This window comes from Eretmochelys imbricata, chromosome 19 (assembly GCF_965152235.1).
Source record: "Eretmochelys imbricata isolate rEreImb1 chromosome 19, rEreImb1.hap1, whole genome shotgun sequence".
NCBI classification, from domain to species: Eukaryota; Metazoa; Chordata; order Testudines; family Cheloniidae; genus Eretmochelys; species Eretmochelys imbricata.
In genome coordinates this window covers 1,136,556-1,280,734 of record NC_135590.1, presented here as the reverse complement: position 1 = coordinate 1,280,734, position 144,179 = coordinate 1,136,556, and the positions used below count along the sequence as shown (strand labels likewise).

General features: G+C 48.8%; 1 protein-coding gene across 1 annotated transcript; it reads right to left on the bottom strand.

Annotated features, from left to right (window-relative positions):
* Nucleotides 1-26,118: 26,118 nt before the first annotated feature.
* Nucleotides 26,119-134,617, bottom strand: EPHA10 (EPH receptor A10). The gene is made up of 17 exons (XM_077837880.1): nt 134,595-134,617; nt 117,046-117,110; nt 114,266-114,935; nt 78,043-78,198; nt 76,450-76,791; nt 57,934-58,058; nt 51,805-52,019; nt 48,982-49,074; nt 46,197-46,252; nt 43,185-43,310; nt 39,076-39,261; nt 32,670-32,731; nt 32,314-32,517; nt 29,337-29,486; nt 28,502-28,695; nt 27,003-27,167; nt 26,119-26,233 (listed from the first exon to the last, which is right to left on the bottom strand). The coding sequence occupies exons 3-17, from the start codon at nt 114,867-114,869 to the stop codon at nt 26,119-26,121; spliced, it is 2,793 nt and encodes a 930-aa protein (XP_077694006.1). The 5' UTR covers nt 114,870-114,935; nt 117,046-117,110; nt 134,595-134,617.
* Nucleotides 134,618-144,179: the final 9,562 nt, after the last annotated feature.

Sequence of the window (144,179 nt, the reverse complement as noted above, 5' to 3'; positions counted from 1 at the left end):
GAGCTGGGACTAGATGCCAGTTCTCTGGAGCCACCAGCCAGTGCCGCCTCCAGAAGGCCAAGCTGCCTTCCACGGCCTGCTCTCCCTTCCAGTCGCCCTCCCTGGCAGGGTTGCTGCGTCACTCCTTAGGAGGGTGACATCCAGCTGAATTCAGCTGCCCACTTGGCAGACTCAAGGCGTTCAGCAGTTGCAAAGATCCTCTCTCACAATGGGCCCTGAGCTCCAGCTCCAAACCCGCCACCCCCTCAAGCTCTTGCATGTCGGGCGAGGCCTGTGTCAACCCAGCATGGCTAGGTAATGTCTCTGAGCTGTGAGGGACTCGGTGAGTGGGGGAAGGGAGCTGCAGCTAGCCAAGGGCAACCGGCAGCAATGGCAGGGCTGGCTGAGGGCCAGACCCCAGCTGAGTGTTCCTAGATACTCCAGCAAGCGCCGCGGGAAGCGTTTCCCCCGACACTGAGCAGCATCACTCGCCCGGTGTAAATCAAGGTTAATGCCAAGAAAACCCAGCCTGGCTAGTCTGGGCCGTTCGGTTCAGGTTCGTATCCCTCCGTTACCCCGCAATATTGTTCGTGAAACATTGTGACTAATGTCTGTCACTGGTGGCTCCGTCCGTCTCCAGTGGGAAGAGCTTTGTGTGCTGCAGCGTGGTTTGTTTGGGTAGGGTTTTTAAAACCCGGTGCTCGGTGTTCAGTAAAGACAGATGGTTGGAGGAACATGCCTGGCACTTGCAGCAGGAGGTTTGGGATCATCCTTCATTCCCGCAGGCATTTGTTCCGGTCTCAGAGAGCCCCCAAGAAAGTTCTGCCCCTGAGCCTGCTCAAACTCCTGTCAGCGTCTACAAATATATTCCAGCCTCCCCATCCCCCAACTAGAAATTGTCCTTTCCCCACCTTGGCTCCATGAAAACTTCCTTCAAGGGAGGACGCCTGTGTTCAAAGCCCTTTGATGCTGCTGACCCAGCAGCCCCGCCGAAAATGAAGAAACTTTGCCCTCCTGTCCCTTTCTCCATAGCAATCTGGGAAATGTAAGTTCTGATCACGCTCTGTGCAAACATAGCCAGCAATTTGTTCCAGCTTGGAAATTATTAAGTAACTCTCTGGGTGCAGGGGGTCCTTTCTGGGCTAGGGTATGGCTACACTGCAATAAAAACCCCTTGGCTGGCCCAGGTTAGTTGACTCAGGCTAGCAGGGCCCCCACGAGGTGGGATGGTCCCAGAGCCCTGGCTCCAGCATAAGCCTGAACATCTCCACTGCCCCACAAGCCTGGGCCAGCCTCAGCTGCGCGGCGAGTCTGGTATCGCAGTGCAGCTGTACCCTTAGTGCAAAGATTATAAAACAGGCGATTTTTTTTTTAGGGTGACTTCATGCTTGCTGGTTCGGGTGGGGAGTGTTTAAAAATAAATTGCCATTCAAAAATGCCCTGTTTTTACGTGCTGACTGTTAAATTGTTCATCAACTCTCCCCTTGTTAATTATCCTGTTTTACAGGAGACGATAACAGCAGGATGCACTAAAGCCTAATTTAGTTCTTCGTTCATGGTTAAAATACCTTGAACAATTTACTCTCCCACTTAAACAACGTTTTGTAAAATGCAGGGACTTTATCCGGTAGCTGTACTGTGATACTCATGTGCAAGTGCAAAGAATTATCTTTCCACGTCTGCCTCTAATTCACCCCCTTCTCCTTGCATTGCCCCTTTTTGTGACTAAAATGAAATGTATAAAAACAAACTAAATCCCCTGGGACATGAAATGCCAGAGTTCTGTGTCCCTGCACAATGCTAATACTGAGGAATCCAGCAAGCTAAAGTGAGGAGGGGTCTTGAAGCCAGGAGGAAAGCATGCCTCATGATTGAATACACGAGACCAGACGTCCCCAGGTACTGAGCACCCTCCCCTCCTGCTGACTTACAAAAACCAGACCCGTAATTTCTCTTGCAACCTTTATGCAGCCATATTGCTTATATTGTAGGGCCAGATTCTCAGCTGCTGTAAATTGGCATATCTCCATTGAAGTGAATGGAGCTACATTGATTTTCACCAGCTAAGGACCTGGTAAATTTTCTAGTCCTTTTCCTCGTTATACTTTCATGTACAACACTGACTGTTATTTTAAGCGATGCCGTATTCATGTATGGCACAGCTCGTGTTCTGGCAGGCACCCCGGCAAAGGCAGCGCGGTGTGTATGGATTGGGTTGGAGGTTTTCCATTGTGTCTGTAACATGTACTTGGGTAGCCATGTCTTTCCCCCCCTTCTGCAGCCCCACCCATGTTATAAATAGTCATTAAAAACACCCACTTTGCAAGTTGCAGGCAAAAGTAATTTGCATTAAATGGCCATTGTGTGGCAGACAGTAACTGACAGTGATGGGTCTGTTCAGAGAAGAAAGTTTATTTTCGGAAGTTTGATTCATTATGGCCACATCACATTTTGACAGTGTGTGATGTGACATTTGACACATCATATTTCCATGCAAGACAAAGTAACGATTTAATGTATAACTCTGCTTTATACAGCAACACCATGTTTCAGCCTCTGAAAATAAATTAAAGAGCTGAGATCCACCCCGACCTTACCAAGCAACACAATTAATACATCCTAAAGATGAAAATGTAACAGGCCCTTGGAAAACCTTCTTTCTTCTTTGCAGACAAATGCAGCAGTTCACATAGCGCTTTAGAAAACAACATTCAGAAATCACCAATTTAGACATAAACCTGAGGACCTGGCCCGAGTGCAGACATTAAACATCCCATCACACATTTTAACAGAAAATGGAAAACGTTCAGGAAGCTGTAAAACTGCTATGTATCAAATGGTCTGCCCCACTGAGACTGCCATCCTCAGGGCACCCCGGCTAGGCTAACAAATACAAAGGGCCAAATTCCGCCCAGCTGGAAGGTGGTAGGGTGGACCAGTGGCCAGGCACTGGACTGGACTCAGGAGACCTGAAGTGCGAGCAACTGCATTTCTTGACCCTGACCAATGGACAGTGGAGATCCAAGGGATCTTCCCAAACGGCAGGTACTAGGCGAGTCCCTCCCACTTAGGCGCGACATTTTGCCATGTGTTTCTAATGCGACGAGTGACGTGTATGGACTACACTGCTGCAAAGGCTGTTCTGCATTCCGGTCAATTCCTGCACCAACATCCCTCCCCGGTAATATTGGGATTGAGACTGCCAAGGCCACCAATGAGAAGGGCTCAGGCTGTGCCTTGTGTGGCCGAGGAGAGCTGGGGAGTTGCATAACATGCTTCAGCCTCCCGAAAAGGCCATGTCTGATCTGGTCCATGCGATTTCCTCTCGCAGCAGGGCTCATGCTGAATCAGTCCTGCGATGTTTTCATTCATGGAGAGTGCTAGGGGATGCCAAAACCACAGCTGCTGTTCGAAATGACTACAGCTGACAGTGCTGCGTTGGAGGGGCTTCCCGGATTCAAGATGCTGTCGTTGCCTGGCCGTAGGATACGGTGGGAAATTGAACATGGAATTATTCTGGCAGGACTAGGACTTCAGCAGATCTGATGTCTTCGTTACCAGTCCCTTGAGCCACAGCTGGAAGACCATCAGAGTTCTTGTAACTTGTCAAGTTAACGACCTTCTTCACCTACACGTGTGTTTGCAACCTGACGACTTTAGACTGCAGCTCATGGGCTTTTACTACCCAAATTCATCGGCCCTGCATCTTGTTTTGCTGGTGTACTTGGAATGGTGCCATTGCACAGTTACTGGAGAGGGAGTGAGCAAACGTGTGTATGCCAGCAGGAACTGGGCGAGTGTGTGACCCTGCTGTGCCGCACAAACCCCAGTGGCCTTTGGACTGAAAGGGGAGAGTGTTCCCATCCTGGTTGCCAGCCTGAGCCTCACATCTGCAAGGCAAGGTTAGAGCAGCAATAAATTAATTAACACAACTAAACCAATAGCAGGCACAACGTGACAGCTGTCCAGAGTCAGTTTCACACTCACTGTATTACACACACACTCAGCTGGTACCATTGCTTTAAAATCTCGTGTGATTAGAAACGCCGATGAAAAGCCTCGGCCCAGCCCATCAGTGGAGCCCGGCTACTGCCATTCAGCTCCTGCCCTTTGGGGAGAGCCCTTCCGCCCTAGGGCTGGCGCTCCACCCCAACAGGAACTTTTAAGTGTGAGAACAAACTCCTGACCCACACTCCATGCAGTCAGGGTAGCTGGTAGGTCGGGGCCCCACATACCTGCTGGGTGACGGACTATAGCCTGGAAGAGCCGACATTCGAGTTCAGACTGTACTGTACAGGCATATCGACTTCTGAATGAGATAACAAAGGCAGCTGCATCATAGCCTGTGCAACACACACCCACACACAGAAGGACATTGCTTCGGAGCTCCTGGTTATGAGCTTGTGCAGAGGGAATAAATCTGTTGCTCTTGCTCACATGAGCCATTGTAATAAATTCTACTTCTCCCAGCAGAAACTGCATTATATCTTCACTTAATTTAACTTTGTCCAGAAAGAGGCGCAATGAATGCAATCTGGGTCCCAGAGTCTATTCTTCTCAGGAGATGTACAATATTGCCAATTTACATACCACTTACCCTGGGAAGTTTATATTTACAGCCTCCAATGGCTATTTATTCAGAGGTGCAATTGCCATGCTTCCAGAGCACCTAAATCTCACAAAAAGCATTTTCATTGCCCATCAATCTCGCCTCTTCCTGAGCTTTAATAGGATTCACTTAAAAATATTTAACAGAATAAAAACGCCATGACTGAATATCATTCCCTGCACTGCCTTGAAATATGAATCGTGAGCGTGTCTCAGCACTGGGCCCGCAGCTCCAGCGCTAACTATGCGAAGCAAACGGCAACCTCTGGCCCTGTTGGCCCTGGGTCTTTGGAAGTCGTTACCTCGAGATAGGTGTGAGTCTCTCATCTGAATTACTGCCCAGCTGTCCTGGCGATGCCAAGCACCTGCCCCGCTTCTCCTCCTCCAGCAGTGAGGGCAAGGGCTCTGCACCTGTCAGGGCTCATCCCTCCCCTCCCTTGCCCTGCACAATAAGCTCTACTCGTGGGTGGGTTTGAGCTGAACATCTGGCTGCAAAGGGGAGGGTTCTCTGGATAACCAGGGCATGTCTGGGAGAGGCTGGGCCCAGTGCCTGAGCGAGGGGTTGGCACTCAAGGGCAGATGCTGGCTGCTGCAGAATTGCTCTGGAGCTGAATAGCTGATAGATCATGTAACAGCAGCTGGGTTTTGTAGGTCCCAGTAAAAGCAGCTGCTGATGCAAATGGCTGCCTCTGTGCCACTCTTTACCTCCCTGCTTGGCTTAGCTCTGGCTCTGACCCTCTCAGAGACACTGCCAGATTGCAGCGCATGCTCCTTGCGCACTGGCCTGAGCGCGCTGCACTGGGGGCATGCATGCCCTGGGCTGGGGGATGATACTGTCAAAGTTTGACTCAGACTCACAATTTATCAGACCACTCCGTTTTATTAGCAAAGCTGCTCTGCTAATACATTTAGAAGTGAGCCCCCCGAGTGGAGCTTGTGTCTCTTAATTTATACAGTTTTTTGGAGAACAAGTTACAGAGAAGTTACAGACAAAAGAAGAAAAAGATTTTAGTCACCACCCTTCGAGATCCCTGAGACCAGTCACGTATCTTCAATTACCTGCCACCCTTAACAATCTCCTTTAACAGCTTCCAGTTAACTTAACTAATTGCCCTTCACACCTTCCATTCTGATGCCTGCTTCTTAGACGTGCTGGCTCTGTCTTAATTGCTTCTCCATTCAAAAGCTAACTGTCCCTACGTGTGCTCCCTCAGATACTTTGTAACATGTTTTGGCATGCCCTCTCAGATACAATGTATCCAGCATGTCCCCTTATACAATGTTATACTTCCACAATACCATGGGTGCATGCTGCAGGGCTGCCTCATACAGAGCCCGACGTTCAGGGGAATCCTCGGAGGCTCATCACCCCTCCTGAGCAACCGCTGCTGGGGAAGGGGGAGGACCTGAGCTCCCGGCCGGGCAGAACTTTGCTGTCTTGAGGTTCTGCCAAGCGGTGGCGAGTGACACGGTATCAAGGAGCCAGTTGCCTGGCAGTCCCTGAGCGTCACACAGTCCCACGAGTCTGTCCGGTCCCCACCCCAAGGGGGTGGCAGGGTGCTATCAGATGCCAGGTGCAGCAGCACGAGTGGGCATCATTAAAGCAAAGGATTCTTCCAAGCAAAACCTGAATCACCTGGTTGTAAATTCATGCTGGAAACGTGCAGGGTGGCGCAGCGGTGACTCCGTAACGTATGAGCTGCGATTCTAACTCAGATACGAGACGGCTGGTTTAGTTCAAGTCCATTACGGAATTTAAATACTTTGCAACTTAATGGAGACGTTTATGATTGTACATAAAGCAGTGAACTGCGCTCCATACAGGGACTGTAATCGCATTTGGCTGTGTGCTGTCTGGCCATAAAACCACTGGAAGATGAGGTTTATCTTCGGAGCATGCTGAGCAGGATGACTACCCAGCCAGCCCCGTGCTGCGTCAGGGCTGCACTCCACTACGCACGGGCTACTGCTCCCTTCTCGCCGCACTGAACCATCAGGCGAGCCCGAAAACACTGAGAACAGCAACACCTCCATCCCTTTAAAACTCTGGGCCCTCGCGTTCTGTGAGCTGGGCTGCAGAGGGAAGGAGCTCGCTGATGTAATGTCTCCGCTGCTCCTCCTCCAGCAGGCAGCTGCTTTGGCTTGTGATTCAATATCCATATGTCGCTGGGTTTTATTCTAGAGCGCACGGGATGGCTAGAAATTGGACTCCCTCTTCTCCCAGCGGTGCTGCCCTTGTGCCCAGACAGTGCATGGGAATGAGTTGCTGTGTCAAAGCCACAGTCTCCTGGGCAAGGGCCCCAGTCTTCAGGGTCGGGACCAAGTGTGCGACGGGGGCGAGAGGGTGGAGAGGAGGTGGAGAAGGCTGCTACATAGCCCACTGGCATGAACGCAGACTCCAAGCCTGCCGCAGCATTAGCAACCTCTGCCTCTCTGCTCGCCCAGCCAGCATGGAGCCAGGGGGCACAGGGCCTCTTTTTGCCTTCGTTAAAAACGTCTGAGCCTGAAAACAAACCAGCCAAGTGGGGGTGGGACATGGTGAGCTGGGGAAATGGCCCAGCTCAGCTGGCAGAGAGAAGGGGCTGAAATGCAGATCCAGACCCAGACCCAGAGAGAGCAGCAGACAGTAAAGCCTGCAAAGCCAGCATCTTTGCTACGCTAAGGAAAGCTGCTGCTTCCCCCAAAAGCTTTAATCCAAGGGAAAGGCTGGGTCAGTTTCCTGGGGGTCTAGGGCTCATATCTCCCCAGGTGACCATGCCCCTGTGATGCGCCCAGGTGGGCCAGGCCCCGGCTGTCGGCGCTGCTGTTTACGTCTCCGGTGCTGGTTCTGCAGCGTTGCACTGCGCTTCTGGCAGGACTGAGCCCTAAAATTCTGGGCCTGTTAATAAATCAGGGGCTCATAAAGGTCATTTTTAATTATGTCCTGTAAATTAGATGCTGCTTTTAAAAAATTTGGACCGACGAGCTGTCTTATCTCTGCTTTTATTAAAGCCTATAAATAACCCACTGTGCCTCTCCTCTGCTCCCCTTGTCACCGGAGATATATTGCTGGCTTCCACACGCGTCTTCATTACAGCTCAGTGCGCCAGCCATCTGGAGAGCTGGGTGCATTCTGCTTCACCCCCACCGCCCCGCACCCCCCAGGGATCCTGTGCGCCCGGTGGCAACATTGGCCTCATTATGCAGCAGATTGTTGTAATTCAACAAAAAATAAGGCCTGGAACAAACAGAAACAAGGTCCTCAAGCTCCGTCGGTGTAACAGAGCCCATGCCACCACGCCTGCCAGCTGCATGACCCCTCCCTTCCCCGGTGCCATCGAACGCACCCTCATTACCATTCTGCGGCTAGCTTTTGTTTACATCCATTCACATCCCCTCCGCTGCCCTGCCCTGGCGGCTGTGTGTGGCAGTGATAAAGGCCTCCCTTTGTTGGACGTGGAAGGTGCTTGTCAAGCTCATTGTGATAAAACCTCATTTCTAATTGTGCAGTTAAACAGCTCCTGTGCTTGAAGGGTATCTCCTGCTGCCGGGCAGCCAGATTTATTGTCAGCCATCAGTAGGAAATGGCAAGACACCCAAGGCTACCTCTGCCCTGGAAGGGTTGATAGCGCAGATGCCTTGTACACCAGCTCCGCTGCAAAGGTTATCGGCCCTGGGATGGACATTGCAGACACCACGAGCCCCAAAGAGTCTCTTCAGACTTGGCCTCCACCGGCGGCTTCATCCGCTGGCAGAGATCCAGGCTGTGTACACTGCCTGCAGGGCAGGGAGGAGCAGCCGCGTGGCCCTGGTGCTAACACCATGGAGCTTCCGGGGGAGTCACCACCTGCTAATTGACACGTCTGCAGTGGCTCCCAAATGACCCTTCTTCAGGGATGTTGCTTTGTTCGCTCAGAGACGACCCATCTGCAGTGAGCGCTGCAGGGGTAATTTATTTTTTTAAACCTACTCCCTGCTTCCCTTCATGCCAGGGGTTTGATCACTGGCCTGGGAGCCCGCCATGCTGTAGGCCTGGGCATGGACCAGGTGTGTGTTGTCAGTGCAGACAGCCTGGTCCCTCTTTGCAGTGTCACAATGGAAGCAGAGAGCACAAAGCTTCATTCATTAGCCAAATGTAGTTAGCAGCTTGAAAGCTGGCCGTAAAGAAAGCAGCGAAGTATTAGCTCCTGCCTCCACCCCCAGAGCCACAGAGCAGGGGTGACGGGTCAGGGGCTGGAAAGCAGCTGGCTAGGATCCAGCAGGTGAAGCGCTCGCTTCGTTAGCATGGAGATGCTGGGAGATTAATACGAATAGGAAAGACGCAGCCATTTCCGTGACACTCGCATTGACAAATCGCTGCTTAGGATGATGGATGGTGCAGGCTCTTTGTGATAATTAGCAATTGTTCATATTTAAATGTTACGCTCCCTCCAGACCTGGGCGCTCATTAATAGTCCCCAGAATCACGTCTCCTTCTATCCTGTCCCCTTATGGGGCTGCTTCCCAGGAGCCAACTCGAGTGACCTCTGTGTGGAACTCTTCCTTGTCCCCCCAAGGACCGAGCGAGCCACAAACCAACCAAGGGGTCGCGGCAACAGCTCTTCCAGAGACAGCAAGCCCACCCTGCTCCGGTGCCTTGTAAACCACAGCCTGCACTCACTGCGCTGGCCTGCCGTGGCCCCAGGGAGACAGGCGGGGTCATCGGACCGGCCCCCATCCCTGCCTTCTGGGAGCATGGGGCTAGTCTGTCCACACTCAGCACTGCACATTTCCAAGGGTCTCTGCTACTCAGCCAGGCCAAGGGCTCTGCATGCCCCAGGCGTGTGGTGTTGCAGCAAGGTTAGGAGCAAAAAGCCCATTTCCTGTACTTCCTGAGGGGGGTGCTCCACCAGGGAGACTAGTCGAGTTCCTTCTTCGGGAGCAGGTGTATTCCCTCCCCCCCACACACACTCTTTTCCTCAGCATGGTGGAAGAGCTTGGCCTGTGTTCTGAGGCCATTCCCGCCTCCGCCAGAAAAACCTCCCACGGCTCTGGGCAGCGGGCAGGCAAGCTCTGTGCCCTGCTCGTGTTTAAAATTGACTGTTCCCCAGCAGCGGTAACTTAGCCACGCCGCCCGGTACACAGCAACGAGCAGTGACAGCAGCCGAGCGCCCAGGACAGTCCAGCCGACAGACCACGTCCAGCCTGGGCAGAGCACGGTACCTGAGTGTGCCACCCGAGAGCAACGGAGCTGGGCCTCCAGAGGCTACGGCCTTGCACACGATACATCGGGACGGTGCAACAGAAACCCCGTGGTTTGCCCTTCCTCAGCCTTGCAGCTCTTCGTCCTGGCTGCTGTAGTCTCATGCGCGAAGCCTTTGCATTTGCCTGGGAATTTAATCTAGGCTGATCGGGGACCGCAGAGGCTGCAACACCAGCATTGATCTTCCCTGTTGTTGATCATTGTTCTGAGGACGTTCCCACTGTGTCTTTAACATTTTCAAGTAACTTGGTTTCTGTCCTGGTTTCCTGTGAATTCCAGGACTTGACAGGGAAACGCCGAGTTAGGAAAACTATGATGCATCTGGAATAAATAAAACTGTCGCAGAGGGAAGAGCCACGGAACACATTTTTACAATATTCTAGTCACATGCAAAGTGACCTGGGGCAAGGTCCTTCCCCTTCACCCTCTGCCTGTCTGTGGGACAGGGTCAGTCCAGGCTCCTGCCCCGCAGTATGGGGCCCTCTGGGCTCCATTGTACCACACATGACTCATTATTTAATAAGAGCAACAATAATAATTCCGTCGTTGGGAAGTGAAATTCCAAACTCTCTTCTGTTGCCAGGTGTCAAACAGACTGTCCCTGCGAACAAGAGTCCAGTTCCGCAGCGCGTGCTCTGCTGCTGCCATGAGGTCAACACAGCAACGCTGGCTTCCCTAGCTAAGGAGCTGTCCCTCACCTGGAAAATGAAGACACCTTTTTCTGGATACCAGAATGCGATTTGGTCAAGCTGCTGTGTGTGGCAATGAAACAATTGCAGGCTGGTTAACTCCTCCACACAAACTAAGGAGCAGGTGCATCAGATTCTGTACGGGGCGGAACTGAGGCACAGGGAGGTTAAGGAACTTGCCCAAGGTCACACAGGGAGTCTGTGGCAGAACTGGGACTTGAACCCACTTTACCAGAACCCTAATCCAGGGCACAAGACCAGCCTACATCTCTCTGTTTGGGCTGGAACTTGTCCTTCCACAGCCAAACCACATGCCCACAAGGACAGTTTTCCCAGCCTTTGCTGCAGGTGGAAGAGGTGACAAACATCTGTGACAAACCCCCATTTCGCTCCTGCGGCACAGCCCACTCTGACAGAGAGAGGCCGCCTCTTCCTGCCTTTCTCTGCATGCCGGAGAGCACACAGACCATTCAGTGAAGCCCCACACATGAGCGTGCACGGAACCGCCATCCCAGCAAATTACTCTGCTTGTTAGGGTGATCAGACTGTACGGTCCATTTGCAGAAGTGGCAGGGGAAGTACGACTTACCCATATAATTGCCCATGGTTCATTACAGGTTTTGTACTAAGGCAGCATGCCTTGGAACAGGTCAAATGCCGGTCATGGGATGGGCCAAGCAAGTTCAGAACCTTAGGCCAATGTCCCTGTTTGTTGCAATTGGCCAATTAACAAGCTGGAACTTCAAAGACACGGCAGTTCACTTCCAGCTAATGGGTTAATAGATTCTCATTGGGAAAATATCACAGCGCCTTTCTGGACAGTGATTATGAATGAGGCCATAAAGCCCGTTATAATGGCTCAAGTAATTGCTAGGAACTTAAGGTGAGTGCTGATTAGGAGCTGGCGCTGAGGGTGTCCCATAGTGAGGAAGTTATGACAAGGGAGAGGCTGGCCTGGCTCCTCTCTCTGCCTCCTTGGCCACAGTTTCAGCATTCACTGAGTGAGAGGCATTCACAGCGCTCCATGCAGAGCAAGGCAGAGGGTCAGTGCCCTTCAAGACACTGGAGAGCTCCTGGCAAGTTCACCTGGATACCCTGGTCAGCAGTCCTTGCTGAGCGTCTTGGGCCCTCATCCCCCTGTGAGAGCCAACTCCATGAAGGAGTGAGCAGAGGGCAAGTCACAAGGCCCTTCACCCTGCCCTAGGGGCACTTCCTGGAGTTTAAGGCAGAAGGGACCCTTAGACCAGCTACTCTGATCTCCTGCATAGCGACCCAGTCACCCCTGTGCTGAGCCCAGTGACTCATCTCTGACTAACGCGTCTTCCAGAAAGGCAGCCAGGCCCATCAGGAGCTGGTGGCAGAGGTCTAGTGTCCGCTGTGCCCCAGACCAGGCAGGCGGGCGCACCCCTCCAAGAGCCCCCACCGGGCTGACCAGCTCTGCTCCCCAGCCAGTCGGCTGCTTTGCTGCATCCGCTTTCCCAGTTCGCTTGGGTTAGTCGTTGCCGTTGCCCAGTCCAAAGGGCTCCCTCTGTTCTAGTGGCAGTTTAACTCTCCACAGTGACTCTCTCAATCCTCCTCCTCAAAGGAAACCTGCACAACACCTTCCACAGAGGAGCCTGGGAATTCACTCTCCTAACTGTGCTAGACACCAAAAAGCCTGGCCACAGCAGAGACACTAGTTTTATGGCTCATTAGGACAATTTGTAACCTACTAACCCTCCTTTGGCCTGTGAGGGCAGAGGTGTTAACTGCCCACTTCGTTTAACTGGTCTCCTGCAACCTTAACGCAAAACAGTGTGTTCCACCTTGTACAGGGCTGTGTCACTCTGATTACCTCTCCTAGACCTGAAGCAGAGCTCTGAACAGTGGCAAAGTTTGTCTCTGCCACCAACGGAAGTTGGTCCAGTAAAAGATTTAACATTTTTATTGAAGTTAATGTTTAAAGTCAAAGTTACCCAAGAGGGAAGGTGCTGTACCTCTGAGGTCAGGCTTGGGTTATGAGGGGACTACAAGTGTCGGTTACAAGGTTTGCGAGATACATACATAGCACATAACCAGCATAGACCCAGATTGGGGGTAGGAGTTTTTAAAATGTCAGTGGCTAAGTGGGCTTGAGTACGCCATCCAATGTATTTAGAGTCCGAGTCGGTATTGGTCTAGCGCGTAAGCACATGGGTGGGGTGCGTCCGTTGATTCATCAAGGAAGGAAGTGGGTTATTTCCCTGGCCGGCGGTCTCGATTACTTGACCTGGTCCTGGCGGTGTCCCATGATGTGCTCCATGTATATGTCTGTGATTACACCTCCCCCACCTTGTCTCGTTACTTCCCATGGCAGGTAAACACACTCTGGTGAAGGAATATGCCAAGGTCAACTCCCAACATGTCACACCCACCCAGTCTGGAGCATGGACCTACACACATGGATGCTGGCACAGCTCCACGAATGCGATGGGATTGGGGGGATACTCTGATCAACCTTTCAACCTGAGACCAGTTAGGAAGTGGAGATAAACCAGACAACAGATTACACTGAAGGGCAATTGATACACCTGCTTGGTGATTGATTGCACTGTATTCCCCTCCCATTTGTCCTGCCTCTATCACAGACCAGGGTACGGGTTCTTCACTCCTTCCATTGTTAGCCCCATGGGGGCAGGGATTCCCTGAATTGTTTTCCATCCATGCATCAGATGGCTTCCTTTCTAGATGCAGGCAGGGCTGTGGCAGAGTAGGCTTGGAGAGAGACGAGACTTTGGAATTTTGTAAACAGAGGAGACGTGGACAGCAGCAATTTCAGCAAAGTACTGGGTAGACCAGCAGTTCTCAAACTGTCGGTCAGGACCTCAAAGTGAGTCGTGACCTAATTTTAATGTGGTCGCCAGGGCTGGCTTAGACTTGCTGGGGCCAGCGGCTGAAGCCCAAGCCCTACCATCTGGGACCAAAGCCTGAAGGCTTCAGCCCTGGGCAGTGGGGTCAGGTTACAGGCCTCCTGCCTGGGGCTGAAGCCCTCAGGCTTTTGCTTTAGCCCTCACCCCCAGGGCAGCAGGGCTTGGGTGGGCTAAGGTTTTGGTCCGCCTTCCTGGGGTCGTGTAGCAATTTGTGTTGTCAGAAGGGGGTTGAGGTGCAATGAAGTTTGAGAACCCTGGGATAGATCTTTCTGGGAGGATCCAGCCAGGCTATTGAAGGCAAACATTAATGCAGCAGTTGTAGCTCTGGCAGCCAGGGGCTTTCATTGGGTGGGCAGGGCAGCTACAATTAGCCAGGATGCTTGCTGTGTTTGTGGCAGACATTTTTCAGAGGGTAATTTCCTCCTGGGAGAGGTTGGTACCATGCTAAGAATGTTGTTGAATATGCAAGGCATACACATGGTAATGGATGGGGCTGTAAAGTTTTCCTCTGCTGCACTGCAGGATCTGTTCTAGGAGAAGTGAGTCGAGACGGGGTGGGGGTGGGGGTTTGGTGTGTTGTACAGCAAATATCTGCAGACCAGTCACCTGCATCAGCCTGGGGGGTGGGAGGGAACAGCCCCAAAGTCAATGTCAGCTTTTGGAATCAGTCCCAGCAACGGGGCCAGTTCTAACACTGTGAACAGCGATAAGGAGAAAGCGTCCAACATGAGGAGAGCGGAGAGACATGGACGCTGTTCAATACAACAGCTTAATCCAATAAGCCAGAAACCCAGCCTCCGCTGTGGCCAATGCAGGGAATTGCTCAAGAGTGGCTCAGTGAGATGGAGATCCAACAGCAGTGGAGCTGTTTCCTGAACTGCAGAGGTGAAGGAGCCCATTTCATACCATTAATTAATGCCAGCTAATTAGACAGGTGGTGGGGCCGTAACAACTCAGTTCTTGGCAATTTTCCTTTCTCCACATGAAACGCTAAGGTAGAGACAAGGTTTGTCAGGCAAACGATGGGGGCTGGTCTTGTGGGTTTACAGCTCCAGACTCCGCCCCGGGAGATCTGAGTTCAAGTCCCAGCTCTGCCACAGACTCTCTGGGTGACCGTGGGCAAGACTCTTAATCTCTCTGTGCCTCGGCTCCCCCTGCGTGGAATGGGCGCAATGGTACTTCCCACTGCGTGGCCAGGGGTGTTGGGAGGTCCAAACTATGCGTTTGTGATGCTGAATGATCTTTTAGGAGGGCTATATCTTGGGCACCTCTGCCCCCCCCCCCCAAACTTGGATCAAGTACCCTACCCCAGATGCCCATGAGGCACTGAGATTTTCAAGACGATCTGCCTAAGCGTGAGGATTTTAGAGCACCTTGGGGTGGGAAATACTTGTTCAACAGTGAGTTTCAACCTAACTCGAGCAGAGGTCCTGCGTCACTGCCGGCAGGGCCACGCTGTGCCCTACGGACACTCACTAGACTAACACGACCATCCTCGCAGCACTCGAGCCAAGGCCCCAGGCTTGGGATGCCGAGTGGGGACAAGAGCAATGGTCAAGGGCTCCCGCCTTCCCGTAGTCACTGTACCAATGGAAGGGCCTGATGCAAAGTGGGACCATGGTGCTGTTTTTATATTTATTTCTAGAGTTAAAATCTGTTTTACAGTTTTAAGTACATCATTTTAGAAAAGCATTGTTGAATGGTCTGATCAGCAATGTTTATATAATCTCGTGCCCCTAGTTGCTCCAATCAAATAATTACATTTCCATCAGTTAAAAAAGTTAAACATTTGTATTAAAAACTATTCATCTGACCTTATCTACCCCAGATCCCCTAAAGCCCACCTCTAATTACTGTAATTTTAATGGATTTAAATTTTGTTCAACTTCTTTATGCTCAGGAGCATGAGCTTCACCGCGGTCCCCAAATTCAACTACTCGATGCTGGTGCGGAAACCACACCAGAGTCACTCAGCCGAGTGCAGTTAAACCCCAGGCCCAGTGCCCAGGGGAGGCAAACCGGCAGATGTTCAGTGTTTAGGCTGCTCCTCCTACTGAGCCTTCCCCGTCAGAGCCCCTGAGGATGGTGAAGGTCAGGGCTGGTTTGTATTTCGGGGCAGGGGGCGGTTGTCTTGTCACCCGAACAATTTTTTTAAACCTTGGTTTTGTCTGCAATTAGCCCCAGCTGCTAACCCTGCCTTTCAGGCTAACCTTTCCCTCACGTGCAGGCAGGCAGCCGCTAATGATTTCAGTTCTTTCTGCATGCCGCCGCATGCAGCCAGTGGAGGGTTTGTCTCAGTACGACAAGATTTCAGTTATAAATGGCTTGATTTACAAAGGCAGCGTCTTCACCCCACGGCTGGCAAGCTCCCTCGGAGAGGCTGGGGTGTAGCAAAAGCGCATCCTCAGCCAGTGATGGATGAGCCCCACACCCACCTGTGCAGGACAGGCATGAACTTAAGCTCCTTGGTCCACGTTTAAAGGAGTCAGGCCCCACCTGTCCAGCCTCCTGTCCGCTGCGGTGCGCCTTGAAGCCTAGGGCGCGGGCCCGGGTGGAGCCGCCGCAGGTGCAGGTCTTGGTGGTAGTAGCAAATATTGCCCCTTCCAGAAGAGGGCAGCCCCTAGGACAGTGGGTCTCAATCTATTTACCATTGTGGGCTGCATATGCAGCTCTGTAAGTGTTATGTGGGCAGCATCCACACAATGTATATTCTACCCTGAGGATGTCACACGGGCCACCGCTCAGCGCAAGTGGCCCGCAAGCTGAGAACCACTGGCTTAGGCAAAGATCCTGGATCCGTGATCTGCACTCACTCACCCCTCCCAGCTGCACCTGGTCTCGCGCTTTCTGCAGGATCCTAGAGAGTAGACCAGTGAGCCCCCGGCCCAGAGGAGAGGAGAACTGATGGAGCCAATGTTCTTTGCTAGTGAGACGAGAGGGAGGCCCCCACTCCTGCAAACGAGCATGCATGTGACTTTACGCCTGACCTCAGCAGGACTAAGGAGGTGCTTACGTGCTGGCAGAACCGGGGCCTTATTTCCCAGCCGGAGAGCTGAGTGCACTATCCCCTTGACTTGCTAAAGCCTCTGATGATTTCTTTAGTGCCCGTGTGATTTGCTGAGACAGCTTCTGGTGGAGGCTGGCTGAATTAATTGGTAGACTGCAGGGAGCACAGAGGAGTTCACCCATTTTAGTTTCCATTCAGCTTCCTTCTAGCAGCTGTTGCTACTGTCAGGATGCTGAAAAGGGGCTTTTGTTTATGTAGATTAGCATTAATATTCAAGCCCCTTGAGAGGAGAAATTGGGGCTGACGAAGAGTCGCACTGAACTGGTTATTTTTAAAGGCCTATTTCTGTGCTGCGTTTGCACTTAACCTGCTGGCTGTACGCTGCTTTCATTTACTCAATAAAACAATTACCGGCTTTACACACAGTATCTACAGTGGTTTTCCCTCTATCCCAAGCATCCTTCCCCCTCCCCTCCCTGCAGCAACATGCATAATAGACTGACAGTTTGCATCTGTATTGACAGCGAGACTGCACGGCTGATAGCTCCAAGGTCACCTGCTCTTTGGAATAATGTTGAGGGATCCTTTGCTCCTGGAAACAGGCAGATGGAGACAGCTCTTCACCTGAGAAAGTACCTGGGGTGGATTGTTGAGGTAGAACACCAGGCAAAAAAATATCACTGGACGGGCTTCCGCCTTACCCACCACCTGTGCCGCAGGAGGGGGGGTTTCCCTTTCAGCATGCACACTGCTTAATAAACCATTGACCTATTATGTCACACCTTGCCAGAGCTTAAACTACTAATTGGCTGATAATTGCCATCTGTGCTAATTGGTGCATTTCACTGGAAAACCTGAAATAAACCCACACAGACAAGTCCTGGCGCAGCTGGGATTGGGTTTCACTTATGCATATAGTATCTCTTTATTGCAACCTTCAAACATGAGTCAATACATACAAAATTAACAAAAATGTCAATATAGCTTTATTAATTATATTATTATTCCAAAACAATAGTGATTCCTGGAGACACCTGACTAGAATTCAAATAGTGAAATGTTCAGTGTCCCTTGTGTTCTTATATTACATTTGTTGAAACTTATAAAAATATATATTGACTTTTCCAGTATGTATTTACATTATATCACATGTGGTTAATGAATATCAAAAAACCTAAACTGCTGAACCAACTTGATTCCAATTTTGGTTTGGGGGGTCAGGGGGGACGCAGTATTTAATACCTCGCTAGTCTGAACACACGAACTCTTGTTAAATTAAAGAATGGAGCTAATTTGTGCTGAGTGCTTTTAAGCTCAGCACTTTGGACCATCCTCATTTCAGGCTGTCCCTTCCCTCAGGTCTTGTGGGTACCAACACTATCGAATATGATGCTAGTTTTCCTACTTTAAAACCTCCCCTCAGTATCCCCCAGCAGAGAGACACCTGTTTGCCTGACCCCACTTGCCCAGCCCCACTTTGGTATGGGATTATGGGAATTGTGGTAGTGGCCAGAGACCCGGATCAGATTAGGGCCACATTGTGCAGGGCATGGCCCACACAGGTAAATCCTTCAGGACAGGGCCTGTCCACCTGAAGACAAGATGCAAGAAGCGGGTTTAACAAACCATGGGAGAGAAGCTGAGGAGTCCAGCTCCGACCCCGGTGCCAGATGGCAGCCTGGCCACACATGGGCTCCTAACGCAGCTAATGCCGGTGGAGCTGAACAGCAGAGACACTGTACAATTATCCCCCCCTGCCGCCGCGGGACAGTCAGATTGCTGCAGGCAAATGACCTGTACCCAGGCAGAGTTGCATTTCCAATGGAGAGGTATTAGTTAGGGATTACGTGGAAAAGCCCTTAAATGTTGCTCCCTGTTCGTGGGTTGAGCTGGCAGTTATGCTACCGGAGCAAGGAGTGGAAAAATGAGTCTCAGGAAGCCAATAATAGGCTGAGACACCTAGCAGGAGATGGGGATGACATGCTCGGGTGTGCTCCATACTCTTCCTGAGAAGTACCAGGAGCCCCTGGCCCTGGCAGCCACACGAGGCACAGAATCCTCGCCAGAAGGGAGACGGAGACTAAGCGACAAAAGGAAAAGCCGAAGTGTGAGAACAACAGCCTCATGTCAAGCCCTCAGCCGAGACCTGAATCAAAGTTTATCCTTTGTAAATTAACAGAATTAAGTCCTCCCGCTGGCATCGCCCTGCATTAGCAGCATGCCAAGAGCAGCTTTGCCTGTCGAGTGCTTTTTGCACCGGTACTTTTGTTCCGATCGTCATCATCCAAAGAAAACCCTTTGTCACAGCGTTGTTAGCAGATTAATGCAGAGGCACCCAAAGGAGCTTTGCGCGAATTTGAACAGGCAGCCTGGAAGGTGGGCAGATGGACACCCCTCCCGCTCCAGAAGAGAGATTGTTTCACTGGAGAGTGCAGGGACAGACGAAGCAATTGCTGATAAGCCTCTTTGAAGGGAGGATTGAAGCTGCTGCTCAGGGCCAATTGTTTGCACTAAAAATATAATTGACCTGTGAGCCCGGAATAATTTTTGGTTACTCAGATTACAGTGTCTTTCCAAGAGCACCTCTTGCATAAGAAAACGCAGGTTCTACAGGCATGATGGGTGCAGAAAATCCGTCCCTGGGAGCATGGCCTGCTGGCCATACAGGCATGTGCTGAACCAGGACACCCACTACCAGCCTGACAAGTCCTCCTCACTTACCCAGACAACGTGGGGGTTTTCAGCACCCTCCTGCAGGGAAATGCTGGTTCTCACTGGCCACCACGTCACTTGCCAATGCAGATGTTGACAAAGTCTTTGCGCCTGAGGAGGTCACAGAGCCTTTGCATGTTAAGTTCTTTGGGTCGCTTTGCTCTGCGGAAGAACATCTGGGATCTAACGGCTGTTCTGTTTGTTTCATGCTTGCAGCCAGAGCCCTGGCTGAGGAAAAGCACCCAGCATGTGGCCACTGGGAGCTCAGCTGTTTACATACAAGGTAACGGCCCCATACCTACAGAGGTACAGAACTGTGGCCTGGCTTATGGCAGTGAGGCGCCTTTGGCCAATGGGACAAGCTAAGGAACTCCGATTTGGGTTCAGTGGTTTTTTCCACTCCTGGAGCAGCGGAGGGGAAGGGAGACCCGAGCACAATCCTACTTGGGTGTGGTTTTTGCCACACACTCAGACACTCGGTGCCTTGGCCGCATTAACGTCCACAATCTAATCCTGTTGTAATTGCATTTATTAGCTCTAGTAAAGCCTGCTGATGACTAAAAAGTGTTCTTTATTCTCCTTGTAATAGGTCAGATTACACTGATGCCCCATGGGAAAGAGAGGGAGTACTGGGGCAGAAGCATTAAACCTTCCTTACAGCCCAATTGATCAGGGCATCCCTGTGACTAACAGAGGAGGGAAGCCGGTTCTCACTGTGTCCAAGATTGGATGGGAAAGAGAATAAATCCCCTTGGTCGAGCAGCTGAAAAACAGTGTTGCTAATTCATTTACTTATAAAGGCAATGAACACAGCCCTAAAGATTAGCTACTAATGGGACAGAAGTTAATATTAAAAATATAACAATCATCTATAACGAGGGCCCTACCAAATTCATGCCCATGGAAAACGCATCACGGACTGTGAAATCTGGACTTCCGTGTGCTTTGACTCTATACTATATAGATTTCAAGGGGGAGACCAGCATTTCTCAAACTGGGGGGGCCTGACCCAAAAGGGAGTTGCAGGGGTTTCACATGGTTATTTGGGGTGGGGGGCACAGTACTGCCACCCTTACTTCTGTGCTGCCTTCAGAGCTGGTGGCTGGAGAGCGGTGGATGTCGGCCGGGCGCCCAGTTCCAAAGGCAGCCCCCCGCCAGCAGCAGTGCAGACGTAAGGGTAGCAGTACCCCTCCCCCCTCCCCCAACTCCTTTTTGAGTCAGGACCCTACAATTACAACACTGTGAAATTTCAGATTTAAATAGCTGAAATCATGAAATTTATAATTTTTTAAATCCCATGACCATGAAATTCATCAAAATGGACCATGACTTTGGTAGGGCCCTATCAATGACATCTTCCATTCATCTTGTTTAGTGGCTGCACTGTTGAGGAGGGAGCCCAGTTAAAGAAGTTTATCGTTCAGATCAAGGAAAGTGTTCTCTGACCTGGGCAATGTTATGTCTTGTTTCTGTTGACAGACACAGTACAGAGCTTTTAGATTGGACTAACAGAGAGGCCCTTCCAATGACCAAGCCTGAGCCCCTCAAAAGAGTTAGTTAGCAAAGTAATTAAACTCCCAGGTTCACTCTGGAAACAGGTAGAGTCCACCTAACATGAGACACGGCAGTTTGCAATTCTGATTATAATTGAGAAGAAGGGACAGAACTTTTTTCAACTACGTTAAACAAGGTGTTTCAGAACGTAGGAGCAGATCCTCAGCTGCCATAAACGGTCGTTACTCTGATGAAGTCAATGGAGCTGTGACTTGCCCCTCAGTACACAGCTAACTGATGAGACAGGAGGCCCTTTAAGAAGCTGGGGCTAAGAGGGCAGCTGTGCACTGACTCTCCCCCTCCTGCCACTCTGAATTAATTAGATCCTTCCTTAATCAGCCTACTGTCATCTACCGATTGGCTAATGAGTTCCTGGAGCCTCTGCACTGATTGAAGAGCAAGTAGATCTGAGGTTAGTAAGGTTGCCATTTTTAGGTGTGCAGGGCTTCTCTAAAAATAGGAACCTGAATCATTCCTAGGCAACAGGGAATGATGCTTAATCTTCTGGGAAGGGAACTTCCCGTTTCAGTCTCGGTTCTGTGAGGACTCAAGAAACTTGACCATCCCGCAAGCCGCAGCATTGCTGCTGAAACACTACTGGGACTTCCCAGCCATTTAACCTCCACTGCCAAGCCTCTAGGTAGTCTGCCAGTTGGTCGGTCAGTCCACCCAGCTGGCAGCATAGTATTCTACTGGATATAAACACAGGACGCATCTAGCTCAGGGGAGCCATATCACTGTAAACGCTGCTCCTTGGTTAGACAGTGAACTGATTACATGTTCCAGAATACAAGTCATCTGGCTCCAAGAGCTGCCAATTATAGAGACAGATTCCAAGGCCAGAAGGGACCACAGTAATCACCTAGTCTGACCTCCTGCCTAGCCCAGGCCAGAGAACTGCCCAAAATAATCCCAACAGCGAATCTGTTAGACAAACATCCAATCAGTTTAAAAATGGCCAGTGCCGGAGAATCCCAATGCCACGTTCCAATGGTGAATTACTCTCATGGGTCAATATCCACACTTTAGTTCCAGTCTGAATTTGATTAGCTTCAACTTCCAGCCCTTGGGCTCGTGTTAGGCCTTCCTCTGCTAGCATGGTAGATTTTAAGGCCAAAAGGAACATTATGCTCACCTAGTCTGGCCTCCTGCCCGACACAGGCCAGAGAACCTCACTCAGCGATTCCTCCATCTAACCCCAACAATTTATGCTCCAATTCAACCCCATCTTTTGGAATGAGATCCAGTTTTGATTTAAAGACTCCAAGTGATGAAGAATTTACCACATCTCTTGGCAATCTGTTCCTATGGCTGATTAGAGTCACTGCTAAAAATCTGGTTTCAGAGTAACAGCCGTGTTAGTCTGTATTCGCAAAAAGAAAAGGAGTACTTGTGGCACCTTAGAGACTAACCAGTTTATTTGAGCATGAGCTTTCGTGAGCTACAGCTCACTTCATCAGATACATACCGTGGAAACTGCAGCAGACTTTATATATACACAGAGAATATGAAACAATACCTCCTCCCACCCCACTGTCCTGCTGGTAATAGCTTATCTAAAGTAATCGTCAGGTTAGGCCATTTCCAGCACAAATCCAGGTTTTCTCACCCTCCACCCCCCCACACAAATTCACTCTCCTGCTGGTGATAGCCCATCCAAAGTGACAACTCTTTACACAATGTGCATGATAATGAAGTTAGGCCATTTCCTGGATTTGTGCAGGAAATGGCCTAACTTCATTATCATGCACATTGTGTAAAGAGTTGTCACTTTGGATGGGCTATCACCAGCAGGAGAGTGAATTTGTGGGGGGGGGTGGAGGGTGAGAAAACCTGGATTTGTGCTGGAAATGGCCTAACCTGACGATTACTTTAGATAAGCTATTACCAGCAGGACAGTGGGGTGGGAGGAGGTATTGTTTCATATTCTCTGTGTATATATAAAGTCTGCTGCAGTTTCCACGGTATGTATCTGATGAAGTGAGCTGTAGCTCACGAAAGCTCATGCTCAAATAAACTGGTTAGTCTCTAAGGTGCCACAAGTACTCCTTTTCTTTTTGCTAAAAATCTGCAATTGATTTCCACTTTGAGCTTTGCTGACTTCAGTTTCTAGCCATGAGATCTTGTTATGCCTTTGTCTGCTAGATTCGAGTCCTCAGGTAGCTTTTCCCTCTGTAGGTACTTACAGATTATGAACAAATCACCTGTTAACATTGTCTTCAATATGCTAAACAGATTGAGCTCCTTTAGACTCCTGTTGTATGGCATGTTTTCCAGGCCTTAATTCATGTGTCTCAGCGTACTCTGGGCCCTTTCCAATTTTTCAACACCTATTTAAAGAGTAGACCCCAGAGCTGGACCCAGTTATTCCAGAAATGGTCTCCACAGCAGCTCTGCACACCATCCAGAGTGCACACAACCCTTAGAAACGATCACAGCCAAGAGGTTACAGATATTGGGAACCCAAGGGAAGATGTCAAATGCAATGAAATGATCAGGAATCAAGTTGGTTCAATTTCTTACCTAGAGGACTATAGTACACTTTCTCTATAGATAAAATGTAAACATAAAGAGCATACAAATTGCACTTGATCCTTAGGATCTGGCATTTCTACCAAATGAAGGTTTCAGTTCACAATTATTATTTGTCTGGGTAGGAAATAACAGGATGTTGACTAAGTGGGCTGGAATTAGATGAACCCTGAAGACAAATTCTTTCCATTAAACGTTAACCAGGTGACATTGGGGCAGGTGTATTTTTCTTAACTGAAGAAGTGACAAGGAGAAGAGAGTCTGTCTACCTCAGGGAGAGTTCCCAACCCCAGCAATTCCCCCAAGAAATGGTGTGTTGAAAGGCATGTTGATTTCCGCATGTTCTGTAGATTTGTAGCACAAATGACCCGTCCAGTTCTCTACAGGGCAATATTTCTTATCTCTTGCTTTGCACACAATTTGTGCTCTGGTTACTCCATTGTTCCTTTCCTTTACTAGCAGGAATTGCTTAAATTTGTTTCAGAAGCCTGCAAAGAAAGGAGGCAACTTCCTCAAGGTCAGCTCACACAGTCTGAGCTGCCTGGATTCAGGATCCTTTGACAGGAGAGTTCGGATGTGACATTGCCTGAAAGCCTCTATATGGGCAGGAACATTACAAAGAGCTTTAGCTGCAACCTCTGTTATACTTAAAATACACACCCTCTTGGTGCCACATCTAGAGGATCTAATGTAGTGACATGATGAACACTCTCTGTACATCCATCCCCAGGGCCATACTGTCCCTCTGTGGAACTAAACAGATATAAATCCAGCCTGATGAGGCAAGGAGGCAGTACAAAATAACCAAGAAAGCAAGCGAGCCAAGTCCCACGTAACTGTCAACAGAGAGTCACAAAACATGTACACATCATTCCCCACCTTATAGGCAGTGTTTGTGAAATGTTATCTGAGAAAATCCCCTCTCAAGAAGAACGTTCCGTTTTGATTTGAAATGCAACAAAACCAACGTAAATCTGAACAAAACTAAATCCTGCTAACAAAACCGTTGGTCTCCGGAATCTGAACAGATCACAGCACCTGAGCCGAAGCAGAATTTTACTCAAGTATGGACAATTTAAAAAGCCCGCCTTAGAGTATCTCTTTCTGAACAAAAAAGTGTTAGATCCCCAATGTAACAGACTCTGCAGCGTCACCACGCCACTGAGAGAAATTAAAACATACGATTGCCTCTTTGTTTCATCGAGAGCAGAAGGAAGGATGCCCAGGCAGTGGGTAAATACTGTGCCAACACTACCGGGGATAGGAGGAGTTAAGGTCCTGTATTTAGTTTCAATTTAGTTTTCTATCCCTATGGTGCAGTCTAGTAGGCAGATCTGAATCACAATGCAAACAGATTTCTAAATGTGCTTTGAATACTTTCCACTGCATTAATTCCCTTTGTAAATCTTTGTCTTTCATCATCGATAATTCTCTTGTAATGCTTATAGATGATAATCAAAGGCCTACAAAACTCTGTACATCCAACTGAATCCAGGCTGCAAAAATCCATTTAATTAACTAACTTAAAGGAAACTTGTACTGCTAAGCAAATGCCATTGGTGATGTAGGGTCTGATCCCTGACTGAGGACAGTGGGTGTGTTTGATGTGCAAGGAATGCAGGACTGGGCCTGTTATTTACAACAAAACAAGGTGCTGATACTGCCTGCCTTGTCTGGATTTCATGACAGTTTCAGAGATCCCATTGGTTCATTGATTCCGTTCGGATACCCAATTCCACCATTTGGCCAGAATTTCCTGTCTTGGGATCTAATCTGGCAACACCACCATTGAAATTACCTCAAACTGACACCCCAGCTGTGGCTAATCAAACCAACTCCCAAACAGCATAGAGCGTTCTCATCCCAGACAGCGCACACAGCCCAACCCTTCAGCACCAGGCGGCTCACACCCAGCGAGCAGCTTTGGGATGCACCCTCTGGCTCTGACATAGTGGGATACTGATCCGTGATGTGAAACGTCAACATCATGCTATGCTTTAACAGGGTGATTCTGAGAAGCCATTTCTAGTCCTGCTCCAGAGAACGGTTTTAGGGAGTTAGTTGGGACAGTCTATGGGGGAGAAATGGAGGCTACTCACCTGTAACCAGAGTTGTTCTGTCAGTGGCTGTGGGCATTTCCCAAGAGTGAGAATGGACAGAGTCCAGTCGAAGAAGAACAGATACACGCTGCATTCTTCTCAATAATACAATAATAATTCTTCCAGCCTGACTCCCTAATTTTATCTGTCCCATTTCTGACGGAACTTGGGGACTTCTGCCTGCCACTTTGGTTTGAATTAGTTACTTTTCACACACTTTTTGTGACTTAATGAGGTAACCCTTGGAATGGAATGGATCACGCTGGGGAAGAGTGGGAATTCAGAATCTGCTCTGGAGGGACAGGAATGGATGGGCCAAGTCATCTTTCAAAGCTAGGCCACTGGAGTGTGCTGTGCTCTGGACTCTATACAACAGAAGGTACTCGTGGGGTCAGTAAAATACGTCAGCTTGTATAAAAAATACCAATGGATTTATCAGTAGAACACTAGATACTAAAACACGGTCAAATCCAGTACACAAGTGTCCAGTCCACCCTGTTAACCTAGATACCATGAGAAACAGCATCATTGTAGCTTGACTCTCATCCTACAAAACATTGCTGGGGAAAAACACAACCAACCAAGCACACTGCACTAAAGCTGCTGTAGGGAGACCCCCAGGAAGGAAACACCAATTCCTAGACTCCCTCACTACTCTGGAATGACTAGTTTGCAGCAGACCTGTACTTCCTACCTCCCACTCACACAGCTGCTCTTGGTAAAGTCTCAGAGATTTGGTCCAGTTTAGGGGCCAGCTCCCGGCCCTGCTGCATCATTGTCCCCAGGGAGTTTTAATTCAGTGCTCTGAAAGTGTCCGTCCCTGCTGGGCTCACACCTGCACGCCGCGACCGTGCATCTGTATCACCTGGGCTCGCAGGGTCTGGATCCCACTCAGGATGGTTTTCTGATGTTCCACTGAGGTGATTCCCAGACTCAGGACATCTCTGGAAAACAAGCCCCACAGCAGAGGTGAGTTTGCAGCGTCAGACCCCAAGGCCACCAGCAAATGGTGGAAATAGAGATTTTAGACTAAAAAGCAACTGTGGACTCAGGGTTACAGCTCGTGTGGATGCGAAGCCCCATGCAATTCTCTTTGGAGCAGCCCACACAAGGAGTCCCAGCCAAAGGAGACAGCAGCTCAGGGACAGAGACTGTTCAATGACCATGGATGCCCGCAGCATGCTGGGCTTTTCACAGGCAACCGATGCTCTCTGGCCTGCAGACTTTGGAAGGGGTCCCACACTGTAATCTCCACTATACAAGAGAAAGACTGGAACAGTGACAGGAGTCACGACAAGAGAAGCCAAACCCAAAGGAAGCAGGCTGGAGGAAAAGGGTTACAGTGAGATCAGGAGCTCACTTGGGGGCTGTGCTACCTGTATTATCTGGAAATAGGACTATTTATTTCCAGCTTTATAAACTCCAGGTAAGATCTGAGCTGTGCTGGGAGAGGTAGCCAGCCAGCCACTCTCCCATAAATACTATACGTGGCCTCCGGTTTTCCAGCTTTAAAATCTACAGGTCAAACAAAGGACAGATACACACACAAACACATGTAGCTCCAACCTCTCCTGGAGCACGTTCTCCCAGGGCGTCAGACGCTCCATGCATATCTCTTGCTCACATGTAATAGCAGCTGCCTGGTATTTCAGAGCAGGCTTTTTCAAGCCGCATCTATTCTCTTGGTTTATTCCTAGGACACTCTTCACTTACTGAACCATCATCCTTGCCACAGACTCCAGGTAGCAGTACCCCGCAGCGGTGAAGTTATCTTTGTACCTGCCCATCTCTATGGCTTCCAGCCACTCACCCACGGAGCTGAAGGACGGGAAGGCTGAGAAAGTGCGTTCGGCCAGGGGGATGGATGGATTGTGAGGCCTGCCAACTCAAACAGCACATGAGCAGTTAGATCACACCAAAAGAAGGTTAAGCTCCCATCCATAGGACTGAACCTGGCAGCTACCTCTCTAGCAGGCATGAAAGTGGGCTTGGCCCATGCAAGTTTTCAGGGAACAATTGAGGCAAGGCACATGGAAATTTAACCTGAGCACTGGCCATGTAAGGAAGGGGAGAACTGAGGGATGGTGGCTATTTGGTTCCCTAATCCTACCCACTCTGTGGGGATCTGGGATCACAGAATGTTCTGCAGTTCCATCAGGAGCTGTCTCTGGCTGTGATCCTCGGTTACTGGGCACTTCACCTTCCTCCCAAGTGATCCAACAATAGAGAAGGCTCAGTCTGCCTGGAGCAGGTCTCACCCCTCCACCAAGACCCGGAGCAGAGCAGGGCACCTGAAAGTCCCAGATGCCGTGCAGCACGGCTATCCATTGCTTATGAAGTCATTCAGTCACATAACACGGCCTGACACAGACACACCCCAACGTGCAGCGTCTCTGCTGACAAGTCAGGAGAGGAGCTGCTCTTAAACCCCTGGCTCCTCATCTGAAGGGTTCTGCTTTTAGTCAACTTCAGTTACAGAATCCTCCTCCAGCCAGAGCTCCCAGACCCACCCGCTGGGGCTGAGGAGAGTCTCTCTGACCCGGCGGCGCTGCATTCGCTGGAGGAGGGGAGAGGTTTGGCTCTGCAGTAGAGGCAGCGTGGGAGAAATCATCAAACAACGTGGGTTAAGTGGCCAGGGGACCCTCACAATAGAGCACTCGCTGGATCCCACTTCCCACGACACCTGTCTCTGCGCTGGCATGCAGGGTGCCACCCGGATCGAGGGGGGGCAGGGGAGACAGACTCCTTGGGGGCCCTCTGGGAATCCTGCCACCCACCCCGTGCAATGAGGTTGTTTTGGTCCTGCTGCATCCAGGGCCCTGTGTTCCCAGAGGAGTGGAAGGGTAGAACTGGGGCCATTCCCCTGCGGCAACTCGCTGGAGCCCAGGCTTGGCAGGTTCCTATCACGGGTGTCAGCCCAGTGAGATCCACGCAGCACGCTGTGAACCCAGCTTCAATTGACCAGGAATCCGGCAACCCAGCCAGATTCCACGATGGCCCAGTCCTGATCTCAGTTACCGCAGTGCGAGTCTGGGAGTTACTGTAATGATTTAGATGGAGTGGCTCTGGATCTGCTTCAGCGTAACTGAGTTCAGCACCTGGTGTCACCCTGGAGCGAGCTGTGTGGGGTGGCCTATGGGATACATACAGAGGCGAACGCTGCGGCATTCGAGAATGAAAGCGAAAGAGCAGTGATATAGGCAGATTTTCACCTAGTGCAAGTGGAGGTGGTACATTTTAGTGGCTCCGGGTTTTGAAGCATCTTGCTTAGGATATTGTGGATGTGTGAGAACTTGGGCCTCTCATTGCGATCCTTCTGCCAACAATCCAGCATGAGCTGGTGAAGCGGAGGCTGGCAATTCATCGGGGGAGGCAGCCGGAACCCATCCTCGATGGCCTTGATCACCTGAAATCCCACCCGGGGCAGAAGAGAAGAGAGTTATACAAAGGAGTCATTGAAGAGCAGCAGAGCAGTCCCTGTCTGTCAGCACTACTGGAGGATGACATTCCCGTTGCTTGGAGGGAGCGGCGCGGAATTATTCAGAGGAAACATTTTTCACCGCAAATTGCCGAAACATTTAGTGACTTCGTGTTGAAATTGCCAAATTGTTTGTTTTGGGTGGGGAAAAAACCCTGAAAAAACCAAAACGTTTTGTTCTGAAAACGTTAAAACAAAATGTATCAATTCAAAATTATTTAATTTTGTTTCAAATTTTCTTTCAGTGTCATTAAAAATTTTAAAAGGGTAAAAACAGTCAAAAAGTAAATGAAAAGTTTTGTTTCAGGCTGAAGAGACCATCTTGTTTAACCCGAAACAATTGTTTTTAAATGTTTTGGGTTATTTGCATAGCTCTTCTCTTATAGGCCAAAAATATACAAACGTCCCCCTGCACCACGTTAACCCAAGATGGAAATACGGAGCCACTCGAGCGACATGCATGGCTTGCAATTCCCGCTATCCACCAATGCCCAGCATTGAAATATGGTCACGTATCAAGTGCCGCTCTCTCCGTGGGGTCAGAGTACAGTGGCTGCAAAGCGACTCACGTCCTGGTTGGACATGTCCCAGTAGGGTCTCTCCCCGTAAGACATCACTTCCCACATCACGATGCCAAAGCTCCACACGGCACTGGCAGAACTGAAGCGATGGTACTGGATGGCTTCGGGGGCTGACCACAGCACCAGGCTCTTCCCACCCTGGCCAGGCAGAAGAAAGGAAAACATGAAGTTCTCAGCAGCAGCAGGACAAGGGAGACGTTCACACAGGCTCTGATCAGCATGCGGCCCACCTGGGTCGTGGAGCACTTAGCGACCACAGACCTTGGCACCACGTACAGTTTTAACGCGAGGGGAAAACTTTGTACCAAATTCTTTAACAATGGAACAAGCACCAATGCTAGTCCGAAGGGCAGGGCGAGACCTGAAACGTTAACGTGGGAGGTTCCGTCTCCTGAAGGAGCTGATGGCATTTTATCCATTAATATTGAACGAAAACACACTGCCACTCCCTCCCACCTCACCTCTCTTGTATCTAGTGTCTGCAGAACCCTTCTGGCTGCACGTGGGACAGCCGGCACTGGGCTCCTCTAACCCATGTGCTTACGCACTACGCCAATGCTGACTTGGACTCTGGAGACATTCCATGGGTGGTGCACCTGAGCCCACTTTGCCACTGATGCTTTAAAAAACTCCCACACCCCGTCTGGATCTATGCTGGTTATGCGATATGTATGTACCTCAGGAACCTTGGAACCGAGACTTGCAATCCCCCATAACCCAAGCCTGACCCCAGAGGTACAGCACCTTCCCTCTTAACTTGGGTAAATTTGATTTTAAACATTAACTTTAATAAAATTAACTGCTGGAGACAGAGACAGACTCCGGCAGTCACACACTCTGCTTGTTAGAGAGAGGGAGACCTGGTGCTTCCACAGGTCTCTCCAGCCTTTCCTCAACTGGGACATATCTGGCCTCCAGTCTCTCGTTAACACCAACGAGGTTTCCATCCATGACATTTGGGACTCGGAGTCTCAGGTATAGCTCCGAGCAACATGCTTTCCTCTCCAGTTCCACAGAGCCTCCAAGTCAGGCTCTCCCCTGGCCGGACACTCGATTGGGCTGGGGGGACGTGCGGAACACTCCACCAGCATCAGACACTCAGACTAACCCAGATCTTTAAGTGCCAGGCTTGCCAGAGCTGGTGAGCATCAGCAGCTCCCCGCGCAAGCCAGCAAGGCAGGGAGGGTCACACCCTCAGTCCCAAGGGCTGGCTGAAGGCAGGGTGTCAGCGGCCGCTAGTTCTTTGCGCTACCAGAATACTGCCTGTGACAGTACGTGTTCTTTGGAGTGAAGAATCCACTGTCGTTTTTAAGGACGAATGCCGTGGTTACTGTGATGACACAATGGTGCTGGCTCACCTACACTGGCAGTGGGGCATCAAATGAAACCATCTTTTATACCGTACATTGATTTCTTCACTGGCAAGTGAAATGGTCTAAATTGGACTGTGAGTGAATTAGTGCGAGCAGTGTTCTACTGCCATGCTAAAGGTGTGCTCTTGGGGAAGTGTGCGTCATTCCCCCGAACCTGCAATTTGCCTCCCTAACGGAGTCTGCAGGACAGATCCCCCCTCCAAGTGCCATGTTTGGGGTGCGGGTGTGTTTCTGGGGGACTGTAATGGGATCTCAAGCCCCATCTGTGTGTGTGTGTGTTTAGGAAGTGTATTAGCTGGGAACGTTGAATAGGTACGTATGTGAATCAGACAGGTCTTAAATTCTTAACTGAAAACCATGAATTTCATTACAAGTGATAAAACACACACAACGAACCCTCAGGCTGCGTGAGCTGCTTACAGCTCCCAGTGCGTGCATTTGTATATGTATATACACACACACACACACAGAGGCGATGAGAGGGGAAGAATTTGTGTTGCACTGATTCAGATTCATAGGTAGCTTAAGCAGAAAGCCTTAGCATTTCACTGCCATTTACTTTAATCTCCAGCTGAAAAGAAAACTGTTTACATGCAAATACTGGATTCATGTAGCAGGAAGAGACCAGGCAACCAGGAAACATACTGCTTCTGCGGCAGGTTTGCTGCATCTGGTATTAAGCAGAGCCCTGAAACTCAGCTGGCTTCAGATTTTGATCCCTACTCAACATTCAGATCAGGCCTGCAAACCTCTTGGGTGATGCTGGGCCTAGTTTTAGATTATCCTGATTGTGGCTTTGCATCGAAACAAGGAGAGATCCAGTTTTGCAAAGATTCAGCATGAGAACATGGCCATTCTGCCCAAGTTTTGCATTTTGCTTTGGGAAACATTGGAACCAGATGCCAAAGCTAAAGGAAACTTTCTCACAAACCCTGTGAAGTGGAACCAGATTGGTTTCTGGCGACAGCAGTAACCCCAGCTGCTGGGAGAAGACTGTTAGATCTCTCTCTCAGGGGCAGGGTGGTGCAAGAAGACACTCCTTGAGTCCCTGCCATGACAGAACTATGTTCCTGTTCTGATGGGTGGCAGCAGCATCTGCACAAATAGCCTCAGACCCTTGGCTCCATTGTGGAAGGGGCTTTCAGCATCTCAGAGGGATCTGGACTTGTTCTTTTCTCTATCAGGTTTTTGCAGGGTATGTGGTTCTGTCACCCGCCAGGTCCATAGAAGAGAGGCTTCTCTATTCTTACATTTCCAGGACCTCCATGATTTGTACTTTGTACAAGGGAATTCCTCCTGCCTTCTGAACCTAGGTTGGAAAGTTTTCCTTCTCAAACTCTACACTGCACAAACATATCAGTCTATTTCCAAGCACAAGAGATGGTCTTATAACCACGTTACCCAGGGAGCTCATCTTTGTGTTCCTCAGTGACTGTCCCTGATATCCCATCTCATGCACCTTCAAACCCAACCCTGCCCTTCCACTTCCCCCCTCCAATGACCCCACAAAGTTAGTGAGTATCCAGCTCTGTCACAGCACAGATACTGCACTGAGAGCAGCTCCCCGTCCTTGCTAGTCCCCCGCAGCTTACCATGGTGGTGAAGATGGTCTCCATTTTATCTTCCTGGGACTGTCTGAAGCCTGATATTTTGCAAACCAGGTTGCTATTCACAAGGACTTTGTGGGCAGCAAGGCTTTTATGTACGTAACCCATCTCGGTCAGGTACTTCATGCCGGAGGCAATCCCATGTAACATACCAGTCAGCTGGGCGGCTGTGAACTGGCCCTCATGTTTCTGCAAGGCAGGAGTAGGGAAGGCTGCATTTCAGGGAGGTTCAGCTTGGGCTCAAGTAGCACAAACAGCTCGTGCTGTGACTCTTCAGATAGGAAAATGGCAGCACTGCTCGGCAAAGTTCAAGGGGGTAACCGACACCCAGGTACACTCACCCTGAGAAACGAATCCAGCACTCCGTTCCCCATGTATTCCATCACAGTCATCATGGTATTTCCTGGGTGCACAGACAGAAAAGGAGTATTTAGCTAACCTTGGGTTTATCGAGCGCAGTTCTGTGCAGATATAAATACATACACCCAGCAAAACCTGCAGACCCAAAGGTGCCCTGCCCAGCCCAGCCCTCAACACTCCAGTCCTTTAAAGATTGTTTTCTGCTTGCTTTTCACACAAGAGATTTGGGTCTTGTCAGCTCTGTCTGTCATGGGAATCTCTGTGCATAACTAGAGAGTTAGTCTACATTCAAAGGAAGGGACTCCTGAGCGAAGGAGGGGAGCTGGGGAAGGGAAGGGATTTCTACTCACTCTTTAGAACCGGCTTTTTAAAAGCCTCAAACTCAAATGCCTGATAAATAGTGGGGAGAAAATCTCTCTCAAAGATTCAGCAACCCCACCTCCTGCCGCCAAAGTGGAGAACTCCTGGAGGTGAGCCGCTGGCTGCACACCGTGCATGAAGCTGAAGGTTTTGGTCTTGTGGAACACTGGGCCACAGTCCAGTGGGAGACGGGGCTGCACCAGGCGACGGTCTACATCCCTACATTAGGGAGGGGGCTAATCTTCTCAGCTGGAGACTAACTGGAGCAGTCAGAGCCACAGAGGTGAGGGTGCTCCGAAGACAAATGCAGAACAAACACAAACTTAGCTTGTCGCAAAAAGTTTGAACCAATATGACAAAGAAGGTGAAGAGAAGAAAATTTTCAGTGGCTTAAAAACCGATACTGGGAATCTGGGTAACAAAAAAGAGGAACTGGAAATTCTCCTTGATGAGAAGAAACTTGGTAAAATTGGTATTTCCGAATGGTCGGACCGTCCATGAGGGGAATGTTAACATCACTGGTTACACCCTACTCAGGAAGGGTGGAGTGGGCCAGCACTCTAGATGAGAGACAGGACTTGTTGTAGAGTTACTAATGACTCAGTCTCAGGACCATGAATGCGTATGACTCAATGTGTTAAGTCACGAAGTCCAGGAGGGGGTACAGGTGAGTTAGACACCAACTCAAACCAGAGAGCAGGATGAGCTACTCCTGAAGCACCTGTCAACAATGTGTGGAAAGTGAAATTGTGGTGTTATGGGGGGGCGGGGGGGACGACTACTTCAACCCCCAATCCAGGCAAGAAAGGATTAAAAGCCCAGTCAGTCACAGCCACCTCACCTGGGTGGTAATTAGGTAGTTACTCCTCAGCCAGAGGTGATAACAGTCACCTGGGCCCTCTATATAATCTGAGAGCCTGTAGCCAAGGGAGAGAAGCCACAGGGAGCTGGCTGGCCCTTGCGACAGGCCAAAGGGCCAGAGACCCTGGAGGCTAGCAGCCTCAGGAGGAGGTAGGCTGGGCAGGACAGGACTTGATACTAGAGCCAGGGAAAGGCAGTGGACCCCAGGGCCCAGAGGGCAGGCTGATTCTTTGGGATTTGGACTGCACCTGGCCATTGTGTTATCCGGAAGGAGTTTGGACCAGCCGCTTCTCAGCCAGAGGGCTGACCGGCACAAAGGCCGACAGACTGCGGGGGCACCGGAGAGGAAACCCCTGCAGCACTGCACCCGGAGACAAGTGGGCATGCTGGCAGGGAGTACGCATCGTTACTGGGAGTCATGTGCCGAGGTCTCAAGCAGCCATCAGTAAAATATACCACTAAAGGGTTTCACCCTGCGCTAGGCATCTCTGATTTGGACCTTACTATGATGGAAGTTACTGGAAGTTAGTGCTTTCCTAGGGACCAGTGATAATGACCCCATTTCATTCAATATGGGCAAACAGAGGACAGTCCCAACCAGGAATACAGAAACGTGGGGGAGTTCTTTGAGAAGAGTTTATTACGTGGCGTAAAAGCCACAATTCCACAGTGAAGAGAGAGGAGACCTCTGGGTAAAAGCCCACCCTGGTTCAGGAGTTTAAATGAAGGTAGCAATTAGAAATAAATTAGCAACAATGTATCGCAAGGAAAAAGGAGGAAAACAGAAAGCAACCAATGTGAATTAGAAGTGAAGGAATGTAGGAAATTGATAAGAAAAGCTAAAGACATCAGAGGAGAATCCATGGCAGGCAAGGCTCAGGACAGTTAGGAGGAGTTAGCAATCTTATAGGCCTGTTACTAAAAGTAGAGGATAAAACCATAAATATTGATTCATAAAAGGGAGAAGTGTCCAATGAATTTCCCTGTTCTATATTTTGAAAGAAGCAGGATCATGTGCTCATATTACATGAGGACGATGAAGTACTTTCCAGTCCATTGGTAGCTAAAGACCGTGTTTTAATACAGCCAAATGTAAAGTTATCCCTCTAAGAACCAGGCATGCAGGCTATCCCTGTAGAATGGGGTTTGGCATCCTGGAAAGCAGCGACTCTGAAGAGGATTTGGGGGTCACAGTGGACCAGCAACTCAATAAGAGTTCCTAGTGCTGGGGCAAAAAGGGCTAATGAAATCCTTGGCTGAAGCGGGAGAAGGAGCAGGGAGGTGATTTTACCTCTGTATATGGCATCGGTGAGACCTGTACTGGAATAGTGTGTCCACTTCTGGCGTCCACGTTTTTAAAAGGACGTTGAAAAAGTGGAGAGAATGCAAAAAAAAAGCCACAAAATTATTTATGGGCTGGAGAAAATGCCTGAGAGTTAGAGACTTAAAGAACTCAGTCTCCTCAGCTTATCCAAACGATGACTGAGAAGAGACTTGATTTCTGTTACAAGGACCTTCTGGGGAGAAAATAGCAGGCCCTGAAGGAGTCTTTCATCTAGTGGAGGAAGGCAGAACAAGACCCAGTGGCTGATTAATTCACATTAGAAATCAGACACATTTTTAACAGTGAGGGTGATTAACCTTAGGAACCAACTACCAAGAGAAGTGGTGGCTTCTCCGTCTCTGATCTTCAAATCAAGACTAGATGCCATTCTGGAAGTTATCCAGATCAGTACAGGGGCAATTGGGTGAAATTTACTAGCCTGTGATATATAGGATGTCAGACTAGATGATGGAATGGTCCCTTTTGGCTATAAACTCTACAAATTTATGAAAGGTCCTGCTTCAGGTCTCTAGATCCTCCAGTGCAGGGGCTCTCAATCTTTCCAGACAACTGTACCCTTTGCAGGGTCTGATTTGTCTTGTGTACCCCAAGTTTCACATAAAAACTACTTACAAAATCAGACATAAAAATATAAAGTGTCCCAGCACACTATTACTGAACAATTGCTGGCTTTCTCATTTTACCAAATAATTATAAAATAAGTTGACTGGAATATAAATATCACACTTACATGTCAGTGTAGAGTATATGGAGCAGTATAAACAAGTCATTGTCTGTATGAAATTTTAGTTTGTACTGACTTCGCTAGTGCTTTTTATGCAGCCTATTGTAAAACTAGGCAAATATCTAGACGAGCTGAGGTACCCCTGGAAGACTTCTGCTTACCCCCAAGGGTATGTGTACCCCTGGCTGAGAACCACTGCTGCAGTGGGACCTCCAAAAAACAAGACAGCAATGACCTGGTACTCCTGATATTTCTCAGGTAAAAAAACAGAAAAAGAAACCTTATAATAAATAAATAGCAATAATCCAGGCCTCCTTCCCGTATCATCAGACGGCTGAAAAAGGCAGAGACACATTTTTTTTCTCCCTTTCAACAAGCTCCCAGCCATCATTCAGATTTTACATCCACAGACTTCAACTTTCTGCTATGAGAACAGTGAATTAGGGCTTTCAAAAGTATGGCTCACTATACAATTCCTATATGGTGAAATGCTTCATGAATATCAAGTAGCTGTGGGAATGATGGGAACACAAAGCTTGTGTGGGTTTTTGAGGCTATCAGACCCTGATATGTCTCCAGAGTCACAGCTAGATGATTCATTTATTTTGAAACAAGATCACATCTGCCAAACAGAAAAGGAGGGAACTACACAGAAAAAGGGCCATTAACAGTGAGAAGGGTACGTTTGCTCAGGGCGAGAGACTTGCAATTCTCTATCACAAATGTATAATGAAAGCAACTAATTAGCGTTTCTGACTACCTACTAATAACGGTGGAGCTGTTCATCTAACTGGCGTAATTCACACACCCACAAAGCAAGCATGCTCGTCGTATTTTGAAGAAGAAATTAGTAAAAGGTAGGAAATGGAATGGATATAATTAGGGGTACTTAAGCACTTGACCATCAAATGATGGATTTCTGTACATCTGTATTGCATGCAAGCGGCTTAAACTCTAAGGGCCGGATTCTCTTGTTCCTTCGACACCAACCCTGCAGTTTGCTCTGCCTCCATGGATCTGAGCGCAGGTCCGGTGTCTCAGGGAGTCGTGGATCTCACCCTGAGGAATGCAGTCAGCATAAGGGGCCCTGCTCTTGATTTGGGGAGGAATATTAAATACTATTGCTCGAAACACTTTGAGTAGCACCGTTGAGGAGAAAAGTATTACTCAATGTGAGGGAGGGTAGCTGGATCGGGCCCTATGTTAAAACAGAAGCTGATCCCCTGCGTTATAAATAGCACAGTTAACAACATGCGTGTTCATGTTTCTCTGTATTTATGTGGATCTCTATTTAACTACGCCTTCCTCAGATTCACGGAGAACACACCCTGCCACAGGGACAGACAGCAACCACACACATCTGTTTGCTGACAAAACCCTCCTTTTAATTTACTTTTATGATAAGAGTTGGGTTTTGCTGCTAACCCAGTTTGGCTCCCTGGCTTTATTAATCTAGCTGTAAAAATTCGATTAAACAACATCAGAACCATAAAATAATAAAAACCAACACAAGCAAACGTTTGGCTTCCAGAGGGCAACTGTACAGCATCTCCACCACCAGATAATCACATAGCTAAACAACTGCTCCAGCATATTACCGGATTAGTTCAGAGGCGAGACTCCCGCATTAATGACCCAAACTCCATGGTGGGTAATTAAGAAAACAATCAGCATTCTTCCTGCTTTTCCACAGGACAATCACTTTCTATTGCTTTTAAATTACCAAGTAAACGAGGCCGCACTGTTGCCACAAAAATCAGATCAGGGAGCGTATCGCTTCATTTTGCTGGGCACTAATAACCGTGTAACAATACCGGAATCACTTTGTATCTATTGATCAGAGTAAGTGCCATGCAATCGCAGCACGCCCGCCTGTGCACATCTCCCTCACGCTGCCCAACTTGCACAATGATCAGCCCACAAACGCTCGGAGTTACACAGGACTTGGAATTGTGTCGTAACCTGAAGCAAACATGTCATTACTGCTGTGTGTGGATAGGATGTTTTTACAGCGGTCCCATACGTGTGTGGAGCACAAAGTCTCATGTAACGCCCATCTCTCTGGTCCTGAATATCTCCACATAGTGATTCCGCAGACGGTGAGCAGGTGCCTGGGCACTTGGCCTCCACTGTAGCTCTGACACAGGCTCCTGGTCTGTGGTTCTGTTTTGTCCTCAACATTTCCTGTAGCCAAAGCACCGGCAGCCACTGGCATTCTCACCACCACGTCATGCAGGCCTACTCTAAGCAGGGGATACAAAAGTCAGCAGCTAAGCGCTCCCAGCATTGGTACCACAGTGGTGATCAGCCAGTGCTAGTGTGTTTGGAAATAGCTGGCCAAACAGTCCAGGGTAGGCACAGTCTGTGTTGTCAAGTCCTCGCTCCTCCCCAGGCCTCAGTTTCCCCATCAGGCAGGGTTGACAATACACACCTGTCCTTGTGGAGGGCTTCGGGTGCCCTGGATGAAGGGGGCTGTGTGACCATTCTCTGTATTTTCTTGCCCTCACTCTGAGAATCGCACAGTGTTAAAACTGCAAAGATAGTGAGTGAAGCATGGGATTCTCTCACCACAACACAGCACAAAGCTGCCGGTATTCTGGGATTTGGCCCTCTCTCAGACAGAGGGAATAGGAATCCAAAACTTTTCAAGCTGAAAGTGAGGGGGTGGATGCAGGGGTCAGTGAACCTAGTACGTTAGTCTTTCCATGCATGAGGAATGGATTCAAATCTAGCTCTAGGATCTAGTCACAATGGGTTTGGCAAGTGTCGTCCTAGATTAATTGGCCCTGTCATGTAAAAAACCCCAAACACCACAAAATTTGGAACAGAAAGAAAGTCATGTAGGATTGTGCCACAGAGACATAGGACCAAATCAGCAGACGATGGTGCCGTTTGGGGTTGAAGTGAGGGGCAGAGCAACTGTAAAGAAGGGGAAGGCTCAGACAAATGCCTTGCCTGAACCCAGATTAGCTCAAACCAATGCTGTGGGCACCATCCATGCCAGGAGCACTAGGCATAGCACAAGACAGGGAAAGCTTGGTCTGTTTGGAATGCAATGAGTTTGCATACCATGACGTGCAGAGATAATAAGCCTTACCTCTGGTGATGACGCCCTCCAGGCGGATGATGTTGGAGTGATCGAACTGGCCCATGGTGCTAGCCTCTGCCAGGAAGGCATGCTTCTGCTTGTCTGAGCAGCCAGCTCGAAGGGTCTGGATGGCAACCAGGAGCTCTCTCTTACTGGGAAGTTTCAAGCATCCCCGGCAGACTTCTCCAAACTCTCCTGTGCCATAGGAGAGACGGGAATTAGACTGTCTCCAGCTGAAGGAGCACGGACATTTAGCGTCCCTGTGGTTAGACACTTGAGAGTGTTAACATCAGTATTTTCCACTGAATGCATCTGATGAAGTGAGCTGTAGCTCACGAAAGCTTATGCTCAAATATATTTGTTAGCCTCTAGGGTGCCACAAGTCCTCCTTGTCTTTTTGCGAACATCCCAAAAGAATGCGGCATGGGACTGTTTTCATACTGTCATTCTAGGAGCTGAGCTGGCTGCTCTCTTGGTCACTCACAGGCTATGAAAACGGGAGCTATTGCTACAGCTGCTTTTATTTACGGCTTTCTCAAATCTTTGAATATCACTGCGCAAAACAGCGCTGCACGGACCTGCTGCCGCGCACTGGGTCGCAGCGCTGGAATTTCTGACTCAGAACAAGGGGCAGCGCTGCTCTTCTAGAAAATCAGCTCCCCTTCTGGTAGCGTTTCCTTGTGCCCCGCATCCCATAACAGGACCTCTGCCTCTGGACCTGCAAACACTGTGACCTGGGAGCACAGAAGCGGGTCCTGGGATGTGGGCAGCCGGTGTGTGAGTACCTGGCTAGTTGGGCAGATGGGCTCTGCTGTCACATAGCAGGGATCTGTACTCTCAGGGGAAAAATCCACCCACAACACAGGAAGGTGGATTAAGGTCCCTTTAAAAATTCTCACCCTAGCCTCAGTTTACCATCTTCCCCCACTTCTGAGGGGCATCATGACTTGCTGTGAACACACAGACCATGAAACTCTTTAGTGCCAACTAGCAGTTACAACAACACATGATGCAAATTCCTCTCTTTGGCGGCTTAGGCCATTCCCCTAATGCACCAGCCGAGGGCACACTGCACTTTTGAAGTGCTTTCCATGAATGGAAGATTATCTCCCAGCGATCAAGAGAGTCCTCGCTGGGGTCTGACTCTCTCCACTCCCAAACCATCCCAAATGTCAGCTCTCTGGTGACTCCCTCCTGCCCACATGAAGGATAGTCAGGGCCATGCATTGTTCATCAGCACTTGAGACAGAACTTTCTGCTCAGTCGCAGCCACAATCAGGGCAGCACAAAGTGACAAATTCTAATAAGAAAAGGCCAACTTTGGTTTTACAGGGAAAAGCCAATGGATATGAAGAGCTCTGTTGATCTGAGAGACAGGTAACCGGCTAGGTCACCCGGGAGACTAATACAAACCATTCTACATTCCTCCCATTTAAAAGACCTATTCTACTTGGATTTCCTTCTCATTAATTATCTATTGCTAAAAGTTCAGAATCACTGGGCCAGTTTCTCTGCCCTGATGGCTGCTAAGATTCCTCTGCCCTCCACTGTCTGACAATCACCTTCTATTTCCATGTTCATATTTAAGCTGCTAGTTAAGCTACTCCCCTGCAACTTCTCTTTGGGAAAATGACACCCAGCATACCAAGGCCTCCACAGATCTGGCTTGTATTAGCAATTAAAGCTGCAGGGATTTTAATTTGCTTTGACGTTTTAGGCCGTAAAGTCGATGAAAATCAATCAATCATTGAGAGAGTTAACATATTCATAAAAAGTTTTTACGCCGCTGTCAACCTGCTAAGAAGCAGATAATTGCCGATGTTCTCTATGAGATGCTGCTCACGTCACTGTAGGCTCTGCCTGAGGAAATACACAGGGACACTAAATCAAGCTCATGTACAAAGTACTAACCAACTGCACTCTGCTTCTCCCTGCTACGAGCATACAAAACCGGCCAGGACCACAGTGAGACTGAAAATCACTAGTGAAGCCGGTAACAGGAAATATGTAAATGGCTTTAAGAACCCTGACGAGGCTCCCAGAATCCTACAAAGAGCCGAGCAGGTACCAATGGGCTGCTGAGATTCGTTCCTACACTGGTACCTGCTACAGTCCCCTCAGTGCACATAGCAGCACTTCACGGGCACCATGGCCCTTGTCCTCCCGGCTTCAAGGGAGCAGGTGAAAATCACAATCCTCTCCATCATCCCCAGGGATCTTGTGCCTCCATCCCACTGGTGCCTCCTTCCTTTACAATCTCTGACGTGTTTGACTGATGCTGCAGACTGGGACTCACTTCCCCTCAGAGGGCGCCACTCTCCACCTTCCTCCAAGGCCTGTCTCAGGTGAGACCCTCCCCTCCAGCAGAAGGAGGGAGCTGAACACATCCAGAGCCCAAGTGGGAGGCACTGTGAGTTCTTACATTTCTCCTCGTTCCCCAGAACTCAGCGAGGGGTCAGGCGAGACAAGGCCGCGAGGGCTCTGGGGGAAGTAAGGTGTTTACACCTGCGTTACAGCTAGCGAGGCCCTGCCAGGACCTCCATCCAAGTGCATGGCACAGTTCAACTCTCTCCACCCCAGTCAGTCCCAGGTATCTGTTTCCTAGCACATAGCAACTCCCACAGAAACCTCACCATGGAAAGAAAACTGAGGGTTGTATTTATACACCGGCAATAATGCAAGGAGTCATCTCTTGGAGCGCTCCAACACCTTACAGAGCCAGGGAGTCAGAAGCTGCATCGATTTCAGCTAAGTAGCTACTGTGAAATGGTTGATATGGCTCAGTCTCCTGGGCGGGGGAAGAGCACCTTGGAACACATTTGCAGGGAAAAGGTCTTGGTTAAAAGCTTGTTTAAGTGGGTCCCCATGCCCTAGAGAGCAACACTGCTGATTTCTGACAGGAGCCTGTTCCCAAGTGACTTTTCTAAATCTCACAAGCTGCGTTAGATGGAGAAGTAGCACTTCTGGAACCAGCTCCTTACAGCTGCACGGAACAACGACCCGATGCAACCCTGAATGCAAAGTGTCAGACTTGTGACCCTGAACCCAGCTAGTCAGATCCACACCTCAGCCACCCCAGTAACATCTCTGCGCACCCCAGTAACATCCACAGCCTCCCTGAGTCCCTGCAGGGGACAATGTTTTGGAAGATCATTTTGTCATCCAGAAAAGGCTCGAGTGACATTTGATCTCTCTATTCAGGTGCTTATACGGCCCCATGCCTGTAGTGTCTGAGCACCTCTGAAGTGTGTGCAAGCCAAAATATTAATAATTCTCTGTCTCTTGTCCCTTGCAGTCAGCAGGAGGAACTCTAGTCCCAGGGTGAAAAAGGCAGGGTCTCAGATACTGCCGAGTTTCTGTGTCTGTTTCATACTCTCTGGCTCCCTAGGAGGGGGCCAGACAGCAGCCTGACAGTTCAGCCAGCCAGACACATAGCTCTGCTTTTTAAAGCAGAAAACTCTTGGCTGCTGACTCAACGTACTGCTCGCAAAATGGATTTACGGTTTTGCTTAAGTCCCAACTAATGGCAAGAGCTACACCAGGGCTCTGTGCCTGGCAAACCCTGAGGCCAGACAGAGGCTGGGGATTACACAGAACTGGGCCACACTCCCTCATCTCTGAGAGGTTCATCCCCTGGGAGTGCAGAAGGGTTTTTGGGGGGTGAGCAACGTCACTCAGAACGCAGGCCCGCCGGCACCTGCCAGAGGGGTAGTGAGCTCTCACTGCACTCGCCCTGGCTCCTAGCTGGGGGTCAAGCTGCAGACAGGTGCCAGCAGCATTTGCTGGGCTACATGACAGAGGCTGGAGAAGAACTGAGCTGGGAGGTAAGCTGTGACCTGCTCCACCTGGAAATCCTGCCTCAGCCTGGGATTGCAGCCTGGAGCCCTGTGAACCCTGCTGGGAATTAGCCCCTTGGGGTGAAAGAGGAGCTAGAAACCCTCCCTCCCCATGAGGCTGTAAATCCACACCCAATGCCCATCCAATGGGCTGAGGACACACTCTCCTCTTCAGACTGATCGCTGTGTCCCCGTGGCACAGGCGTCCTCGGCCCAGCAGGAATGCCCCTCTGCAGAGCCCACCGGGAGCCACGCTGCAGCGTCTCGAACCAGAATACTTGCCTGTTCCAATGATCCGCTCGATCTTGATACTCGAGTTGTCGAGCTCTTTAGCAAAGAGGTGCACAGCCTGCATGGGGTCTTCACAGGTGTCAGGGTCAATATATGTCCTCCTGGTTGGTATCTTAACTACAGCAAAGAGGGGGAATAAACAGAGCATGTGTGAGAAGAAAACCCTGTGTCACCTCCGCAAAGCTCTGCCCAGCCGGGATCCCACTGAGAGAGAGGAAGCAGAGTGCAAACCAGCAGGAGCTCTGCCCTCTCTTTACCTGCCAGCACCGCAAACCCCCTCCAGGCTGCAGTCCCCTCGCTGTCTCCAGTACTCCTGTTGCTGCTCTTTGCTCCCTGGCCTTTAGCTGTGCTTTGGGGCTCAGGACCTGAATTGGGCCCACACTGAGGGACACTGCAGCAGCTAATCCACGCCTACAGCTTTCCTTTCGGACACCGTGTCCCCTTTCAGGGTCTGAGAATGCCGCTCAGAGAAAGCCAGTCACAGTCACACCAGAGCAGCTTCCACATATCGGCTGAGCACAGTCCTCCACGTAAATGCAGAAAGCCCAAGTATTCTGTAGCACCCAGAGCGCCAGGACGCAGGCCTCGGCAGAGGATGGGAGCAGCAGCAGGAGCCGGACTCAGCACTGGAGCAACAGCATCTATCTGGATTTAATTTAACTAAAAAACACTGCTGTTTAAACAGGTAATTAGCTCTTCAGCTTAACGAAGCCCAACATAACTTCCCTAGGACCCTACAAACCTGTGTCCTCCGGCTGTGCTGCTTGGGCCCCTTGTGGAGGCCCTCTCCTGTCTGCGTAGCAAGGGGATTTGGAAAAGAACACGCAGCTCTGCAACCTACATTATGCTCCGCGGCTCCCAGCCCCCCCCGCACCGGGGAGATCTTTGCAAGGCTCTGCTCTTTATCTCACAGCCCCAAACTACATTTGGCAAATAGACGGTCCTCTCCTCTCTGTACACTGTTAACGAAACAGAATGAAGTGAGGCAGACAGCTGTTAGGGTCGTCTATGGAAACGATCACTAAGGCCAGGGGACCGGGCTTCCATTCCCCAGGACGCACTATCCATTCAGGCTACAGCCATATTGACACAGCACCATTCTGAACCACCAGTGATATCACGGTGCCAGCACGCAGAGCTCCTCTCCTCATGGCTTTAGCCCCCAGACCACCTCTAGAGATACAGCCAGCTCCGGCTACAGGTCAGGTTTGCTCTATGTGGGCTGGAGGGCTGGTCAGAACTGCCATTAGGACAAGCCGGGGAGCATTGTTTGGAGTGCTTCTCTGGGTCCGAACGCAGGAGCTTTGCTTCCAGCATCAGGACTGATGGAGCAGACGTGCTGCCTCTCCCCGGATCGGCCTCAGCAGGAACCTCCTGCCTTTTGGGACCAACACTGCACTAGCTAAAACCTATGAGAAACTTGGATCTATCAGTTTGCTACCAAGTTCCTACAGGGAGAAAAGGGAACCGTTCCCTCTGCTCATTCTCACCCCGCCCAGCTCAAACAGAGATGACAGCCCTTGAACTCAAGGAGCCGCCCCTCGGAGTCTGAGCAGATCCGCCTCCCAGGTTAATCCTCGCCTACCTGAACAGTCCAAGCCCTCCAGCAGGGATAATTATAACCATGAGCTGTTCCAGGCCCCGATGATCAGCAGCATGGATTGCAAAGCCTTCCCCGCAGGCCACTACCATCTGCTAAATGGTAACTGACACTGCCCGGACTGCGCCCAGGAGAGCCAAGTGCAGTGAGAGCAACTCAGTTACAAAGAAAAGGAGGACTTGTGGCACCTTAGAGACTAACCAATTTATTTGAGCATAAGCTTTCATGAGCTACAGCCCACTTCAGATGAAGTGAGCTGTAACTCACGAAAGCTCATGTTCAAATAAATTGGTTAGTCTCTAAGGTGCCACAAGCCCTCCTTTTCTTTTTGCGAATACAGACTAACACGGCTGCTACTCTGAAAACAGTTACAAAGAACATTGCACAGTGCAGGTGGGGACCGTTGCTTCCACTCACAGGTTTCCTGTAAACCTTCATTTTAAATTCCCAGAACAAATAACAAAGACAGGAGCATGTTGGCTCTGCTGCTCCTGGGGCCTCTGCTCCCAACACAACAGCACTGGGTGCCCTGACCTCAGGGGTTTGCCTTGCTCAACCCAGAGGGGCAAAGACTGACTGAGTTTCTGCACATTCCAAACAGGCAGGGGGCTGCTCCTATTGGGGAACCAAACCAGCAGCGAAGGCCAATCCCACGTCTACTGAGCACAAATTCCAAAGAGCAAATATAACGCATGCGGTTCCTCTGGCGTCCTGCCTGTGTGTGATGGCACCGGAGGTTGGGATCAGGACACCAGGAGCAACTCCCTCCCTACCCAGATCACTAACAGGTAGCCTAAGAAACCCCAGCTGCTGCACTTCATCTCTCCCTGCTTTGTATGGAAAACTCTCAGCAATAATCAAAGATCCTGAAAAGCGGATGATGGCAGCAAAGGCTTGTCTGAAAGCGTACGGGTTCTGCTGCCTCTCAGATGCTGCAGGGAGCAGAAGAGGAGGTCTGTGCTTAACCGGCATATGCCAGGAATCAAATACACTCGTCAGTTCTGATATTTGCATTTCCTTTGACAACTGTTGTCTGTAAAATTATCGCTGCTTGGTAATCAAGAGATGCCCCAGAAAACAAACCCCCGCCCTCCCGTAGCTGGATGTGAAAAGCTGACAGAATAATTCATACGCCCTCGAGAAAGCTGAAAGCACCTCCGTTTCCTGTGGCTTGCCAGTGACCTCCCTGAGCAGCCAGGACGGCCACTGGCTTATGAAGCTGTCAAGCCAGCTGTCTCCAGGGAGCCTTGCTGTGCTGAGCTGGCCTTCTCTGGGCTAACACGGGATGACAGCACTTCAAAAGGAAGGATTCCGGGCTGCTCTGCAGACAGCAGGGTTGTTAATAACAGTAAATGCAGAGCTCCCCATGCAATCAGACAGCACAGTGGCCAGACGTCACTTACAATGGAAGTACAGCTCCTCGTCTCCGTCCTGGCTGGCTTTGCTGTACCCACACTGTCTGCAATGAGAAGCAATATTCATGTTAGGCCTTGGGTGTGAATCTCCCACTGGATACAAAGCCCTAAATGCCAGTGCCCGAGAATGCTGTCCAACCCCCCAAAATACACCAGCACAAGGAGCCAGAGGTCAGGGCCAAGCAAACCTGTACACTTAACCACTGTGGTCTCTGTGATCCCAACCCCAGCAGGAGAGAATTGCTGTGGCAGGGACTGGATGTGGAGCTGCATCTTCTGCTGTGGGAGTGGAAGAGCCTAGGGGTTACTCTGCAGCACAGCAGACAAGCAAATGGCTGGGGGCAAACCGCGCAGAGTGGGACCAGGCTGATCCGGGGCTGGGGTAGAAGCCAACAAAGGGTAGGTCAAATCTGGAGCAGCAACATGAAGGCAAGTTCTGAACTCCCAGGGATAATGACGGAGCAGCATCTCCAGGTCATTTCCAGCCCACACGAAGAGCACTCTGGTCTCCTTAAGCCGATGGGCACCAGACGCCTGGTATTCTGACACACAGAGCATTTGCTAGCTCGGTCATGCGGATAACTCAGATGTCCACATCCTCTGACAGGTGCAGCTAAGCCCTGCAGCAGGCAGGATATTTGCCCGTGTGTCCACACCCCTGTAATCTCAGCCTGACACCACCCTTTTTTTTTAGAAAAGATGCTAGTCAAACGCCCTGGGCTGGATAGACTCGCCACAGTGCCCCAAGCAACGAAGTCACCAGGATTTCAGACATGGCACTCGTAGTGTGACCGTCAGATCCCTGCTCTGACCTTCAGGGACTCCTGTTAGCATAGACACAAAGCCAGCTCTGCTGAGCTCCTATGGACCACCAGTCAGCAGCCTAAACCCTCCCTGGGCTGATGCTGCACTGGCTGCGGGCAGTGGGAAAAGTCCTGCTGGCATCCAAGGGAGCAGGGCCCCAGTGAGGACCAAGCAGGAGCGTGAGGCTGCCCCAGATGCTGGGTGGCCTCTGTCTTGGAGAGGACCATTTTGTTCATAAACTAAAAGCAAAGCCAACACCACACCCTGCTGTTCCTCTGGCAACTTCCCACCTCAGCACCCCCATTGACACCAGCTCCACGCCAGAGGGAGGAAAGAATTTCCCCAGCTCCAAAGCAGGGGCCCAGAGCCTTGCACCAGGGCTGCCTGCACCTGCAAACTGTGCAACTCTAAACAAAGGAAACAAGCCTCCCCTCCCTTGGAGCTGCTCCTCTGCCACCCCAGGGCATTCAGGGGAAACGGCAGCTACTGGGGGGGGGTGGGGGGCGAAGAGCCAAGTGAATTCTTGATGCCTGTGTGAGCCTGGCTCTTGGAGCTCAGGCATTCTGTGCACCGGAGCTCGGCCTGCCACTCTGGAGCCCCACCCCACCCCCGCTGCTCCAACAAGGGGCCTAGGGACCTGGGATTCCCGAGGTGAAGCAAGTGACAGTGGCCTGCTCTCACCCCAGCCCTGTCGTTACACAACACACTAGTCTTCACTCGTAATTTTTTATTATTCTATTTACTTAAATTAGTCTCATTTGGGGCTCAATTTAATCTTTTAAGTAAAAAATTATAGATCGTTACACTGAACCATCTGTCAGATGAATACAGATGCCTCTCTGAACCATTTCTCTGGTTCTAGCAGTCCTGGCAGGAGGAATGGAGATCGGAGCGAGTGGCTCTGAAGATAGCACAATTATCTGCTTCATATACTTCCCAATGCAGTTTGGAACTCCAGCTGTCTGGGTTTCACCCATCCTTCAACTCCAGAGCTAGACCCAGCCAAAGCAAACACCTGAGCCTTGGAAAAGCCCCAGATTAGGAAGATTAACAGAAATATAGATTTTTAAAATGCTAAGGTAACTTAAGGGAATTTCTATCCTTGATTTACCAGTTGGAAAAGTGAAGAGTTTCACACTGTTTGGAGATGTCCCAGTGTGACCCACTGGTGACACATGACCCGAACCACAGAGAATGCAAGTCTGTTACAGTTCCAAGATACGGCCAGGAGTGCAGAGACTCTCATGCTCTCTCTGAAGGTCTCCAGTTGGCCAGCATGGTGGCCACATTGCAAACAGTGCAGAGAATCCTGGGGGTTTAGTTGTTATCCACTGTAGCCAACAAAGTCTCCCAGATTTCTCCCCTGCTTCCCACCCAGGCCCATTGTCACAGTCACATCGATAGTTCACTGAGCACCACTGTGGCTGCAGACACACGGCTCTGGGTAAGCTTTCCCCACTGCCCGTTCCCCAAAACCCTCTGACCTCGGGAAAGTGACTCACGTGTGTGACAACAGCCCAGCCTGGGCCTTGGCAGACTGTGGACCACTCGGACAACTGCTCTAGCCAGAGCCTGGGGGAGCTCTGAATGCCACCAGCCACTCCTGGCCAAAGTATTTGATTTGCCAAAGTATTTTTCAGCTACCGAACCCTGGAAGCCCACTTGATCCCCTGGCACAAACACCGGCAATTCCAAGCCTGGAACAGGAAGGTGACATTCACCCCTGTGCAGAGGGCCAGCTCTAGGCCTTGTGTTGGCCCTGTCTATGAGCGGATTTGACCCTAAGGCAGCCAAATACGCAGTCCACAGGGCAGAACTTGGCTGCTACAGAGACGTGTCTCTTTCCCAGTGTCCCCCGAACCCCAGCCGCAGCATTAGGAGTATTAGCTACACCAAGTCAGCAAGCCGCCCCCAGAAATCCTTGGTCTATAGCCATATGCACAATGGAAGAGGCGCGAAGTCTGCTCACCTCCTCCAGATCATCACACCAATCACCATGGAAACCAGCACGATCAGCCCAGCGATTGCAACCACGACGATGATGATGATAGGGTTCTGCTCACTGGGAGCCACGGTCACTGCCAAGGAGGGAAGCAAAACAGGGGTTAGGTCTGTATTCCCCTCTGCACGTACCCGGCACCATGGTTACAACTCCAGATCAGCCTGCCTTGGCTCGTGCTGCATTCCTGCACCAAGGGCACCAGGAATAGCCAGCATCAAGTGCAGAGCCCTGGCAAGGTCATGGTGTGTGTCCACTCCCAGCCCGCCAAAGCGCCAAGCTCCAGGGCGCTTCTGCACCAGATAGCACTGCATCACTGGCAGTGTTTGATAGGCCCCTCGTGTTTAAACACAACCGGAAAAGGGGACGAAACTCTGGGTGTTTCTAGGGCAAAACAAAAGCGAGAGAGAGAGAGAGAGAGAGAGAGAGACTGAGGTAGGGTGAAAAATCTTGCAGGCTTTTCTGCATCATAAAGCACCAAGAAAGGGGACAAAGCAGGTCACTTTTAACAGCCTCCCCTTGCACATTTGCCCTAGGCCAGTGGTTCTCAACCAGAGGGACGCGTAGCTCTGGGGGTATACAAAGGTCTTCCAGGGGGTACAGCAGCTCATCTAGATATTTGCCTACTTTTACAACAGGCTACATAAAAAGCACTAGCAAAGTTAGTACAAACTAAAATTTTATAGAAACAAAATGAGAAAGTCACCCATTCTTCAGTAACAGTGTGCTGTGATACTTCTCTATTTTTATGTCTGAATTTGTAAGCAAGTGGGTTTTAAGTGAGATGAAATTTGGGGGTACACAAGAGAAATCAGACTCCTGAAAGGGGTACAGTAGTATGACTAAGTTGAGAGCCCAGTGCACTCGACTAAGCCGGCAGTTTGCAGATGTTACATGGTCTGAAAACTTTGCCTAAGCCACAACCTTGCCCTGATGGCTGAAGCTGAGAAAACATTTCTACCAGGTTTCAGACTAGCAGCCGTGTTAGTCTGTATTCGCAAAAAGAAAAGGAGGACTTGTGGCACCTTAGAGACTAGCCAATTTATTTGAGCATAAGATGAAGTGAGCTGTAGCTTACTTATGCTTCTGCTCAAATAAATTGGTTAGCCTATAAGGTGCCACAGGTCCTCTTTTTCTTATTTCCACCAGGATGCATTTGAAATGCAGGAAGTGACTTTCATGCTGACCCCTTGTTAGCAGCACACAACCTGTCTGATGTCAGGCCAGACCTGAGAGCAAGGGGTCACAGTAGCTGCTCATGTAAAGGCAGCAAGGGGAGCTCCACATGCTATTTTCGTAGGGTCTGCAGCACTAGGGCTGGTTTTTAACTCTAATTTCACAAGGAGACTGGTAGCTTCTTTCCAAAGCAAAAGCAGCTAGACAAAAGCTAGAGGATTTGCCACACCTTGGTAAGGCTGTAAACACACTTGAGTCTCAAATCTTGCCATGATCCCTTGGAGCATCTCCCTGTCCCAGAGCTCGGCCCCTCCTCCTGCTAAACCAGCTCAGGTTCCTCTAGCACAGACCTTGAGAAACTTTCTCTGCAGGCGGCAAGCTGCTTTTTATTGTTATTTCTCTAGCTCACGTGCTGAGGCCATTCTGGCAGCCAGAGCCAGCGCAAGCAGAGTGAAGGCCAGTGTTGACAGGGTGAGCAGAGGAACCTCTAGCTCTCAGCTCTCATGGCGGACTCCTCATTCTATTACCTGGTGTTTAGGAAATAGTCCTGTTTATGGGGGAGACACATTAAAATGTATAGATGGTCTCCCGCACTAGTTCAATACTTTCCTCTCCTGCGTTGGCAAACAGAGGTCTGAGATAGGACATTCGATAGACAACTTTTACTGGATTCAATGAATTCTGAAAATATTTCCGTGTGGTAAATGGATGCAATTTAAAGCCCTGTTAGACACAATCTCTGGACATTCATTTCCAGCCAGAGTGGGGTATTAAACTGAAACCTACCGTCTCCCTGACCCCCTCCTTTAGACAGTGAAATAAGATGTTCTTGACAACAGGTTTGAATGGAAGCTGTAAAAGGTAAAAACCCCAACAAAATCCAGTGAAGCCGATTCAGCTAGTCAGCAAAGTGACAAAAACCCTAAGTGCTCCATGGACCAGGGCCCTAGCGGGGTAGAGCAACCATCTCTGATCTGGACGCAGGCTCGAGACCAGCTCTGCCTCCATGTGAAATGATCTGAAGGACCCTGGTTTTGTTTTCACTGGACGATCGTGCACTCAAACCCTCTTTTCTGTGGCATTACTTGTGGCTCAGAGGATAGAAAGACAGGTAAAGTGCCCTTCACAGTTCAGCAGGCAGCAACGGACAGCCATTCCCATCTGACAGCTCTTTGGTGGCCCCTGTGAATGGAACCGGGGGGATCCATCCAGATGTCAATGTCACAAAAACCAAGTCACAATTGGCCCTAGTGGGTGTCCTCCTTGGCAGCCTCAGTAGAAATCTCAGAGATGTCCAGTTAATTTCTCCCCTCCTACTGCCGAGGGGGCTCCCTCTAGGGCAGGGCAGGTGGGTGCCCTTGTGCAGGTGTGTGCTGCACGTGCTCTGTGGACAATCCGAGGGCGTCAGCCTGCAAGGCTGTCAAGCCAGCAGCCCTCATTGGCACTACATCGATCTCTGACATTGGAAGAAAACGAGGGCCTAGGAAGGAACAGGCCCTCGCTCAACAGAAGGGCCCACTCCCTCCTTAGGGGACAGGCCCACACCCAGAACAGACTCAGTTGAGTCTCCAGCACGAACCGTGAGCCGTAGAGCTGCTCCAGCTCAAAGTAACGCACCTGACGTGTGCTCTGTGTTCGATACGCACCCCACTGGCCTGCCTGCACTTACGTTCCCCCAAGGTCTCCACTTCGATGGCAGGACTATAGTTTCCATAACCCTGGGCTGACGCCGTCCGGACCTGGAAGACGTAGAGCGTGCCAGGCCTGAGGTTACTGACTGTCACGGCCGTCGACGCGGTTTTCACGGTCGAGTAACTTTGATCTCTTTGATCCTATGAAATAATGAAACACGGGAGAATTAATAAGATGGACAGCTGTCCTCTAGCCGATCTGTGGAGCAGCTGTCTTATTGCTGTGTCTCTGGGTCCCAGCAGGGCTGACTAGCCAAACGTTAGACCATCAACGAAAATGAAATGTTTGCTAGATGCCTCATTAATAGAAATTACAAGTTACAAGAAGAGCAAATCAAACGCAGCGAGGACTAGACGATGTGACTGGTGAGAGGCTGGGGAATGTGTGGTTATAAAAGGGGCGACACCAGCTTCGTGGGCTGTCCTCTCCCATTCACGTCTTTACATTTTCTTTCACACCACCTTGCATGCTGGGAGAGTGCACGCCAAGCCCCTTCCCCCTCCGCCTCCAAGGAGGTCCTGAGCGTGGCACTGCTTACAGGACACGATTAATATTAAATCACCATATAGCAAAAAGTAGTTCCACCAGGTAGGGCTGAAAATAAACAGCTAACCAGGCCTGGCGTTCCAGCCAGCAAAGGGCACTGGGTGCATTCACACACCGCATACACTCAGACACCAGCCAGCGCACTCCTGTCCCCCACCCCAGCCCGAGTTACCGTCTCCAAAGAACCCCAGAGGACGGGCAGAGGGTGGTTGTGGATGTACCTTGGGCAGCCCTGATATGGAAGGACATTCGGAGGGGTTGCGTGGCATGTCCTGGGGGAAGCACTGAGTACACAATCAAGCCAGTGACCGGGCCCAGCTCATCGAGGGGACACGGGTGTGCAACGACACTGCCTGAAAGCAGCCCTGGGAAGTCGCTGGCCGAAGATGCCGGCGTCCCAAAGGGATATCAGAGGAGAAGAGTCCGAAGGGAGGGACAGGCTGGAAGGTGCTAAATGACCCCTAAATGCATCAGGGCAGGTTGGGGGGATGAGTCGCCTGAGGGGCCAAGAGTCCCATGCTCAGTACCCTGGATGGGGGGGAGGCTCGAACAGAGAGGCTCTTGGAGGAATCAGGGGAAGGGGAAAGGGCAGGCTGAGCGAGAGCAGAGGCAGGTTAGGACAGAGGCAAGTTGGTGCATCCTGGCAGCAGCATGGCCATCTCCTTAAGCTCCCTCTGTAACAAAGGGGCCTTTCAGGCTGGGACAATGGGTGAGAATTTGCAGTTGGGTCTGCAGAGAGGGGTTGATTTAAATTAAATAGGAGCTGCTGCACGTCCCTGGCCCTGGGGGGTTGCTACAAGCCATTTCCAAGGAGAGGAGAAGGGACCTTCAGCCTCTGGCGAGAGGCAGAGGGGAGGGGCTGAGGCTGAGCAATGAGCAGGTTCTCAGTGAAAGGCACCAAATGGGGGCCACAGCCCCAAAGAGGGCTCTGGCTGCAGCTGGGCCAGAGCCCAGGAGAACCCTGAAAAGCAACAAGCAGGGTGGAGGTGTGAGGGGCAGAGGAGACAGTGCCCAACAGAATCCGCCGCAGAGGAACGCTTATACTCACTGCACTACTCAGGAGGACGACACGTCCACTGTTTGGAATCTGAACACCTGCTGCCACCAGGCCATCTGGAGAGGGCCCTCTCCACAAACTGGAGCCAGCTCTGAATGCTGTTCTACACGCAGGTGGTCTAGGGAGACCTGGGTTACCCAGCCCAACAAGGCCTCTGTGCACCAGATCACCATCTCCATGCCAGAATCCCACCACACTCCAGCTGGGCCATCAGCTGACAGCCAGTGGAAAGCCACCAGACGGGTAGATCTAAGCCCTTCCTCCCAACTCTACAGAGTGGACTAGAGCCTGGCACACAAACCAGGTTTCCTAGAGAGAACACAGCATTTTAAACTGCTCCAGCAAACAGCATCAGGGGGAATCTCTCGGCCACGGCACCAACTACAGCAAAGACACGTCCACTTAGAAACGCTTTAGCTGAGCTGGTCTGGAGCGGCCGTGGCCCTGCAATGCCTCACTCACCCAGCCTCTCCTGCCCAGGATGGAAGTCACACAGCCTCAGCAGAGAGAGTACCACACCCGCTCCCTGGTGCTGCCTGCTCTGCTCTTTGGCCAGAGGGAAAGCAGTCTGGAGAGTTACTTGTTCTCATTATGGCTAATGAGAAGGCAGCACATTGGATCTTTGCAAACAGTCTAACTTGATTTCTTTGTTAGTAACCAGCGCCGTGACAGGCGGATGGTATTAAACCCACCAGCGCTTCCCAGGCATGTTTGACTGGAGCAGCCCTGCTGGAGAGCTCTGTGAACAGCCTGGAGTGCCGAGGGCCGAGCTCTTTGCGGATGCAGGCTGCTCTGGGGGCCCGCACTGCGCTGTGTCTCAAGACTAAATAAACGTGTTAGCACACATGGAGTAATCAAAGCTGGCAGACACATTCTCTAGCGATTCCAGTCCCACGAATGTGATTCACCTACCCAGCTAGCTCCGGATTTCTGCCTTGTTATGACAGGGACAGACAGAACCTTTCCAGCAGCGGCTGAGGAATGTCAGAGTGGGAGGGGGAAGCTGTGTCTGCATGGCAGCCCTGAACAGAGGAGCTCGGCTGCAGCACTGCCTAAGGCAATGGGTCGCAGTGTGGCAGAACGGCAGTTCTGAGGGCTTTGCTGTATTCCTTGCACTTAAAGACACACTTCCCATGGGCTCCAGAGATGCAGCCTCTACAGCAGGCATATGTTGCCACAGGCAGATGACGTTCTCCATTGGGAATCTCGAAGTCTCAGGCCCCTGGATATATTCATGCTTCTCCCTGGCAGCACCTCAGGTTAGGAAAGCTCCTCCCAGAGCCTCCACCTCCTCAATCCAATCACTCGCACAGCATCACCAGAGAAGGAGCTTAGGCTTAACAAACCACTCAAAGCATCTAGACATGTGCAGCATCCCACAGGTGCTGCACCCCCCAGCTTGAAGTGACTTCCATCATCTATAGGGCTGCCAACTTTCTAATTGCACAAAACCGAACACCCTCGCCCCGCCCCTTCCCCCGAGGCCCCACCCCCTTCCCCAAGGCCCCACCCCCACTCTCTACATTCCCCCTCCCTTGGTGGCTTGCTTCTCCCACCCTCACTCACTTTCACTGGGCTGGGGTACGGGTGCGGGCTCTGGGTTGTGGGGTGCAAGAGGGGGCTCCAGGCTGGGGAGGTGGGGCCGAGGGATTCAGAGTGCAGGAGGGGGCTGCAGGTCGAGGCAGAGGGTTGGGGTGCAGAAGGGGGTAAGGCCTCTGGGTTGGGGCCAGGGATGAGGGGTTCAGGGAGTGAGAGTGGGCTCTGGGCTGGGATCAGGGATGACAGGCTTGGGGAGCAAGAGGAGGCTCCAGGTTTGGGGGGAGGGGGGGCTCAGGGCTGGAGCAGGGGGTTGGGGCTCGGGCTTATCTTGGGCAGCTCCCAGTCAGCGGTGCAGAGGGTCTAAGGCAGGCCCCCTGCCTGTCCTGGCACCATTCTGCACCCCGGAATCGGCCAGCAGGTCTGGTTCCTAGGCGGGAGGGGTGAGGGGGGGGGCAGGAGGATCCACACGCTGTTCTCGCCCACAGGCACCGTCCCCACAGCTCCCATTGGCCGGTTCCTGCCCCGACTCAGATACAGGTTTAGTCTGGCTCAATGGCGCTCAGCACCCCCACTACACAAATTGTTCCAACACCCCTGTCCAGAACCTACGTCTTTCCTTGCCCCCTCCCCCCGTTAGGGTGTGTTTGCTACATTCCCATCAATTAGGCTGGAGCACCCTGGAGCAAGGACTAAATTTAAGGGTTTTCTGTGACGTGCCTCATATGTTTTTGGGTGTTGTAAAGTAAGTAATAGCAATAGTAGGTAGCAACTGAAGGATTTTCACTGCCTTGTTCGCTATTTCAAGGCAGGAAGGAGACATTCCCAGCCAGCTGGGGCTGCGTGTGCAGGCGTGAGTGAGATGTGGGGAAACGCACTGTTAAAGCTGGGACATTAGATGCTGATGATTAATGGATTACTGCTGTTATGGGAGGTAACAATGACATTTTGGAACAAACTGCTTGGCAAACAGATTAGTCTCTTTTCACCCAAAGCTCAGGTAGAAGTTATTTGAGGCCAGGTTTTACTGCGGTCTGTGGGTTCCAGAATTAATACAGCTGTACTTTGTGTCAAAGGCTTAGCAGAGCTCAAGCCTGGGTTTCTCACACACTATTTATGCTGAATAACTAACCATAACAAATTTCTCAAACCCTAGTTTCTAGCATTAATGCCACAGCCTGGATATAGTTAATTACATTTCTCCTGGGTCTGTATATGTTGTTGTGCAACATGCTATCTATTTGAGGGGTTTTTTTCTCAGAGCCCTTTGTGTAGAGAATCATGAAAAAACTAAGTCCTCAAATACAAGGACCAGGTACCAAGCCAGTTTTCTGGAGTCAGTTCAAATATTGATTTGTTTACATGTGAGCAATTGCTAAACTGCAGAGTTAAACTTACTTACCAAATTCAGAGGCAATGGATTGTTATTTCACATATGCTCCAAATCTCGTGACGATACTATTTTTGCTAAGAAATTATCATATTATATTTCAGCGCCTGACCTCACAACAAATTCCTCTCTTGGAAACTATCAGATATTAAAGAGCAAGTTAATGTGAATCTATTTCAGAATCATCTGTTTCAAGGGAAAGAATTTCAGCATGTCACTGCATCTTTTAAAAGAAGTCTGCAAATTAATTCCAGTTCTGCAGTCTCTCATTGGAGTCTGTTTTTGAAGTTTTTTTGTTGAAGAATTGCCACTTTTAGGTCTATTATTGAGTGACCAGGGAGATTGCAGTGTTCTCCTACCGGTTTTTAAATGCTTTAATTCCTGATGTCACATTTGTGTCCATTTATTCTTTTGCGTAGAGACTGTCCAGTTTGACCAATGTACATGGCAGAGGGGCATTGCTGGCACATGATGGCAGATATCACATTCGCATATACCAATTCTTCAACAAAAAAACTTCAAAAACAGACTCCAACGTAAAACTGCAGAACTGGAATTAATTTGCAAACTGGACACCGTCAAATTAGGCCTGAATAAAGACTGGGAGTGGCTGGGTCATTACAAAAACTAAACCTAATTTCCCCCATACTAATTTCCCCCTACTGTTACTCACAGCTTTTTGTCAACTGTTTGAAATGGACCACTCTCATTACCACTACTACATATTCACCTGCTCTCTGCTCACTAGTTTTACTTCTAACACTCTCAAACCTCGCAACAGCTATCAAACAGTGGCCATTTTTAAATTTAAAATACAATCACAAAAATGTTTGCTTCATTCCCCTCCAGTGTGAATTTCACTCACGAATCATAGCTCTAAAATCCAGGACTGGTAATAATCAGTCCTGAACTCACTGAATTTTTAAGGTTCAGTATTTTGTGACCCGTCAGTGCCAAAAATATAAGCCTCATCCTGCTGCAGTTCTGGGAATGCCTCTCATCCAAAGGGACTAAGCACTTGTGTTGAACTAAGCTGGTTGCAAGCTCTCACGTCTCAGAATTCTAATGCACTTAAGGAAAAGCTGTTAAAAACCTCTAAAAATGATTAGTTCTACTCTTTCTCCCTGGAGGTTTATATATTAGGACTTGCAGTGCTGATGCAACCTGGCTTCACAGGTGGAGACAGAAAAAAACCAATTAAAATAAACTCTAAAAATAGCTAAAATAATTTAAAGTATAACCAAATTGCATGGTGGTGATTTGGGGAACGTGGAACTTGAAAGTAGCAGGAGCATCCCAAACTCATGCCAGTAAAGTCTTAACAATGCCATGCACCACACACACACACACACCCTTGTACATTTTCCATTCCTGAGGATTTACAAAGCAAGTGGGTCACAGCAAACATCATGCAGACAGCATCGGTAAGGACAGCACTATGTATCACAAATCTGGCTGGGAAGCAGGGGAACCTCTCATTTGAGTTTTTGGCATGTCCCTGAAAAGATGGGAAACAAGGATCTACCTTTTCATAGTACTTGATTTCGTATTCAGTGTTACTGGCACTTGGGAAGCCCGGCTCCTGCCATGACAAGGAAATGCTCTTCTGTTCAATTGTATCTGTGTGGATGTCAGTGACAAGAGCTGGTGCTGAAAAAGCAGAGAGAAGAAACAAGCAGATCACTAACACCATCGCCCCAGAAGGCTGGGCTCCCCCACCACTCTCCCCAGAAAAACAGCACCCTGATTATAGAGTCTGACCGTGCAGCCGTGCCATGCAGAGACATCTCAGGGAGACTTCCATGCACAGAGCTGTGGCAGAATTGGGCCCTCGAGGAACAGTATCAACAACCCATTTCTATGCCTGGTCAGGGTAGTAAAATACAAATGTGCCCCAGTGACAGATCACTTGTGAATGCAGCACAAAGGGCGTCAGCTTCTGGGCAGACAGAGTTTCACAGACAAACCTTTTGACACAATAGGTGTCACTCCACGTTAGCCTAAGTTGTGTTGTAATAAAGGGATAGTCGGCATCTGCCTGACACACACACCGTGCACAGAACCGCCTTTATTTTCTCTCTCTGCTGAGACAAGAGGCTGGAAGGGCAGAGAGAAAATCTCCCTCTTCTACCATAAAGGGATAGCTCGGTGGTTTGAGCATTGGCCTGCTAAACCGAGGATTGTGAGTTCAATCCTTGAGGGGGCCATTTAGGGATCTGTGGCAAAAATTGGGGATTGGTCCTGATTTGAGCAGGGGGTTGGACTAGATGATCTCCTGAGGTCCCTTCCAACCCTGATATTCTATGATTCTATAAAACCGGGGTGTTGAGCGCAGCAAGACCCTGCTGCCCAGCTCGCAAGCACCTGCTTTGTGGCCAAGAAGTGAGACAGCAGAGGAGGCCTGGGTTTTATTTGAGCAATAAGACCCTGGAGTACAAGTCCCTCCCTAGGACTACTGACCAGCCATGAGGAGACAGAGGACCAAGGTTAGTCACAAGACACCAACTAGTTGCTGCTGCCCAGGTAATTCCACTGCACTGTAATCCTGTGCTGATAAAATAGGCCCTGGGCTAGCTCCTTTAGAAGGCAAGAAGTTTCCACAGGGCACTTAAAAGGCATGAAATAAACTCAGTTGCATCTGCCTTTAGTGGCCTTCCAGCTGTGCCCTGTCTGCAATTTTACAAACCCTGGGGCTCTGTCCCACACTAAACGTGCAGGAACTCTCAGGATTCAGAGTATAAACGTGGAGCAAAGGAAATCAGCTCTTCCTGATATATTATTCAGTCAGCTGTTCACATTCCCTGGGGCTTGCTTAGATCCTGGCCTGGCTGCCTGCATTTACAACCGGATAGGTCAAGAACTGATGAAACAGGCAGAAATACATTTTTTTTTTGGGGGTGGGGGGGTAAACGCAGCTGAATTTGTAAACTTAGTTGTTTTGTTAATTTCATTAGGCTGTTCCGTTTTGGTTAAAAGTACTGATCCTGTCAGGGTGGCCTGGCAGAGCCCAGGAAAGGTCATCTGGAGGCACGTTCAAAGGGTAACGTTTCTAAAAAAAAAGCGGCTTTGTTACAGCCAAAATCTTTTGCATTAAAACAGAAGGAAGCTGCTTTAACATTTTGGCGACAGCAAAAACTACAGGACTCTGGGACCCGCTTTGCTGCTGCATAATTTGTAGCTTAACACACAGGGATCTGTCTGGTCAATTAGTCCGGGCAACACAAACAGGCTCTTTGCTAAAAAAGGACCTTATTAAGTGTGGAACTCAAGCACCCTGAGCCAGATCCCCCCAGTCACCCAAAGGGGGTCTCCAGCCAGCCAGCTTAGCTCTGTGGACTTGCACTGAACGTCCATACTGGGAGCGGTTCCCCTTTCAGCTCTGTATTTTAGCTCCAGCATTCCCTTCTTGCTACATACACATCCCCGCATTGACTGTCACCAGGAATTCTGCAAGTGTGTGGAAAGCAGGGTATTGGAGTAGCGTTCTGCAGTGCAGAGCTGGGAGGGGAATTTTCCCTGAGCCCATTGGGTTAAGTGAGCACCGTTTTTTGCCAGCAGATAAATTAGTGGCTAGTCAGTCTATGCTGGGCTGTTTAGGAGGGAGACTGAGTGGGACTGGGGTTTATAGCACACAACTTCCTGGAGCCTTCTGCTGGTCAGAGTTTGTGAACTCTCACTACAGTCAGACAGTATTATAGGACTGCATGGTCGCAGATACAAATGAGTCTCCTGGGGTCTCCAGAGGACACTGGTCTATCAGAAAATCACTCCACAACTGGCAACTTCCAGCACTGGAATAACATGGGGTACAGTGCAGCACATCCAGGAGCAAGGTGCATCCCAGAGTCAGGAGCCCATATTCGTGCGTTCAAAACAGATACCAATGGACACAAAGGTCCATTTGCACAACCCCCCCGTTTCCCTAGATACTTGTACTGCAGTTCAGCCCCACAGGGTCACAGCTCCTGGTTTTCATCTCCGGTAGTGAGGTTTTTTAGACCTTTTCACTTTCCCTTTGGAAATCTGGCCCACAAAATACAGACAGTATAAAGAAAAGGAGTACTTGTGGCACCTTAGAGACTAACCAATTTATTTTAGCATGAGCTTTCGTGAGCTACAGCTCACTTCATCAGACAGTATAAATTAACTCATACCTCGGTTTCCTTGAAGTGACTGTTATGGCCAGAGGAATTATAAAGCTCCACCAGAAGCTGGGTGTTAGCAGAGCTGAGATCTGAGAACAAACTAACAAGGCTGTCTCCACTGGGAGGCCTGGGGTTCTTTTCCAAAAGCATATGCCTTGCAATCGCCCATGAATTGAAGGGAACATGACTGCTACTGGGATTTCCTGGAACCGTCTGTGCTAGCAGTATTTACTGGAAAGACGCACCCCCTTCCTTGGGGCAACAGACAGGGCTATATTATTGCCATGGGGATGCAGGCAAGAGCAGGTGTCTTGCCATTGACCATGATGAACGACTAGCTGGATTTCAAGGCTTATCAAGAGAAAGCTCCAGTCATTTGAGAAATATGAACAAAACTCACCCATGCACAGACCATCAGCTGCTACAGGTTGCTGCTAACCTTAGAGCAAACTCTCTGGCAAGCTACCAGAGCAGGAAGGTATTTTCAGCTGCAGCCCACTGGCATCTCTTCACTGCAAACCTTTTGCTTAGGCTCTGAGGGATGCTTTGTGAACGTGGAGTAGATGAAGGAGACCAGAGTTCAGCTGTTTATTGCCCCATTAGCCTCCTGTTGTGCTGTTAATAGGCAGTAACTGGCCCCCTGGGCAGACAATTGGAATGCTTCAGACTCCATGGGAAGTACGACTAAATACCAACACTCCCATTAGTCAGCTTCACACTAGAAGAGGAAATCTGAGCAGAGCCCAGGTCAGGCCCTTCCAGCCCGTTAGATAATAAAGAGAGATCAAATCTCTGCCTGGACATAACTCAGCATAGCATGGCCTGGCATTCACCGAGCGTCAGACACGGGGCAGAGTTTGACACGCAGACAGTGTCTCCCCAGTCACCACCCAGGAGCACAGCTCCTGCTCACAGGACGTGAAAATCCGGCTCTTTATTTGGCCAGATAGTCCCGTGTGACAGCCTGACTCTGCGGGCCTGGCTACGCTTACACAGGGAGCGGGGTCAGGGACGGGGCACCCGCTGTGGGATAGAGGCATCAGACTCCAAGCCTCGCCTCCCCACTGATGTACTTTTTGCTGATTTATCAGGAACTGGGCAATGGGCTGATTGGACTGGAGAAGCCCAGGGAGATGCCAACCACTTTGCTAAATAGTTCAGCACAGAAAATCCATCTCTAGTACATTGGATACAAATGTCCATTGAAGTTTCTTTTTGTCCCAGATTAATGAGAAACCCAACTCTCCCCTGAGGCAGCACCTATCACTCTGACAGGAGAGGGGAAATGTTTTCCGTCCTTGGCCTGTTCCTCCTGATATAAAGTCTCTTTCGCGGCTGCTGCAGCTTGTTGGGCTGCCATCACCTTCCACCTTCCCCTGTTCATTCTAAGATCTGGGTCCTGGAAATGCCTAAGGAGCAGACCATCGCATTCCACCCCTTTAAGCTGCAAGGCAAGAGCAGAGAAGAGAGTTTACACTGATTTATCCTCTGAAATGAGCTTCTTTGAGGGAACTTTTGGTCCGCAGGTGGCTGTTCACAACAGAGCCTCCACTGGGGACACTGCTTGCACCTGCTGCTGGAGCAACAAAGAGGCCGAACCATGGCCCCAAATCAGGGACACAAACTCTTTGATGTTCCTTTTCCCCCATCCTCAGTAGTCACCAGAGAACAGCAGCGATAATCCGTCTCAGCGGTCAGACCCCAAAGGAGTGGAGTTCGCTGTTTCCCTAGTTCTGATTTGCTCCCATTTTCCATCACACCCACTGAGCTGGGCGTCTACATTCCCTCCCTCACAGTTAGAGGGAGCATCCGTATCTGGGAGGCTGGAGCAAGGGATTGGGAGTCAGGTCTCCTGGGTTCTACACCAACTCGACCACCAACACTGTGGGTGGCCTTTGGCAAGATGCTTCATCTTTGTTCCCCAGTGTCTTCCTCTGGAAAGCTGAGACCAGAATCCTCCTGTCTCACAGCAGGAGCGCTGTGAATTTTAATCACTGGACTGGCACTTTATTTTGCCCTTCTGTAGCATTCTTCCTCTGGGGAGCTCCCAGCATTCTTATATACATGAGCACACCTAGGATGTCTCCGGCTCCAGAGGCCTCCATCCCCCCCCGCACACACACACACACGGCTCATTGACAGGAAATGGGGGCCTGGGGCAGGTCAGAAAAAGATGCGAAAGGGTGCCCTGTTCTCATGGATTCTATCTGTCTTCCTAGGTCAGTTTTGGCTTCCTCATTTATATCCTGCCAGGTCATTCAAACACAAATCCCCAATCGTTAAAGCCCAGACAGATTTTACTTTTTGTTAATCAGAGCAAGAGTCTCTCACAGCCCCTCCATTAGCTGGCACAGGGGACGGCAGGGCTGAGCTGACAGCCTGAAAGGAACCTTGTTGAGGAAAGCTGTCTGGGAAATTAGCTAGTTCTATGTTGTCTTCCTTCTCCCCAGATTTTGGGAGCTTGCTAGAGCCTGACTATCCTACAGGGAATTCCGGTGAGAGGAACAAGTCCCTGGAAAGCAAACTTAAGTAGCTGTGAAATGTTGGATTTATTATGTAGCTCATTAATCTCTGCTGAGAAAAGTCCTGCTGATGAATTATTCATGTTGACTGGCTCCTGGTCCTTTCAGCCTCTACTTAAAAGCTGGCACAGGCCAGACCAGCCTCAACATGTGCCACCAGCAAAAGCAAGCCAGGGAGCTGCTGTTTGTACGCGCGTGCTCTCTCTTTGCACAGGTCACCTGTCATTTGCTTCTAATCTGACTAGACGTTGTTATTTGACATTTTAAGAACAAATTCTCCAAGTAAATACACAAGGTCTGCGCACTGACCTTTAGGAGGATATTGAATTCTCCATATGTAAAGAGGGTGGAGCAAATTCACTCCAGCAATGGGGAAAGAGGATAACAAAGGTTATTAATGTTTCAGAACATAGTGACAGACCATGCAGAAGAGGCCTAGTTCCCTGGGTGGGAGCAGCATGAACGAATGCAGAGGTTGGAATCCTTCTCAAGGCCCAGAATGAAAAGGGACCATTTGGGACTTTCACAGACACCAGGGTCAGCTTCATCATTCCCACAGCTCAACGGAGACCTGAAACAGAGGATGACCTATTACTGAAGCCAAACATCTGGCTCATCCTGAGCCCTCAAGTTCTGGCAACTCTTTTTCCGACATGATAGCCCCTGTGTAGTGCTGGGGAGGGAGGGGGAGGATTCTGCTGTGTTTGAAATTAATGACCCAATTTCAGAGTAGCAACCGTGTTAGTCTATATTGGCAAAAAGAAAAGGAGGACTTGTGGCACCTTAGAGACTAACCAATTTATTTGAGCATAAGCTTTCGTGAGCTACAGCTCACTTCACCGGATGCCAAATGATGATGCCATCTGATGAAGTGAGCTGTAGCTCACGAAAGCTCATGCTCAAATAAATGTGTTAGTCTCTAAGGTGCCACAAGTCCTCCTGTTCTTTTTGCGAAAGACCCAATGACAGCATGAAGCCGGAGAAGCAGACCTGTGACAGCTCTGCAGGTGGATGTCCAGGTGTGGTCTGAAGCTGCATTTGCCAGTGTGCCTGCATTTGCCATTGCTGCTAACTCTACATCCTGTATGGTCTGTCCGGCAGTTACAACAGGCAGAGGACAACTCTTAGATTCCGTCTAATTCCTGCAACGTGAGTCTTGCTGGCGTGGCCTTTGCACCAGAGTCTCTGGTGTGGAGCTGTATTTGAAAACTTCAGGTGTCAGCAATTAAAGGGTCCCATCCCACCAAAGACACTAAAAGCTATGGTTACAGGAACAACAGGAATGGCACGAAGCCTGCTGCCCCCATGTGGTAGTTCAGAGAACAATAGTTAATATGACAGGATTACTGCCGGTTCTGCACTTCCTTTTACCGCATCTTGCAAATTACACCTGGCTACCATTTCCCTCAGAGCCATTTTCTGTGATGGCAAAAATTCAAGTGCAATATTTGCTAAGGGATGAGGATGGGAGGGAGAAACTATTTTTACCTGCAAAGAATCTTTCAACAAGAGAGAAAAAACAGAAATATTCTAGGTGAAACCATGATAGTTTTTTGCCAGCCTTGCAAAGACAAAGACACACACACACAGTTTCAGCTGTAGTAACTGGAACAGCTGGAAAAATGCCCGCCTCCACCATGTTTAGTGGCTACTGCATGCCTGTAGTATTTTTAGAGCGACAAGGAGGGTGAGGTAATCACTTTTATTGGCCCAACTTCTGTTGATGAGAGAGACAAGCTTTACACCTACACAGAGCTCTCCTTCAGCTCTGGGAAAGGTACTCACAGCTAAATACAAGGTCAAACAGATACTTTAGCATAAGAAGTTAGCACAGATTGTAAGGGACCATCACTGTCAAACGGCCGTTAACCTATAGTCAGAGGACAAATATCTTTGTGCTTTGTAAGAGGTCAAGTTTTGTTGGCTTCTGGAGAGCAGCCTGCTCTTTGATCGTCATTGTTGCTCTCCTAACTTGTGCAGGGGGCCTAGGGCCTGGGCCTTTTTAGCTTTGCGTAATTTAAATACCCTCCACATCCAGTTCTGCTCCTGGGCCTTCTGCTTCCCAACAAGCTGGGGAAAGTCACATTGTTTTTGTTAACGATCAGAGCCACCCACACAATTCCACCTCTGTATCGCCTCCAGTCACTGCTGCGGCTCACAAACCCTATTCATTGCTAATCATACGTAGGTTTTTTTCTGGTAACTCCATGATCTGCTGCAGACCTGTATGCAAGACTTCTTCGTTCGTGCCATATGCTAGATACCAACTACAAAGTAAAGCCCCAGATGCATTAAAAAGGAATTAAAAAATCATACAGCTATAGAGTAATTCATGTTGTGAATAAAATGTTTCTTATTAATATTTTAAACTCCCTAACATTGCCTCTATTCTGAAAAGCAAACATTAAATTATTCACCATTCTGCCTGATTTTATAAACTCCATCTCACTGTGCGTGGCTTTGTTCCTCTTAATTAACAAACCAGCCAGCAGAAAAGGCATAAAAATAGGTGTACTCACTGCAGCCATCTGCTGAGAAAACAACTGCATCTGAAATATGGATTCTAGCAGGAGATGTCTAGTGATGTCCTAAATACCTGGGGAGGGCTCCTGCCTCCTGTCCACCCAGGAGACCTGAGGGAGGGTGGGATCCACATTCATTGAAATGTGTCTCTCCAATCCATTCTCCAGGGGGATGGGAGAGAGAGGCTTTGCAAAGACATTAAGTCTCCTCTCCATGCATATGGGCAACTCTTGTGGTGCTACTGGGAGTGGAAGCGGAGGCTCAGAAAGGAGAGAATAGGGAAACAGAGGAGATCTGTGGGGATGCCAGACAAATCCCCCTCTCTTCATCGTAATCAGAGAGGCAAACTAGTCTGCATCCTGGGGAAGGTGCCACATGGCAGAAGAGCGAGCTTTGGGATCTCTCTTCCAAGTTCACCAAGTCATCGTTATTCTGAGAGAGAAGCTTTCATTTTCCAGCTCAATTTCTTCCCATAGGCATCCTATGTCCTTTAATGTGGCATTAATTTAGCATCTTTCCCTGTAAACTGTGGGCATCATGCAAGTCCCCCAGAGCAGGGAAATATCAGGTTTTTTATTCTGCATGGAACAAAGGTCTAAGCCAATCAACTCCAAGATGAACATGCTTGCAAAGGTTTGTAACGTGACTTGAGGCAAATGCAGCCAGAGACTGCCCAGGGCAACCCCAAGGAAACAAAGTTGAAATCAGTTAGTAACATGAGGTCTAAACCACTGCTGCTTTAAACGCTCCCACCCACCCACCAAGAGGGCATCATGTCAGCAGACTTAAAGAACACTTCACTAACATAAAATCTATAGGAGAAAGCAGCTCTGTCTGGGGCTGCCCAATTTATAATTCCAAGAATTCTGCGGGGCAGAGACAGGACACATTGCTTTAATAGGGCAGTAAAAGAGATTCCCTCCTCCCCACTCTCCTTCCCCCCAAGGTATTTATCATTATAAATTCAATGAGATGTTGGGAAAGGCTGACATAGCCTAAGTGGCTAATGTGCAAGACATTAATTCTCTTGAAACTGAAAAAATTCAGAGCCAGGAGGATTCCGTTTTTCTGGGTAATGCCGTTTCAGGTGGTCTGTGTCTACACTGCAATTAAACACCTGTGGCTGGGCTGGCCCACGTCAGCGGACGTCAGCTCGGGGTGCACAGCTGTAAAATGGCAGTGTAGGCGTTCAGGCTCGGGCTCAGGCTGGAGTCTGGCCTCTGGGACCCTCCCCCATCACAGGGTCCTGCACGTGTAAACCACAATTTTACCACCCTGCAGCCCAAGTCAGCTAACATGTACCAGCCGTGGGTGGTTAATTGCAGCGTAGACGCACCCTTCATTTTAAACCTAACTACTTACGTGCAGCTATTGCTGGGGTTTAATGGCCAGAGATGGATAATAGACCTCAGTGCCTAAACTCCTCTCCACCTCGGGCCAGCTTCCTCGCACAGCATGCTGGCAGTAGATATGAGATCAGGCATCCCAGTTTATACACAGAGTTGGCGAGGATTTGGGTGTAACAGAGCATGAGCCATCGTGTTATTAGAGCATAAGCTTTCGTGAGCTACAGCTCACTTCATCAGATGCTGTAGCTCACGAAAGCTTATGCTCTAATAAATTGGTTAGTCTCTAAGGTGCCACTAGTCCTCCTTTTCTTTTTGCAAATACAGACTAACACGGCTGCTACTCTGAAACGTGTTATTAGAGAAGTTCAGCAAGTAGTCCCTGAAAATCCTGCCCCATTTGGGTCAGTATCAAAAATCCCAGAAACAAAAGGAAGAATTTTCAGACCGGGAAAGCACACGAACAGTTATTGTTGGACTCTCAGGGGAGCTTCCCAGGAAAGCACAGATGGGAAATTAATGGTGTTTACGGTATCTGTGCAAAAGAACTTTTAACGTGTGATTTAATGGATAAGGAATTGAGAGGGGCCCTTCAGGAAAGCTTTAGAGGATAATATTATTCTCCACAGACATTTCTGTCTGTCTCTGTTGCCATTTGGCATGCAGGGAGAACACATGTAATAAGCACAAGTCAAGCTACACACTCCAAGTTATCACACTGGGGGGAGGGAGGGGAGAGGTATGGGACAGAGCCCTAGCCCAAAGGGACAGAGCTCAGGACCCCCAGGAGTCAAAGCTACGAAGCAAACCACATCCAGCCTGCAACCAAAGTCACACTCCAAAACCATCCAAAGAAATTAGCGTGAGGGTTCCAAAGCGAAGGCAGGAAGGGAAGAGAACGAATGCTGGAGCTAACATTGTGGAAAGGCAGCTGATCTCTCTGAACTTGGACAGAGCCCAACAGCCACAGAGACATGCCAAAGAAAAGACGGCTTGGGGATGTGTGATGCTGGGAACTATTCATTCCTATCTTGTGAACTGCTTTACAAAAATCAGCATTCAGCCATTGCACACTCTGATTGTGTTCAGCAGCCATAAGAGAGGCAAGACAAAGCCTGAATGACAACAGGGACACACAGCAGAAGTTTAAGCCACAAACACTAATTCACACCTGTTAATTTGTGTGAATTGGCTGCAGAGAACTCCAGGCTGTGACATTAAATGAACTCTGAAAAGAGCCATAAATCTAGTGCTTAGTGTCCCTGAAAGGCACTGCACTGACTCTCCTGCCCTGGTAGTTTGCCCAGTTATGCACACAGACCAGATATCGGGGCAGAAGAAGTGGATTTACCAGGAATAACCCCACTTCTCACTCCATAGGGTATTTGAAAATCAAACACACAGAGCCTGGGAGCAGGGGGACTGACTTCAGTGAGAACTGAGTGCTCAGCAAACAAGCGCTTGACAGACGCAAGCACCTTGGGAGATGGGGTAATCATGCTGACCAGTTTTACAGATGGGGATGGTGAGGCACAGACAGGGGAATTCACACAGGAAACCTGTGGCAGAGCCAGAAATAGAACCCAGGAGTCCTGACTTCTTTTCCCACCATAGGAGACAGCATTCCCTCCAGAAGATCCAGAGCGTGATGCTAGCACTCAAAGGCATGGCTTGTGTTGGACTAGTACGAACAAAGCCCTGGAATTTGTTTTAATGTATTTAGAAAAGCTGCCCATTAAACGCACGTACCCAGCAGCAATGACCAGTGCAGGTATGTGAGGAGCACCTGGGAGCCAGGACTGAACTGCAGCTTTGGGCAGGGCAGCTCAGCTGAGTCAGCTGGCTAGAAGCCAAGGCCTGTTGGGAATTCTGCAGGTAACCGCGGCTCCCCTTTATTTGCTGAGCTGCTGCTGTAACGCGGGCTGTGCCCAGCTCCTGCTTGGTACCTAATGGTTCTCCCTGTACTGGTAAGAACGAGGACATTTGAATTTCCTTGTTAACAAGTGTCACTTTGAGTAGTTATTGGCTGGTGAAGATAGAGCACTGTAAAATTTATAGTTCAAAACCTCAGGTTTACTCAAATCCAGGAGGGAGTTTCCCCCATTAATACAGTCCAGCTGCATCTCCTGCCGCTGTTGGCACATCCAGATGAAGCGTGACAAAGGGGAGCATGTGGCCAGCCCCGTGCCGGTTCAGAGGGAGTCTGAAATCAGCGAGGAAACGCCGAGGGAGCGTGCACTAGGACTGACGCCAGCACTTGGAGATGCCAGCACTTGCCTGCTGGAGGCTAGAGATAAGTGGGGAGAAGGTCAGGGAACCGAGCAAAATAATTCACACGTTCCACAGAACAGCCTGTCTGGGGTAATGAACTGTTCCCTCGGCCAACTGAGCACTGCACAGGACAGTTCGTGCCACGAGGAACTTGCCATCTAAGCTGTAAATGAAGCTCCATGCATTTCATTGGGAAGCTCTTTCAAAATAGACACTAAAAACCAAGGTCCTCTCTCCTCTGAGCAGATAGGAAAGAGCCCCAGGGGTGTTTCTGCAGGAGACTGACCTAGTATGTCCTCAACTTGTGCAATAGGCCAGGAGAAGTCTGGTTACCCGGTTACCACCCTGTCCAGGCAGGGTGGTCAGGAGCATGCCAGCCACGTGTGGCCACATAAAGTTTCCCTGCCAGGCCCTAATTGGGCACAAATCACATCCCCACAGACACAGAAATTAGAGTGTATTTCAGCAATGGCCGCACTATTAATTTGCAACAAATTTAAAAAAGACAGAACCCAATCCCTGCCGGGAATGTAAAGGACCTTGTCCTACAGTGTACATTTGCATGGTTAATGCACTCCTCCCCGCAGGTAAGCAGCTCCATTCTCTCTTTAAACACTTTTACTTAGCCCCATGCTGGGCCAGATTAGAAAAAACACAGTATTAATTTTGCCTCCTGTGGACTAAATTGCATCTGCAGACACAATGGAGAAGTGTTAATGAAACCTCTTGTGAACACTGAAGGGGCGGGAAGTGGTTAGAGCTGAAAGCTTTAGTCAAAGCTATATTTACAGGAACAGGGACCTGGCAGCGAAATAAGACCTGGTTTCTTTTTTTAAGTTTTCCTCTGAATCTGTATATCCGCAGCTGGAGCTTTGCTGCTGCAGATCTCCTCCCCTGAAGCTGCCACGTCCCAGCCATGAACAAGGTCTCCTCTGCTTCTGCATCTTCCAGTTGGTTCTGGCTTCTCTCTTTCCACACTTCTCTGCTCCCACAGAGCAGGTCCACACTGCGCTATCATGGGAAATCAGAGCAGCTTTGGCAGTTCAGGACACAGCTGGAGATGCGCCTGTTCTGAGTCCCCGACAACCCTAACTTACAGGGCTCATGCCAAAAAGAGAACACCCCTTCCTTAGCTCAGTGAGCCTCCTACACGTGCATCTGTGCTCGGATAGTAACTGAAGCAATGTAGAGGAGGACTTGTGGCACCTTAGAGACTAACAAATTTATTTGAGCATAAGCTTTCGTGAGCTACAGCTCACTTCAGCAATGTAGGAAGCCTGAGGCCCTTTGCTTCTTTCCAGGCCCACAGTCAGGATGCTCTTCACCTGTGAAGCAGACTAGCTGAGGCCTGGAATGGTCCGAAAGCTCTGGGCTTGCTGAGGCACCCGACAAGGGAACAAGAGACGGGGATGCTCAGGCTCAACCTTCTCACAGGTGCTCCAGGAACCTAGAAGGGTCTCATAACTCTGCAGCAACTGAGACGTGAAAGAGCTTCTCAGCGCTGCCGCCACCGACAACTCTGTGACCCCAGTGCGGCCGCCACTGCTGCTGGTTTTGTACCCGAGGGTCCCCAGCCATACGGTGGATTCCTCACATGTGCTAAGCATGCTGCCTTGAAAGGCCTCCTGCCTCTCACTGTCTCCAGACTCAGAGCCAGAGCGTGCCGCACAGGTACCCAGGCTCTAAGGCAGAACACCCAGAAAGGAGGCAGGTGGGAGGCCAGAGGGAAAGCTGGACTTAAAGGACACTAGCTCATTCCCTCCCCCACCCCCTTACAGCCTCCCTGTGCCTGGCTCAGTCCAACACACGTCTCCGAAGTCTCTGCTGCTCTGAAATAGCGGGAGTTCAGAGATTCTCGGACCCAGTCTCTTAAGAACAGCTCAGAGTGACGAACTATAGTCCCAAAACCCTGGTTACTGCTCTTTTCTATTGCACCTCGACCAAGACCAGTGCACATTCAGGATCCGACCAGTAGTTTAAAAGCCCTTGTAAAAGAAACAGTTCTCCCCAGGCAGGCAGGAGCGAATATAAACAGCCCCGGAGCTCTCCTCTGGTCGCTGTCTTTCCCTTATGTAAGGGATGTTCCACTGGCAGCACAGGGAAGCACATCCCTCCCCACAAAGGGAGCTGCTTGGAAGATGCATGTTTGCAGAGAACCCCAGGTGTGAACTTCATTCCTACCCATATCACCAGGACAGAGTTCGCAGAATGGGCTCATGCTCTGCAGTGCATTAATAGCCCACTTTAACTGGGGGCACAGAGCTGCTCTCCTGCGGGAACATCAAGGCTCACAGAAAATTGCAAGTGACAGCTTGTTAAACAAAGCGGAGGCCCAGAGCACTGTGACTGCAATGCCCAGGGTTTGGATTGCACATTCAAAATGAGTTTTGCTGCTCTTCCCGTCTGACCACCCCAGAGCAGAGCGCACACACAGGTGCAGGGATTTCACCAAGGAAGGTTGGTCTTTTATCTTGCAGGAATGTTGCAGGCAAGTCAGACTTGTAAGCCACCTTGGTGTGGGAAGGTGCCCTCCTTTCCTTCTTGGTTGGTGGGCACAAGTTAATTACCACAGTCATTTTTTACACAACATATCAAAACAGAGGAATTGGGTCTCCTGCAATTCAGCACAACCCCCAAAAGACCAAACACAAAAAGAACAAAATCAACCATTCCAATCTAGCAATTCCATGGATTCCCACCACCTAGATAAAAGTCCGTTTCAGCACAAATGGTGCAGGAGTCTCAGCTGGTTAGCTAATTTCTGTATTGCCAGCTGCATCTGGAATCTCAGCGGCTTGACAAGAGACACGGATCTGGGATAGTTTACGAGATTACTTCTGCCATATTCTTTGTCTGGATTTCAGTTTCTTTAGGAGTCATGGATTTGTTAAGCAGTTTGCGAGAACCACGCAGGATTCCCATTAACCAAGGAGAAGGGACATGTTACATACACACACCTGGGGCGTATGATAATCTGACTTGTGTTGCCACTTGCTTCTCTCTCACTAGAGGAGGATGGATCTTGCAGAATAGTTGCTGTCCTAGCTTTGTCTTAGTCTCATCCTGCAGGACATAATAGCTCAGGATACAGATTCTGAGAGCACCTGTCTCCCGACCGCCCTCTGCTGGGAGACCTTTGTGGGAGCTCCTCTAGCGCAGTGGTTCTCAACCAGGGGGACACATACCCTTGGGGGTACAAAGAGGTCTTCTAGGGGGTACATCAACTCATCCAGATATTTGCCTCGCTTTACAACAGGCCACATAATAAGCACTAGCGAAGTCAGTACAAACTAAAGTTTCATACAGACAATGACGTTTATACTGCTCTATATACTGTACGCTGAAAAGTACAAGATTTATACTCCAGTTGATTTATTGTATAATTATATGGTAAAAATGAGAAAGTCAGCCATTGTTCAGTACCAGTGTGCTTGGGACACTTTTGTATTTTTATGTCTGATTTTGTAAGCAAGTTGCTTTTAAGTGAGGTGAAACTTGGGGGTACACAAGACAAATCAGACCCTGAAAGGGGTACAGTCGTCTGGAAAGGTTGAGAGCCCCTGCTTTAGAGAAACTTCTCTCTGTTTCTCATCCCTCTCAGCCAACAGATTCACCCAGTCCCTGTGTCTAATACACTCTGGTTCTGGAAACTTGCAAATCAGCCCTCTTGTCCTTCCCCACTTGTCAGCTGTGACCAGTGTTGGCTTCCCACCTGTGGATAAGTCAAAGCAACACGGAAACACATTCTGCCTGCTTGCTGCCAAACCAGGAAAGAGTCTTTTTCCAATGGCAGCAAGAATCTGTCAGACAGTGACCTGTGAGTGGCTCAAACACACCTTCCTCCCACCCTCGCCTCTCCGAGAGCTCCCCTAACAAGCTCTCCTGCAGCCACAGCATTTCCCTGGGGGCTAATCTGACTTTTTCTACTTTTGAATCAAGCCATCTGACTGCCTGACATGGACCTACGGGGTTAACATGAGCTCAGGCACTAAAAGCTTTTTACCAAGCTAGGACCCTCCACTGGTCAGAAGAGGTCTCCTGTACGGAAGGATGGGTCCATGTTGGCCTTGCACAGTCACAGAAATGACTGAGTGAGGAAAGGAAAAGCAGCTACGTGAGCAAAAACATTTGATCAAACAGTGGGGAAATTATTCATAACAAGATCAAAGTTTAATCTCTCAAGATTAAATTGTTGGCCAATTCCTATGGAGAGGGACATGGAGATGGCTCATCTCCATTAACTGTAGCTGGGGAATGGATTTTCATGCAAATTAACAACAACAGAGGGAGAGACAAGGACACAACAAGCCATCACCGGCTTGCCTTGAGGAGGTTTAAATCATGGAGAGGGACCTGCAGAAATATAACGGGATTGGAGCAATGAGAACAAGCCCCTCTCCACCAGGGAAGGGCTCTGGCATGCAGACAGAAAGGCTCCTCAGTTCTGCTCAGGTCAGGAAATTAAAGGTGTGAGCCCCTAGGGAGAAGGAAGACATTTACAATGGGAAATTGTGCCCTGAAACGTGGCCTGGAGAAAACAATGTAACCAATAATTCTAACGCTCTCCTAGTCCTATGGGACAGCCAGCTGCTGAATCACTCTCTGTTAAGGAGTTTCACGTGGCTGGGTTGCAAGAACTGAAGACACTTTTGTGATCCATAAATTCAGACTGTAACTTAATCATGCAATGGACTCTCAGCTCCATGGAGCTCAGAACCTCATTGTCAGAATAGCCTTGTGTAGCTTTGAAATAGCACAGTACAAGGAGAGCTAAGGGCTCTGCAGACAGAGCTGGATTAACTCTCCTGTGGGCCCAGGGCTATTAGATTATGTGGGGCCCCTGTCTACAAGTCTTTTTCCGAATTTAAAACAAAACGATCACAATTATGGCATTGAGGCTATTAACGCTATACTAAACTTGCCTTTTAATTAACATAAAGCCGTTCTGTGGTTATATTTCAGTCTTAAAACATGTAGAATATAGTTAAGTTAATGCAAAATAGCCTACGTCTTACCTTAGAACAGCTGTTATATTAGTTTCTTTTTGGAAGGGAGTTTGGTGCAGGAGGGATTCTGACCTGGTGCAGGGGGTTGGGGTGCAGGAGGGGATGCGGGGTCTGGAGGGAGTTTGGATCTGGGGCAGGGGCTTGGGGTGCAGGAGAGGGTGCGGGGTCTTATCACAGGTGGCTCCCGACCGGCAGCACAGCATGGCTCAGGCAGGCTGGCTGCTACCACAGCTCTACACCGCTCCCGGAAACGGCCGGGTGGCATGCCCCTGGTGGGAAGGGGACAGCGTGTCTCCGTGAGCTGCCTGAGCCCACAAGTGCCTCCCCCACAGCTCCCACTGGCCGGTTCCCTGGGAGCAGGGGCAGCACGTGGAGCTGCCTTCCTGCCCCAACCAGGGGCCACAGAGATGTGCCAGCAGCCGGCTGTTTCCAGGAGCAGCGTGAGGCCACGGCATGCAGGCAGCCTGCCTGAGCCCTGCTGCGCCAGGGCCCCCCTTAGCCTGCGGCCCTGGGCTGCAGCCCCTAAAGCCCCTGCATTAATCCAGCCCTGTCTGTAGCAGAGGAACGACTGGCCATCTTCACTGCTGAGCAATGGGCTTTTCTAAACCCTGCAAGCTTCTGTTCTCTGTATTCTAGCAATGAAAACCCAGCCCGAGCGTCACAGAACTGCCTTCATCTCTTCCCATCTATCTGCCTAGGCGCTGGTACGGTCCTCATCACTGCTGTAGTATCTGTGTGACTCTGAGTATCCAGCGGACGGGGTGAAGGTGAGAGGCCCCGGGTGGAGGTGGGGGCCGGCATTGTCAAGTCCTCACGCTGGGGAAATCCACTGGCCGAGCTGTACGTGAGCAATCACCATGGCAATCACATCCTCCCAGCAGCCAAAGCTATGTTAAAACCAGCTCAGGCGTGTCAACCCCTCCGGCTCGCTCAGCCATCTTTGAAAAACTCCTAGCAGATCATGAGAGCAGGTAGACAAATGAGAGGATCTCTGGCTTCCTGGTAAAGGTGCCAGGAAATGGACTAGGACAGGAACATGACCAGCACATTTGGGAATACAGGGACCTGTGAAGTGACTACTCAGCCCTGTGCACTGTATCCCCCAGCCCAGTGCTCTCAGTGAGTGCTTACGGGTCAGCAGTTCTTTCAGAGACAATGGAAACTGCTGCTCCCTCAGCTAGCACCAGCCCAGACCCTGACAGCTCGGCACGGAGCACGGGCTGTGGTGCTGGACAGGCCATTTCCAGGGGCAAATGGTCTCATGTTACTGGGGAGACAACATCCAACCAGGCATTCCCAGGAGCTCTGCCAAGGAACGTCACGTCCCAGCACTATGACCTCAGAGCATGTCTGGGATTCCAGAAACAGCTGCTCTCGATCACACACCTGCATATCAGGCCCAGTGGTTCCTGTATGTCACTTGCTTCAAGAGGAGCATATTGGCCCAGCAGTGAAAGTGACCCACGCCCCTTCTGTAAAGATGGGCGCTGCAGCGTGCTAACCTGACTGTTCCTCCCCGGGGGTCCCGGGGCTCAGAGCTGCAGAGTTGCTCAGAAAACCTTGGGCTTTCCAGGAGAGCACTACATTAACAAAAATGGTAGGAACTCCAAGCCAACTAACTTCATTCCATGCCACTGCCATGCTGGACAATACTCCACAGTCAGCTGCATGCCTCGCTGGCCAGAGTGGCACTGCATGTTGTCAGGCAGCTCCCATTAGAGTCAGCAGAAAGCTGGGGGAGTCACTGAAGCGGACGGGAGACAGCGTGGTGTCCTAGCGCTGTCTAGCAGGCTGAGCCGTCCCCTTCCTGTAACCCCTTTAGGTGGGCTCTGTTTTGCTTAGCCCTTAAAGGGGCAAGGCATTGCTGGTTTCACTAGTTACTTGTATTAAAGAACAGCTACCTACAGAGCCCTGCCCAGCTTTATAGTTTATTTCCAGCTCTGCGTGTCCAGCCATCCCACCAGCTGTTGGGTGCAGCTCATAGAAACTGAGGGGAGTTAAAGCCAGTGGCTGTGGGCTTTGCAACCAAGGGCTAAGACTGGAACCTTATTCGTAGTGCAAGTGGGCTGGGGGAGGTTCATTCGCTGGACTTGGGTGGGGGGCACTCTCTACAGCACTCCCTTTTTACCCCTTCAGGATTCTTGCATCACAAAGGGCACGTTTCAGAAGCTCACAGGAAGGAGCAGAGGGGGAGTAAAGCAGCAAGTGCAGCCAGGGGTGGCCCGTACCTGTGAAACTGGTGGAGATGTTCACTTCCACGTACTGCGGCTTTGACAAGTCACTGAAATCAGAGACGCCATTGACAGCTGCCACACGGATAGTGTAGTTAACATGTGGTAGCAAGTTCACCAGGGTAACGGTCCTGTCCACCAATCCCGTCTGCTGGGGCACAAAGCCAACGCTGCTGCCACACTGCTCGCATTGCCGCCGGAGAGCCACCGAGCAGCGGTCACACAGGAGGTTATAGGTGACGTCGGTCCGGCCGCCCAAGTCTGCTGGTGCGCTCCATTCCAGAACCAGCGTGGACTGCTTCAGGCTGTAGATGAGGTTCCTTGGAGCAGACGGGGGACCTGCAAGCAGAAGAGTGAGCGTTTCACTGCCTGGGCACTGGGTGCAGCCACCAGCAGCACCAGTGCAGGACCATCACAGATAACACCACGCTGGCCCTGCACTGGAACGCAGGGGGAATTACAGAACGGCAGAGGCAAAGCTGGATCCAAGAGAGCCTGGCAATGGTAACGCCATCCAGTCACACCAGGGGTCCCGCAGCCTCGCCCACGTGCAATATGTGCTGGAGGTGCAGCACGGAGAGTGTCCACGCTGAAGCAACGTTGTAAAGAAAGCGATGAACAAGGCAGCATGGGATTGATGATCAGTCTCCTGCAGTCTGAGTGTATGTCTACACAGTGCAGAGGAAGGTGTGCTCTTAACTCAGGTTAGCTAATCTGCATTAGCGGACTCAGGCTAACATAGCAGTGAAGACACAGCAGCTTGTCTTTTAACTTGCATTAGCAGCTTAAATGAAAGCCTGTAGGGAAGCATGGGGTTGAACTCAAGCTGCTAACTGGAGTTAAAAGCCAAGACGCCGTAACTTTGCTATTTTAACCCCGATTAAGGACACACCCGTTCTTGCAGTGCCCACATACCCTTAGTGTCTGATACCTGCCGACACTTTACACATGCCAGCTACTCACACTGCTCCAAGCTTTGCTGGGTTCCCACCGTGAAATAGCTTAGAGCCAAGCCATCTGGCTCTGCAGAGAGGCCAAGAATAAGACACATCTCACTCGTGCTAGCTGTCAGTCAAACCACGAAGTCTGCTTCTTATTATATAAGCAATTCTAAAGTGCCCATCACCGTAGTATCTATTAATCAAATTTAATTAACTTGATGCCATTTAATTAAAAACGTGTGCCAGGCTAGACTGTGTCTATACAAGCTTGCCCCAGTTTTATTGGGGTAATGCCTGCCGTCCTTACTGGCGTGTTTATAGCCTCAGATTTCAGGCCTTGTAACCTCCGACTATGAGCTCCCTGTGGTAGGGCCTGGCTCTTCCTATCTGTTTGGAAAGCACCTAGCTCCTTGTGGGTGCTACTGAAATACCCGGAATAATGCCCAGTGATGCTAATGCCCTGGGACACAGCTACCGAGGGCAAGCGGCTCTGCCTGGGTGCTGGTGGCCTAGATGCTGGGGGGGTGGGGGGGCAGCTCCTTGGCCTGCCATGGGCCTGGCCAGCCCCATGCACATGCGGCAGATCTGGCTGGCTCCTCTCTCTCCCTTCCAGTTACCGAACCACGGATGTTGCTTGAGAGAGACGTACGGGTGCAGGAGGCAGATGGCGGGTCTGATGGGGACCGGGAGTAGTTCTTCTGACACGTGCAGAACGTGGAGGCTTCTCGATGTGTGAAGCTGTGCTCGGGGCAAGGAGAGCAGAGAGGGAGTCGGGGGGATAGCTTATAAAATCCAGTAGGGCAAGCTGTGAAGAGACAGACAGACTGTTATGGCAAGCCGAGTTCTGGCAGCGCAAGCAAACAGAGCGGTTGTTAGTGACCAGCCTTTCCCAGTTCCTGAGGCCCCCTTTGCTTTGGGTCTCAGTGTTCAGAAATCTATCTGCAGAGTCAAGGAAAGAGTTGGGCAATTGCCAGATTTTAGCGACAGCAGGTTGGAGAGGCATGAGGAGAGCAATGGGGGGGCAGGAAGGGGGCTCTCAGCAAAGACAAGGAGGAGGGGGCTGCAGGATGAGGCAGACAATGAATAATGCATGGCCCAGGGTTTTACGAGTCAGGAGGGACAGGGAAAGTTCCAGGGATGACACAGACACAGCAGTAGGATTTAGTGACAGTCTGAATGGGAGGGAGGTACTCAGCCCTGGTCTACACTAGGACTTTAGGTCAAATTTAGCAGCGTTAAATCGATGTAAACCTGTACCCGTCCACACGATGAAGCCCTTTATTTTGACTTAAAGGGCTCTTAAAATCGATTTCCGTACTCCACCCCTGACAAGTGGATTAGCGCTTAAATCGGCCTTGCCGGGTCGAATTTGGGGTACTGTGGACACGATTCAACGGTATTGGCCTCCGGGAGCTATCCCAGAGTGCTCCATTGTGACCGCTCTGGACAGCACTCTCAACTCAGATGCACGATTGTTTGCCGTTGCTCTGATGCAGGGAGGGGCAACTGAGGACACAGCTTACAGGGTTGGCTTCAGGGAGCTAAAATCAACAAAGGGGATGGCTTTACATCAAGGAGTATTTCAGGCAGGACTTCACGGAGGGTTCCAATAAGAAATGGTGCACCTAAGTTATTGTTCTTATTGGAACAAGGAGGTTAGTCTGGCCTCTGATTGATACATGGCTAGATTTACCTCGCTGCACCTTCTCTGTGAGTGACTGCAGTGTGACCTAGAGCAATGAGTCCCCTAGACAGGGGAGGGGGGGAAGCAAATGAGTACAAAACAAATCTGGTCTATTTCTTGTTTTGATCCACTCCATCTATCTTTTACATCTTTGGCTGGCAGCAGATGGTGCAGAAGGACTGCATGCCATCCACATCTCATGGCTGCTCGGCAGAAGATGGTGCAATATGACTGCTATCCATCCTCATCTCTTGCCTGCCCGGCAGAAGATGGTACAGTACGACTGCTAGCAATCCGTATCGCCTGCCTGCTCACCATAAGATGGTTCAACAGGACTGACTGCAGGACTAAAGAGAATGACCTGGTCAAGTCACTCCAAATTTAGTCCCTGTGCCCATGTCTGCCCAGGCGCTCCTGGCCAACGTGGCCAGGAGCATCCCGGACATGATGATGACGGCTAATAGTCATATTGCACCGTCTGCTGCCAGAAGGCAATGGGTTGCTGCTACTGTGTAGCAATGCAGTACCGTGTCTGCCAGCACCCAGGAGACATACGGTGACGGTTAGCTGAGCGGGCTCCATGCTTGCCGTGGTATGGCGTCTGCACAGGTAACTCAGGAAAAAAAGGCGCGAAACGATTGTCTGCCCTTGCTTTCACGGAGGGAGGGAGGGAACGGGGGCCTGACGATATGTACCCAGAACCACCCGCGACACTGTTTTAGCCCCATCAGGCATTGGGATCTCAACCCAGAATTCCAATGGGCAGCAGAGACTGCGGGAACTGTGGGATAGCTACCCACAGTGCAACGCTCCGGAAGTCGACTCTAGCCTCGGTACTGTGGAAGCACTCCGCCGAGTTAATGCACTTAGAGCATTTTCTGTGGGGACACACACACTCGAATATATAAAACCGATTTCTAAAAAAACGACTTCTATAAATTCGACCTAATTCCATAGTGTAGACATACCCTGAAAAAGGGAAGAGCCAACGATGACAACTAGAGCATTTACACTAAGGCCCCTTCACACTGCCAGAGTGGTGTAAAGAGACTCATTGTAAATGAGAATCAAGTCACAAAGCTGCACGCCTGGGCAAATAGGAGGAGTATGGCTCTATCAACACAGGAGATGGATTGTGGGTGGTGAGGTGGTATAATATAGTCATCGATACTGAATGATAAGAATATAAACTTATCACCTAATAAACTTTACAAACAACTTTTGGTTCCCATGTATTCTCTGTAAATTACCTTTGAGGTTCAACTAAACAAGGAAGTAGTTTCAATGGTGACCCTGAAAGCATTTGGGACGAGAGAAGCCTGAAAACAAATGCGTGAGAGTCATGGAGGGATCAGCCAGACAGACTTGGATATATGCGCTTTCCTGCGTTGCTTATGGAGCAGGAGCTCCAGTCGGGACCCCTTTGCTATGTTGGGCAGCTCCTGTGTCTGTTGCGGGAGCTACCTCCAGCTGAGCCAATAGGGGCTGCGATGAGATTGACTCAGCTGGAGTTCAAGCCGAACATGTGAGCAGAACATAACTTTCGGCACCACGCTTTGCTTGGCTTCTCCTTCCTCTCATTTGTGAGGTGCTGCTGTCTGCTATGCCTGCATCAGCTTCCTGAATATTTAAACTTAATCACTTTTAAATTTCCTAGCTGCACAGTCCCACAAAACACCCCTATCTTATCGTTGTTAAGGAGTTCACTGCTGAGATTGTTCCTTTTACAAGAGATTATTCCAGGGCACTCCATGGAGTTCATTAATTTTTTACTGTGATAGAATACTGGCAGCTACAATTGTAATCTTAGGACAAAGTACCAGAGATACAGCATCAGCTGTGGATGACATTTATTCATAGGGCAATGGAATGCTCAGGCAACACGTAAAGTGAAAGGCAGATTTTCATCTATTGCAAAGTATTTTTAGAATTCACATCGCCCTGGAAGTCAAATCGAAGTGGGGCATGAAGCATCTTATTAATCCTTCCTCTTCCTTGAGAGCAAAGTTCAGCTGACCATTCTCTGTGCTGCCTGGAGTCTGGCACAGGTATGGATTGCTGGCTGGCAGAGTTGTGGTCTAACACGCAACTGAGAGAAATTTTTCTTTTTTAAATGTTACATAAACAGCCTTTCAGGAATTGCCCCAAACCCACATTTTTAAGTCCTGATCCCTGCAATGTCCTGTCTCAGTTCTAGGTACATGTGCACCCAGGGAAGAGGAGAAGCATGCTCAGTAGCCATAGACTTTTAGTGTCGAATCAGAGCACATGTCCGTGAGACCTCCTCCAAGAGTGCTTTACCCAATACCAGCCAAGCAAACCAAGAGCATCAGGGGAAAGAATGGAGCAGACTCTGCCAACAAGCTTCCCAAATGTGTCCAGTAACAACAACAAAATGCTGTCACAGCTTAGACTGCAAGTCCTGCTCAGCACGGGAGAGACTTCCAGCTCTGCACTTTCCCAAGACTAATGTGCCACGTTCCCAGAGGTCTGTAACTCTTCTTTTTCGCGCGGTAAGAGACATCTTCTCTTAAGCTGCCGGCAGAAACGGAAGCATTGCATAAAGTCAGTATTGCAGGCACTGCAATGAGCTGCTGCCCGTTCTCAGCTCTGTACAGCAGAGGAGCTTTGCTGCAGTGGGTACCGATAGCATCTTGTGCAGCGTTCAACCTTAAAATGAGGATTGTTTCCCTATTTGTAAAAGGACAGTGAATCCGCTCTTCTCTCTGAAAACCCAAATTAAATAGGATTCTTGCACAACGTTACAGCCATGCAAAAAACTAACAACTGCCTGGCCGTTGTCAACATTACTTCTGTATGGGATGCAAGCCAAGTCTCCTAAGCCTGGTCAGGTCAGAATTCTCGGAAGCAAAAATAGAGCGATCGGGAGAAATCTTGTCACTGAAGCAGCTGATCTCTCCTTGTCGGCCTTCCTGGCACTCACCAGAATGCTGGGGAAGCTGCAGGATGATACACTGAAATAGGGAACCAGGGTCTGCAGCATGCAGTTGCCTACAACTGCCTCCCCAGATCTCCATGCCTTGCCCAAGTCATAACTAACCACAGGCCCTTAATCATGGTGAGGAAGCCAAACTAGGACTCAGAGAATACAAATATTAGTGTCCTTTGGATCCTGCTCTTATTCTCTTAGCTTGGGTCCATTTAAGAGAGCACAATAGTGTATATTTTTGGCAGTCTTTCTTTTAAGCAAACCTTGCAAAAAGCTCAAGCCCAGCGTTTTCCCCTCTACCAGATTTGTCCTTTCCTGTTTGTTCACTTCTTGCTGCAAGAGAATGGTGCTCGATTTGCAAGGAGGCAACGTTCCTGTGGGATTTGCCATGATGATGAAGAATTTCCTTGAATGTCCCCTTGTTGTGTTAGGGAGAACAAAATCCCCCAGTCTCCTATCTACTCCAGACCATTCGATATGCCATAGACTTTTCTCACATCCCCTCTTGTCTCCTTTCTAAGGAAAACCACCCCAAACTTTTCAATGTCTCTTTCTAGAAGAATTTTTCCAGACCACCTAACCATTTCTGGAATGCTTCTCCAATCTTCTCCCATGCCCCAAATTCTGCCCTATCCTTTCGGAAAGGGGGGGGGACTAATGATGCACAAAGTATTTCACATGAGGACACACCATTGATTTACATAATGGCACCCCAATTTTTATTGTCGTCTGCACCCCACTCCTGGGCCTCCAGGTGCTTCCACAATATAAATGTTAAATAATGGTAATGACCCAAAAATGTAGCATTCTATGACCAAACTTGTGGTGCCAAGCACACCAAACTGCCTGCCTCCCTCCTAGTCCCATCACTGATGCTCATGCAAGCAACCTCGCTTACCATGCATTCTTTACAGCAAGTGCACTTGTTCCCATCTTGTTAAAACACTGTGTGCGCTCAAAATAGTAGCAAAACAAGCATCATTGATTTGTGCTGTAGGTTGGCAGATAGATAACCTGGCAGATGCACCCGTGGGAAGGTTCCCTCTTACATACACAGCTGCTGCATTTCAGTGGAGGGAGGAGTGGAGATGGTTCTATCAAAGGAAGAAAGTGACATCAACTTTCATGCCTGACCTTTTCTGGAAGGAGAGCAGGTGCTAGTAGGGATGCAGCATTCAGATGCACAAGGCAAAGCTGCTCAGATTATGGTAGGACATCTGTGTCTTCCCCTGCCCAACAGAACTGCCATATCCTCTCTGTTTCACAGCACACTATAGTAACTGAGAGCCTCAAACAAATTAATTTATCCTCCGTTTCCTTGCAAGGTAGGAAAGTATTAACCACGTTTTAAAGATAGGGAAATGGAGGTACAGATCACATGACTGGCTGAAGGTCACACAGGAAGAATGGCAGAACCAGGAATTGAACCCAGGTCTTGAGTCCCACTCCCGTGTCTGCACAACAAGACCAGGCCCCTAAAACAGAGACTGATCTAGACCCACAGATGGGATTCCAGCTCTTCCACGCAAGTACTGTAGTGTGAGATAGTGACTTAGACACAAGCAACATGAAGCCATTGACAGTGCACACAAAGCTACACCCCATAGCCCTTAGGCCGGGCAAGTGAAGACTGCTCTGCAGTGGTACCTATGGTAACCGGGGCTCTGTGACCTGCAGCATGAGAACCACCCTCCCCCCAGGTCTCCAGGGGGACACAGACACACTCGAAGGCCAAGGCTCTGCACTGTGTCCCATCATGACCTGGCTGAGTGATGGAGTCCAGTTGGCATAGGGATTTAATTTGATGCCAACATAGCATCTGAGATGGAAATTGTAAGTGTCCTGCAGCCTAATGGCTAACAATGCAAGTGCAGTTCTCAGCTACTGTCAGTGTCTGCCGCCCACATTCCCGTCCGCAGCTCACAATCCGATCGGGACAGACGTCAGCGCAGAGCAGCTCTTCTCAGGATGGAATTGTATTGGCAGTAACACAGCTCCCAGGGGAAAGACAGTTCTCTACAAGAACGGGAGGCCGGGCTGGGATAGTGCTAGTGGCATCTTATAACTCGGCCAAGAGTTTAAAGAGATTCAGTCGCAGCCACTCTCACTAAGGGGGAAAATCTACAGCCAGTTTTCTGTTGCCGTCTTGCTATAAGAACCATGGAGACACGGCTAGGTCTAAATAAGTAGAAACTCACCAGGAGTAAGTAATAGCGGAGGCTGTGATCCTGCTGCTGCAGTGGTTCTCAACCTGTTTACCATCAGGGACCACATAAGTGGACCACAACATGTTATGGGGGCTGCATCCAATACGACCCGTATGGTCCTGAGGATGTCACATGGGCTGCAGCTTTCTGCTGATTGGGCCGCAGGTTGAGAACCACTGTGCTGTTGGGTTCACTGAGTTAAATTGTACACAAAGGTCTGTTGTGGAAGTAAATTTTATTTGCATAGAGGGGTCCTGGTCAGAAATCCTCCTGTTCTGCTCGGATTCCACAGCCACTTGCTTGTTACAGCGGTCACATTTAGATGTTTGCAGCTTTATTACACTGGTAAAGTCAGAACCCCTCCTTGATGGGGCTTGGCTAGCTGGAGTGGAGCCATACACCTCCCCTCCTCTCCCAGGTTCACACTGGGCGTCTGCAGCTGCTGCTTCTGCATTATGAAGAGCCAGCCAAAGTGCTTTGTAAATTATGCAATGGTATTTAATCAGACGAACGTGAGCATGAGCATGTTAAAACCCACTAAAACTGACCCAGCAAATCAGTAGAGTCCAGTGAAAATCAATAATCCATTCTCTGTGGCCTTATCATTCACCTGACTAACTGAAATATGCTTATCGTTTTGCAAAGAGGAGTGGGGCAGAGACCTGAGTAAATATTGCATCTTAGCATAAAATAAAGAGGATGAGCACAGAGGGGAGATTAAATACAAGGCGGAAGCCACTTCCTGTTCTGGATGTAGGAATGAAGCCTAATGCTAATACTAAAACGAGAACAAACTCTTCTATATGCTTCCTCTCCGCCCCGACAGCCGTGGTACATGTCTCCTCCTCCATACCTTCCTTCAAAAGGGGTAGGTTGATATTGTAGAGAAAAGGTGAGGGACCTGCAAATGAAAATCAGGAATTGCTCCAGCAGGCAGCAGGGCTGGGAGAGGGCTCCCCTTCTGCGTGAATTTCAGGACAAGCACTTTGAAGATCACAACTGTCTGCTGCCCAGGGCGCGGGGTTGGGTTTCTTAGCCCACCTGCATGATGCCACTGCTTATAAAAACCAAGAGCTTCTCCTGTGGCTTGTGCTAGTAGCTCTTTCCTTGAAACTGGGAGCGAAGCCTCTGGCCACTACCCCCCGCCCAGGATGCCGTGCTGCCTTGTGTGTTGTCTAGTCAAAATCTGGAACTCCCCATATTGAATATGAGCTTCATCTTTCCAAGCCGCAGGATAAAGGAGGATGTTCTGAACATTTCCTCCATGGAGCCGTTTTCAGATGTAATCACACTGAGGTGGCCTTTGTGAGGGGAGCTCCGTCTCCTTGCAAGGCCGATGCTCTAGCGACACTTTAAAACATTTGTAAAAGGCTAAATGGTTGTGGATACTGTCAGGCCTCGGAACCTCACAAAACAGCATCATGCAGCCAATCCAGCCCTCGGACAGTAGAGACATTCTCTGTGGAAACGGAAAGCACTGATTTCATGGCAAGGTCAATCCAGAATAATAAGAGAAGACCTAAGAAATGAAGTCAGTTATGTCAATCTCTCCCATCAGCAATAACAGCGAAACACGCTCTGCCCTCATCAAAAAATAACTGACCGTGCTGCGCAAACTCCCAGGACACACCCCAGCCTGGAGGGGGCAGCTTGCATTTCACCTGGCAGGAGCCACAAGATTCATGTCACAGAAGTTCTTAGGAGACCTCCGCAGGAGGGAGAGCAGCATGGTGAAGGCAGGAGGGATCTGACTGAAAGGAAGTTTAGCTACTTTAGCTCACAGGATGTCAAATTATTTGTGAAGTTCCAAATTTCAGTGCAGCTGCCAGCCTTCCGCACCCCCCAGGAAGCTGTCGGAGCAAGAGTGTTGAGGTATTCCCCCTCCCTCCCCCCACCCACTGCATTAGCAGGGCTCCAGTGGTAGGGAGAAACCCCCACAGATTTGGAAGGAGGCACTCTCAGAAGTTGCAAACATCTTCACCTAGCATTCAGAGAATGGCTTTTAAACGAACTGTGACCACTGCCAATTCACCTCCCTGCTAGATCTGCATCTAACACTACTGTGACATCACAAGCTTGGGTGGGAGGGGCAGACAGACAGGGACTTGGGGCTCTGATTTGCTGCAGTTAGGGAGAACCCAGCTTGAGTTTCAGATTATTAAAGTGGCAAAATTACATTGTTTAGAGGAATGGGAGGGAGATAATTGGGAGGCCCCAGTGTGACTATAGCGGACTCAGACTGCAGGGACTGCTCGCGTACACGCTTCCTAAGCATTCATGTGGTGGGAAGTCTTGACATGCCAACATCTGAATGGTGAACACAAGAACAGGCCAGTGTTCCATCTAGTGCCTCTCTCCCCCAACCACCTCACCCCTTCACAATCTCTCCACTGGCTCCCCTTCCTCATATCACCCAAAATCCAAGCTTACGGTCCTCACTTTTACACGTGTGCTCTTGCGCCTTCTTATTTACCTCCCCTAGTCGCTTATCAAGACATCTTCTCTGGGCCACACCCCCAGCCCTTCATCCGTCTCTCTTTGTCAGTTTCTCAACCAGTGGCCATCTTCACCTCTGAGCCCTGCACATGGAATGCTAACCCCGAACCGATGCCGAAAGCCACGTTCCTCTTCTCAAGACCCCTCTCTGCAAAGGTACCTACAAGAGATTTCCCCAACTCTGAGGCAGAAAGTAGGTTATTCCCTCCTCTTCTAGCTTCTCCACAAACAAGGCAGAGCAGCAGGAGATGCCCCAGAGCCACATAAAAATGTTTTTCCACAAAGCCAAGCAGCAGCCCCTACGGAGGAGAGAGCATCATTATGGGACAAATACACACATTTCTCTGCAAAATGCAACTCAAACTGGCTTTGACTGGTCTCCCACAAACACCATTTTTGTGGCTTTGGGGCCTGATCTGCAGGTGGGAATCCCACTGAAGTTCATGGGATTTCCATTCGCACGTTGCTCACCAGACAGGACAGCAGGGGGTACCACTGTAGCCTGAGCCTGGCCTGAAAGGGTCTGCTTTCCAGCTCTGGTGGGGAAGTTATGCTAGAGCTAGACCACTTGGTCCCTTGGAGTCTTGAACAGAAAAACCCTCAAATCCAACTCACTTTTTCTCACCAAAGCTAGGGCTGCCTGCTGCATCACATGGCAGCGGCACATTCAGAGACGGTAGAAAGCTGCCCGCTGATGTACAGTGGTTCAGATCAAAGGGTAGAGCTTCACAGTTCAAACACCCTAACAGAAGCGGAGTTTCTAATTAAACACGTTTTCTTCTATTCTTTCTACTCTCCCCTTTTCGCTCTTGTGTGAGGCTCAGATGTATTAAATCTAGAGAGTTTGTTTAACAGTAAGTGTAGGAGGAAACAGATTGCTTTTTTCCTCATCACATTTCCATAACAGCCTGAGGGCGCTGTCCCAATCCTCAGACCAGTAAACAATTTCTGGAGCGGTTGCCACACTGGCTTTTCACCTTCTACTTGAACTCCTATAAAAAACCTCTCTCCTCTTTGGGATTTTCCCACATTCACTGTGGCTTTGCAGCCAAATTTTGGTCATGAGTTTGTTTCTTCTAGATAGCTGTCTTTGTGAAATCAGACTCCCCCTTTCTGGAATTCTTCTCTTCCCTTAACAATGGCTCTTCTGCTGTTCAATATGGTCATTTTTACCCTTGTTTTTTTATATACCTCTTAAGCATTTACTTTTTGAACGTTTTTGACAGATCTGTATTCTTCTCATTGTCTCAACTTACTCTGTTCACCCACAAACATCTCTAAAGCAGAGAGGCAAAAACCCTGAAGGACACAGTATGCATTAGCACTATTGAACTTGTTCATGTTGTTTAATTCAGAGCTATAGTGGAAGTGTTGTATGCTTGCCAGCACGAATCAATAGTGCCTGCGGTTTCTCCCCCAAACGCCTATACGATCATTTATAATTAACACTACAGCTCAGTAGTCTTCTAAAATCGATTCCTTTCATTTTTTTGGGAGAAATTGTATTTGACTAAGTTTGTACACTTTTAACGTGTGTTAATTTTCTGTGCCGAGATGTTTAATAGCATGCCTTCATGAAAAGGCCATAAAGGAGAGATGACAGGACAAACATGCCAAACCTAGTGATTCAGACCAGTATGTTTATGGACTGTTACTGGTCACATGTACACGTTCTCACGAGTTAAACGTGGAACCTTCGATCCCCTCACACCCTCCCAGCCACAGAGCCACCAGCCCACCCTCCTTCAAACAGGTCCCTGACATGGAGCCAGAGGAGTTATTTAGCTGGAGAGGGAATGCAAGCTGATTTGGATTAACTTGTTCTATCCACTCCAAGTGCTACACACGCTCATCATACACCCCATTACTGCATTCGGGGGGGGGGGGGGGCGGTTACAGGTTCATTCCGAGGCTTGTTGATAATCTGTTCCCAGCAGAACATGGCTGACCACTTAGTGGTGGGTGTTTCTTGCAGGGAAAACATTGAAGGGCAGGGGCAAAAGAGGAGTGGATTGTTGTACATTCTAGGTTCCCCTTAACCTCTGCTCAGAAACTAGCCCCTTCAACTCTCTGCTCATGTAACAGGGCTCACCCAAAGCTCTAGGTATTATACACAAATTAACACACTACTGGGTAGGTATTGAGATACTGTAGAAAGACCCCCTTTGAAGCACAGTGGCAACAAACACCAGCACACAGCATTGCAGGAGAAAGTTCTTTGTTTCCCCGTGGGTGAAGGACAGGGCAGAACATAGCACTAAACAAATTTTCTCCTTAGACTCCATCAGTTGCATAGGATGGAGGTTTAGAAGGGAGGGGAACTGGCTTTCACAGAGGATAATTGTGCTGCTGTGTCGAGGCCTTGTGATGAATCACACATGCTGAGCGCCTTCAAAGTCCCTATTCCAAAGCCAGCTCCTGTCACATGGCGGTAAAACAGTTACATCATTTCCCCTAAGGCAAGAGCATTTGCTGCAAATTTCAACTCTGTTGTATAGATAAAATGATGTTTCAAGCTGACATCTATTCATATAAAGAGAAATGCCACTGTCCCAGCTGGAGCAGCGCTGCCGCCTATTAATCCAATAGCCACAAACAACGTGAGCTGGAATTAATTTGCTCTTCGCCAAAGAGGAGAAATAAAAATCAATATTTATCTGTGTGTGGCTCCCCACAATGACGTTTGTAAAGTTCCATAGTCAGCTACTTTGTAGCGCTCCAGTCTGCTCTGTGGCACTGGGTGCCAATGATCCAGGATGAACAGACATCTGGGCTCTGGCCCTTCCCCTCACCCTCCACCCAATTAGCACTCACCTACCGTCATTGTGCAAACGCAACTGAGGGGTGGTCAGAATTAGGGCAGCACACAAGTTCAAGAACCCACATCACACCACCTCTGGGACAAGTCCAGGTGGCACATTCAGCACTGCACAATTTGCCAGGCACTTTCTAGAGACAGCCTCCTCCCTCTGAATCAGAAGTCGCTGGCCGCTCCTGGGAGGCAGGCCATGGAACTAGATGGACTACATGTCTGATCGGGTGAGGCAAGACTAATGAGAGTGAAGGGACAATGGAAAACCAGGGGAACTGCTCTGGAGACCACTAAGGAGAATGGGAGCCATCATCCCTGCCTTGAAGAATTCCCAGGGGCAGTCACCCCGTCTGCTGTTCTACCTTCCCGTCTTGAACCAAGTGAACTTGTCTCTCTTCTGACAGGGTGCAAGTTGTATCAGGCAGATGCAGTGCAGTGGCACCCAAAGCATGCTGGACTTGGGGCAGAAGTAGGAGGTTAAAACCCCTGCCCTGCAGAGATTCCAAAGAGAAAGAGAAAGCAGGGGGAGTAGAGGGGGCAGGGTGGCATGTGGTACAGGTCTTAGTTCCCCACTTTAATTTTGCACGTATACTAGCGCACCTGCTGCTCTGCTACCGAGCCAAGGACGCCTGGCAGGGCGCTTGTGGGGTGGAGGCAGAAGGAGCTTTCAGGAAGGATTTGAATGCCAAGAAGGCTGGACAGACCAGCTCAGAAAGGGCATAAGACTGGGATGGAAGAAAATACAGACACTGTTGTGAGAGAAACAAACAGGCAGAGTATGGACACTGGCACACTGGTGCTCTACCATAAAACCCCCTTCCCACCCCCCATTTAGCCCCACCTGCAGTGGGATTGCTGAGCTCGGAGAGAGGGATTGCAGCTTTAGTGCATTCCCTTCCGCGAGTCTCACTTTGTCAACACTGCCTCTGCCTGGAGGGCTTCTTTTCCATCACCGTCCGCGATAGATTAGAATGCCCAAGCCTCGTCATTCGGGTTCCTAGGAGAGGGGAGACACGGGCAGAACCAGCTGACACTGTATGATAGCTAAGATTTGTCTCCCCTCTCCAAAATCTTCAACCACCACATTTCAAGATGGTAGTTACCTTTGTGGGCGAGTCCATGTCAGACTAAACTTGGTGTGTCCCAACAGGGAAGCCTCAAAGCAAAGCCCCTGAGTGGGAGGCGACGGAGCATTCGCTAATGTGCTGGAAACTCAGTACCACCCTCCCCAAGTGGGGTCAGAGTCCCACAAGCTGCTGGCGCTGCCTATGGGGAAAACAGAAGTCGAGCAGAAGGCTGCAGGACCCACATTTAGTCCCACTCCTTTGGGAAGAGGAGTTCCAACTCTGCCTATAGCTTCTCAGGTGCCAGGTTGGGGAAGACGAGACAGAGCAGAGAGGTGGATGTCTAGAACACGAATGCTGTTCTGTGTTAAAGAAACTCTGCAGTGGCTTTTGCTGTGTTCGGGCTGTTCCACGCACAGCTTTTGCTTCACTGTAACTATACTGATTTAGACAAAGAGTTAAAGTGGCCTGGTCCCTGAACCCCTTTATGCTGCTAGAACTGCATCCACACTGGGAGGTCGTCCTGCTTTAACTGTAAACAGTATCAGCTGAGAAACGGATAAGGCAACACAAACATCTGCTTGTAGACAAGCCCTCAGACACAGGGGACACCGGAAGGGAAGAGCAGAAACTTCTGTCGGCCAGGTAGCAAATTGGATTTTACCCAGCATTTCATGGGATCCTCTTTGGTGCCTTGCCCCCGTCTCAGCTGTAACAGCTATATCATGCAATATCTTTGGGAACCACATTGAATTACGTTTATGTATCACCGTGGGCCAGAGATTGTATGCAACTCCAGAGGGGAGGGTTCCCACAACTCCTCCAGGAACCAAACACGGGGGGGGGGTGCGGAGGGGGAGTTAAGATATATCACTCAGGTTGTAAACACCTCCCCCTGGGGCGGCCTTCCTAGACTGGGTCAAACTGGGTTTTCACAGACCAACAGACAAAGATCTTTCTGGTAAGTGGGCCTTGTTTTCCCTAGCTGCAGAGAAATCATTCCTGTACTACCGGACTTCCAGCCTCTGCTCCACTGAGGAGCCAAGGGGTCTCATAAGCACTCACTCACTTCATCCACCCGGGGGGGAAAAAAGAAGGAAGGAAAAACAATCCTGGAGACAAGGGCAAATTCTCTGGTGTCCATTGTATAAGATCACAGATTTTGCTGTCACTAAATGAAATGCCAGGATGAAACCTTTTATAAGAGAAAAAGAAAAAATCCATTGAACTGGATTTGGTCTAGTACATCAGCAGGTAGGAGAGGGAGGGGTGTGAGCAACAGGCCCCCACAATGAGCCAAGGATTAACTGAATAATCTATTCCCCGACAAAGGGCAAGGATGAGAGATGAATCACAGATAGAGGGGCAGCCGTTAAAATAGCCCATTTTCCCTATAAAAGAATCAGTCTTCATTTTTCTTAGTGATGATCCTGTTCTCTCTCATTTTTCCCAGTAGCATTCTTGGCTTTCAGGTGTCTAGTCATCTGAAAAACCTAGCACATTCTTCCAGTGATTCCACAAATCCCCTTTCAGTCTTTGCCTAGCCAGTATCTTCTCCTCCAGTGCAAGGCAAATGAAGTGGTCACTCAGAACTATGGCACAATTACCGCACACATTGTTAGTGACTTTTCATTACAAAGGACTGAACAGCTCTTCACAGGTTGTCTTATGCATTTTACACATACTGGAAACTGCAGGTCCCTAGGTGGAGCCCTGCGTGTGGACTACACAGATGCTACTTCCATGTGTCCTGCTGTGTGACTGAAGTAACATGAAAGCACAGTTACAGCTGCACGCCACCCCCCTTCCTAATGTCAGTGCGGAAAAGGGTCCTAACTACACTGGTCTACAGCAAACTGGACATTTGAAGTACTGTATAAACATCAGTCTCCCTTGTCGCTGCACCTGCGATTTGTGTCGCCTTCAGCAGTATGAACTACAAACCTGCTCTCACTGCAATTTCTCTCTGGAGTTCTTCCCATGGATTTTAGCTACCACTGATGCCCCCTGTACCAGGCTGACTCCTGGCCTCTCATCCATCTGATTGCCATTATTAAGCTTAACTCACTGTTATATTTCAAACGTTGTATCAGACTATCAGGGGGGACGTGTGCTTCTTAACACACAGGGATGAAAAGAGAACCTTTGTCAAGGAAGAGCTACAAGTGCTCTGTGTAGGCACGTCATAGATTCCTCAAGCCCCATGGCAGGCGGGGAGCGGCGGGAGATGGATCAGAATATCAAAGTACTAAAACTTGGGAGAAATTCACCCGCAATCTCATGCCAGGTAGATCAGAGACATTCCCACTGGGTGATCACCTGGATCTGGGAAAAATGTCCCCATTTTTGGCACTCACTACACATTCGAGCCAAGACCCACATGTTCCAAAGTGGTCTCTAACTTCGGGTTCCCACCTTGAGATATGAAAGGTCTCGTTTTTAGCAGGCTGAGCACTTGGGCTGTTAACGCACAGCACCTCTGGAAATCTGCCCCTTGCTGTCTCAAATTTAAGCCCAAGATCTTCAAGGAACTAATCCCCGGACAAAGCACCAAGGTCCTTCCTCTGTCCTGTGAGCACAGCAGAGGTTTTATTATGCTCCTCCAGCACCGACAGGAACTACAAGGTGCTGCAGAGTTCATGTAATTAAGTTTCACACTCTAAAGATTTCATTTAAATATCATTAAGGAAGTCTGGGCTAGAAGCACAGCGGCTTGGCCCTGGGCAGCAAACCTGGCTCTAATGTAGAAACAGGCCAATTAATTTCCAGCCAAGGCTTATCTGGAGTGCAAAGTGGTGGTGCTCACAACGGGCCAGTCAGTCTCCCAAATAAGCATCATGCCCTGCTCCTCACCCCAAATAGGGGCAGAATAGCCCTGATACCCCCAAAGAGACGCTTGGAGGATGGGGGTGGGGGATGGGAGCTGGCCACATACCCCTCTCCTTCCCATGGAAGCTGTTGGGGGGGTAGCAGCCTTCATTTCCCTTCTATTTCCAACTGGGGGAAGGAAGCATCTCTCTCACACACACCCTTGCTGGCACCCGAGAGCCAAGGTAGCCCATGGAACACACAGCCTATAGGTCGAGCAAAGCTCAGCCAGTCTGGATAACCGTACACACTTTGAATGCTGGAGTTTGCTGGCTTGCTGCCAGGATGGGAGTGTTCGATTCACAGCTCTGAGGGACAATGCAGCCATGACCCCTGTGAGCATCAGATCATCGCACTGAAGTTGTCGATCATTTGGGTTTCCCTCCATTACTACCGAGACGCATCAGTTACTGACAAAGGCGAGCTGCCGCTTCCCTTCATTCGCCTGGCCCCGGGGGAAGTTTTGCCAGCTGACTTGTAAAATGCTATTGCCACGTGTGTGCTGGCCCTCCTCACAAGTTCCATTACCTCTCATCTGAACCGTCTAGTCCCCCCGCCCCCATTATACTGACTGTTTGAATCCTTCCACCCCAGGTGTCTGGCAATTAACTGCAGTGCCGAGGAGCTCAAGGAAAGGAGAAGCCCAGTCTAATGAACTGGAATAACCACAGCTGAATTTCTTGCCAGCATTAAGCAGAGAACGTGCAGGCCAGTCTATGGTTCTGGGATGTAGATAGCGTCCAGCCCCCATTGAGCCTGCCTTGACCAACCCCAGGAAGCCCTGGGAGCCCTGGAAATCTCCCTCAGCAGAGGGCCATCAAGGGAGAATATGGCCTGGTTTGAGACGCCTGCGGTGCATGCAGGTAGGGGCCCAGTCAGCGCTCTGGAGAGAGAGCCCCACTAGTGCTCACTCTTGGGATGCAGCAGAAAGCAGAGGAGTCTAAAGACATTTATTTTATTGCCCACAAGGAAGCAAGTTCCTGTGGATCCTCCCCCAAGAAGGTCCTGGGCTTGTTTCTGAATTGGAAGTAACTAGGGTGACCAGATGTCCCGATTTTATAGGGACATTCCCGATTTTGGGGTCTTTTTCTTCTATAGGGTTCTATTACCCCCCACCCCCCAGCCTGATTTCTCACATTTGCTGTCTGGTCACCCTAGAAGTAACGGCACCTGGCCTCGCACTGTGGACAGTGAACTCCAGCAGGAGGATTAATCAACACACAGTAACTCTGCAGACAGCATCAGCTTCATCCTAACGCTTTGGGTGGGTTTGTGAACAAGTTTGCGGTCAGAATGGAAAGAGGTGTCGTCCTTACAGAGCCCTCACTGCTCCCTGCTTGGGCTCTCTGAGGCTCACCGTGACAGCTCCAAATTAGCAGCAGGTAGCACAGGCTCCACTCCATCCTCCTCCCACAGCGAATAAAGAGAGCGACCGAAATAAGGACCACACTCATAGACAGACAGCTGCTCGGATGCCGAGACTGCCATCAGGTTAATTTGGCAGCACTGTGACAGTCATGCGAAGAAACCCTCGGGTGGAGGGCAACAGCAGCGACCCCTGCCTCTCCCAAATAGCAAGCACAGACAGAGTCCTACGCAGTTCCAAACCCTGCCAGGCAGCGTGCAGAAGGGCCATTCCCTCCACTACACACCTGGTGATGTGCAGATTTGGGTCATAGCACTCAGACAGTAATTCACAACACCAGGCAGCAGAGGTAGCTGCCCCTGGGTATGCCCAGCTATGGGGCAGATTTCTGGGCAGCATACTGGTCTGCTCTTGCAAATATCTTATTTTCTGGCACTGCAAGAAAAAGCTTAAATACAGCAGAACACAAGCCTGCTGCTTAGCATACCATCTGGCTGCTCAAGACACAAACTGGCCCAGCCCCTGACCACAAGAGAACAAACTGTTCAACTCTCTAGACCTACCTAGGAAGAGAAAAAAATTATTCTTCAGACAGAAGTAATTTCAGGTGAGATAGATTGCTCAAGTGTGTTTTCATTAGGGCTGCGATCTCTTGTGTTTTACTCCTGGGCTACACACACCAATTACATCAAGATGAGAAATACCAGCAGAGTGTGCAGGACACTTATCCGGATGGAGATGCAGCTGATACCAATGTGTCACATCTGCTATCATTACTGGAAATTTACTTGGAGGAAAATTGGAAGAGAAGCCTTTGTGTCATTGCTCTCTACGCAGACTCATTCAGAAGTCTGACAAATCTCACTACCTTCCCAGCTCCTCATCCCAGGCCTGGTCTACGCTAGGGAATAGCTCTTGTTCAGCAATCAATGCCCAGCCCGTGGGACAGCTAGCCCGGTGCTGACCCATACGTGTAGCTTGCACTGATGGAGCTAATTGGAGTTTACCCCACTTGAAATTGCCCCTCCCTGATATTTCTGAAAAAACCATCGGGTATTTGTTCCTTAAAACTGTTGCACTCAATCAGTGACTTAATGCAGCAGGTCTTACTTTAAAATAAGGGTCAGCTCCATTGAAGAGCATCTTTTAAATCGAACAGTGGCCACACAGCCTGTTCGAGAAGAAAACTCAGGGCTCTTGGGAAAAATCATCTTCACGTTTCCTGTCCAGACTTTTGCCCCTGCACCACAGATCAAAGCTGAGCTGCCGTTCATTACTATGGGCACCTCTCAGGAATCACCACCAGCCCTCTTGTAACTAAGCAATCAACACCTAGCATCTGCAAGGAAGTGGAGGAGAGACAGGCAACGGCAGGAAGGCTCAATTAGTTAAGGACACACCAATCTCTACAGAGCAATTTCTTCCACTCATATAGGCATGTTATTGAATGTCTTATTTATATGCTGCTCCAGCACCTACTGCGGGAACCCCCTCGAAGAGGGTGGGCAGGACGGGGTGGGGGAAATTCTACAGGCTTCTCCACATCCCCCATACAGGAGGTCAGACTAGATTATCACAATGATCCCTTCTGGCCTTGGAATCTATAATAAAGTGTAAGTGGTTGTGACGTTATTGACATGAACTGGGACCGTATAGATCATTGTTGCAACCAAAGTCCTATAGTGGCACCAAATCTTGTATAAAGGGGATCAAATAAGGTGTCTAAGACAAGGTTATAGTTTGCTGGTTATGATTATGCTATCTGTATGCATGCATCATTTTTGTATTTAAAGTTATAAGTATTGGCTTTATACTGTCTGTAGTTCAAACTTGTGCTATGCTACTGGATGACACCCCAGACAAGTTGGTGTCAGCTCTGCCTAGCCTGCTTGATGCCCCATTAAAGACCATCAGCTATACAACTGACCCACAGAGAGAAGGCAGACGCCTTGCGACTCACCAAGGTGTGCAGGGACATGCCTATGGACAGAACTCTCAGGTTTTTCCATGCCATGTGATGGAATGCTTGTCTTTGGAACAAAGAAAGAAAGACCACATGGCAAGAGAATATAAAAGGCCGATGCCTCATCTCCATCTTGTCTTCAATCCTGCTTCTTACTTCTGGAGGAACCTTGCTACAAACAGAAGCTCTACACAAAGGACTGATGACCTATCCCAGCTGTGGATGTACTCCAGAGGCTTGATTTGAACCTGCAGTTTATTCCATCACTGAACCTGAACCAAGAACTCTGTCATGACTGGTTTCAGAGTAACAGCCGTGTTAGTCTGTATTCGCAAAAAGAAAAGGAGTACTTGTGGCACCTTAGAGACTAACCAATTTATTTGAGCATGAGCTTTCGTGAGCTACAGCTCACTTCATCAGATGCATACCGTGGAAACTGCAGCAGACTTTATATATACACAGAGAATATGAAACAATACCTCCTCCCACCCCACTGTCCTGCTGGTAATAGCTTATCTAAAGTAATCATCAGGTTAGGCCATTTCCAGCACAAATCCAGGTTTTCTCACCCTCCACCCCCCCACACAAATTCACTCTCCTGCTGGTGATAGCCCATCCAAAGTGACAACTCTTTACACAATGTGCATGATAATCAAGTTAGGCCATTTCCTGCACAAATCCAGGTTCTCTCACTCCCTCACCCCCCTCCAAAAACCCACCCCATACACACACAAACTCACTCTCCTGCTGGTAATAGCTCATCCAAACTGACCACTCTCCAAGTTTAAATCCAAGTTAAACCAGAACATCGGGGGGGTGGGGTAGGAAAAAACAAGAGGAAATAGGCTACCTTGCATAATGACTTAGCCACTCCCAGTCTCTATTTAAGCCTAAATTAATAGTATCCAATTTGCAAATGAATTCCAATTCAGCAGTTTCTTGCTGGAGTCTGGATTTGAAGTTTTTTTGTTTTAAGATAGCGACCTTCATGTCTGTGATTGCGTGACCAGAGAGATTGAAGTGTTCTCCGACTGGTTTATGAACTGTATGTCATTGATTCCATTTAACCAATTCCAGCTCTCATCTCTATCTTTTTCCTTTTATGAATAACCCTTTAGATTTTAGATTCTAAAGGATTGGCAACAGCATGATTTGTGGGTAAGATCTGATCTGTATATTGACCTGGGTCTGGGGCTTGGTCCTTTGGGATCGAGAGAACCTTTTTTCTTTTACTGGGGTATTAGTTTTCATAACCATTCATCCCCATAATGAGTGGCACTGGTGGTGATACTGGGAAACTGGAGTGTCTAAAGGAATTGCTTATGTGACTTGTGGTTAGCCAGTGGGGTAAAACCAAAGTCCTCTCTGTCTGGCTGGTTTGGTTTGCCTTAGAGGTGAAAAAACCCCAGCCTTGGGCGGTAACTGCCCTGCTTGAAGCAATTTGTCCTGACTTGGAGTCCTGGGGCACCTTATAGACTAGAAGACGTATTGGAGCAGGAGCTTTCGTGGGTGAATACCCACCTTGTCGGATGCATGTAGTTAAACGCGTCCGACGAAGTGGGTATTCACCCATGAAAGCTCCTGCTCCAATACGTCTGTTAGTCTATAAGGTGCCACAGGACTCTCTGCCACTCTTACAGATCCAGACTAACACGGCTACCCCTCTGATACTTGGCACTCTCAGTTGGGTCCCGCCAGAACCAGCATCATTACAGTGGTACAGCTCCTGAGCTGGGGAAAAAGCCTACTCAACAACTGTCATTGTCTAACAGAGGAGCTCTCCTGTCTTCCCCATACATGCTGGGTTTGCAATCTTGCCTTGTCTTATTGCAAAAAGTGTCATCAATATTTTGCAGGCGGTGAGCAATACTGGAACAGAGCCCCACTGTGAGGAAGAAAAGGACATCTTGTACAATCTCCATGCCTGTGGAAGAGGGACAAAGTCAGTATGAAAGAGATCAATACTAGCAGTGGATCAGTTCTTCAAGGGACAATTATGCTCTTCCCTTTTAAACTCCTGTTATCTTGGTACCTTACTGTTAAAATGGATCTTTCAAACTGGGCCACTTTGGAACAGGAGGGAAATCAAAAGGTGGTTTTTCTTCTGCTAGAGAACTGGTATTCAACAATACTTTTCAAAGTCTACAGTCTAATGTGTTCTCAGTCTCTTTGAAATCCTTAGGACAACACTACAGTATGTTTTTTGCCCTTCTTAAATAATTTTAAGACCACAAGTGAAATAAACTATGTCCAGATGCCAGAATTTTGAGCATGTCTTGAAATATTAATAAGCTCTTACTAGGAGAAATTAAATTCAGTGATTTTATCTAAAGGAAAATTAAATACCCCAACTGTATTCAGTAAGGCAGCGCTGAAATATCCCACTATGTGAAGTCCACAAAAATATTCACTTGAATTCAGTGCAATCACCAGGTCTGAACAAAAACCCTTATAAACATTTCTATTTATGCAGAGCTCTCCCCAAGGCCACATAAAAGCAGAAACATCAACAGAAGCCAACTGTAGTTTACGGTTGTCGGTTTCAATTTCGTAACGTAATTCACCAAGTTACAGGTCAGTCCGTACATTACACAGGAATATCCCCAGCCTACCCCAGATAACAACCTGGAACCTACCTGCCTTCCAGAGTTCCCCTGGCTGAGAGTGCAATGTTTATCGCCTGCCTTGCCTTTCAGTAGAACAATTAGTATGTCCATCTAGGAGCCCAGCATCTATAACCTTAAGCTTGACAGGAATTATGCAAACAAGTTGTGAGTCTTGTAATTTTCTGAGTATTTTATGCTAAAATTAAGAGTCATTGGGTAATTTGTGTCTAGCTCTGCCATGATTTCCAGGGCCCTAATTATGTCAGACACACCATAACATAGCAAAAAGAAAAGGAGTACTTGTGGCACCTTAGAGACTAACCAATTTATTTGAGCATGAGCTTTCGTGAGCTATAGCTCACTTCATCTGATGAAGTGAGCTATAGCTCACGAAAGCTCATGCTCAAATAAATTGGTTAGTCTCTAAGGTGCCACAAGTACTCCTTTTCTTTTTGCGAATACAGACTAACACGGCTGTTACTCTGAAACATAACATAGCAATAGTATTTACAGGACAATAAAATATCCCCAAGCTTGATAAGCACTCCAAAAAGAAATTTACAGCAGAAACACCTCTCATAAGGAAAGGCACAGGAGAAAGTGTGTGTGGCCCCCATCAAATCTCAAGGCTCAGACGGTCTTCAACCTTTTTGAATTCTGCTTTCTTACCTGGCTAATGTAAGCGTCTCTGTTCCCAACATGGCATGGAGCACTCCAGGATTTAGGTATTATTATTCTTAGTTATTTGTATTATCATAGTGCCAAGGAACTCAAACATGGACCAGGACCCCGCTATGCTAGACACTGTACAAACAGAACAAAGAGACAGATGTTGCACCAGACTTCCCATCTAAACAAGTACTATTCAGACACACCGTCCCAGCCACGTGGAAAGATGCCACAAAAGCACTGTCCCTATTTAGCGAAGATGGAGTCTTTCTTTAAACACCTGTGTTTAAAACCTACACATTTTATAGAAATAAATATATTCTATTTCTGCAGCTCCTGAATCCCCACATCTGCCCCTCTCATCTTAGTTCTAGTACAGTCTTATTTGTTCCACATTCCAGTAATTCTGCCGTTCAAGTACAGGATGAATACTGAGGACAGCGAGAGAAGGGTTGATGTGCAATGCAAACAAATAACGCTTAGGATTTACAAGGACAAAAGCGCAGTACGCATTTGAGTGCCAATACGGGAAAGACATTGCCAATAACTCACTCAGTGCCAGCAACTGCCTTTTATAAAGCTGATGTTTGCATTTCCTCTGTATGAAGAAACTTCACTGCCAGCTTCTGGCAGAAGACACTAAATCAAGTCCTGAGTTTAAGGCACTGGAGGGGAAGCATTTGGATTTACTTGCTGCTCCCTCATCCTCATCTGGCCTCTGGGAGTAAGCGATTATAGCACCCACTAACCTCTCAGTGAGGAGCTCTCTGTGTCAAGCCTCTCACATGTCAAGCAAGCACTGATGCTCAACTCAGTTCCTGCAGCTGTGCCAACCTCTTCCATTTTTTGCTGAGTCCCCATCTTAGGGTCCGTGGCAGGAAAACACTGTGTCTTTATTTGCTTCTCTATGATGGGTAGAAAGGGCCTGAAAGGTTTAATCTCCCCCTTTCAAATACTCTTAAAAAAGCAGCGATGTCCCCACTGTAACAGACATTCAGGTCTTGTTCAACCTGTCTTAGAAGTCTCTATAGATGACCAGAAAATTAGCAAGGTTAAGATACTGGACAACTCCTGCATGTAACGCTGGTTGAAAACCCAACTTCTCTCTCCATCCCCCTGTGAAAGATTTCAAAATGAAAAATTTCATTCAAAATCTGACTTTTTGCAGGAAGATTTCATTTTGAGTCAAATCAATTTTGCTGTTTCATATCAGTATTCTAAAACAGAAAAAAAAAATCTATTTTGGACTGGTCTTCTCTTTTTGGCATGGACTGTAACAATGAATGAGGCTATGTCTACACTGGCAAGCGGAAAACAAAACTTTTGTCCTTCTGAGGTGTTAAAATAACACACACACACCCCCCAAAAGACAAAAGTTTTGTCGATGACCAGCACTGGTGTGAACAGTGCTTTGTCCTGCTGATAACGCTAATGCCGCTCGCTCGTTGGGGGTGGAAGTTTTCTGTCAGCAGGAGAGCTCTCTTCTGCTGACAAACAGCGGCTACGCTGCGCACCTTTTAGCTGCACGGCTGTAAAGGCACAGCCTCGTCGCTAACAACTGCATAGTGTGGACAGAGCCCGAGGCAGAGGCTGGGTTTTCTCCCATTCTTTCTTTCCCCATTAACATTCTGTAACTTCCCCAGCTTTGGACAAGTTAGAGAGAAGCAAAAGGAAAACCGAAACACTAACTTTGCCACGCTGCAATTCTTCCAAAGTTGGGAAAGAATTGAAAAGTTACAAAATGATAAAATAAAACAAAACCCCCACACATGCCCTGGGCATGATACATTATATTACACTCAGTGTCAAAAGGGGGAGAGGAGGCAAAGAGGGAAGGAAGATGGGGACACACCAATTATTTGTTTTCAAAAACTAAAATGAAACAAAATTTTAATTTCATTTCAAAATTTTCCTTCAAAAAAAAAAAAAATCTAACAATTTAATCCAAAGTGAGATTTTCTTGTTACAGTTCAACAAATCCCCTTTTTGACAGGAAAAAAATTGTGGTAAAAAATTCCAACCAGCTCTGTATGTAAATGAGGCCTGATTAGACACCGTGAAGATCTGTTTCCCTGTTTAGTTAAAGCTATTTTCTTGCTGCTGCAGGATAACTCGTTCTGCAGCTATAGGCTCACGCTTTGACTGATCACGTGCGCTAAAAAGCCAGATTTGCAACACACTGTGTGGCCTTCTAACACAAAGATTCAAGTTGACCCATAACCAATTTGAATGGTAGAGAAGTCCTACAGAGGGAAGCTTTTTGTTAAGGGCTCTGCGCACCAACCCTTCAGCTAAAGGGCTCAAGAAGCCAAATACAGGAAAGAAAAGACTTCTGCCCTGAGATTTCTGCAGTAAAAACCAAACTAGATACTTCAGGCCTTCTTTATATATCAGTGCAAGAAAGGCCATGGCCCAATTTAATTGTCCTTGGCAGACCACTGTTCCGAGCCTGTGCTGCAGCAGGATCTTAGCTGGTTGAATTACGATGGGGAAAGGTGGGGAGGTATTTGCAAATCAAAGTCCTTGCCTTTGACAAAGGGATGGTCACTGGGCAGAGATGGTGGCTGCTCAGCAAGAGGCATTTCCCCAAAGGTTGAGGCAGATTGGTGGCATCTGAGAAATAGCTGGACCGTTAGCAACTGCCAAAGGAAGAGAAAGAAACACCCAGAGCACAGGCAGACTGAAGGTTTCCATGCTGCGTTTGCACTCTCAGGCAGTAGTCTAGAGGTACAGGGCAGTGTTGCTGCCAGGCTAATAGAGAGACAAGGTGGGTGGGGGAATAGCTTTTATCGGACCAACTTCTGTTGGTGAGAGAAATGATTTTGAGCTTTATACCGAGCTCTTCTTCAGGTCCTGAAGGCAATCTCTGTGTAGCTCGCAAGTTTGTCTCTCTCACCAAACAGAAGTTGGTCCAGTAAAACCTATTCCCTCCCCCACCTTGTGTCTCTGGATGTTCAGTGTTCCGAGTACGTAAAGAATGGGTGAGGAGCCCCGATAACAAGCCAGGCTTTGCCATCGTAAATCTTGTCTCATCATTACCAACAACAATTACATGCTGTCAGAGAACATAATTATACTGTGCACTCGGTTAGATTCAACAGCCAATTCAAGCTATTAATAACATGCTCTGGCCTAATCACACAGCAGAGGTACAATGCCACCCACTGCGGAATCCCATTGCATAACCAAGCACGAAGCTGTTTGTCCCCATTGCACAGCTCTAAGCAAGTGCCAATGGCACCTACCATTCTCCGGGACCGTTTCCTTGTAACTGGAATGACGATCGGCGTGGGCCTTGTCTCTCATCGGGAAGTGCTAACAACGCTAGCTGAAAAAACGAGGAGTACTTGTGGCATCTTAGAGACGAACAAAATAACTAACGCTAGCTGAGTTAGTGGTTGTAAAGTCCTTGGAACCCTTCAGGTGGAAGGTGCTAGAAAGGGCACAGTACTGTTACTAATTAAAAACACATTGCAAAATACAGGGCCCCTTTCAGCCAGTGAGGAAGCCTTCCAAAGGCGCACACCATATCTGCAGGTTGTTAATTATCCCATTTGCTAATCCCTTCCCCAGAGCTCCCAGCAGCATTGCTGGGAGCCTCTCAGGTGGAAAAGCAGCCTCCTAACTCCAGAACAGCTAATGACTTTACCTTCAGTCCCACAGACTCTGGCCAATACAGCAATCCCCACATAAACAAACATGCCAAACAGCTCCAAGCTGATAGGAATGCAAGAGAGAGTGATGTGACTGGCCAGAATCCTCCCCCAACATGGGGCACAGCTTTCATTTCCCATCTACAGAATTTTGGAAAAACTTGTGTATGCTGCAAAAATCTACACAGCTGCTGAAAGTTCTGCATCAGCAACCCCACTAGCTCCACCGCATTCCCTTCCCTCCTCCTCAGGCTCCTTTTAAACTAGTTGGAATGTTTCTGAGAAGGGACGGGTGGGAGAAGCATCACATTTTGCAATACGAGCGGGGACATAGAAGAGCGGCTGACCCAGGTGTCTTGGTGGGAGAATGGAGGAGAGTTTGGGGCTAGGTGACTTGTCTATGGGGACTCAAACCTAGTGACCAGTGCAACATTTGTAGGGGTTTGGGCACAGAGTCCCAAGCCTGGCAACAAACATTCGGCTCTGCAGGAAGTTTTGCTTGGCTGTCCCTTGTCAGACTCATTTTGTCCATTACTACGCTCTCCCAACATCAGCTCTCTTTCTATCACAGTCTCATGGCAGAATCTGCTTGGGCAAGACTAGAAGGAATGGAAGAGGCAGGAGACACCTGGAGAAACAGCAGGGTCATTGGGAGCATCTTGACTTCCTGCAGAAGTACAGTTTGCTCACAGAGGGATGGCACACAGGGCATGAGATGGAGCCTGTCACACAGACTCCCCTTTTCCAAACGTCTAATGCAGCTAGGAAGAGCTGAGCTCAACAGAAGTTCATCACTCTGAGGTGCAGTGTAGGGCTACTTGTCATTGACCATGGCTGTATCTCCAACTTCAGGATCAGGGAAAAGGCCTTTCCTAGGATTCTCATTTGCACATTTTATTTTTCTATCAACATTTCAAAATAAACTTTTCTGACTGAACCTTGACTGTTCCCTCTGCTGAGTTCACACTTGACCAGGGGCCTTTGCCATTGACGCAGCAAGTCAGAAGATGAACGGTTATTCAGAAGTAACTGCAACACAGGACAGAGCTCCCACAGGGAACTCGCTGATGGGTGTGGAGAGATGGCTGGTCAAGTGGTGCTGACTCTCCTTGTTTCCCGCTGTTTCTAAAGGTGCTTTTGCATTAGACTGGAACAAGTTAGAAGTTCCTGAATGTCACTTCTGCCTGTGCGTGTGATGGTCTTGGAATTGCTACGTAACCATCTAAGAATGCTAAAAGGTAATAATTTCATGAACATTGACTGGGACATGGTCAGCAAGGGGAAGCTTCTGTTTACTGGGTTATTAGAATTTCCTGTAGGATGGTATTAATCTAACTTAAGAGGGGGCTGTGGGAAGAGCAAAATAGGAAAGCAACATACTAGATATAGGCAAAGACACCCCAGCACACACTTGAAAAAGACAACGGGGCAAACGATTAGCTTCAGGGATCAACAAAACACTTGACAGTTACACAGCCCTTCTCCAGGGCAGGAAGGTGGTGTGTATTTGGAAAGCTAACCATCAGCAGGACGAGTCATTCGCTCTTCTAAAGGAGATGAGTGGTCAAGCAGAGTCCTGCTGTTACAGCCACTGTTCAGTGAGTGGCAACGGGAACACGAGACCCCCTCACGCTCCGCTGGATGGCTGATTTTACAGGATTACAGCCCAGCGGGTACTACACCGTGCTTGTTGACACAGTCGTGTACACAACCTGCACAGAGCGTAACATGAAAGAAAACTAAAGCTCCCACCACTCCTGCCCAGACATTGCATGGCCTCAATCATAACGGCACCTTTCAAGCAAGGATTAGGTTAGTTACTTATGCTCCACCCCATGTTCCACACTCATGAAAGGGTGAGATCTAATGTATGCATCCGATGAAGTGGGTTTTAGCCCACGAACGCTTATGCTCTAATAAATTTGTTAGTCTCTATGGTGCCACAAGTACTCCTGTTCTTTTCACTGAGCATGCTTATCTTACCACAGATGGATTCCTGTAGAGGGCAGAATCTCCATCACCAGTGTGGGGTGATGGGGTTTCAATGGCCAATAGAGAGTAGGGGGAACCACAAGATTCCCCTGCCCCGCAAATAAAGTGAACATGTCATACGAGAGAAGTGAAAAAAAATCCATATTTAAAGAGGTTTTTGTCCCAGCCCAAGTCCATGGGTAAGTAGGGATTTGGGCCATTATTTGCTGTAGATTTATTAGTGAGTAAGCAACATCTGCAATTACTCACACAGTGAATTAACAGCTCCAATGCTCTGTGCTGTGTCAAGTCTGACTGGCTGCTCAAAAATCCAATCAGCAACTTGGGAAGAGAATGTGTTTCACACCAGTTACCCAACAACAATTTAGATAATGAGCTGATGAGGCCAGTAAGTTGCCAATATGACTTGTGGGACAAGCGTGTCCCTCAACAGCAAAACAGGCGCACACAGCGCTTAGTGTTACCATCACCCTGATCTGTTAGGAGAGTGATTACGTACATTTTCCTTCTCTGCATTAACTACTAGAAGCCCAGGACAGAACTCCTGACCATCAAGCGTTTGACAGAATGTGTCTCTAGAGTCTGCTCCTTCACAGTAAGTGTGGCTGCAGTTACCACAGTAATTCATTCAATATGTTAAACAAATAAAGGAGAAATCAGAGGAATCTCTCCCATGAACAGATTAGCAGCTCACGAGATGAGCCCCTCATCCCCAAAAGCCCTTTGCCGCACAAAGGGCTCCAAGCCCAGGACACGTAAGAGTGCATTTTCTAAAAGTGATACATAAGTGTATATAAAATCTCCCACTGTATTTTCCACTACATGCATCCGATGAAGTGAGCTGTAGCTCACGAAAGCTTATGCTCAAATAAATTGGTTAGTCTCTAAGGTGCCAAAAGTACTCCTTTTCTTTTTACATAATTCAGTGTGAATTACCTTATGAAAATAGAATACTAGCCCATCTCCCCTTCTGGGATGGTGCCCCGATGTTCTTAAGTGTGCACATCCATTTCTAATTGCCATCTCATTTGTGGTGTTCCCGAGCACTGGGCTAAGCCCATGCTATGTCCCACGCCACTAGTAGAAATCTGTTGGAAAGTTTGATTAAAATTTAGCACAGTTTCAGGTGTCCAGGACCAAAATCCACATTTCCATCTCAGCGTGCAGAGCACAAGACAGAGTCAATTAGAACGTGCCCTGCTTGTTATGTTAATATTAAAGCCTTTCCATATTCATGTCAGAGTGTGTGCTCTTCCCATCATTAACACATACTGATGGTCTGTGTCATAGCCATGCTTTCTAAGGTAGGCTGGGTCTTAGTGTCAAGAATCTCTCTCTAATTAATGTCACCTGAGTATTTGATTTAATTTGAGTTCTTGTCAGCACCTCTTAAGGAAAAGACCTAGTGACCTGAGACCAGGAATGATTAAATCCAACTCCCTGTAGTTAGGAGGAAGAGGCAAACTATAGGGGCAGCAAGGCACAGTATAAATGGGGACTGCTCACAATCTAAGCTTTGCTTTCAGTGGACTAAGGATAGAGAAGGGGAAAGAGGGTTAGCGAGGTGGGCATTTGGAGAAAAGCATTGCTGCATTTATAGATGGTTTAACCCTTCGGCAATGGTTCACATCCTGGCACATTCTATTCCCCACCCCGAGAAACCTTCCAGACTGATCCACTGCTCACAGGCAGCTTCTTTATGGGGGTGGCTTGTAATGTGGACTGTCCCTTTGCCATCTCGCTAGCTCCTACAGCACGGCAGATACGAGACAAGGCTGAACTCCAGTGAGATCAGTCTTGCCCGTTAACCCTGAGGCAGACCAAGGAATCAGGAGCATGCAGTACCACTGCTGTGCCTGGACCTCTTCTGCACATAAGAACGGCCACACTGGGTCAGAGCAAAGGTCCATCTAGTCCAGTATCCTGCCTTTTGACAGTGGCCAATGCCAGGTGCCCCAGAGGGAATAAACAGAACAGGACAATTTACCAAGTGATCCATCCCATCGCCCATTCCCAGATTCTGGCGAACAGAGGACACTTCAGAGCATGGTTTTGCAACAAGAGACCATCCCGACCTGTCAAACTGGCCCTTTACGCCAGCACTAAATTCACTTTTTTAACAGGATTTTTAAAATCCTGACAAAGCAGTAGAGATTCCACGTCCCTCCCCAAATTGGTTTTGGTGCCATTATCCCCACAAGGAAGGTGTCCTAAAGCCTGTGGAATTGCCTGCTAATTAGATCATAGCCTCCTGAGGGGAAAAAGATGCTGACTGGCAGGTGATAGAGGTGAAGTAAGAACGACATACAAAGAGGCTATTTCTCCAGTGCCTGCTGCAAGCCCAGCAGAATACTAACGCGCAGCCAGCTCCCACCAGGGCCGTCAAAACGGGGCAGAAATAAATTGAAAAGAAACCTTAGCTACAGCACGAATTTACGTTTCTGTCAAAGAGAAGCGGCTGATAGCTATTTTTGGAAACTGGTCTCCATCATATTAATTTATCCTCTGGTGGAAGTTGTCTCATTTGCAACAAATCTGGCTGGTAAATATTAACCTTGGGCTTTGCTGAAATTCTCCTTGCAGATACAAAGAGGAGAAGGATGGAGAAGATGAAGCAGGGACAACTTTAGAACAAATGGCAGGCAGAGTCTCTACATTAGGGCTTCAGTTACACAAAAGATATTGCATACACTGGAAAGTAAATTATACGTAGGGGCCAAAGCACGTGTCTCATGATATTAAGGGTAAAAGGACACAGCTGCTGGGGAGCCTGTCAGGAAAAAAGCAGGAGTGGACAGGTCTGATCAGCTGCAGTGTAATAAGACCTTTAATTCACTCACTATGTGATCACTGGAGCTAGATTTCAAAATCAAGATAAGCACAGAGCAGCATCTGGCTGCAGCCCTAGCTAAACAAGAAGAATGTTTCAAATGTATTTATAGTGACAGAACCTCATCTTATTTGAGAAGATAGTCAACAGCTACCTCATTCTACCCTAGAGGTGGCTGCATTTCAGTGACTGGTGAAGTGATTTATAATATATGAGAACACATACGAAGTTTGTCACCTGCCTTGGGATCCGTTAGGATGAAAGCAGCTGTATAGAAAGATGAACAGCAAAAATATTTGGATTTATTGCAGCAGTGATCAGTGCATGCTATAAATCCTATTAGTCCTTTTTAAAAAATCTCTGATTACTGTGCTAAACCATGAATGTTCCCTTACCACTACAATAACCTCAGTACTTTAATCACTAGAATACTAGAGCGTTATAATCCAATTAGAACCCAGCCTTGCAAATTCAAGAAGACACAGAAATCCGTTTCTTCCCCACTGAGAAAAGAATGTCTTAAATGAGCTTCCTTCTCTACCACATCAAGTTTAAGCTCTGCATCCTCCCCACCCATTCAAAGTCCATGACTCCGCCCCACTTATTTTATCCAACTCTCATTGTGTCGATCCCCATCCCTTTTGCTTTGCTAGAGATGCCAGCTTTAATGCCCAATTTTATAGCACCCAACTAAAGAGGTACTGATCAGCAAGATAGGAAATAAAACTGACCAGAAGTCTTGACATGCTTCCTACAGACCCCATCGCTCATTTGGTTCACAAGACTCTGATCTGGATGTAGTGCACCATGCTTGCGACCAGGGTCATTGTAGCTCAAGTTTAGAGGTTGCCGAGGAGAACCACAAAAGGATGCTATTGTTGGGGGGGGGGCTATTCACGTGGTTCTCATTCCCTGCCACCATTTAATTTATTTTTTCTTCCTATTTGGAGTTAGAGTTAATCAAACTTGTCTGTCCGTGAGCTCTGTGCACCCAGCACATTACAAATCTAAAACAATAGAATCCGTTCTTCACTTTTACTGTGAGCTGGAGAATGGGGCAGATTTTGAAAATGAAAAATCGATTTATTGGGAAAGGCTCCTGGCTTGGCAGCTACCCGGGTCTGGAGTTAGCTCAGGAGCCAGCTTGTGTCTTGTCTTCAAGGGCTCATTTTTAAAGGCCAGTCAAGAGCAGGGCCAGTGCCACTGGTAAGGGAGAAAGATTCAGCCCTGGCTTTTTCATCTGCAAAGGGCAACACACACTTTCAGATGCATCCAGCTTTAGTTACTTTACCATTTCCTCATTGCAATGAATGCCTAATTCTTCACTCTTCCTACAGGGCGCAGGGCAGGCGCACTCTCCGTTAATGACAGCGTCAGAACCAGGGCGGGCAGGAAACATTTGGAAGAGGGAGTAAAAGAAAAAACATTAGGGCCTGGCTTACGTAGGGGGAGAGGAGCAGAGGCCGAGGAGGGGGATCAGGTCCTGACAGACAGACACTGCTTTGCTCAGCACTCCCCTTTAAGGCTGAATACTGAGAAGAGGTTAACTCCGGCAGAGGTGCTCCAATAATTTCATTGCTCTGTCCGAGCCACAGCCCTGCTGCAGGCTCTCTTGTTTCCACATGTTTTAAAAGACTGGGGCCAGATCCAAGCTTGCATTAGTAGGTGCAATGCCAGGTCAGCTGGGCTGCCACTGCTCACAGCAGGGCTAGATTTGGTCTGGCACGCCATGGCTTTTTATCACCGTACAACTCTGTTCATAATGACTGGCGGCCCTCATGGGAAGAGCAGCTGGGAGGCCACAAAGAGTTGCCTGACTCCTGCTGACCTCTTCATGGAGCAGCACCGGCTCTGATCCAGCTCACTGCCACCTCTATAACCCACTGCCTGGCGCCAAGCAAGCACACAGAACTGTGCCCTCAGCAGCCATGTTTCAGGCACATTTATGGCCTCCTGCCTGACGTGCTCATGTGGCATGGCATCCTCTTACTGCAGAGCCCCCAGGCAGGTCACAGTTTCAGCTGGGCAGTCTGCATGATCCTGCAGGATCTTACTGTGGGGGCAGTTCTCCCTCTCACGCTTGGCACCGCCCCTCCGCGTTCAGAGAGTTACCAGCCCTAGGGAGCTCATTGCAGACGTGATGCCAGGTGACTGGTGGTCCCGTACATGTTACTTCTTCCCAGCAAATCTCAAAACATGAGGTGCAGCCAGAAGGGTGTCAAAGAAGGTCTCGAAGGATAAACAGACAGAGGCCAGGGAGCTCTGAAGCATAACATGAGGAAAGGCCTGGCAAAGAGCAGGGCCTCCTAACTGGCAGGCCCCCATTACACCAGACAAATGGTCTGCCTCGGGCTAATCCCAGTTTAACGGGGGAACTGTCCTTGAACAAAAGAACAGGTACTTCTGGATGCCAACAAAGAGTGAACCAGAGAAACCCATTAAGATTAAGGGCCCTGCTCACAGCCACAGCACCAAATCAGGCAGTGACACTCACAGGCAAATGGAGCCTCAGGGCAATTCATTGCAAAACAGTCAAGCCCCATGTTTCAGACATGGCCCCAGAGGGAAAGGGAGGGGGTGTTCAACAGAGAGGAGCAGAATAGCCCAGCAGGGTTGATGAGGCCCTCTCCTGGGGGGAGAGAAAAGACCATGGCAAACGCTCTGGCAGGCCAGCTCAGTGTGTGAGAGACAGCGCTGCACACTCTCCCCTAGACCCTGGCCTTTACCCCCCAGCTCACATATCAGCATGGTGCCTTGCAACCAAAATGATACCCTGGGAAAGGATTTCTGCTGCCGCTCCCACTATCCCAAGTCAGAGCTGCTGCTCCCCTGGGGCATGCCGGCTTGAGCTGGCCCGCAATCACATGGGCTGGGATTGCTGCTCCCTCCACTGGATTCTCTCCCTCACTGGTAGGCAAACGCACCGGTGTCAGTGATCAGAGTCACAGTTTCACTGGGAAGGAGGTCCTGGAAAACTTTAACCTGGAGTAGGGCCCTTCTCAGAACAGATCTTGGGAGCAAAGCACTGGAGACAGACTTGCTGCACAGCCAGTCGATTTTAACATCCACAAAAAGCCATTGTTGTTTGCCTTCAAGTGAAGCTAATTTTTTTGTCCTTGTCGAAGAATTCCTGCTGCCTTGGATGCTTTCATCATAAATCTTTAACGTTATTCACTTAGCACTATGCTAATGCAAGGCTTAAAGAAATCTCCACTTTTCAAAATTATTTTGATATTTGACCAGACATCAGACGCAGCTCCACAGAGAGTGACTAATGACCTGCTTTCTGTGAATGGGAAAAAAAAACTTAATTATGTCCATTAAATTACTTCAAATATTTTTCCTAAGAGAATATGAATTATTTAAACTCAACACGGAGAAACCTGAAACATTAGCAAGAGCCCTCTGGGACTCGCTATGTAAATTCCCCACTCCAAACAGATGGGAAGAGCATGGCAAGCTGCCACACAAGCACTGAAGCAATGAACAATACCAAGATTTCAATTCAATAGTTTTATTATGGTCTTCTTAAAGAGGGCATTAAGTGAATCACTACTACCAAGAGCACCATTAAAGGCTTTCCCACCTTCCGGAGGAGGAGGGAGCAGAGTGAGATGGCCGACACACTGCATCCTGTAAAGGGAATTTAAGGTTTGCATGGCACCAAGTATTCATTTGACAACTGAACCGTTATCCTTAGGCAGAGCTCACTCTTCTAATACATGGGTGCATTTCTACCAGAGAAATGTTAGCACTTTAGGACATATTTACGTCCTGTCTCCTCTCGCCTCTTCACTGTGTGAGATTTCTGCAGCCTTGCATGGCCTTCCAGAAGTAGAGTGTAGCTGGGGTTTCACCCAATCTGCATTTTCGCAATAGCTACAGAGCCACTGCAATCTTAAAAATAAAGTTACCCTGACAGTCACCAAGATAACCTCAGTTTTAGAATAATAGAATCACAGGGTTTGAAGGGACCACAAGGGTCATCTAACTAACCCCCTGCCATGATACAGGACTACTTGTGTCTAATCCATCCAAGACAGATGCTAGCCAGCCTCCTTTTGAAAACCTCCAGTGAAGGAGCTTCCACCACCTCCCGAGGCGTCTGTTCCACTGTCCTCCTGGTCTTACAGTTAGGAAGTTTTTCCTGAGATTTCATCTAAATCTGCTGTGTGGCAAGAGAACAACTTTTCTCCATCTTTTTTATGGCAGCCTTTCAAGTAGCTGAAGACCGCTATCATGTTCCCCCTCAATCTCGTCTTTTCCAAACTAAATACAACCAGTTCCTTCAGACTTTGCTCATATGGCTTGCTTGTTCCATCCATAGTTTAGCTGTGGGACCAACCAAAGTCAAAGCAAGCTGACCTGGACAGAAAGAGAGAGAGGTGCCATGATTAGGAAGACAAACCAGCCGCAGAAGGACCCTGGAAGCCCGCAGGGAAGACTGACCCCAGCCCAAAGAATGCTCTGGAGTAGGGAGGAAACCAAGGCAAATGCATGAAAAGTTTATTATTTTTGTCTAGAACTGTGTATTTCTTGTATGATTAAGTAAGAGCAATCATATTAGATTCCTGTGCAAAGGCTGTATATGCATTGTGTTACACCTATCTCAGGCCCTTGAAACGTTAACCTGTGGGACCAGCATGCTCATACAGATGGAGTTCTGGAACAGGGTGTGTTTAAGCTTTGGGGGAGTACGGTGGGAGGGGGAGTCAGCACTGACCACAGGGGCTGGACCGTTGGGCATGGAGGCCTCAGCTCACAAGAGGGGTTGCTAGACAGAAGATCTGCATGCTGGGACTCCAGACTAAGGGCAGTACAGGAACTTGTTAGGCCTCAAGCACTCGGGATCCGGCAATTGGTTCCCCTCACAGCAATCTGGACAGTGCCCAAGAGGGGACACTTGACTAGACGTGTGACAAAAGGGTACACAAGAACTTCCTAGTATTTGCACAGATAACACCACTCAAAGCACCACTTGAAATTGTTTGAAGAGATGCATCTTAGTTACTTTGACATTTTTAACTTGATTTATAGAAGCATTTGCTACAATGCTGAGCTGAGATTAGGTACTGACCAAGAACTAAGAAAAAGACATTAACAAAATAATCCTCTTCCATTCCAAAAGCATTTCCAAACACTGATTCCAAGGACAGCACCAGCCCCCTGGCTCACTCAGCCCCTTGGTAATGCTGAGTTTTTCTCTTACCATCATTTTAAAAGAGAGAAACTGAAGTGAATTTCAGCATCATTAAAGTGACACTAGTTAAGTAGGGGTTATATCCATTTTTACAGCTGTCATTAAATGTAACCTTGCAAGCTGTAAAGTCACTGAATTATTAAATTGAGTGCAAAGCACGACAATGGGGACATTAATGTTCTAGAGTCATTTTATGGCACGTACAAAGTTATGGAAAATACCTGAAGCTATTCTTAGATGCTGCTGAATCAGTCGGCACAGTACAACCACCACCACCACCACCACCACCACCACAAAAAACAATATACCTTATTCCCTGGTCCCCAAATAAAACTCTGGTTATTGGATTAGCAAATCATAATGAACTAAAAACACCACAAACACAAGAGTGACAAAATGCAATTCCGTGTGTTTACACTGTGCTCTGATACCAGGGTGCTGGACGCAGTATAATAATGTGACGGACTGATTGGGGCCTGAGATAGAAATAGAGCATGAATGGCCATTTTTACCTTCACACCCATCATCCTTCTCTTCAAAGCCAGCACTACATGTACATTTCCCAATGGGGACTAGCCACGCCCCCTCCGCACTGCAGTGCATCCTGGGAGGACTATCCAGGTCTACTTCAGCATGATTGACGCAGGTGCCCTTAACTTCCACCAGGGTTGCAAATGCTGCTTCTGCCACAGTGTCTGGAAACACCGCCAAGTTCTGCACCGTGGAGAGGCACTTTTTGTAATAAACCCGCACGGAAACCAGAGCCACGCAAGCACCCACATCCTGGAAGCCCAGGTGGAAGCCTCTCTTGCTCAAATGCCCAATCTCCCTCAGCTCTGTGTTCAGCTTCATTTTGCGCTCGCCCAAGTCCCCCTGGGTGAAGCTCTCGTCAGCAGCAATGGTGTCAATTTTTGTATGCTTGTTCTCACGGATACTGCGGCCCAGATCGGAATCTGACTCAACGTAGTAGAGGTTGAAGGTCTCCTTGCATGTGCCAGCCACTCCAGGGATGCTGTTACAGTCCCTCAGGGTGAATTTCAGCTCAATGAAGATTCTTTGGCCACTGCGCCTGGCAATCCAGCCTGTCTGCAGCCAGTTGTTTTGATTCGACTCCATGACGTTGCAGACCTGGTAGGTACGAATCGGCTTGTAGTTTTCATCCACTCCACTGATTTCTTCCCACTATAAAAAGAACAGACACATCTTGATACCCGCTATTTAGTGAGAACCAGTCTTTCAAGTAAAGCCCCCTCCATACCAAGATCATTGTAAGTACAGTCACTAAAAACCCCTTAACCTATGCATCGTTATAACAGGCGTTAAAAAAACCTGAAGCCCACAGAATACACAAATCCCAACACAGCCACTCTGCAGTGTTTTCCAATTTCTAAATATTTAGGAGGGAGAAACACAGTCAGTAACAGACAATGGACACAGAATTTAATGTCTAAAAAGGATCTAATTTCTAAAAGCCAGAGAAGTCTTGTCTGCTAAGCTAGAGGCAAGGTACACTATCCCCCAGTTCACTCCCGCAGGGCCAGGGATGGCATTCCCTTTATTAGTGACTAATGTCATAGTTAAGTGTATTATCAGGGCCAGTTTCCAATCCCATTTGACTGACCTCTTCTCTCCAAGCACCAACCGAACTGTTCTGAAGGTGGTGACTGCCAGTCTCTCTGCAACTCCACTGGCTTTAGGTCATAGGCTGTATTTTAGTATAGCACAGCAGTAATTACAGCTCCCCAATGAGGAAACTACCCTCCTAATTAGAGAGCACCAGAGGGGGAGGGGAGAGAGTAAGGAGAGAGGAAGTGTCAGACCAACTTCTCCTCGCCTGTCATTTGGTGGGCAGGAGAAGGAAGGACTCCACCCTCCCTGACAAGAATGACTCCGGCAACGCTGAGCAACTCAGGTCAGAGTGAGGAGCAAAGTCCCCAAGGCCGGCTGTCTCTCACGGCTTTACCTTCCCGGACAGGTAGTATTTGCACTCTCACCCAGAAGCAACTCACACTGCCAAATATCAAAAGAAGCTAGAGATGGCTGGTGATGAAGGAGCCGGGTGCCTCAAACCCAACAGGGACAATCCCCAGCCTGAAAGCAGGCCAAGGACATTGATTCTCTCAAGGAACAAGCTCACCCAAGTGTAAGTGAAGTGGCATTTCCCTGCAGTGGCCAGGAAAGTGCTGATTGATGAGATGGTGATTAGATCATCTTAGCCCTGAGAAGGAAGTGATCTGAGGGCTGCTCACAGCAAGTCCTTCCACAGGTGGCAGAGTTTGCAGTGAGATAACCAAAGAAACCCCCTAATGGAGTTCCTTCCCAGCCACCCACAGCTCCAGTCCAGCTGACCCCTGAGCCAAGCTCCAAACATGCAGAATCACTTCTGACGAGGGAGTTAAGTGCAGCAAGAAACATCTGATTTCAGTGATTTGCCCTTTCAGGTGAAAGTGGGCCCAGCTATAGACAAAGGCAGCAATGCAGCCATTCACTTAGACAAACTATAAATCATGCAGGAGTCACATATACGTATGGGGTCAAGTTCCCCAAGAATTCCAGAGATCCGGCCCTTTCTGCTCATCGGGGAACTGAGTGAATCCTTAAGGCAACTGGCCTGGAAAGTGAACTACAGAGAAAAGCTTTAATTGACTTGAGTTCCTTTTCTTAGTACAAGAATGCAAAACGCATTGTCATGAGCTACGCTCAATCTGCAGTGTTCCTCTGACATAATCAATACACTCACTCAGCTCCTCTCCCCAGCTGTCTGGGATTGACAAACATCACCGTTCATGTCACAGCAGCATTGTGTCAGCTTGTCAAGCCTGCTGTTCGCATCACAGAGACGTGTCGCTGCTTCTTAGCTCACCTCTGGGATCTGGATTTTAAGCAGAATTTTGTCTACCCATCATTCTAACGCTATTAGTGGCTGAAGGCAGATACCTATCTAGATGAGCAATAGCGAAAAGCAAAGGCCCTCCACAGTACAGAGCATTTGACACCCCTGAGGAGATCATAGGGATCAAGAATTCAGTCTTCACCTCCTTGAAGGGAGTGCACCAACGAATGCACTTCCACAGGTGGCATTACTCAGCTGCTGAAGCTAGTTCACTCGAGCCATGAAGCCTTTCCCACAGATACAGACAGCCTGGAATCACCACGCAGAATCAGGAGACACGTGTAGGAGGAGACCACTGCTAGATGCACACCATTGCTCTAAATCAGAGTTAACCAGGCTGACCGGGGTGGGACGGGTGAGTAATAGCGACAGAACATGTTTGCGTATGTTTTTACTTACCCCATTCGATGGGTGCGATGTCCAGCCCAATTCGGCCTGTGACTCCTTAGAATCCAGCAAAACAACTGCATGGGAGACAGATGTGTTAAAAAGTGAATTTATAGAACTCACACCCATCTCAACCACCCTGACGAACTACACTGAACATCCAGCCTCTGAAATGACCAACTGGCTCGACCATTTGGAAACGGCATTTGGATCACTTCTCACTTTTAAAAGGGCACAGTCTGCCTCAGACGTACACCCCACTGAGCAGTTTCACAGGAGTGACGCTGCCATGCTCTAAAGGAGACCTTGAAAGAGTTTAAAATCCCAGTTTGTCACCAGCGGACACTTGAAATGTAATGACGACAACTATCAGGGCGTAGCCGTGTTAGTCTGTATCCACAAAAACAACAAGGAGTCCGGTGGCACCTTAAAGACTAATGATGACAACTGTCACATCTTCAAACTATTTCAAAGGCCATTTTGCCTTCCCTGACCAGCTGAGACCCGAGCTGCAGGTTCTGCATTTGCTTACTTCTACTGTGCCAACAACAGCAGCAAAACTGCCAGAGGGCATGCTGCTTTGGGGGCTGAAGGGTCAGCAACTATCGCAGGGTAACCACAGAGCCCTGAACATGGGGCAGGTGGGGTGAGAAAGACAGGGAACAGACCATCCAATATTTTGTTACAAACGTGTAAGTGAATTGAGAACTGTTAAGTTCAAGAACTTACTACAGTACAGACCCGTTTACACGCAGATGTCGGGAGTCAAGCCGTCACAACTGCGTGTTAACAGACCATGGGTTAAGAGGGCCATGCTGAAATAGCGTCCCAAATACTGCAGGCCTCTGTTAATGGTGCTTTGCAAGAATATAAATTCAAATGTGTAATCTGATAAAAACATTGCTACTACTACATAGGGGTGAAAGTAACTCAGGACACTTACCGGTATGGGGCAGGGGCAGCTCTGGCCCCCGGAAGGGGCAGGGCCTCCAGCAGAAGGGGCGGGGCTAGGGGTCAGCATCCCCCCAGCCAGCCCTTCCAGGCCACCTGGTCCGCGCTGCCCGGGGTTCCCGTGGTGATTTAAAGGGCCCAGGGCTCCCAACACCGCTGCTGCGGTAGCGGTGTCCGGAGCCCCAGGCCCTTTTAAATCGCCAGTCCCGGGGCAGCTGCTCCCTTTGCTCCCCCCACCCGTCAGCAGCCGACGGGGGGCAAAAGGGGCAGGGACCTTAAAGCGCTGCAGGGTCCTTTGCCACGGCAGCGCTTTAACGTTGCTGCCCCTTCTCCCTCCCCGTCAGCGGTAAAGACGTACAACACGTTTCCGCTCCGCACTTCCTGTCGATTGCTATGTCAGCGAGTTAGTGAGCAAACCTCTAGCACCACATAGCAACTTCCCGTACCGCATGTTCACGAGTCTCGCGTGTTAAACAGGGAGCACGGGGAGGCCTGGCGCTACCGCACGTTCAGCGGATTCGCACGTAAACGGGTCTGTACTGTACTGCTCACGTGGAGCCTTTCATCTCCTTTATACAGTCTTTCCTGTGTACCTCCGACAAGCCAGCGACGGCAGAGCTCCCTCACCAAGCTTCAGCAGCCCTACCCAGCTACCCTGTAATCGTAGCTATGAGGGTGGTCTATTTTACAGCGGCAAGAACCACCCCAGGATACACATTATAGCGCAAAATTACATCTCAGTGGTGAAATGCTGGTGTCACTGAGGTCATGGCAAAAGTCCCACTAACTTCAATGAGGCACAGCTTTCATCCCAGAAGTTCAAAACACTCAGATACCATGGTGATGGGCACTAGTAGAAAAACCTTTAGCTAGCTAAAGACACCTAAGCATTGGCCTCTGTGTAGTGCCTAGCCACACAGCCCTTCATACTACAACCAAAACATCAGCCAAGGGACATGACTCCCACGTGTAAGTCTGGTCTAGAAATATCATGACATTACAACAAGTGATTTTCAGTACTACTCCCATGACAACCACTTGACATTAAATACCACACTGAAATTGACTTTAATGCTTGAGATTAGGTCAGGTTAACCCACCCGGCTCCTTGGAGCAAAGCACGGTGTTCCACTTTACAAACATCAAAACCTTTACAACGGCAGAATTGCTGGAAATTTCCCCACTTTCTGATCTGAATTACTCAAAAGGGGTTGGGCGAGGTCAGTTTCCGACACACTGGAAAATGGTGCTGCCTTTTCCAAATGCACCATTGCCACCACCGGGCCTCAGATACTAGATATCATTTTACACTAAATATGAACGCCCACTTCGATTCCCCTATGTAATGGCCAAACACCACAGGTCACCAGCAGGGACAGATCCTGGGATGGTCGAGATGACCCAGCAGGTCTTTTCTACTCTCAATAGCTGTAGTTTCCATGCCGGGGATATACCAAGTCATTCATTTGTTCCAGTGCAGAAGTGAACCAGCTCTCTTGGCAGAGTACCCCGAGAAAGGCAGGGTCAAACTCACTCCCCCGTCTGAAAGTCATAAAGACCCCGTCTCTCTGCAGTGGGATTCCCTCTAAAACTAACAGGGTATAAAGGCTAATCTCCTACAGGCTCATGCCAAAAATAATAGGCTGGAACCATCTGCATTTTTATCCCAGTGATAAACATTTCACAGGTGTATGTGTGGCACCCGGGCCTTTTATCGGAAGAGACTATCACCAGTAGTCATTAAAATGTTCATTTTTAACACCCACTTTGGAATATAAAGACTGTCAAACATTTAAACGGATAGAATGAAGATATTAAGCTCTCAGGAATTTATGGCTATAACTTCCGTCACAGACAAACAGAGGGTAGCTTGTTTATTCAGTTAACAGACAATAATTAAAATGTTTTTTTTCATTACGGATTCCCTCATGAGTAAGGCTGCATGTCTGTCATGGAGGCCATGGAAGTCATGGATTCTGTGACCTCCATGACTTCTGCAGCAACCTGGGCCAGCAGCAGCAGTTTGGGCGTGTGGGAGGGGGCTCAGGGCTGGGGGGGGGGTGGCGCTAACCTGGGCGGGGGGCTCCCCGGCTCCCACCGGCATGTCCCTGCAGCTCCTAGGTTGAGCAGCCAGGGGGCTCCGTGTGCTGCCCGCAACCTCAGGCACCACCCCACAGCTCCCATTGGCTGTGGTTCCTGGCCAGTGGGAGCTGTGGAGCCGGCGCTTGTGGCGGAGGCAGCACAGGGAGCCCCCCAGCCGCTACCCCTCCCCTTAGGAGCTACAGGAACATGCCGGTTGGAGCCGGGTAGGGAACCTGCCAGCCCCGCCAACCCTCCCCCCACCCCAGCACCAGGGGGAGTCCCGGGCCACACCCCCCAACACCCCCGTCCTCCCCCCTGACCCAAATTTTAGTTAGGGGTATATAGTAAAAGTCGTGGACCGTGAATTTTTGTTTACTGCCCGTGACCTGTCCATGACTTCTACTAAAAATACCCATGACTAAAAAGTATCCTTGGTATAAAGTTTTCCCCAGAGAATAAGGGATACCCAAGCCAACCTGAGAAGGGGGGGGGGGAGGGAATAGGAAAGAAGGGAGGGGAACCAGGAGATTCAGACAAAATACAGTTCATGACCTGCTTGCCTCTGAATAGCAGAGAATGACTAGTCGCATCTCTACCTTCGGTTTCCATTGAATCAAAGAAGTTTTAATTCACATGCAGAATTCCCCCCACCATCGAGTTTAGTTATCTGTGAGCCTTAAATTGCCAGCCTCTGCTGTGCATTCCTAGCAGATGCTAGTTCTTCCATCAAATGATATTACTGCTGATTTGGTCGTTTGCTATGCCCCCTGCCATACCCACCATATTGTACCACTTCATAAATTCCACTGATCACCACCAATGGTGCTTAGCAGCATTAGGCTTCTCAGTATCTGAGCAGCAAATTGAGAGACAGGGCTGTTTCTGGACAGCACAATAAGCAATACTTAAAAGAAATATAATCTGTAAGAAGTGAAGTTCAGAGTGAACTGAAAACAAACCTTGGCTCTCTCCATCCTCAAATCATTCATTTGCAGCGGGGTGTTGGTTACAATGCAGACAATACATTTTACTCCAGAACCCAATCAAATTGGCCACAATCCACTGGGCACAGTTCAGATAATGCTCTTTTCCTACATTACAGTAGAGTGGATTACAGCTGTGCTGAAATTATTTACAGCAACAAATTCTGACAAAACCAGTACTTCTCGCAAATAACCTCCCTCCCTGCATTTCATGGTCTGCAGCTTCATTTCAAGCTGAGAATGTGCAAATGAGGCACCTGTATTTCCAGATCACAATTGCGTTTAGAGGAATTATTATTATTATTCACCACACTCGTGGGACTATTTACATAATCACCAAATAGCCCAGTAATGGGGCTTTCATTATTTTAAAATCTAGAGCGATGAATAAAAACCCTCAACAAATGAATGACAATTTAAGAAACAGACCGCAAGAGCAAGTCACTGGCAACCAGTTTCTTCTTCTAGGTTTAGGGGTTTCTGATTTGGGGAGGTGGGGGGGAAGGAGAGGGGACTCAGTTTTCACATCACTTTTTAGACACTCTTCTGCCCTCTCCAGACAGAGCTCTTTGTGGTTAAAAATGTCAGCAGGACATACTCTAGCGATCTCAGTGTACCCACAATTCCAGGGGGATTATTAGGCAAAAGATCCAGATTTCATCTGCATATAACCCATGTTAACACAGTTTGGCTCTGTGTCCCTTTCGGGGTTCGGCATGGGTAGGTATGAGGCTGCTGTTACCTCCAGCTAACAGACACAGACCTGGAGTTCTGGCAGTACCTGCTCATGCTTTTAAATCCACAGATCTTGGGTTCACTCCCCATGGACGACCCAGCCAGCAGCATCATTACATGCCCATAACGGAGTCTTATAGTATTAGAAGTAAAATGGGCGTGGGGAAGAGATGGGTGGAGGGTAAAGAGGAAGCCCCATCGGGTTTCCTTCCCTGCCTCAACAGTGTTACTCTGGGCTGCTTTGGATTTAATTGCAACAAAGTGTGACAGACACAGAGGCTAACAAGGAAAACAGTCAATAATGTGGACCACGACACAATTTACACTAAGAACTCATTGTCCTCTAGCACCTTTCTACTGAAGGCCTCAAAAGCACTCTACAAGCAGTAGTGAATGAAGCCACACATCATCCCTGGGAGGAGCACATTGTCCTCGCCTTACAGATGAAGGAACAGAGGCAAAGAAGGTCATGAGAAGTGTATAAGTCACGTCCGCTGAGTAGGTTTGGACAGACGAAGGTGATGTTTGTACTGACTGGCTGCCTTCAGCTTTGTTTGACTCGAGTGTATTCTTAGTGAGCTTCTTAGTCAGCAAACTCGCTTACAGCCGAGGCTGCATAGGACAAAGGGGATGTTTTGACCACAGATATTACAGAAACTGAAGGGAGTTATTGGGACAATAGATACGCAAAATGTACTGCCAAGAGACAATTAGAGAAAAACAGGTAAAAAGTCCCTACACAGAGTAAAGGGTCAAAGTGACCTGGCCAAATTTACATGATCAATGATAATAAAGCAATTAGATAAGAGAAATAACAACAGGAAAATAGCAAAGATAAACAGAAGTTATGCCAATTAAAGTTTACACATGTACTGTATGAGTTACATAAGATATGTAATATTCATGATACTTAATGGTGATTGGAAGAGAACTAATGAATACGCAATTTGGATGCGCATAATACAGAATAGATTGTCAGAGCTTTGTAGGAGAAACCCATTGTGACCCGCTGATGCCCCAGGAGACAACAGCTGGCCATTGTCTTTTTCTGTATATCTGTCATTCATTACTTTAATAGTGATTGCAATCCCAAGGCATGCTTCTGGTTCAAACAAAGGTTTGAATGAATAAACTCAAGTGTGTCAGACCTAAGTGGGTGTCACGCTCAGCCGACAACGGAAAGAGACTTCTCCGAGACACATCGTGTTTGTTCTAGAGCCAGGAACAGAAGCTAGATTCTCTCCTTCCTGCACCACATGCTTCAACCAATAGGCAACGCTGCTGAGTTCCACATTTGCAACACATCATCGTACCTGCTAGGCAAATTTGTATGCAGTCCATTTGGCTGTATTGTAACTGAAATGTAATGGAATATGTAATCCCCTCTCCAAGGGACCCGCTGATTGATCAGATCTGGTATCAGGTAACAGAACGTCATGATTGTATTAGGGAGCTCTCAAAGGAGCAATCAATACTTTACAAAATTAATTATTTGCCCTTTTAAATTATATTTATAAAATCCACTTGTGCTGCCATTTGAAGAGAGATCCCCTGGGAGAGACCATCTCCAAAGACCAAAGAGACAGATGTTTCTGGTACTGAAGCTTAATAGAGAAATTAAGCAAATATATGCACATCTGGATAAGAGAATAAAAACACATACAAGAGAGGCCTTAAAAGCTAATGAGATGTTCAAATATTGTTTCCTGGTGGAGTGGCAATAAAGCATGTTTTTCAAAGCACAGCAAAGCGCTCGTTTGCTCCTTGCCAGCACCACAACATGACAGGAAAGTATTGAGATTTCAGATCTCTCTTTAGTGCTACCACTGCACAGTAGCTAAGAAAGCAGGCATATGCAAATCAGCTTTCAGAGCTGCAGTGGAGTAACAAGTACAGTATATTTAAGTCCCAGAAATCTCTGTGGGGCTCCTCTGGGTACAGTCCTCTGTGCTCCTTGACTCCATCTTCTCATACACACCACAACTCCATGTCCCAAGCCCCAGGGCTCCTAGCCACAGGAACAAGTGGGAGCTTTCTCAGACCCCAGTATCTCACACTGTTGCTTTAGCTGCTCCCTGACCCTCCTTCCCCTCTCAAACCATATGATCTACCTTTCACCCTCCAAAATCCCAGATGCATACCTGTTCTTAATACCGTCCCATAGGCACTGACACTAGTTCTGAAGTGTGCCAAGCAAAGAGACAGGGTGGGAGTCCCAGAAGCCAGCATCCCACATGCTTTATCCTGCCCATCCTTCCCCTTGCATTAGGCTGCAGTTCCACTCTTCCCACTCATCCATGGGATACAGAACACCCCAAGGTGCAGAAAATTCTGCTTTATTTCAGAGAACATTTAGCTTGTCATAGAACATGAACCTAAAGAGACAGAGATGGCCAGTGTTGTAATATTTGGAAAAACACAAAGGGATGTTTTGGAAAAATCACATCATTTATAGATCGTTTGATGCTGAATTCTTGGATTTCTCAATTTCAGGAGAGTTTATCATCGCCTGTCAGCGTGCATGGATTCCAGTGAAGCGCAGCGTCTGCGCTACCAAGATTACCTGCCTTAGTAACTGAGCCCCATGGGGAGCACTGACTGCATGTGTTTGGCAGAGCAGAAGGTTAAACATATACACAGTCATTCCTTCTTCCTGGAGTCCCCACAGGGCAATGGGAGCTCAGTGGTCTGCTGAAGACTGAATGCTCTCTGAATACCAGCTGGCCAGCTGATGCCAGTGTCGTTCAGCATGCTCTGCTGGCTAACTCAAGTATCACAGGGGCACCACATCCACCAGGTAACTTTGTAACGGGGACTCCAACGGTATCTTCAAGCTGGTTGTTCGAGGGACTGTGCAGCCAGATTCCCCAAGAGCTCCAGGTCTTTCTGACCAACCTACTTTACCTAGTTTGCCAGGTAAAGCACACAGCATGCCAGAACTCCAGACCTAAATTCCATCCCACACTTTGGCTGCGTTATGTACTTTGCAGAACTGACACACAAGCAGCATCTTCCCCAGCACTTAGAACCTGATATTTCCCATCTAATACAACCTGGTACTTAAATTCTGAACAAATCGGAGTGGGATTATAGAGCAGGCAGGGCCAGATTAACTCTCCTGTGGTCCCGGGGCTATTAGATTGTGTGGGGCCCCCGTATACAAGTCTTCTTCCTAAATTAAAATAAAATGATCACAATTATGGCATCAAGGCTACTAACGCTATACTAAACTTGCCTTTTAATTAACATAAAGCCGTTCTGTGGTTACATTTCAGTCTTAAAACATGTAGAATATAGTTAATTCAAAATAGCCTACATCTTACCTTAGAACAGCTGTTATATTAGTTTCTTTTTGGGAGGGAGTGTGGGTGCAGGAGGGGGCTCCAGGCTGGGGCAGAATGTTGGGGTGCAGGAGAGGGTGAGGGGTGTTGGCTCTGGCAGGGAGTTTGGTGCAGGAGGAGATTTTGACCTGGGGCAGACGGTTGGGGTGCAGGAGTGGGTGCGAGGTGCAGGCTCTGGCTGGGAGGCACTTATCACAGGTGGCTCCCGGCCGGCAACACAACAGGGCTCAGGCAGGCTGCCCTGCCTGCCATACCCCCACACCGCTCCCAGAAGCACGTGGCTGCTGGCACATCTCTGCACGCCCCTGGCAGTAGAGCGGGAGGAGGAGAGGGAGACAGCATGTATCTCTGCACTGCCCGCACCCACAAGTGCCACCCCCACAGCTCCCATTGGCAGAGCAGAGGCTCCAGGATCGACGGGTTGGTGACCACTGAATTGTATATAATTATGGATTTATTTATGCAGGGCTCCCGTTAGCCTGAGGCCCTGGGCTGCAGCCCCTAAAGCCCCTGCATTAATCCGGCCCTAACGGCAGGGTTGCTTGTGATTGGGAGGAGAGCAGGGGTCAGCTGCCTTTGGGGTCTCTTCTGGTTCATGCCTTATGTTCCTAAAAATCTCATGCTTCAGGACTTAGCTGGTTACCCGCAGGAGTCAGGAAGGGATTCCCCCCACAAATGTATTCTGGAGCAAGCTTTTTGTTCTTCTTCTTCTGAGATGGCCCTGGCTGGAGGTAGAACACCGGACGGGTGGGCAGGCGAGCATCCTCTCTCAGATACTTGCCTCGTTGGTTCTTGTTGACATGCTCAGGGTCTAACGGATTGCTCCCAGATCAGACTGGCTGTGATCTGAGGGGTTTTTTTGCTTTCCTCTGCAGCATGGCATGAGGGTCACTTGCCAGGATTATCCGGGTATCTCTCTCAATCAATTCCCTGCCAACTGAATGCGTCTCGGGCTTTGGTGCACCTCAGTCCCTCCTATTCTCTGCTTGCGGCACGTAACAGTCTAGTCTCCTGTGGGCTGTGATAATATGGCCTAATTTTGGTTGTTGAGTTTAGCGTGTGGGCGTTGGTGGCCTGAGCCATGCATGAGGTCAGACTAAATGATCTTGGGTCCCTTCTGGCCTCAAACTGTCTGACCAGCTCAGCATAGAGAAGGCTAAGCCATACCGTAACAGTTGCTATGGCACCAACTCCCAAATTTAACTGAGCAGCAGAGTTGTTGAATACTTGCTAACTTATTGAATTGGCAGTCCCTCTCCTTGAATCACACTCCTTTGGAGGCCAGGAAACAGATGCCCTCATCTCCAGAGCAACAGAGCTCGAATGAACATTGTTGTCAAGCGAGGGACTAGTGGAATCCAATAAAATAAACTGGTTCAGTCTCTCAATGATGATCATCAAGCCCCCTAGCATGTTGGGCAGCCTCCTGAGGACAGAGTCTTCGAAATGTGTGCTTGGACAAAAGTTTCCTTATGAACCAGATGTATAAGGAATCTGCAGGCAGATGTCTGAGACACTGAAAGGTAGAAGAGAAAAATCCAGAGAGAAGAGCGACACTCAAGTGTCTAACTATGACCCCTGGTCGCTGGGAGGTTGGCCCTAGCAGAAGCTGCAGGTATTCTGTTTGGGGATAGTTGGGCCCAGGAGCTCAAACTATCTAAGTGACAACCCGCTTTGAGAGAAATGCGCTGGGATAGTCCTACTAGAAGGCCAATAAAGTAGGTTTGCACGGAGACGCTGTTGTTCCAATTTCTTGAGTTTCCAGTCAGTCTCCTGGGAGCACAGTCCATTGTGTGGGTGGCTCATTCGTGGGGCTAACTGCAATAGAGGCTTTCACCTTTCTTGTGTTTTGCTTGAGGGTTAAGAGGACAGTGATTCTCCCCCACTACTGCTTCTGGCTGTACAATACTAACTCTCTCCTGCCAAGAGGGAGCTAGAGTTGACCTACGAGCTGTGTTAGATTGAATAAAAATAACCCTGCTCTCTGATGCAGCACAAGGGATGGCAACTCTGTTTAATTTGTGAAATCAGTGGAGCTGAATAGCCAGAGCTCTTACTCTGCAAAAAACGGAGTGTGTGAAAACCTCCATATTGGTGCAATAAACTACTTTTATGATGGTCTATTATTTTAAATCGTAAGCCTTGCTGTAACTGTGTCTGCTCCCACTAACTTACTCTATGAAGGATTTGCAGATGCTGGAGGAGGGCACTTTATCACAGTGTAATAGCAATGGCTGAGAGACATCTGAACAGAATAATGAAACCTCCTTTATCAGACTGGCCCCTGGGTCTCTGGTGCCATGAAACTGTCACAGCTCAGGATTGATACTCAAAATCTCTTTGTCTTGGCTGAGATGGAGCTATTGGTCCAGACAGAGTACAGCTATGCTTGAAGGTGTGGGCTTGGGACAGAGACTGTAAAGGGTTAATGCTGACAATTTCTGGACTGCCGGACAGTTTTATGTACACATCTGTTCCAATGCTTCTAAAAAAAGAGGCAGAATACATAGTCAAGGACAACTTAGCTCTGCCCATGTTTGGGAGAGCTCTGTGCAGCACTATACCTTGCAAACCTGAACTCGGTCCCGGATGACTGAACTGATGCTAATGTCTGGTTACAGGAGTTGTAGAAGGATGAGAATCCCTGGCAGGCCATAGGAATCTGATGACTGAAGTGCTACATGGATTCCTGAAAATTCTTGTATGTCATAGTTAGACACTTGAGTGTCACTCTTCTGTATCTATTTTTCTCTTCTGCCTTTCAGAGTCTCATCTGCCTGTAGATTCCTTATATAGCCGGGTAACAAGGAGACTCTTGTTGAAAAACACATCTTGAAGACACAGGCATATAAACTCTCTTGATAATCATCATCCAGAGACTAAGAATCAGTTTATTCTGTTGGATTCCATTCATCCCTTGCTAACAACATTCATTCAAGCTCTTTTCCTCTCAAGGCAAGTGGTTCTGTCTCCTGGACATCTAAGGAGTGTGGCAAAAAGATAGGGCAAGCCAAGAAGTGAATACTGATCCCCACCAAGTACATATCACCCCAGGAAAGTGAGAGAGGACACCCAGAAAGAAAGACAGGCAGGTGTCTAGGAAATTAAATTAGCACATTGGGCAAAATCCTTTCATTTTCCAGTTCATTGTGAAGCCACTGTGAAAGGCATGCATCTGATGAAGTGGGTTTTAGCCCATGAAAGCTTATGCCCAAATAAATGTGTTAGTCTCTAAGGTGCCACAAGTCCTCCTTAGGTTTTTTTCTGATACAGATTGACATGGGTACCCCTCTGAAACCTGTGACAGTTCAGTTGCTTTCCAACAGTGGGAATGTAGGGATACCACCGTGTAACATACATGGCCCCGTGTACACTACAGTACACTAGGGTCAAAATCCTGCAGTAAGGCTCCCTAGGCTCCATAGCACTGTGATGCCAAGTTCTGCAGATGAGTTAGACATGGTATTTATGACATTAAATATGAAAGCAATCCCAGAGCACAGTCAGCGTAGGACTCCTTGATTTGTAGACTCGAAGGCAAGAAAGGAGCATTATGATCAATTCATCAATGAGTTTCCCAGACTTGAAGAAGAGCTCTGTGTAAGCTCGGAAGCTTGTCTCTCTCACCAACAGAGGTTGGTCCAATAAAAGCTATTACCTCACCCACCTGGTCTCTCTAATATACTGAGACCGACAAAGCTACAAACAGTCATTCTTTGGTCTCCCTACCCATAAGGCTGAGTAGTGTAAACAGAAAGCTTCAAATTCCTCAGGATCCTAGAGGAAAAGCAAAAGGTTGGAGCCGACAGAGGCTAACAGGCAAGGTTAATGCAATCCATGTCAGGAACTAAATAGGTGTAATCAGTGGGATTACTTGGAATGAAAAAGCTGCAGCCGCCAGAGGGCGTCACTAGAGTGAAGCAAAGCTAAAAACATACAAGGCTGGCAGACAGCAAACTGCCTTATTCCAAGGGACTGCACCTGCCCTAATTACTGAGAGGGGAAGACAGGCAGAGGAGCCGTCTCAAATAAGCCAGAGTGTTCAGTCAAATGATCTTGGCTGAAAACCAGCACTGCAGCTTGATGTTGGGGGTCATTTTAATTGCAGATCAAGATTTAAATCAGGCTTTGTTAATATGAACATTGCAACCACTCGACCACCAGATCCAGCTGGGCTTTCAGCATGTTTCTATCCTCGTACCGTAAGCTTTCTTGGTGGACTGTGTTCAGACTCCGATGCTTCCACCACACCCCCAGAGGGATATTGTGACAAGGACAACACTATAAGATTTGGGGCACCAATACAGTATTTTAGGCATGGATGAATTGTGAAAGGGGCAAGAGGAAAGAGAGAAGGCTAGAACAGAGACATTGTGATGCACTGAAACCACCAGGAACTTTTTAACTTCAAAGAGGGAGCTTCCCTCCCCCAGAATTCACCATGGGCAAATTCTACCATGCAGCCAGGATCAGGGTTTGCTGCACAGAACAGAAAGGGGGGTCAAGACCAGGGCTCAACTTTGTTTTCATCCACTGAACAAGAGCAATTGTGGCCAACTCTTCTGTGGTCCTAGAAGAAACAGAGCAACCCAGTACAGGAACATTCTCAATAGTGTAGGGACTGCTTCTCAGGCTGAGAAACTTCACAGAGTCCAGGATTAGGATTCAGCTCCTGCATGTGAAAGCCCCCCACTGCTTCTTAGTTACAAAAGGAGTGTATTTCACCTACAACGGCAGGAGAGGCCAGGTTGCTGTTACAGTGAGAACTCAATGTTTCCTTTCAAGAAAACCACACTATAGGCACAGATTGCACAAGATTTCTGAGCCAAATCTGAATGCCACAGAATAAGTAGCATTCTGAAGACTACTGTACAGCGGACCAGGTCGTGTCTTTAAAAGCAACAGCTCTCGGATCCAAATGGTTGCATGGTAGCTCTTCCAGCAATAACTTAGCCCTAAATGTTATCTTGCCTAAAGTGTCAGATCTTCATTGTCCAGCCTCCCATGCTAAGGCCCTCTGCTGTGAAGAGAATGGCACAGACATTCAGATGAGTCTTGGCTCCTCTCCCCCATGGGAATTTGTAAGTGCATCGAGCACACACAGGACAGAATAGATTGATCAATCAGTGATAAATCAAACCACTACCCATCAGAACAACCATGCAAATGGAAAGCAAAGGCCAACATGAGCACAGAGCTCCATGTTAGGGGAAAAGCAGAGTGCAATGTAATCAGAAAGCAAGAGGCAAAATGGGGAAAGAAACCAAGCTTGCCATGCCATTTCTAGACAGAACAGAACTACAACACGTAGCATCCTCTAGGGCTTGGGCCACTTCACACCACAGTGCAACACTGAGCACCATCTTCATGGTGTAAATGGGAATTTCAGCAACACTAATGACTCTAGTGTATTTTAACTTCAGCTCTTCAGAAATGCAAAGGCTGTTAAATTAAGCTTCACTGGGCTCATTTAGAAAAAAAGTATATGAACTCCTAGCCATTTATTTGCCTGCTAGAATGAAAAATATCGCAGAAAGCAGATCAATATGCTATAGACAGATTGAATTCAATGATTTTGAGTGTGAAAGCAAAGCAGGAAGGTGGTAGAGGGGTGAGAGACATGAACCTAGAACAAAGTCAGCCTATCTGAGTTTTCCTCCTAGGACATTTTTAAGTACCTCCAGAAGGCAAGTTCAGAGAGCTGCTGTGTAACCAAGTGTAAAGAAAGGGAACTTGCCAGTAAGAATTTCCAGGTGATCACAGCACTTAGACAGAACCACACTTTTCAAATATAGCTTCAACATGCATCCTGTTATTTGTATTGTTAACCATTAATGCAACATCATAGCTTTGCACGGCATTTTCCAGGGATTGCAGGAGAGGGTCACTGCCCCAAGGAGCTCTCTTTCTAAAGAAGATAAGCATAGAACACAGCAGTGATAGATACAGGGAGAAAGTAAGAAGCTTAAAATATAAGCCAGTTATTAGTATTACAATAGCAGTAAGAGGCCCTGCTGTGCGGGGCACTGCACAAGCATAGCATGGGACAGCCCCTGCCCTGAAGAATTTACCATCAAGAAAGGAAGGATTATCATCACTCTTTACAGAGGCGGAACTGAGGGAAGTAAATCTGATCTGTTCAAATACTTTTAAGCAGAGCCTGAGCTAGGAGGAGGAGAAGACAGTCCAGGAGGGGAGGTCAGTGATGAAGAGCATGGCGGGAGTGAGGGTCTTTCCAGGCATAGGGAGCATCATCACCCAAAAGTATGAAGAAGGGGCAGCAGCTGAGGTGGGCAGAGGTAAGGGCAGGAAGATGGGGGGATTAGAGAGAAGGTTGAAGCCTCAGGATAAATTTAGTATAGCAAGCACAGTCCCAACCTACAGGAGTTCACTTTCCTTCCCCCTCTCCACTCTCAGGGTTGTGTATTTTTATCAGATACTGTCCCATCCCAGAGGTGGGCACACTCAACTCTCTCAGCAGAGTTCCAGTGAGATCCACTGTCTGTAGCATTGCTCTTGGTAATCTATTCAACACCTGGAGGAGGCAGCCAGTGTTGGCAAGCTTGTGTGTCTAGCTACAGATAAATACACAGCTGGGTAAGTGACCAGATGGGGAACCACACACAGTATCCATGGGGCATTTTTTGTAAGCCAAAAGGGAACCCATAATGAAGGATGCTCTGAAGTGTAGGACTCCAGAGAACCCACACTGCATTGGCAATGGAAACAGAAGCAGCAGTTCACACTTTTCAACACAAAACAGAGCTGTGTCGTGCAGTTTAACGCAATGGCAGTCATGTGGCACCTAGACATACAGGAAATTAGCAGCCAGAAATAGTATTTCAAGTCAAAACAAACTACACTTGACGAGACTTTATTACCAGGATCTCCTCTAGATTAATTCAAGAAAGGAAAAGGAATTGAATCTAGAGTTTCCATTCCAGAGAATATTCTAGTCATGTAAATTTTGGGAGAATTTTGGGACTCTAAATTAACTTCTGCATACCACAGAAAAGCAGAACTGTTCTCCAACTATACACGTGCACGGCAAAGAGGAAAAAAAACTCCAGTCAAGCAACAACATATTGGGGAACTTGCAATACCTACCTGAATTATGAACTTTTATCACATAGGGCCTAAGTCATATATCATGTTCTCACTTAGTGCATTATTCACCAGTAATACAAAGACAGACTGGTTACAGCACTAATTACAAGCTCTATACTAGTACCTCATGTTAGTTCACCTGAATGACAATTGTGCGTAAAGTACACAATCTACATGGTTTAGTTTACCAGATTATCCACAACGTCAGCCAGTCTGCCTTGGAATTTAGAGATAGTAGTGACTCTACTGTTCACATCACCAGGTGTCCATCTTCTATACTCTCCTTAAGTGATGGGATTACAACCCAGCAAACACAGTAAGAATTAATCAGACAAGGATGGAAGCTTTCGATTCTTTGTTCCTGGAAACCATAAAACTGCTGTCCAAATCTTTAAGCTACACACGTCTCTCAGCTAAATTAGACTTTATAGGTCCAGGGACGCAGGAAGTGAAAATTCACTGATTTGGCCAGACTACACTGCAACCTTTTCCCATCTCTGGCTGTAGCCTCTATGTTATTCTGTTCTTCAGGCCAGACCGGAGGAAGAGCTCTGTGTATGCTCAAAACCTCGTCTCCCTCACCAATAGAAGTCGGTCCAATAAAAGGTATTACCTCACCCACTGTGTCTCTCTGTGTTATTCTGTCAGTTAAGAAGGGAATGATAACTGCACAGCCTAACGAAACTCACCTACCGTCACATGGTCTATTGTCCCCACAATAGCACAAGTACAATACTAAAACTTCACATCTTTACAACCACAAATTGACAGCTCTATCATGATTTCACATTATATATGTTCTCTCTAGCTACTGATCCCATACATTATGAACCAGGAGGAGTTCACACAGCCAGAATAATAGTCTACAGAGGTTTTGGATCTTGGAGGCAGACTGGGAAACAAGTGTACCCTTCCAGCTGTTGACTTTTTGAGCAACCTGCTTGCTTTTCCTCATTCTGTCTTTTCTCTTCACATAGCATACAAAACTAGCATGAAGAACCAGGGGCTCCTTGTAAAGCTGCACGTGCCAAAGAGAATTATCTGTGCAAGGAATCTCCAGGCATAAGATAGAAAGGGACTAGGCACCGAGTCTAGGGAGAAGGGATGAGCAACCTGAGTCCAGGACAGACTCCCCACAGAAAGGAAGGCTTCTTGCAGACTCCACTCCCCTGATCCCAGCCTCCAGCTACCCTCCTTTCTGCTCAGGGGAAGGGAAAGGAGGATGAGGACTGGCTGCTGTTTATAGGGACATTCAGGAAATGCAATTTACGACGACAACAACTATTTATAAACATGCTGGAAACACTTTATTTATATGCAGATGGCAGAAACTCTTTATTCATCGTATCCCCCAAGTCCCCATCGCCTCATCCCCAAACTGTTCCCCTTTCTTCAATGCACCTGTTTTGGCAAAGGACCCTCCTAGGGAGGCTGGGAGGAACCACATGGGGCACAGGGAGGTTGAAGGTGTTCATGACAGAGCCCAGCTCATGGTCCAATGACAATCAATCCTCCCACCCACACAGATACTCGCTGTCCCATCCCTACCTCCCCCCATTGCCCCTTCCCCACCCATCCCACACGCTGCCCCTACTCACCCTCTCCTCCACATTGCCACTACCCCATCCACCCTGCCCTCCCCCCCACTGCCCCATCCACCCTACACATTGCCCCTGCCCAGCCCCCCACTGCCCCATCCTGCCCTCCCCCCCACTGCCCCATCCACCCTACACATTGCCCCCACTGCCCCATCTACCCTGCCCTCCCCCCACCCAGCCCCCCACTTCCCCATCCTGCCCCCCACTGCCTCATCCACCCTACCCTCCCCCCGCCCAGCCCCCCACTTCCCCATCCTGCCCCCCCACTGCCCCATCCACCCTGCCCTCCCCCCGCCCAGCCCCCCACTTCCCCATCCTGTCCCCCCACTGCCCCATCCACCCTACCCTCCCCCCACGCAGCCCCCCACTTCCCCATCCACCCTGCCCTCCCCCCACCCAGCCCCCCACTTCCCCATCCTGCCCCCCACTGCCCCATCCACCCTACACATTGCCCCTACCCAGCCCCCCACTGCCCCCCCACATTGCCCCTGCCCAGCGCCCCAGCGCCCCACTGCCCCATCCTGCCCTCCCCCCCACTGCCCCATCCACCCTACACATTGCCCCCACTGCCCCATCTACCCTGCCCTCCCCCCGCGCAGCCCCCCACTTCCCCATCCTGCCCCCCCCACATTGCCCCTGCCCAGCCCCCCACTGCCCCCCCCCACATTGCCCCTGCCCAGCCCCCCACTGCCCCCCCACATTGCCCCTGCCCCCCAGTGCCCCCTGCCCGCGTCTCGGATCCCCCGCCCCCGGGCCGGACTCACCCTCCTCGGCGGCGGCCCCGGGCAGCAGCAGCGGCGGCAGCAGCAGCAGCAGCAGCAGCAGCGGCACGAGGAAGCCGCCTCCGCCCGTCTCCATGGTGCTGCCGACTCCGCGCGGCCCCGGCTGCCGCTGCCGCCTCCCTCATCCCGGCCACGCCCCCCGCCCGGCCGCCGGGCCCGCTCGCCTCGGCGCGCGCCCCGCCCCCCCGGCCGCCGGGCCAATCGGGGCCGGGGGCGGGGGCAGGGGCGGCCACGCGCGGCGACGGGGAGCGCGGAGCGCGAGGGGGCGCGGCGAGGGCCGGCCCCGGCCAATCACAGCGACCGGCGCGCTGGAAGGGCGGGGTGAGGATGGGGAGCAGCCACTCACGGCGCGGGGCGCGGCAGGGGCGAGGCGATTGGGGGCGCGGCCGCACGCAAGGGGCGGGGGTGGGGAGAGGCGCCCAGTAGCGACGCCGGAGGGATGGGCGTGGCCAGGGGAGCCAAGCAGCCATTCAGAGAAGGGGCATGCGGGGGCGGGTCTCCCTGCCAGCCAATAACAAGTGAGGGGCGGAGCCGAAGGTGGGGCCTACGCGGTCTGGTTTAAGGTTGAACGCGGGGCTCGTCCCCCTCCCCCCGGTTAACCCGCCCCGGGCCGGGGGCCCGCCTCGCTGGGGCAGGCGCTAGGGGGCCTCTGGCATTGGAGTGCTGGGAGGGGCTCTGGGATTGGGGGGCGGGGAGTGCTGGGGGGGGCTCTGGCATGGGGGGGTGGGGAGTGCTGGGGGGGCTCTGGGATTGGGGGGGCTCTGGCGTTGGGGGGGCGGGGAGTGCTGAGGGGGCTCTGGCATTGGGGGGGCGGGGAGTGCTGAGGGGGCTCTGGCATTGGGGGGGCGGGGAGTGCTGGGGGGCCTCTGGCATTGGAGTGCTGGGAGGGGCTCTGGGATTGGGGGGCGGGGAGTGCTGGGGGGGGCTCTGGCGTTGGGGGGGTGGGGAGTGCTGGGGGGCCTCTGGGATTGGGGGGGCTCTGGCGCTGGGGGGCCTCTGGGATTGGGGGGGCTCTGGCGTTGGGGGGGCGGGGAGTGCTGGGGGGGCTCTGGCATTGGAGGGGTGGGGAGTGCTGGGGGGGCTCTGGCATGGGGGGGTGGGGAGTGCTGGGGGGCCTCTGGGATTGGGGGGGCTCTGGCGTTGGGGGGCGGGGAGTGCTGAGGGGGCTCTGGCATTGGGGGGCTGGGAGTGCTGGGGGGCTTGGACTGGGGGGTGGGGAGTGCTGGGGGGCCTCTGGCATTGGGGCAGTGGGGACTGCTGGGGGGGCTCTGGCATTGGGGGGCCTCTGGGATTGGGGGGGTGGGGAGGGCTGGGAGGGCCTCTGGCATTGGGGCGGGGAGTGCTGGGGTGCTCTGGCATTGGGGCAGTGGGGAGTGCTGGGATTGGGGAGTTCTGAGCGTGCTGGGGGAGCGGGGCTGGCTTTGGGGCGTTCTGGGGTGGGGGATCTGGAAATACTGGGACTTTGGAGTTGGGGGAACTGAGGGGGGCTCTGGGATTAGTAGAGTTGAGAGGGCTGGTGAACTCAAATTGATGTGGGGGAGCTCTGGGATTGGGGGAGCTGCGAGGGGTTGGATTGAGTTGGGGGGCTCTGGGATTGGGGGGAGCTGGGAGTGCTGGGGGGGACCTGGGGGGCTCAGGGATCTGTAGTGGAATTTGGAGGCCTGGGGCTGAGAGTTGCTGGGGGATGTAGCCACTCCATAGGGCTGGGGATTTAGGGGGCACTAGGCTGCCAGGTTCTGGGCAGGGGGAGCAGCTCAGAGCCAAGTCCAAAGCCCTCCCTGTAGGTTGTGGGGTGGGGGTCATTGTGCCGTTCAGAGTGATGCGACTGCAACATCTCTGAAAGATGTGAGCGTCTCCTATTCATGCTGATGAGTTTGTGATTCTGAAGCCTAATGGCTACATCCCAGGGTCCTAGAAACATAGATGGACAATTGTGCATACAGAATGGGCTTGCAGCTGCCTGTGTAATTCATATGCACAGTTACTTCAGTCCCACACATAAGTGGACACTTAAAGGGCAGAAATATCAGTGGTCCTAAAAATCAAATTACTATGTCAGGGTCATAGTTTGCCCTCAATATCATTGGGAAATCTACTGTGGAGGGTACTATATGTCCTTATAGTCACAGTGCATCAACCCTAATTAAAAATGTAATTTGGCCCTCTCCACTGAATGAGCTCAGCTCCCTGGTGCAGTTAATGAAAAATTAGTAAATGGGTAATCTACAAAAAGTGCAGAGTCAGGATTTTATTTTGCAAAATCAAACCCAGAAGCAGGGGAAGAGAGTTGAATCTTTTCTCCGTTCGTCCAAAACCCCAGAGTAGCTCCAGTTTTTGTCTATCTCTGCTTTTGAACAATAAACAGAAGCAGGTCTAGAAAATCAAATTAACCATGAGAAGCTAGGCAATATTTGTTGTAAAATAGTAAGTCTCTTAGGTTTCTCACGAAAGCTTATGCTCAAATAAATTGGTTAGTCTCTAAGGTGCCACAAGTCCTCCTTTTCTTTTTGCGAATACAGACTAAAACAGCTGCTACTCTGAAACCTGTAAAGAGAACACTACTCTTGTGTCACCCTAGAGTCAGACTCACTAAGATCCCCAGATATCAGGCAGAATTTTGATTGGCTTCTCAGCCTGTTACCAGTCAGACTCAGTTGTGCGTTTCATAATAAATTGGATTCATTTGATATGGTTATTGCAGTCATATTAAAATATGCCTTGAGCCCGAGTTACAGAACATGGTATTCCTAGTATTATTAATAAATATGCCTAATGAAAGCTATGTTGTTAGTGATAGTGTATAAACGCAGAGCTGCTCTTTATGTAACCCTGCTAATAAGCGGTGCAAGGGTTTGAATATTTATTTTAAGTCAATAAGGCTTCATGCAAGATCTGGGGTCTAATGGTGCACAGCTCATTGCAGGATCAGCACGTAAGTGTGCAAAATCTTATCACAAATCCTCATGTTATACTTTCATTGGTTGTAATCAGTCCTCTTTCAACCCAAACAGTGTTTTTTGAAAATGTCTGTATAGCTAAGTTAATAGGCAAGCTACAGAGACATGAATTTCAAACAGGTGTTTTGGGTTATGGTCAGTTTACAGTTCCACCAAGACTATGCAAGCAGAAAAGCTCTCTGTGCTGTCTGAATAGACTGGACCAGTGTGGGGCACAGAGGAGGAGCCAGGGGGATGTAGTACAGTAGTAGAGCTAGTTTCCCCCATGCTGCCCCCTAGCAGGGTGAGTTTAAAGGGGGCTGTGGCTAGGATTTCTTGAAGGGGGACTTGGCTTTCAAAAGTGGGAAACAATGGATTCGTTTCACCCATCTCCCACAAAGACAAAACCATTCCAGGCTATTTTTCTTTGTATGTTTCTATAATACTAACGTAAATCTTTTCACTGTCCCCTGATCCCAAAAGAAAATGCACAGATTTTCTGTGAGCATGTTGCAAATTCACATGGTGATTCTACAGAAAGAGCAGAGCTTCTGATGATTTGCGTGAGTGATGGGTCCCTCTCCTGGCTCACTAGCACTGAGCACACAACCTCAGAGGCCCTGTAGAAACAGTGACCGCATTGCATTTTTTCCCATTAATTTCTTTGCAGTATAATTTGAGATTTTTTTCCCTTGGAGGACATTCTAGACTAAATTGCAACATATTTAAGATGAATTGAAATCATGATGTAAAAGAAGGAAAAGACTTGTAGATTTGAGTGTAAAGTTTGCCCATGTACTGGGCTTCTCTTCTGAAAGGTCACTTCTAACAGCGAGAGTAACCTTTCTAATGGGTGCTGCTGAAGGAAATTTGAAATGCAACACAAATATTACATGGACATACTGTAGGGCTGTATAGAGCCAGTCCTGGGGCCAGCAAGCGATCGAGCAGGCCTGCGTGCACTGAGCACAGTGATTGTGAGGGTAGCCGGGCTGGGTCAGCTGTGGTGAATTAGAGCCTCCCCAGCACATTACAAAAGAGAAGTGCGGCGCTAGCTCTGGTTGTTCCTCGGTGTTCACTGCCCCAAGGGAAGCTCTTGCTCAGAGCGTGGCTGCGGAGGGTCTGTTGCCTTGTTTGTTTATGATTTCAGAATGCTCAGTGGAGCTCATGCACACCAGGGTACCAGGCTGTTCGTTCGCTAGTGCAGTGTTTTATATGAAATTGATGTAACCCTCCCACGCCCAGGAGCCCTTTAATCTGAGACTGCATCATATAAAGACTAAGGGGTTTGTCCTTAATTACTCAGCAGCATTTACTTACTTCCTCGTGAATTTGTACAGTCAGATGTAACCCCCCTGACAGCTAGTTTGGGATGCAAATGTTGAGGCCCTGAGTGGCGCAGCGTGGCTGGGAGATGCTGCTTCCTGAGCAGCCCTTCGCAAAGCGGAGATGTGTAGCTAGATAGTGGGCTGAACTCTGCTGTTCTGACTCGCTGCTGCTTGTAGATAGGAAGCCCATCAACCACCTTCTTCTCTGATTAGATCAGTCCTTTCAAAGCGAGGATTTAGACAACAAAGAGGAAGTGAGGGACCCAAGCCTAGCTTGGCAGGTGCGAGGGGAAGTAGTAGCCACTGTCTCTGGATACAAAAGGCTGAAAGCTAGGCTGATTCACTACATTGTACCTCTGTGTCTGTGATAGAGACTTGGCTCAGCTGATGCCCAGATGTGAGGCAGGTGGTGAGGCAGCAGTGCCTAAACTAGGTTCAGAAAAAAATGAAAATGCCCAGTCAAAACCTGATGGGGAAAGAGGCATGGGGGGGGAGGGGGCCGCAGTTTGTGCCAACAACAATTCACTCCGTGTAAATATTTCTAAAATGTTAGGCACTAAAGCCTAGATCCTGCAATGACTCACACATCGAAGCCTGCTGCCAGTCAGACTCAAAGGTACACATCCTAGAGTAAAGTTTCAGAGTAGCAGCTGTGTTAGTCTGTATCCGCAAAAAGAACAGGAGGACTTGTGGCATCTTAGAGACTAACCAATTTATTTGAGCGTAAGCTTTCATGGGCTACAGCCCACTTCATTGGGTGCATGATTTGTTAGTCCCTATCCTAGAGTAAGATGAATTGGATCTGGTAATTGCCGCTACATGCATGCCTCGTGGTCCAGTTACTAGGCACCCTGTTCCTGAAATGAATGGGACTGCTCATGTGAACAGAGCTAACCATGTGTGTGCATCTTTGCAGGATTGGGGCCTAAATCCTGAATAGAGTCTATCTCCAGGTTTAAAACTGCAAGTCCTTTATTTCTGTAACATGATCAATAAGACCCTCAGTCTCCAAAGCAAATTAAAAACCAAAGCACATTTGCTCCTGAAGGGTGTCGGACACGTTGCACCCAGTATAAATCTGCCAGCAGCCTGAGGCTCCTGGTCAGCTAAGAACAAGAGTCCACTGCTGTCATGACCATTCTGCTGAAATGAGGAAACATTTTTCAAGCACAAAGAGGATTAGCCATTAGATTTGAGGAGTATAAATCTCTCTAGTGTTTCCATTTGATTTCCACACCTGTCAGCTCTAACCTCCATCTCCAAAGCACCAGAGTCCCCTACCAATCCCTCCATTCAGCCTTAAACATTTCTGTTCGGACATGGAGTTGAATGTTAGTTTGACAGATCTGAGGAGGGGGAATGCTATAATGTGATACTTCACACACCCAGCTCAGTAATAAATGGCCCTGCAGGATATTTCAGGCCCAAATAGGCAGTTATGGTATCTCCCGTCATCCCTCAGCCTCCCTGCAACTATTGTTGCTACCTTTTTTCTCTGTTGAGGTTAAGCCACAAGAAAATCATTGCTTATTCCTTACTTTTCTTTCTGCTGTTTGGGCAGAGCTCTGATGGTGCTTGCAATTTACCCATCTTCAGGAGCATGTCTAGGTCCTGAACGACAAAGGGCAAAGCAAAAAGTCTTTAAAAAAATCCCAGGTGTTTCTGAAGGTGTGAGGCTTTTATCATGTGATGAAGGGCATGGAGTTCATATTACCAGAGTTCTCCCTCTATCACATTGCTGCTCAGGGAAGCAAAAGACAGTGTTTATTTATAACCTTCCTCAAGTGAAAACCAGCAAAAGTGACCCATCACTACAGGAGATATTTCAAGCCACCCAGGAACAAAGTGATATTTAGTTGTCGTTAAAGACTCATAACTGCATAACAATTTCATGCTATGTTAACTTCTGGTTTTCTTTCGCATATAAATTTTTAAGGAGTAAAATAGAAAAACCCAGGCACTTGACCTTTAATCGTAGTTATTTGTGTGATCAGTCAAGTGTAGGAAAAAGCTAGTTTGTGCTTGAAAGATGCCCTTTAAAACTAGATTGCTCTAATATGACACATGACTCACATGCTGTAATATATAGGATCTCCCTTAGCAGCCTCTGGGGCACAACAGCTTGCCATTTAATATTCATGCAGGGGCTCATGCTTCTGGTACAATGAAAGGTATTAATGTCATGTACCAAATCAATACAGACCACTGGGATAGTTTCATTCACAACAAGAAGACCCAGGGGAGCCGTATACATTTATTTCATTTCACAGTGGAGTGTATTTCAGATGTGTGGGGAGGTTTCGATGTTCGGGGTATTGTTTTTCCAGAGGCACACGGATCGTGCTAATCAAATAAAAACTTTTCCATTTGGCTACAACATTATTCCAGGCATCTGTAAAGACTTAATGTTAGAACAGCCAGAGGTGTTTTAATTAGTTTCTGGAGCATCATGGTGTGCTGGGGAATTGAGCTCATGAGTCTTTCTTTGGCCAGATGGAGGGAATAAAGGTGCTGCTGGGCTGACGGGAGCACAGAGACGTTTTTATAAACAGAGGCTCTTAGTTTTGGGTGGGAAAACTCTTAGAAAAGAATTCCTGGGTTTTCTGGTCACTCCTGTCATACGCGCACAGCTCTGCCACCTTTCTGATTTCCACTGCCCAGCACTGGGATAGCCCCGGGTGACAGCAATGGAAGCGTTTTGATTGTCATTGGTGATCCCTGCTTCAAACTCCAGAACAGAGCAAAGGACTACCCTGAAACTCAGCAGACATGGGGCTGGCAGGACCCGCACCTCTATAATTCCCTGAGATGAGATATTAGCTGCTGTAACTGGAGACAGAAAGATGTTTTGAAACTGCAGTGAAAATAACCCTCATGACAAAAAAATCGATAGAAACACCAAGGACAAAGGATCAGATTCCATGCCCATCAATTCCTGAGATAAAGAGCTGGAAGACTTGGTGGGAGAATGGGCACAGCTGGACCAAGAAACAAAACTTTTTTCTTTTGCTGATAAATGAGTTTTTAGGATAAAGGTTAAGGGAACTGGGAGGACATAGGCTTTAATGCGTGGTGGCAGGAGATGCCCTTGAAGAGAGAGAGAGACTACAGAGAAACTGAAGTCTTGATGTTATGGTGGGTTTGCACCTGCACTTTCCCTTCTGGACTCAAAAGGTTTTGTTCACAAGGGTAAATTAATTAGTCCCATGTCTTCTTAGTGCTCTTTTGTGCATGCCACACAATCAACAGACTCCAGCACAGATTCCCATCTCTGCTCGAAAGAGCTGGAATCTGGAAAAGAAAAGGTGCTACAAGCAGCTCAGGTGCATTGGCAGAGCTGTGGGATGGGAGGGCTTGTGCTGAAATAATAGGGGGGACTGCAGGTCTAGCTTCAGGGGCACTCTTAGGGCTGTGTGGGCATGGCCCAGGATGGGAGTAGCCAGAGATGATGCAGATCTGGATTGAAGGGCATCAGCAAAGCTGCCAGAGGACAGGAATAATCTATTCATTTATTTGGCATGAAGTAAATATGTCAACTTGGAATGATGAAAAATTAGGAGCGTTTAAACGATCAGCCCACTTACATGTACCATCTGCAAATCTTCCGACTCCACGACCCCAAGACATGTTCTGAGGGGTCTAACCCTAGGTCTCCAAGAGAGTATAGTACTACCTCAATAAATGCACCCTCAGGGGCTGGTGACAGTGCCAACTAATTACTGGCATGCTTTTCTCACGGTTCAGTGACAGAAGTCCTAGCTAAAATAAACATTAATGTCAAACTAGCTCATAAATCCCATGATAAAGGCAACCGGGGTCCTGACTGCAGGCGCCAAAGGAAAATGCTCACAACAAGGATTAACTCTTTGTACCTTCTGTGGGGTTGAACTGGAAATAAAAGCAATCAGTGCAATCCATTTGTTTTTAATGGCCTACTTTGCGGTCAGATGTATCCTCTTCTTGCACTCTTTGGAATCTCTGTAGCATAAATGTTTCACAGCAGCTCTTCAGCTTTTAATGTAATCATAGGAAAGATCCTTGACTAAATAAAGGCAGCTAATCTGGGTAAATGCCTTTAAGCATCTTTACATTTCTTGCTAATGGATTTCTAGGCAGCCCACAGGGACCCATGTACCAGAAAATAATGTAAAATATAGTGAGTGTCTTCTGTTTTTCTGAAGTGCCTCACATTTGTCATAAAGTGAGAAAATCCACAGCTGTAGGCCATGTAAAACCATTATATTCCTATGATGTATATGCCTTTTTATCATTGTCTATATGAAATCCGGACTTTCATTAGGGGGCAGGGATCCACCCAGTGCTAGGTTCTAACTCAGTCAGAGACAGATTATCACATGCTATTAATTAGAGCCAGCCAGGTGGGAATCTGGGTTTTGCAATCTGGTGTTAGAATCTGAAGTGCAGACCCATGGCACTTAGCACCGCTCAGGAGCCCTGGACAGAAAGAAAATGACAACCTCCACTCCCTTTATCTTTCTGTGATTTAGGATCAGCATGCTGGCTTGCAGAGAACAATACTCGTGCTATCATTTATCCCGGCTGGGAAACCAGCAGAGTAAGTCAGCCAACCAGAGGTGGCTCAGGTGAGGGGTCAGTACAAACCATTTCTGTAGCTCGTGAGACCCTGTGTCCTTCCAAGCATCTCTATTTGTTTTCCTTCCTCCTTTTCAGATTCACTTGTCAAATCTGGGTAGAAGGATAATCAGTTCAGAGCAATATTAACACCGAATGGCAGGCCAGCACTAACTCAGGACAGCTGCCCTGTGACCTAGTTCGAACCAGACACAAGTCCAGGACCCAGAAATTCCAGACTGACTTGTATAATAATCATCTTCCCCTCCTCCTCCCCCCCCATCCCACCAGGGCTCCGCGCAGACCATTTAAATATAAGAACAACACACCACATATTCTTTATTTTGTTCCACTAATTAAATGACTTTCACAGTGATTCAAAGTCAAAGGCAAATCCCCATACAGAGAATGGATCCATTTGTTCGGCGCATTGTGAAGGCGAGAGGCCCGTCTGACCTTGTCCTTCTCTCCATGTAAACAAAAGCAGTGCTCCCATCACACTGCATGCTCTCTGGCCACCTGCCATGAGGCCCATACCTTCCTGCCGAAGGTATCCTCATTCATCAGTGTAGCAACCACAGCTAGACTGGTGCATCAGTCCATACAGATACCCCAGTGATGGGCACAGTATAAGAATATGAACAAAGTAAAAATTCTGCCCTGGCTTCCATGCTGTGCCACCCAAAGTGGGTTAGAGGGGACGAGCAGGG

Bases quoted from the DNA above. Each gene is read 5' to 3' on its own strand.
- EPHA10 (XM_077837880.1), bottom strand. From the start codon at position 114,869: ATGGAGTCGAATCAAAACAACTGGCTGCAGACAGGCTGGATTGCCAGG. The intron at 32,518-32,669 runs GTGAGTGTACCT...CCTGCCTTGCAG, and splicing joins TGCTGGATTCGTTTCTCAGG to AAACATGAGGGCCAGTTCAC. The intron at 26,234-27,002 runs GTAAGTGAAGAG...CTTGTTTTCCAG, and splicing joins GTGGCAAGGATGATGGTTCA to AGATGTCCTGAGTCTGGGAA.